The 143,215-nt window shown below is 47.2% G+C and overlaps 1 protein-coding gene across 3 annotated transcripts; it reads left to right on the forward strand.

The window, feature by feature from the left end:
- Nucleotides 1-546: 546 nt before the first annotated feature.
- On the forward strand, nucleotides 547-81,073 carry ADCK1 (aarF domain containing kinase 1). Of its 3 annotated transcripts, XM_076345191.1 has the most exons (11): nucleotides 547-588; nucleotides 4,076-4,213; nucleotides 8,437-8,520; nucleotides 31,200-31,403; nucleotides 55,056-55,214; nucleotides 58,992-59,150; nucleotides 62,400-62,516; nucleotides 73,806-73,955; nucleotides 74,204-74,401; nucleotides 78,131-78,324; nucleotides 79,798-81,073. In XM_076345191.1, the coding sequence occupies exons 2-11, from the start codon at nucleotides 4,088-4,090 to the stop codon at nucleotides 79,967-79,969; spliced, it is 1,563 nt and encodes a 520-aa protein (XP_076201306.1). In that variant the 5' UTR covers nucleotides 547-588; nucleotides 4,076-4,087; the 3' UTR covers nucleotides 79,970-81,073. The 3 variants fall into 3 exon arrangements, with proteins under 3 accessions (XP_076201306.1, XP_076201308.1, XP_076201307.1); XM_076345193.1 differs by lacking the exon at nucleotides 55,056-55,214; XM_076345192.1 differs by lacking the exon at nucleotides 8,437-8,520.
- The last annotated feature ends 62,142 nt before the right edge of the window (nucleotides 81,074-143,215 follow it).

The following is a 143,215-nucleotide window of genomic DNA, read 5'->3' on the forward strand; positions in this document are numbered from 1 at the left end:
GAAAGGGAGTGCCGTGATATCCGAGTTTGGTATTTCTACCCTCTCTCATGATTTCTGATATATATATGTATATACACATACATATATACATATCTTGTCCCTGCTGCAGGGCTTTCAGTGAGCAAACATTGAAAACCAATTAAAATATCATAAAGTCTGAGATTTTTTTCAGAAGCACAGGAGATGGCTTTTCTGGGCACCTGTGCCAGGCTGGGAGCCCCACTGATAAAGCGGAGATTGTGTTACCCTGTTGTACACTGAACTGGAGGGTGCTGCCCGCCCACCTCCTCTTTTGTAACTGCGAGGGGGACCAGCACGCACCCCTGCAGCTGCGGCAGAGGCGTTGGAGCAGCCCGGGGGCTGCCGGTGCGCAGCACCCGCCTGGCTGCCCCCCCCACCGCTCCCCGGTGGGCTCGCCCAGGGGCTGCCCCTCGCAGTCCCGCCGCGCCCCCGCTGCTCCGAGCGGCCGCAGCCGGAGACTACATGTCCCAGCATGCCGCGCGGGGCAGGACCGTACCATGTGCGAGGCGGAGGGGGAGCAGGCGGCTGGGCGCGCGGGAGTTGAAGTGCGGCGGTGCCGGCGAGGCGGTAAGTGCCGGCTCCGTGCGCCGGCGGGAGGGGTCGACGCGGTGCTGGAGGCCGGGGAGGGTCCGGCGGGGAGGGACCCGCACTCTCGCTGCCTTCCCACTCCCCCGGTGCGGCTTCGGGCGCTTCGGGCCGGTTCGGCCCCTCCGCGCCCCGGCTGGTGCCGCCGGGCGGGGGGGGCCCGGGCCCAGGCGGCGGTTGCAGGCCCCGGGGGCGGAAGCCCGGTTGCCGCAGGGCTCGGCGGGGGGGGGCGCGGGCGCTGCTCCGGGAGGCGCGGCACGGCACGGCACGCCTGAAGGAGAACCGAAAGCAGCCGGAGCCGGCCCCTCGCGTCGTTCACGGGGAGACCTCGGGCCCCGCTGCTACGGCGGCGGACGCGGGCTCGGGGGGCTGAATCGGCCCCGTTGGGGCTTTGCGGCGGCCCTCGGGGGCGGTCAGCGCCCCCGACCGCTCCCTGGGCCTCGGGAGAGCGCGATCTCCCGCGCAGCGCTGCCGCCTGGGCAGGTGGCGGTGGTGGGCCTCGAGGGAGTCACCTCCGGGGCTCTGGGAGAACACTGGTAACCTCCGGTCCGTCCCGGCTCCCCCGAGTGGGATTCGGAGAGGCATGGCGCCCGGCTGTAAGGAAAGGGCACCTTAGGTGTGTGAAGTTGTGTGAAAGTCAAAGAAGCCAGCTTACCTAGGTGAAAGAAGAGCGGGAGGTGATTCATCGATGCAGGCCTTAATAACGAGAGGCAGTGACATCGTGAGGCGTATTTCACAGCTGACGGGGTCTTTGAGATGCCCCTAGGGGTGTTGTAATGGCTCATTTACATGGAAAAGGCTCCTCGACACCTTATGCAAAACTTTGAAATACAATTGATTTCTGACAATTCAATTTCTGTACCTTATACTGGAGGGGTTTTAATTCTTCCCTTTTTATTGGTACAACACATTAAGCATGAAAGCAGGAACTTTGTTGCTGAAGAGCTCCTCTGCCTGTTTACTTGCTACCTAAAGTTCCCATCTTCTGTTTGTGATGTACAGCTGGCGGGTATGGCAATAGATGTGATGTCATGAACTGCAGATTATAGCTTCAGGTAGGAATAAGATGCAAGAACAGATGGACTTGCACCCTGCTTTCAAGCAAATGTTCTTTTAGTAATAAAGAAGGTGAAGGAAAAATTATGAAAAAGAGAGGCATATTTTCTGTGTTAAAAAAAAGTCACTGTTTGCATGTTTCACTTTCCAATAAATGAAATTATACAAAAATGTACAAGGAGCAGAAATGGGTTAATTAAAACACTTTGCAGAAAATGGTTTTTGAAGGTGACAGAGGATACAAGAGATTTCTCTACAAAAGAGATCAGTCCTCCCGGACGAAGCCCCAAAATTTCTAGAATTTCAGTGGGGCAGGGGGAGGAGGGCAGCTTTTTTTTGGGGAAGTTCGTATTCATTTGGCTGCAGTGAAGGGGCCAGGTTTATTTTGTCTTGAGTTTGATCGTAGGTTCAGAGGAGTCCTGATCAGCCAGCTATGCCTACTGACAGGAGAAGGAGCTGGGGTGCTGCAGGCAGCTCTGACTGGCGCTGGCAGAATACATCTCGGCTTTTCTACCTCAAAGTTACCTAGGGCTTGTAAGGAAATAAAAGGAAATAAAGTTTAGCTAAGGTTCATGTACAGAGGTCTCTTGTGTTATATTAGCCTATTTCGCTGATTGTGTTCTTGTGAACTGCTTTGAAAGGCTTGACCTGTGTCACTGCCTGTGTTTTTTGGTTTACACGGCTTCCAAGAGAAAAGGCACGAGCTAGACTGACCCCGCTAAAGGTTCACAGAGAGAAGTAGGAAAGTTTCTCAATCAAGTCTAAGAGTCGGAGGATTAGTGGAATCTATCTTAGAATCATAGAATCGTTTAGGTTGGAAAAGACCTTTAAGATCATCAAGTCCAACCGTTAACCCAGCACTGCCAAGTCCACCACTAAACCATCTCCCTAAGCACCATGTCTACAGGTCTTTTAAATACCTCCAGGGATGGTGACTCAATCACTTCCCCAGGCAGCCTGTTCCAATGCTTGACAACCCTTTTGGTGAAGAAATTTTTCCTAATATCCAATCTAAACCTCCCCTGGTGCAACTTGAGGACGTTTCCTCTTGTCCTATCGCTTGTTACTTGTGAGAAGAGATCGACACCCACCTCGCTACAACCTCCTTTCAGGTAGTTGTAGAGAGTAATAAGGTCTCCCCTGAGCCTCCTTTTCTCCAGGCTAAACAACCCCAGTTCCCTCAGCGGCTTCTCATAATACTTGTGCTCTAGACCCTTCACCAGCTTCGCTGCCCTTTGGACACGCCCCAACATGCTTTGGACATGCTTTTACCTCTTGATGGGGTAGAAGCCCGCGCTCTGTCAAGGGTGCTCTTGAGTGCTTGCAGAGTAGGTGAACCATGCCTCTTGATTCGTGGTGTAAGCAGAAAGAATGGTCAATCATACTTTCTATCCAATACCAGCCACAGGGAAAGGGAAGAAAAATACACTTTTGTATTTTTTTTTTCAGGTCTGAATCCTCTAAAGTGACATAAAGAATCATCATATGTATATCACATGTAATGAATTACATGTTTATACTACTTTATATACTGTAAGCAATGAATACAGTGCTGCAAAGTGCTTAGTGTGGGAAATGCATTTGTTCCCCACCTTTGTCTTTCAGAGAAAGAGTGAGCAAGGAGAGAAGTGTCTCACCCCAGGCCTGTGCTGGGCCTGTGACAGAGCCACAATTAGGCTGTTGATCCTTGCAGATGTCCGTTCTGCCACTGCAGTCCCTGCCTGGCACTTGAACAGGACGGTGCTGATGAGAAAACAAGTCTCGCTTGGTCACTCTGATCAGGTCCCCATCCCCTGCGTTGTATGCGGCTGTCTGCCAGCGGCTGCTGGCATTGCATGCAGCCTCCAGGGATGCGTCGCCTCTTCTCCCACCACTCATCAGCAGTGAGGCACTTTAACAACTAGTCTGGCAGAGTTTCCAACAAGTTTTGGGTGCTCTTGGTGTTGCAAGAGCTCTTTTTAAACCCTGCTTGTTTATATCTTCCGTTATCCCCTTGCAATCTGCCTACGCTGTGATATCTTCGAAACATTTGCAGTGAAGAGGTGGCGTATTGCTGTGATCAGAATTGACTTTTGGTGAGCACATGCTCCCTTGTTTCTGTCCACCTGTTGTTTCTCCATGTAAAGTCTTTGCGACCATGAACAAATGTTTTGTTGTGGGTGCCCAAGGTCTAGCACAGTGAGTTACTTCTGGGTTTGTGGCCTGTAGACACTTGAGTTAGAAATAGCAGTGGAGTCAGAGCTTGCGTGTGGTTTCTGCGTGATCGCTTGAGCTCTTGGCTGGGGACAGTGCTAGGAATGTATCATTAGCAAAGGAGCAGTTAAAACTTGGATTGTCAGGTCCCTTGGGGCTGTAGGCATTGGATCACTATGTCCTTCGCAGATGTTACAGTTGCTGTTTTGTGTCTTGGCAGGGTTCATCAGTCATGGCACGAAGGGTCTTGAAACTTGCCTCCTTGGTGGCAGCCACTTCTGGCATCTATCTGTATGGCAACAAGTTCCTGGATCCCAATGATTTTGGAGTTGTTCGTGTGGGCCGAGCCATTGCCACAGTAAGTTTCATCCTAGTAATGTGCAGGAAGATTCCTAGGTGGGTAAGAGAATTGGGGTTCACAAGAACTTGGGATTTCCTGCATTCCCTCTCTGCATTTCCACTGGCAGCTGGCTCCGGGAGTCAGAAGGTCAATAGGGAGCTCTTCAAGTTGTTGACACACTGGGGAGAAAAGAGGTGAAAGCATAGAAGGAATAGAGCTGTCGTTTGCGCATTTTGGAAGAAACAAACAGAGATACTGTTTGATACTGCAGAGAACTGTCTCTGCTTTCTTGGATAGGGTGGGACCTTCAGAGCAAGGGCTCACTTTGGGCCCACATCTTCATCAGCCACCCTTCAAGGTCAGTCACCCAGGTACGGTATCCTGCTGCCTTTAACAGTGACCTAGTTCAAACCATCTTGTCTGCATATGCCATTTTTTACATTGGAACATTTTGTTGTAAGTATTGTGGTTGTTGTATTGATATGCTACAGTAGCCATTGCCCTGTGACCCTTGGTATGAGAGATTTGGGGAGAGGAGGGCAGGTGTTTTGAGGATCATTCTCAAAGCAAGGGTGAAGTGAGGATGGGAGATGATGTACTTCTGAGATTGGATTGGTTTCCAGATTCGTAAAATCAATGCTACATCTGCCTAGCATCACCGCTGTTTCACCCTTGTGTTGATCACTGCTCCAGAAAACCTGAGAATGGAGACTGCCAGCCAAACAGGTGGCTGCCTTCTCCTTGAGGATATTCACTGATGAATCCATGAGCAGCCAGGAACAAGGAAAGCAGAGACTCTGGAGGGGGTATCAGTCCCCTGTACCTCACTTGCATTATACATCTGTCACTTCAGGCCATGATCTCCATCATTTACAGACCCCCAGTAGTAAGCAGCTGTCTGTCTGCATATTCTATGACTTTTAAGCACTTCATTAATGAGTTTTACAGGGAGTCAGCTCCTGAGGGCAGATGCAATAAGAAACAAGCTCTGTGGGTTGGCTCAGGTGCCATGCTGTTTATACATGCAAGCTGCACCATGAACTATTGTGAAAAATGAGTGTTTATTTTGAAAGGGTGAGGGCAGAAATACAAACTGTAATCTTTCCTTCTTAGCTAATAAGTGCTAAGCTTCGTGCTCTGTCCCTGACACTAAGGCATTGCTGCCTGGTGTCAGGGAGCAGCTCTCTCCCTTCTACTGCACAGGAAGCTGAGGCATGGAGAGGGAACACAGCTTCTTGTGGCTGGAGAGGAATCTGTGATACAGGCTGTCTGGGCTTTCCAATCTGCCCTTGAGTTCTGCCTGCTTGACCAGTGTTTCCCAATCTTACTTGAAGCCAGTGTTTTTTGTGGCTGTCTTCTGTTTAAGACAAAAATAAGTGAGAACTGTGTAGTGATGAAGCTGTGCAGTTGGTCTGTGTTTTGAGTGACGGTGAGAGATTACTTTCCTGATTAATAGGAAGTAGGGGAAAGGTGATTTTCTCTGCTTTAGATGCTGGCGAATCTAAAGACGTGCTTGACTTTCACGTTCTCTGCCTTCAGGGAAGTCACAAGTCATGGGCTGTAAAGCACTTCACTGGCCCTGGTCTTAAATGCATTTGAAGGTTCTGCACCCATAGCTGCAAGCAGTGACCCCCAAAAACATGCCGCCAATGTTCTGTGTTCTGTAGGTGATGGCAGCATGTGTTTATATCTGTGTGTCTGTATACTTTTCAAACACACATTTTCTGTCTCTCTGAATTCTCTGTTCCCTCTACTATATAGGACTGCATATGGTTAGGTTGCTTCTTTAGTCCTGCTGCACCAGTGACCTCTGCCTTCCCAGCTTGGGGTCTGCTCCTCGTTGGAAAGGCAGAAGTCAGCTCTCATCTGAGCACTGGCAGCCCAGACTGCTCTCATTCCTTAGCCATAGACTGAGTGAAGCCAATAGAGCAATTAGACGTGTTCATTTCTAAGAAGTTCAGCTTCTTGGGCTCACTCTTTTTGTAAGTGAAAGCTGAGACTGTAGCAAACAAGCGACTTTGGATATTGGTGGCATGTACATGGACCTAAAGCATCTGTGCTTCAAACTAGCCCTGCCCAGGCTTCTTATCTGGATGCTTGATTCAATCATTGGACCATAGCCAGGCAAAAGCAGGCTGTAATTAAGAGGTTGCAATCCTTAAGAGCCAAGTTCAGCAGCAGCAGACACAAAAATTTAAGACAAGTTATGGTGTGGTGAACAAAACAAAACAAAAGCCTGGAGAAAAGAACACATGGAGGTCAAGAAACGTGACCTAGAACTACAGGACTATGGACAGATTTCATCTGAGTTTGATTAGAAAGATTTGAGTCTGCTTGTATTTTAAGCACAGTGATTCAGTTGTCCTTTGCAGACTTTCTTAAGAAACTTGATGAAGTGCACTAGCAGAAAATTTCTTCTTGAGCCTCAGTTTAGGGAACTGGGTCTTGCTTATGTGTGGGTAGACAACTATTCAGAGGGAACATTGTGCTGTGACCTGGTGAGATCTGAGGATAGTTTAGGCATGGTGGAAGAGTGTAAGGTGTTGAGAATTCATTGATACAAAGTGGAAGCCCAAGTCTTTGGGACATTTAACACTGGACTGGATACAAGATCAGTTAAAGAAGTGATTTGGCATTTGTAAGGGAAGGGACTGGTTGATCTTGTAGGTCTTTTTATGTCTCCGAGATTCAGTCTCACACTGTAACATAAATGACAGCACTAGTCTTGGATGAGAACAAAGTCAGTGGCCCGGACAGCATCATGTTTCAGACAGTTTCTATGTTCTGGTAAAATCAGAAACCTGGCAGAGCAGTTGTGCATTTGCCATATTTCTTTGAGGGTATCCCAGTTGTTTTGGGTATGTGGAAGGAACGTTCTGTGCTGTAGCTGGAATACGTCTCAGACACTAGCAGGGATTTGGCAATGTCAGAGTTGCCTATCAGGATCATCATACTACTAATTTAGTGTTTAATTTTTCTTCTGAATGTGACTCTGCGTAGCTGTGCAGCTCCTGAGTTCACCAGGGGCAAGAGAGCCTGAAAAGCTCCATTTTCAATCTGGAAAACAGGAAATGTGAGGAACCTAACCTCCACAAGGAAGGAGTATGTCTGTCTGTAACTGATTCCCAGATTGATTCTCTCTTCAATGCATCTCTGAGCTTTTGACTGTTTCCCTATTGTCAGTTCCAGCAACTTTGTCTCAAATCAGATTTGATCCCCTTGCCTTCCTGGCTTTCACATTACATCGACTGTGCTTTATGCCCTTATTAGGCACGTTTGTGGTGAAAGGGGGGGGGGAGATAGTATCCTGTCCCAGAATGAGATGCTACCCCTTTAGTAGGGAGGTCTGAGGAAATCTGACTTTAGATCCGAGTTATGGAAATGGTTCTTTATGGCAAGTTCAAATGACACGTTAGTGGACCGGTTCATCTAGGTATACATTCCCTTCTCCCCCCCCAGGTAAACTTTATGAATGTGACCTGTATGTTTCTGTTATGTTTGCTGACTGTGGAAAGAGAGGAACTTTAGTTGTAGGATAAAATTGTGAAATACTCTAGATCCATTTTTAGAAATCAAGGCACTTAGGAATCTAACTGCATTGTCTGTGGCTATGTCTAGCTAATAAGCTTTAGCTGGATCTCCATATTGTTGTTTTGTAATTGGGTATCTGACCCTTCGGCTCTCTAGTACTTTGTGCAGTTGAATATCCCCAAAAGTACCACTGCTTGTGCGGATCGGTGAGCTTGTCTTCAGCCACTCTGTGCCCTGCTGAACCATCTACCAGACTGAGCTCACTGTGCACCAGTGTGGTTAGGCAGGTTGGAGGTGTGAAGATAAAGCATGGCATAACTGGTGGGGCACAAACAGGGTCTTCACGGCCTGTATTACTAGCATCAGACCTTATTGTGGAAGCTGACAGAGAATGGGAGTCTGCTGTGCAAGGTGCTGTACAGAGATTATGAAAATGCTTTGAGCTTCTCAAATGGAAGATAGTATAGGAGTGCCAAGTGTTGGTTATTTTTAATAACTATATGTCAATGAGGTCCCTGCACTGCTTTCAATAAACGTTCATTGAAATTTAAATCTTTTCATTTAATTTCTTATGAGTCTGTTACCGTAAACTCCACTGTGGAGCCAAAACTCTGAAGCCTAAGCTACATACATTCTCCCTAACAGAAGGTTTGTTGTTGTGATCCAAGATAACTGCAGAGCTTGCTCAACATTTCTGGTTTCATTTGCAGACAGCAGTTATCACCTATGACTACCTCACCTCCCTTCGGAGTGTCCCATACGGATCAGAGGAGTATGACTTCCTCAAATCACAGGTAGGTGATAGCACTGGACTGCATTCCTCGGAAACTGCAAGGCACGGGTGTGTTGCCAAAGCCATTGCTGTAAAGCAAACCATCAGGCTGTCAGCTTAATAATTCAATATGCCTTCTACCAAATTGGTAACAGCAGAGGCAAACTGTGCTGCACATCATCATCAGTATGGTCTTAGAGTATTTGGGATAGTTTGCAGAGAGGCTTCCTTGGGCTTGTTCTCATCCTCTCCTGTCCAAAGATGCTAAACCATTCTGCTGTAGCTCCTCATCCCAGGTGAGTGGCACTGATGCCCTGGCATAAACTGGAGACAGATGTGTTGGAGTCTGGAGCTTCACTTTCCATCTGCCCATGTCTCTGCCCCATGCCTTTGAAACCTGGTTTGCAGAAGGGCTGCTTGTAGCTTTCTTGAGTGACACCCAAGTTATGGAGTTACCAGTGCTGTGGACAGCTTGTCATTTGACAGCAGTTTGCAGCAGCCCTTGCAAATTCCTGACCTTTTGCCGTGTCTCTTCATGGCTTCAGTAACCTCTGTCATGCAGGTTTTGATGGTTTGTCAATTCATGCCCCAGGCAGCCAGAAAGGGCCCTGTTTGCTGGCGCTGCACGGAGCTGTGCTCTCCCTGCTTGGCAGCCAAGACCAGCTGAGTCAGCCTCTGTGCGTGGCAGAGCCAGTGGCAAGCGCAGCATGTCAGCAAGACACAAGAGGACTCTGTGGCATGGCCAGCACTAGCCTTTGGCTGCATGAAGAGGAATGAGCTGGGAGACAGAGAGGAGGAAGTAGGTGCAGGCATAGTGTGAGTTAGCAAAAACTCGTTGGCCTGTGGAGGCCTGTCCTGCTGTTGGCAAGTGTTATGGAGGGCCACCACTGAGTCTGACAGTGACAGCCCTTGTGGGTTCCTCAGCAACATCCCTGTAGTGCTTGTGCTAGCAAAGCATCAGCTTGGCAGGGGAGAATTTTTGGGCCTGGGCAATTGCATGCCAAACCCTTTATCTCAGTGCGGCTCTAAGTGGATGGCAACCAAGTGTTTACCATCTTGCAGCTCTTAACACTGTGGGAGCTGATTTTGTTGGTCTCAGACTAGCTCAGAATAACTTTTAAGAAGTTCCCCCATTGGAGCTGGTACTAAAAGTTAGTCACTGGATGGGGGCAAGAGGATGTGCATGCCCCTCCCAGGTAAGTGTTGTGTGTGAAAGATACTTATCCAGGTGTTGCTTCTACTTGCCTCTGTTCTGGATAGATCTCTGGTGCTCTCAGCCATTCATTGTACTCTCTTGGCTTTCTGTCCTTCGAGTGAGGCCAGCTTAACCTTCTCTTCATATGCTGAGAGTTTGGAATTTTCTTTTAAGTATGTGCATGAATTGGTTACTGATTTCCAGCCTCACTTTTGGTGCTGTGCTTAGAGATTCTGTGAGGCAGGGATTTGGTGACCCTGGGACCGCAGATAGTGCCAGCAGGTCTGGGTGCAGCTGCTGTGCCTCTGTTTCTGGTGAGGGGGTGCAGCTGCATGTGTGTCTGGGACGGGCTTGCAGCTGGGAGTAGAAAACCACTTTTTTCTGTGCATCTCCTCCTGGTATTCAGCATACTGGTGGGTGCTATTCCAGTGCAAATGATAATGCTTAACTTGTTCTCCATGGATTCCCAGTCAGCCATTAAACTGGAGCCTCTAAATTACCCATGGCCTCAGATGAGAGATGGGAAGCCTCAGTGGCAGCACCAGTCCCTGAGCCTGTTGGGGCCAAACAGGGACATAGCTGTTAGGAAACAATTAAATGCAAAGCAGATTAAGAAGGAAATGGATTCCCCAGGGGCTTTTAGCCAGGTTCCCACTTAGCTCCAAAGAATTCTCTTAAATCTTACTCCATTTTTCTGTCTCTCATGGGCTGCTTTTGATGCTAATGCTCTCAGCCACTCAGTTCTCAGCACCTTTTTATAGCCAGCAGATTAGGGGTGTATTTACTACTCTCCATGAGGCAGAAAGCAGTAGCTGGAAATTCACTGTGTGTCCCTGGGGTTGGCTTGCCTCTCTCTGGTTCTACCAGCTAGGAGATACAAGAATCGACCTTCCTGATGGCACTCACAGCACCTCCTCAGCAGCAGTCATGAGAAAAGATGTCTTGTCTTTTCCATTCCTGCCCTTGCCTGTAGCAGGGATAAACCTGCTTAAGGTCAGGCTTTATGTCCATCCCAGTGGTTGCTTCATCTCACCACTGGTGGCTGGACCACATAGGTAACTTGATCTTTTTCCTGATTTAGGAATCCTTTCCTGGGGTGTCTGCCTTTATCCTGCATATGGTGATAATGCCAGTGTACTGATGTCAAGGCCAGTGGTAGCCATGGTTAGCCCCAAGACATTGGATGTCTGTAGGTCTAGTGTCAGGAGCATTAGGGGAGATAAGAGCTTTCTTTACTTCATGTCTATTTCATTAAATGATTCTGGCCATCTTTGCACATGTAAGCTTGGACATTTCTTCCCGTTTCTGCCCCTGCTTGTACTGTGTCAGAGGAGGAAGGAGGGCAGCCTGCACAGTGCCATTTCCTTACCTATTGCTTTCTCAACAAACCATTTTATTCTGTAGAGGGCTGCATTTCTCTGACATTCTTCCGCCTCCTTGAGTGTTTGTCTCCTCAGTCTCAAGTCAGCCTACTCTGTGACATTTTGAGTGTGCCTCTCATCGTAGCACCTGGATGTCTTGGGTGACACTTCCTATATTGCTGTATATAGGGATATATATATATTTGGCTATATCCCAGCCAAAACCAGGACATGCTGGCATCAATTTCTGTTGATCCTGCTGTCTGTCGGGAGGTATCTCACAACATGCAGTTTGTTTAAGGGCTGGCATCAATGGGCTTCTGAGTTGTTGTCAGTGTAGTAAGAGGATTGCAATGGGTTGATCATCTTGCAGATTTCGGCACTAGTGGCCACAGCTGAAAATCTTGAACAGAGCATTTTTTTGTTGTTTTCCTATGTAAGACAAAAGATTACTGCTGTGAATGTGGATACAGGTATTTTTTTGATGGAGAGGAGCTAGCAAGGAGAGAAGGGATCTGTGGTCAAGGTGTCTTGGGAGATAGTGGGAATCCATTCTTGAATTAACTTGGCTACAGAATTACTTTGTCAGGGAAAAGTCATTTGGGGAGGTTAATTAACTTTCCTCCTTTCGAGAGCAGAATGAGGATGTTCTCATTCAAACTCCTGGTTATTGGGCTGTCAGTATCTGGGCAAATATTTGGAAGGCGTAACCTTGTGCCATCATTATACAGAATACGATTTCTTGCTCCTTGGAGGCTATTCCTGGCATTTGTTGTGTTTGCTTCTCATAGTGGGGTGGGTGTTTTCAAAACAAGCTCTCATAGTGAAGTTGTCTGACTGAAGGATCCTGGAAAGAAAATGAGTGAGTGTATGCGTGCGTGTGTTTTTAAAAAATAACTGACAGTTTCTGGATAGTTCAGACCAACAAAATAGCCTGTGTCTTTGGACTTCCCTCTTGATTCAGTAACGCTGTGTGCCTTAAATAATAGGAAGTTATGTCCTAAAATAGTTTCTTCGTGATGGAGGTGGACTGCATCTGCAGAGAGAAATCCCCAGGAGCTCTCCATGGCATTCCTTCAACAAGGCAACTGTGAATGGGGACCGTGGGCTGTTCTACACCACAGCCAGTGTGTGTGGTGGTGGCTGTCTTTGCCTGTGCTTCAACCTGTGGTGAACCGGAGCGAGAAGAAGCAAATGAACTTCCCTAGGAGACACGGAATAGCCATTAGGTGGCAGTGACTTTCTGTCACCAAGCTAAATGGGAACCAGTAATAGAGGTGAAGAGCTTCACAGCCCATCCACAGTCCCTGAGCTCATCGTTTTAGGTTGCCCTGTTATGTGCTCCCCAGGGTATCGCTTCATCTAAAAGGCATGGTCGACGCTCATGCAGTCTAAAAAAGTTACTAGCAGGGCCAGCTGGTGGCTTGATGACTCTACATTTGAGCACTGCTGTCTAGCAAACTTCTTGCCAACACATAAAGCATGAAAGCTTTGCGCTGAAAACACATAACAAGCTATAAAATAAATCTTATAATTATAAGACACTTCCTTTTCCTCCTTCTGCTTTCTAGAGTGGTGTCAGCTGAACATTATGGCCACAGCATCTCTAGGTTTTAATTTTGTAGCATTAGGAAGGTCCATTTTTTTTGGGATGTGTGCTTATAAAACAGGATGTTCTTCAGTCCTCTGCAGTGGTTTATTCAGAGAGATGGGCCATCTCACTGTGACATTTTTGGAGGAGGAAGGAGGAGAGAAGTGAGGGGAAAGAGGCAGTGCCTCATTTATTGCACTTTTTTTTCCTAGCTGTGCACCCTTGTCCCTGAAGTGCTTTACTCCAAGAGCATGAGTGTGAGGTGTCAGGCACACCACTTGCCTAAGTGGTCCTGCATCTTGCATCTCCCCAGCAGGAGTGAAACTGTGTGCCTTGGGAGCATTTAGCCTTCTCTCCTCCAGGTGGGGCTATCCCTTTTCATTTGAATCCCTGAAGACCTCATTACTTTGCTTCCTTATAGCTGCTGAAGAGGTACATAATAGTCAGAGGAATATCTGAAGAACATCTCAGCCGGTACAGTGAGGAAACCATTAGGAAGCCCTTGAAGGATGTAGGCTGCAAGGAGCCTGCACCATGAGAAGCACTATAAAAAGAGCAAATGGAAAGTGAAGAAATAATCTTGTTTTATGTAGTGTTTGGACTATGCCTTGAGTCCCAATGTGAAATGAACACTCGGCAGTGCAAAGGCCAGAGATATGGCAAGAGATGGTATCTTCTTTGAAGAGCTCATGGTTGAGATTTATTTGTTTGCCTAGATTTTCACCCTAGATGTGGGTGGTGCAAATAGATATGCACATAGGATTTCTCAGAGGGTTGAAGGCCTGTGTAAAGCAGGAAGGAAACAAAAAGCACAAATTGCTTAGGATGCCACTCTAAGTAACTTAAGGCTGGTCCCATTGACTTTGGATCAGGCCCTAAGAAGGGATGTTTTCTTAATGAAGGACTGTTTCTTAATGAAGGACTGTGTAGCCTTGAACTACTGGCCAGTTTATATGACTTGGTTGTTGGAGACCACCTGTAAAATCAGTAGAGCTGACAGGTAGCCAGTGCTTTACCTATTTTAAAAATAGGAAGACAGCTGGCATGAGAATTTAAATAATCTTATCTGAGACTAGGAAAAAATAGATACATAAAAGATTCATTTGGGGATAGAGACACATCAGTACTTGCAATGGCAAACTGGGTTTCTCAGTTTTGTTTGTCCTTTGAGCCCTTAACAGGACCCATATTGTGGATTCTGTTCCCCTTTCTAAGGTTACTGTAGTGAGCTTGCAATGAAACACCAGCTTGAAGGACCCCAAATTAAGAGTACAGAGATGTAAAAACAGGAGTGAAAAGACTGGTGTAGCGTGCAAAGGATATTTCACATATCAGGCCAGGCTGGAATTTCAGAGCAGGACTGAATACTGTAGATTTGCTCTGCTAAACCAGTGACCTTATCACATTCTCCCCAAAGAATATCTGATAAAAGAATGTGCTAGAGGGTAGCACACGATTATCTTACCTGTCAAGCCAGTGTCTTCATTTAGTCTGTTAAGTCAGTGTTGAGGGAATTGCTGTGGTGGGTGGTGTCTTGCAAACACTTCTCCGGACTTCTTGGCAACATTGAAGGCGTCTTAGTGGGTTCCAGGCAAACACTTTTACCTATGTGGGGACCATCCTGTTTACATACTTGAGGGAGGGGTGTCTCTGAAGGCAACCCTGCTGTCTTCCTCCATCCGGTGCCCCAGGGCCAGACAGGACTCTGCCAGGCTGAGGAAGCCCTGGGGACTAGGAAGAAAGGAAGTTATGTTTCTCTTGAGTTGGAGCAGTTGCTGATTTAGTGTAGGAACGAAACAAAATGTAAAGTTCAGTACCAGGTTTGGAAGCTACTCTTCACTTTATTGACTAGGGTGTTCAGGTGACCTGCCTAGAAATCTGCTGATGTGAGCAAGTGTCTGCATTTTTGTACATCTGGACAGGCACATCTGTCTGCCTGCAGACGTGTGCCTGTGTGTTCAGGGTGTGAGTGCTTCTGTTGAAATAGCCACTTCCAAGACAGAGTCAAAAGTTCAAAGATGGCTTTGGAGGAGTGAATCCAAGATGGTAATCACATTCACTGCTAGCTTAGTTAAGCCTACTTTTGGTCCCATAGAATTAGTTTGGGGTTTCTTTTTTTTTGTTTGTTTTCGTTTTTTTAACTTGAGAGTCCTGTCTCAGTGGCTGCAAATTCCGCTGATGGTGCACCATTCAGAGCAGCTTGCTGCTCCTTCCTCTGCAGCAGCATCATCTTGGCAGGTCTGACACCAGTAACAACTTGTTTTTGTCAGTGTACTGAGTTGATGTGACTTGGAAGGGGCCCACAGGGAACAGATAAACATAGTGACAAGGGTCATCTTTATACAGCCTCCACTCTGTTCCTAGCTTCACTTTAACAATGAATCTGCCTGTGAGCCTGCACATATACACACATGCACAGTGCTTTATGAAATGTCTCCTGCCAAGCCTGGATCCATTTACTGTCTTGCCAGCTTTGCTGAATTTAGAGGTAAATTCACTGAAAAGGTCACTAGCAGAATTGCTTTTCAAAAAAACCCCCTAGCTCCTAAAATGTCTTTACTGCCCCTGCAGTCTCTGTTTGAAAATGTACTTGTTTTGAGTTGCCTGTGAACTCTAACTGTGCAGCCTGTTTGTTATTGTAGGGTTGCACTGAACACAAGTTGGCTTTTGCAGGATTGCTGAAGGGCAGCAGGCTTTGCACTCCCATTTGTTTATCGTAGGACTGTTGTGTGAAGAGAAGTAGGGAAGATACACTTTCCTCCTTTGGGCCCTTTCCTTTGGGTTCACAGTCAGGCAGCACAGCTAGGCATTTCCAGAGCCCAGCAGGAGCTGTTTCATCTCTGGAGTGCTCTGGTATCGCCTGTTCTGTCTCTCCTTTTCCTCTCCAGGACAGCTTCCCTGCTTCTGTTTCTTGCAGTAAGCTGAGGTTTTACTGTGGCAGTCTGAATTGGGAATTATTCACTGCCAATATACGGAGTGGTGATCCTTGACTGGGGAACATTGTTGGAAAGAAAGGATGGCTCCTGGGCGATGGGGAGTGAGAAACTCCACTGGCCCCAGAGATCACAGGCTAGGGATTGAGTCAGTACCAGGAGTGAGGGTGATGTTTGATTCTTTTAAACCTATGTTTTGATTTTAGGGTAGCAAGTGCTTGGTAATCTGGCTCAGGACTGAGCAAAACGCAGGCAGAAGCAGCTTCACGCATGCACCTCTCCTGGTATATCCCCATCTGAATGCATGCAGCTTCCCTCGCTAGCCCTGCACAGCTGACCTCTCTGTTCACTTGCGCTGCCATCCTGTACCAGGCCTGAATCAGCTTCCTGCCCTCCTGATTCTCCTGCAGCCTGCCCCAGCTGTGCCCTTAGCTCTTCCCTTACCTCTCCCCACTGATGCCTTAGCCCTGGCTGCCACCTCCCTGGCCCTGGCCATGCCGCTGTCAGATTGGGTACAGACTTACCCTACCAGGTCTTACATTCATTAGCAACTCATGTGGCAAAGATTTGCCACAATCTTAGTTTTCTGAGAAAATTGAGACCCAGGCACTGGGTGCATTCATCGCCAGCCCCAGGCAGGACTGCTCTTCCAGGCTGTGGCTTTGCACACCTGTGTCAATGGCAGCTGAGTCAGCAGGTTTCCCCTTCCCAGTCCCTTTCTGGAGTAGGATTCCCAGCACTGGCAGAGCTTGGCCCTCACCTGGAGAGACGAGCTCCACAGTGTGCGTGCCTTAGCTTCGTTCCTGGAAATCTCACTCCAGAAACAGTCAGATATCAGGTTCTGTAACGTGCTGAAATCCGATGAGCTCACAGCCCAAGGAATTCTTCTATTTACAAACAGCCTAGAAACCCATTATATTTCGTATTAGTATCGAAAGACTAATGCAGGCATGTGGTTTTAATTTGAAAGATACTAAGTTTAAAGCAAGCAACAACGAAGAAGTCAAGCTCTGTCTTTTTGCAAAATCTTTGAAATGGTGGGACGTATGTGTAGCTAATGAAGGAATGTTCCTTTAAATATTTTTAAGAAGTGTTCACTGCTTGTAATTGTTGGACGTATGTGTAGTAAATTAAAGAAGAAGATATGTATAGATAAGAGCACTTCCCCATACAGCCCCCATCCCAGTGGCAGATGCCCCTCCTTCCACCTGCATAGCTCAACAAATTTCATCTTGAGAGGGGAAATGAATTCTCAATTGCAACATGCCTAGTAATTAACTGCACTGTAGTTCTGATGTGCAGTGCTGTCACCCACCATCGGGTGGGAGTGGAAAAGGCACTGCATTTTGTTGATGGTTGAACATTTGTTTTCCTCGTCATTTTGACACCAGAGGTAATTGCCATTCCTGAAATATTCTCTCGCTACCGTTACAAGGCAACTCTTAGGGACAAATTAATTATGAAGAATCTTGTTATGACAGATTAATAGGCCAACAGAGGAGATTTCTTTTTCTTCTTTCAGGCAACTGAATAGTAAAAACTAACAGCTCCCGTATAACTGCTAGAAACATGTGCTTCTCTGTAAGCCAACGCATATTTTGTTGGAAATGGGGGATTTGCAAAACTAGGACTAGAGTATAGAGTGGGTTTCCAAGCTTGCTTTTACTGAGCTTTTGGTTTCTCAATATCATGTGCCAAAATGAGCTTGAGTCTGGGCATTGGCATATGGAGGGGAGGTCTTCATGGTTGGTATTGGACCAACGTCTTCTGTCTGGGTCATGGTTGAGCAGTATCATGAAGGCTTGGAAGTAAGGAATGCTGGACTTGCGGATTTGATGGATTTTAGAACAAGACATAAAGTCATTATCCAGACTGCTTTATGGCCACTAAGGGTTCCCTGTGTCAGGGAGGTCAGATCTGATGTGCTGGTTGAATTCCAAGTGGCCAATGATGTTCTGCCTGCCTTTGTCCCCCTGGAAGTTGCAGACTACCTGCCCCAAATTATTCTTGAGGGGTGCTTTCTGGGGACTGTTGTGATGTGGCCCATAGATGGCTGCCTTCCTGTAGTGGAGGTGATTGAGGCACCCTGCCTCCCTGTGACGGAAGTGTTCTGTCAAAGCCCGGGGGAGGAGGAGTTTGAAATACCTGGATTGCTCATGGCTGTGTTTAGAAGCTCACCCAACTTATGTGTAGTCAGGACAGCAATTTATGTGGGCTTGGTAACTGTGCTTTCAAAGAGGCAGTTAGATATGTGTCTCATAGCTGACTGGCTACTATGGGATGCTAGTGAATCCCAGGTGCTGATGAGCCCATGATTAAAAAGGAGTCTATTTTAGGCTCCAGAATAGACATAATCTGGATTTAAATAAGCCTACTGGAGGAGGCCTGTTCACATTCTCAGCTTTACCTTCTTTGAAATCTCACTCAAGTTGTCAGGCAGATGTTTAAACAGAGTTCATCACCTCCAGCCCAGTGCTTGTACACTCTGTCCCTGGCCAGGAAAGGAACACATCCTCTGTGGTAATCAACGCACAGTGCCCTTTCGAGCCATGATCTTAATGAGAGGACAGTGAAGCTCCACTCTTTTCCAGAGACCAAACCAAGACCACGTTTATCCCATTTTCCATCTTCTCTGCCTGCAGACATCAGCTCCCTGTTTCACTGTGACTTCATCCTTCTTCATGGGATTTCTTTATCTCTGTGTGGAGTATGCAAATGCTTTAATAAAATAATTATATGAGGCTAGAAGTCATAGATAGCATTACTTTTGGATTACTAGCATTTGATTTCTTTTCATTGCTTTGCTTCACATCCATCTTGTGTAGTGCTAATTCTCTACAGTCCTTTTTGGCGTGCAGATTTTGTCTTTGGACTATCCACAGTGATTGTATTTTGCCACCAAGGGCTGATTCTTTGGAGGAGCTTTGTCTGTATTATTTTTCCATCAGGTTTTGTACTGATTGCCGTTGTGATAGGCCTTTTGTCTTGAGTTTACTATTTACCTTCTAGTCAACATTAGAAATCAGCTGTCTTTGACTAGCGTGTTGATGGAGATTGTCTCTTGCCTATTATCTTCACTGCAGTGTCATCTTTGTTTTCTCTTGTCCAGTGTTAGCCTCTTACACCAGATTCTCCCCCTTTTGACAAAGGAACCTTGACTTTTGCTCACATGAGATTCAAACTGAAACCTCTGGATTCCTAGATGGCGCTTTCTTTTTTAAATTGTGGCAAACACTGCCCGATTTGCAGTTTTTTCTACAAAGAAGTTGTAACTGGGTAGTGATGGACCAGGCTTTCCTTACCCTGCCCCTTGGGATACTTGCATAGGTGATCTGTGGTAATCAGCATCTCATACATTAAGGAAAAATCCACCCTAGATTTCTACCTGATAAAGCCCATTTCCTGCTATTTGTAGTTGCTCCTCTGGAAGGGTGGGGGATAAGGGTAGGGGTATTCCTCCACAGGCAACTGCGCAGGTATCTATTTTATAATTTCCTAGGCTGAACCACTCTTAAAGACTATTGACTGGTCACTTTGATCCTGGATGGGATAGGTAACCTGGAGGTGGAGGCTTTCTGCTCCCTTTCTTCTTGGCTCAACTCCCCATGCACTGATAATTTTTCCTGTTGCACCCAATTGCTTGTAAATAAAATAACGGCTGACAGTGAGTCTGCACGTAGAGGGACACTCCGTTTTCTTAAAATTAGAATGAGACAAGACATCCAACAGCTTTACTGACTGTTTTACTCTAGGTTCTTATAATATGTTTGACATTTACAAATGCAGCATCCCTGCCTTGTGGATGCTCATTAATTTCTTAGATGAGAGGGAAAACTCAACAACTGGCAATGGAAAGGGCAAAATGTTGAGTATGTAATTGTATATAAGACGACCTCAGTTTTATTCCCTTCACAACCTTGGTGAGCCACAGCCAAGTGCAGGGGAGACACGTACAATATTGTTCATTGTGATACCAGCTGCAATAAAGGCAATTGCCTCTGGTACTGCTGGGGGTAATTCCTTCTTCTTATTGTGGGAGCAAAAGTAATCTAGTCTGGATAATGAATAACCAACATGCGGCCTCACCTGGGCTCTCCTTTTGTTCATCTCAGTGTGGTGCCATGTCAAATATTCATACGTTTTACTTTATTAAACTGCTGTCTCATGCTATTTTTAAGTGGCACCCTCAAAGCCAATATAGATTCTCTCTGTTGTTTGTGTTCCTAGCAGCCGTAAGGATTCAGTAGACTAAATGCTACCTTCACTCGCACCCACATAAGCCCATTTTTCCAAATTCTGCTTCCACTGGCACCTGCACAAACCTATTGTTTTCAGTGAGAAAGCAAAGGAGTGGCTGCAAGGAAGGATCTGACCTTCTAATTGCAGTTTAACAAGTCTATTGATTGTGCATGAATCAGAAGAGACACCAGCTCAGTCTCCCATAGTGGTGACATTGCTGGGATGCTAATAGACACCAGCTGCCTTTCTTGGTGTGGAGCTGTGTGGTGTTAACTGGTTGAAAAAGCTGGAGTAATTTTTATATATATATATATATATTTCACTGAAGTCAGCAACTCTGCCTGATACCCAGAAGGGAACAGACCTGCTGAGTAACGGGGACATTTCTTCGTGGCTTATTTTTTTTTTTTTTTTTTCAACATAGGCACTTTTTAGAGTAGAACTGTACTTTGCCGTTGATGATGACTTACTGGCACTGCAGCCACTCTCTATCTGTTGGATGCAGTGCTATGACAGTCACTGCATTTTTTTGGAATTGACAGCGTAATCCCATGGTTGTTATCTTTCCTGACTTCCTCGTCAATCCAATTTAATCACACTTCTAGGTATTTCATGTGTTACTGTCTCTCTCCTCTTCAGGCATCCTGTTCCTGTGGGAAGAGGTCTGTACTTTAAAGGTCAGAGCTTCTCAGATTAAAGAAAGGGAAAGGAATCTGCCTCTGTCAGTTTGGTAAGGGAATGTATTGAGATCTCTAGAGAAGCTGCAGTGGGATCCCTTCTTTCTGGGTTCTGTGACCAAGCTAAACGCTGGTGCCCATCTGTGTGGCTGTAAGAGGAGGAGCCTGCTTGCTCTGCTCCCCTGGCTGTTGGAGTGACCTGCCAGGAGAGAAGTTGCATATGTACAAGGGGGAGAAGCTGCTGTTGCACAGTTTAATCGCCTGACGTTGACTCAGATAGGTCCTGACTGGAGGTCAGCTGTGACGTGCAGCTGGTAGGGTGGGATTCAGCTGTTGGGAAGAGAAAAATGTCAGCCCAGATTCTTCGGCGTTGACAAAGTGGATGTGATGATTTCTTCCCTCTAGCTGCAACAGCTGCCTCTGTGCTTCCTTCTTCCCTGCACACCCACACTGTGAGAGTAGACTGTGTGAAGCTACCCCGTCTTGACCCTCAGCTGCTGAACTAGATGGGACTTAGCTGAGCTTTCTCCATTTTTCCTTCTGTGCTTGGGCCATGCATCCTGAAAAACCTCACCTTTCAGTGTGTCTTTCAGTGTATCTTCTGTCTGTCGGTGCTTCCTGTGGACTCCATGGCTTTTCCAGCTCCATTTTATGGCAGGATGTGGTGTGGGGACTAAGGGAAAAGACTATCAGATGTCCATCCTCATCTCTGCTGCTAGGATCCTTCACTTTGCTTTGAAGGCCAGGAATATTCAGCATTGAACAGATTCCCTTGATACTCATTTCATCTCATCTTCCACCTCTTCATTAACCTTAGTAACACCCTGTATGTTTCCCTTCCCGTTTACAGTGTCTGACCTCTTGAGTAGTTGGAAAATGTTACCAGGTCAGCCTTCTTGGCACCATCTGGTTTTATTATTGAGGACAAATCATGAAACTCTTTCTCGTTTATACCATACTGGTTCATCTGTCTTGCAGTAGCTCCTGATGTACTTTTCCTTGTTTGTTTTGCTCTCTCTACTCTATCTGGGACTTCAGATCTTTTTTTAAGTGACGAGACCATCTCTACACCCCTCTCCCCGATGCAAAGCCTCCCTATGCATAGCCATCACTGTATGAGCTTCAGTGACAACTAATTCCTACTGTGGCCTTGTTTGAGCTCTTTCCCCCACCCTCCCCACGGCCCAGGACCAGCCCTCACTTCCCATGTTACTGCCTTCCCAGGGTCTCCTTACGTGGACATAGCTGTTTGGGGAGTGTTCTCCCTTCAGGTCATTTTTGCTGCACAACATCATCTCTTGCTGTTTATTCAATAGTCTACGGTTTCTGTAGGGTGTGTCAGCAGCTCCTGTTTAGGGAACACTTCTGAATGTAACACACATCTCAGTTGATCTTGTTCCTTATAGCAACTGAAAATAGCAAATAAAACAGGGTTTAATAAGACTGATGGCTGGGAGCCCCCCATCACAGCTAAACACAAGGTCATATAAGATGGTGTCTTTACAGCCCTCAGCTTGCTTTCACTGCCATCCCACATGGTCTGATCCAAGCTGAGCTGAATTAATTTTGTTAGCAAGATTTTGAGAGATGCTATGTCAAATTTATTATCATTTCACCTGCCTCCGTAACAGGAGCTGCAGGCACTGTGATCAATGGATCGAGACATGTGCCTAATTTCACTGCGGCTTCTGTAAATGTCTCTGTGCCTTCTGCAGCCGTGCTGTTGAATGCCTTCCTATCCTCCATGGGTGCTCTGCAACAAAGCACAGGACAGATCTCTTTGTATACCAACCCTATCAGGACAACAAGGCACTGAGGGCACTTTTGGGGACCTGCTGACTTTGCAAGTAGTATACATCTGTGTATATATAGGTCTGGTCCTTCATTCTCATGCAAATCTGATCTGATCTTATCCTTGTGTAAGTACCGTTCACATAAGTGTACATGCCCCAAAAGAGCCTGTGTGAAGGACCTGTTGTGCACTCACAGGTATTGCCTTCTGGAGAGGGCTCCCCTCAGGGTAAAACAGCTTCAAGAGCAGAACCTTGTTCACTGGAGGTGATATCTGTAGGTGTAAAGGACTCAGCTTGACTCTCAGATTCCCATATTGAACAGTTTGATCTGGAACTGTTAGTGGGAGAGAATAGGCAGGTAATGCCATAGCCATAGAAGTGCTATGTCCCAGTTATTTTAGCATGTTATTTTCCCCTTCTCTCTGACCATCCCTTCTCTGTGCTCCTTGTTCTCCCTGCTCAGGAGACTTAGACAGAATAGTGCATTATATCACAGAGGTGTCTAGAGGGGAAACAGCTGCTCCCTTCTGATTTTTCTCCTGAACTGCCCCACAGATAACTAATTGCAGCTCAGTTGCTTCTATTAGCTATTTACCTAAAATTGAGCTGGCTAATGAAAATGTTTCTAATTAATACGAGGCAGATTAAAACTCATTACAGCAAGGTCGTCAGTAATGAGAGATAATCAGAGCACAAATGACCGAGCTTGGAGCGAAATGAAGATGGAACACGAGCAGGCTATTGGCGCTGTTTGTGCATGCACCAGGCAGCAAGGGCAGGGTTCAGCAAGGTGACTGCTGGTGTTCCACGCTGCGGTCGAGCACCACTGCTTCCTCCTCTCAGAGCAGCTTGGGAAGTAACTGCCTGAAGAGACGGACCTCAGCCCAGCATAAATGTTTCCTGAATCGAGTGGCATCTCAAACTAGGGTTTTGTTGCTAGGCCACCCCTTAGTCACCTGTATGGATTGTTAGGAACCATGTTGTGAATCAGGGTATTAGCGGGAAGAGCATGGGAGTATGTGTAGTGCAGGTGGGAGGTCAATGTCTGTGTGTACTTGTGCATGGAAATTCAGAGGCCTGATGGCTCGGAGGGTGGGAGCTTGCATGTCTGTTCAGTGTGAAATGGGCTGGCCTAGGTTTGAAAAGTCCCTCCTGATCTCCAGGGAAGATTTGCACAAATCATGAAACATGTTTGCTTTAATTTCAGCTGCCGTTAGCACTGGTGATACAAGGCCCCAGCACCAACACCAGATTTCAGCTGTCTGACACAGGCTCACTGTGTATATCCATTTGTACAGAGTTCACTGGCCCTCCTGCTAGTTGTGTGACTCCTTGTTCCCATGTTTGTGAAACTGAGAAGCTAAAAAATTGTCGCTTTAGTGTAGGGGATCATCTCCATCCTTTATCTTTTGCAAGCTATAAAGCTTTCTCTTGCTTCCTGGCTGTCCCACTGGCAATCTACTGTTGTGCCATAATTTCTGAAGGATTTTGGTATCTGCTCGGACTATTTTGAGCTATGGAAGTCAAAACTAAGAATTAGGGGGATGCCTTTTTAACCAGGGTTTGCACCAAGGGGAACTAACTAGAAAGTATAGGTCTGAAAAGGTAACAATGTGCCTGCCTAAGTGGGAACATATGGAATGCCCTACTTGCATATGGGCAGGCAGAGACCCATAGATAAATCTTTAGGAATGTTATACATAACTTACACAAATAATGAATTATTAGGTAGTGGGGTACATTGCACCAGGAGTTATTCCAATTCCAAAGACGTGGATCTGTCTGTGATTAGCAGTATGATCAGTTAGTATTGGTATAAGGAAGCATTTGAATGGGAAATATCTGGTGTGCATAGGAATGAGATTTTGTAAAAGGTAGGCAGAAAAGATAGTACAAAAAGGAGGCAATAACAATTCCATTTAGAGTTGTGTGTCTCCTTGCAGCACCCCTGATGTCAGTCAGTTTGATTACCAGGCTGACAGTGTTAGTGAAGGCTATAGTAGTTTACATTAACTGTATGCTTATTCAGATTTGTTAAAAGAGGAGGTAACAGCCCCTTGGACGCAATTACACTGTCATTGCAATGGGTTCTAGGTTTTCTATTGCTGTTTTTAGAGCACCCAAGTACCCTATTCACTTCACCAGTAGCTGTATCCTCCCTAAACATTGTCACAGATCTTTTGGCATGGCACTTGATTTCAGTCTCTCACTGTGTTAAATTGAGGTGGACATCCTTTCATTCCTTTCTGGTTTGTGCTGTCCTGGGTCATCTAAAGTTGTTCCGTAGTTTTACCAGCCGTGTGCATATGGCCCTGTTATTATCAGGGGTAGAAGATAAAAAGACTGTGGCCAGATTCCTTTCCTATCTTCCCTGACATGTCTTTCCTCCCTCTCCGACTTACTGTGTTTTGGGGATACCCAGTACAGAGGTGTGATGACATCCTCTCTTCTCTCTGTATGGAGTCCAAGGGACAGCCTGGCTCTTCCAGTCCAGTCTCCTGCTACTGCAGGCATCCCTGGAAGAGCTGTCTCATCCAGGATGGCTGACAGCATATATGCCTGGGATGCTCCCACACACTGTGTGCCACAAGATACTTCCCAGCATCCCAAAGGCTTAATATGAAAGACCATAAGCAGCAATTCTGCTATGGCACGGGAAGAAAGCAAGAATCCATCACCAATGTCCCAAGTCCTTGCAGTGGCAGGTAATTTAGTAAATATGGAAGATCCTTGGAAGCAGGTTGAACCTCAGCAGAAGGGGTGACCGATTTAACCGGAATGTGGGAGCTGGATACACCAAATAGGTTCTTTAAAGATTTTAATGATGCTGGGAGCATCAGTGCACCCTGTTTTCTTTCTGTTTCTCACTATGGCTGATCAATAGGGTAATTTTTGTCTTGATGCCTTGAGCAAGAATGTTTAAAGCCCTTTAGACATTTTATTACACGTAATGTTCTTCTGAGTCTGTAAAATGGGGGATAGTGATCCTGAGTTTTGTAAAGAGCTTTGTAAAAGCACTTTTAGAGATGAAAAGCTCCATATAAAATCAGGTATGGTTGTTTTATCATAAATGTCTAAAGCCTTTCTGAATTCCATTGAACTCTTGGCTTCTCTATCCTCTGACAGTGAGTGGCACTGGTTAATGTTGTACTGTGCGAAATGGGATGTAAAAAAACCTTAAAAAAGGTGGTTGCTTTGTGGAATACCCTATTATTTGCTGTTTTGTGAGAGCTGGAAATAGGAATGGGAGATTTTCTTTTTATTATTTCATATAACTCTTCTCTCTTATGCATCAACTGTTTCTAATCTAAACAGTCCCCTAACATTTCAGATCTCTTTTTTTTATAGACTCTTTTCAAGTCCATGATAATTTTTCCCTGTCCTTCTCTGTCTCTTCTTTTTCTTCTGTACCTCTTTTTGTGGTGGGATGTCGAGAATCCAAGGTGAGGTTGTGCTTTCAATTTATACAGTGGCATTTTGATATTTTTAATGTTTTTCTCTTTTCCTTTCTTAACCCAGTCAAACAGCTTGTTTGGGTTTTCCTGACCCCAACTGTGCATTGAGCAGGTGCCTTCACTGAGCCATCCACAACAATGTGATGCAAGTGTTGGGTGGTTACAGTTAATTTAGAGCCCATCAGTGTGTGCGGGCAGGATAAATTGCATGTTCCAATATGTGTAACCTTGCAGCCATCTATGCTGAGGGTGATCTGCCAGTCTATTGATTGTTCACCTGTCTTTGGTAGGGACTTGGCAGGGCTTATTTTTCCACAGTGGTGAATATTTCCGTTGCATCTCATGGAAGTTTTGCCACTGCACTGTTCTCTCCTTTGCCAGATCACTAGCAGGGAAATTAAACCTTGGTGTAAGAATGGGTGTAATGGGACACTCTCCTGCTTGTTTTTGACAATGACGTGGGTCAACCCATTTATAGTAGAGAGACCCTTCTGCCTTGTGGGTGCTACCTGTACCTGTTTCCCTTTTCATCACATTTCTCAGTGTTTCCAGTGCTAGTTCAGCCTCACTGGAAGTAACAACATTGCAGGTGCTAATGTAGACAGGACTTCTGCAGCATTACCTCGTCTAAAAGAATTCAGAGCAGGTTGAAAGCAAGCTGTGGTAAAAACATCACTAAATGTTGTAGCCTTGTCCTAACTAGAGAGTTCCTCACTGCTGCTGTCTGTAGTGCTGGGCTTGGTGTTGCAAAGAGGGAATTCTGAGCTGGGAATGGGATAAAATGAGCAAGTGATGTAAAGGAGCATTCTTGCATCAGAGTATTTTAGTGGACTAGTAAAGAATGATTTTTCCTCTTCTCAAAATCCCCGTTGGCTTTTTTCAGTCATATCACATTTAGCTAGATGATTTTTAGTACTCTCTATCATTATTGTCTCAATTAATTTAGTTGATACAGAATAGAAGCTTGCAGGACTATAATTTCCCAGATTACTCTGGATTTTTCTTAAATACAGGGCAACATTTGCTCCCCTTCAGTCCTCTTGTTTTAATGTGATCCCCCTTTTATTATGATTATTAGCATCTCAGCTACTTTTTGAATTCATCTGTAATTTTTAAATGATTGAAGTTTTCAAGGTATTTTCTGGAGACATCTTTCTTGAAATATTGTCTAGGAGAGTGTATCTCCATTGTAAGCAGTGATGGACAGGCTTCTCCTCAGCATCCTGCCCCATGCAGGGAATTGCCTGCAGCAGGAGAAGGCGCCTCCTTTCCCTTGCTCAGGTTGGGAGTAGGTGGGATGCGAGCGGGCACCACGTGGCGTGGAGCTGTTCCTGCTCACCTGTACAAGAGTGCTTTCTGCTATGGAGGTGAGAGGAGGAGCAGCCCTTCTAGCGCTGTCCTCTGGGCAAAATCCAGCCTGACATCCTTTGTGAGATGTCTGTGTTCGCAGTGTTCCTGGAGGCAGCACTCATCACCAGGAATTTCTGGTGACTTGTTTGTTATGTCTTTGACTAATTGCATTTCAAATTTTCTGTCTGCATTCCTAATCCTCATTTTATGTTTTGCCAGCTATGAGTATGCCCGTCAGGATTGGAATGACTTTTCTGAAGGATTTTTCATATGAGTGGCTTCCACCACTTACCTTACGGTGTTTAGTGGCCTTTCTGAGCCCTTTTGTCACCAGGTCTGTCACCAGATACCAGATACTCAAGTTTTCACCAGTATATTTTAACTTTGGTATTTATTTTCTGCTAAATCAATTTCTTTATTTTTAAGACCAGATTAGCATCTGCCAATTTGTGACACCTTGCACGTCTGATGCTCTGAAGAGCAGTTCTTTGCCAAGGTCTCTGTAAGTAAAGGCTCCTTCAAAAGCATCAAAATTACTTGATAAGACAGGTCTGCTTGAACATCAAGGGTAAATTAAAAAATGTCCATTTGCAGCTCTGCTTGCTGAGTATGTGCTTCATCCCAGAGGTGCCTCCTCTCCATACCTGACAGTTATTACTTCCATTATGGCCCATATGGAACAATTTTAATAATGAGTGTTAATCCCAATCTACCCAGGGCTTAGGTAAACTACAAGTCTGATAGCCATGCTGTGGGCCAATGGAGAATTTGTCCTGCTGAAATTTGGGGAAGGGGTTTGAGACAGAAGGAGATGCCCATGTGGACTGAGGAAGGAACCATATACACACTTGGACAGCATTTGTGATCTGAAGTGCTTCTTGAGAGAGGCTTATTCTTGGTAATCCCTGGTACATGAAATGCTTCCTTTCTCTGCAGTGTGCTCCTAGGCATGATGCATACAAGCGTCTCCCTGTCTAACTAGCTGTTGTTCCCAGCTCTTTTCCCTGATAAGAAGAATCTTCAAGGTATTGCTTGTGCAACAAAGAGCAATATCTTGTGAGATTTCTCGGAGAAAAGCTCTGAGCCTTGCTGGGGGTTTCCATTTACCCTGCAGTTTCTTCAACGTAGGACAGAAATGTGGGTCAACAGTATCGGACACAGTAGTAGGAATGTGGCACTCTTACTTTGCCTGTGATTAGGAGAAGGTCACCTATCGGAGAATCAAGTGCTGCATCTGGACCATGACCTAGCTTGGGGAGATCCAGGCAATTAATAGATAGCATTATGAACATTTTTCTGCTAAAAATCCTGACCTGGTTGATAAGAAAAGGGACCTTGGAAGCTGCATTCACAGTCCTGCTTCATTCTCACTGTACTTCTGCCTCTAATGCGGACTGGAGTTTTGTAAAATGTAGGGCTACAGATAAATTTCCTTCTGAGACAAGTTGCCTGGTCGTCATCTGCCTCACTAGCAGGGGCAGGAGCTGGCATTCCCTGGTCTGGACAGCCAGCCAGGGCAGCTGTCTCTTAGGAGTTTTAGCCAAGACAGTTGTGAGAGCATGGTGGAGGATGCTGTGCATGGGGGTTTTGTTCTGTTTTGTTCCTGGAGCCCTCTGTAAGGATGCTCTCATGTCTCTTGGCCAGGACTGCTGTGTCCATGAGGCCAGCCAGGTTCTCTACAGGGTGGGTAAGTTTGGGAGGGCCAAAATTTCCTCTCTCCTTGTGCTAGAGGAGAGAGGGGCTGTTTCTGCCTCCTTCTCAGCAGTGACCGACATGAAGATACACCCTGCATCCAAGCGTGTCTACAACCAGTTGCATTTTCAGCTACATGAGTTTTCCATCCCGTTTTTACCGTGTCCCTTGGAGATCCATGTGCGGCGGGTAGGTGCACTGGAGCCAGCACCTCTGCTCCCAGCTGGCTGCCTGGCCTCATGCCCAGCACCACGCTACAGCCCCAGGGGTGCTGCTGCTCTGCCCTGAGCCATGCCGCAACCTGGAGTCATTTGATGGGCTCCTGCTGTGCCTGTGGGAGGTTGCAGGGCTCTGTGCTGGCCTGTGCTCAGTGCTGGGGTTTTTGGAGCACATCTGCAAGGAGCCTTGCCAGTGTTTCCCGCCTGTGGCTGCCTGACGCCTCAGGGCAGGGTGGCCGGCCAGCCACTGCTCCCCTTTCCCTTCGCTGCTGGCAGGGGGTTTCCTCCATGGCTGGAGGCAGTGAGCAGAGGGCGATTATCGGAGCTGCATAAAAGCTGTTTCCCTGTAATGGGCTGCACTCCCGGTGCTGTGACAAACTACCCAGCTGCTCTGGCTCCCTCCCTCCCACTGCCTTTCTTTTTCATCCCATTACTCCCTCACTGCTTTTCTTGCTCTCTCATCCTCTTTCACAGCTTCCTTTCCTTGTCCCCTTTTGGCCTGCTTTTGCCTCGGCCGCACACAAGGAAGGAGAGCAGGGAAACAGCCAGGGCAGAGGCTTGCTTGTTACAGCAGGAGCTTTAAAGCTGGTGTGTAACATGCAGCACAATAATGTGGGAGACTTCAGCATGCTTGTGGATATTATTTTTTGCCTATGTATTTGCGAGTGCTTTTGAGCAGGCAATATGCTGGGGGAAACTCACTCTCCTAGTGCAAGTTACACTTGCCTGTGAGCGCCCACCTAGGAAAGTGTGTGTGCGCGTGTGTGTGTGTGCATGTGTGCATCAAGCTGTCAAGTCTCACACGCTAAGTGTGAGACTTGCACATTAGGCTTTCTCCTCACACTCCCATAAGCCTGTGTTTCGTGTACTTGCAGCTCAGCACCCAGTCTGTCCCCTGACGCTTTCCCAAATGCGAGACACTCGCCCTGTCCTGTGATGTGACACGGCACTGCTTTGCACAGAGGGCAAAGATAGCCACTGAATGGGGGGTGTGTGTGTGTGTGTGTGTGGTGTTCATGCACGTTTATGGTGGTGTTCCTTTCTGCCGCATACTTTGAGGCTTTTGGTGGAGTCCCTCACCTCAGGATCTTGGGCAGATGAGGTCTGCAGACACAGGATTTGACCTTCAATGACTTCTGACACAGAAGCCAGAGGAATTAGGAGCCTCCATGCAGATACGTGTCAGGCATTAACAGGAGATGGGTGCGGAGTTATTTTTTGTCATTGATTTGCTTAGATTTTATTAATGTATCAGGGTAAACTTATCTGAAATTTATTAAAAAAATTGAGTATAGCTGTGTCCTTGGCAGGAGGCTTTTCTAGTGAGAGTAATAAAGGCAGAATAATCATTGTCACTGAAGGATGTGATGGCTGATCTGTTCTTGAGAGGCATAATGAACCTCAGGAGCTGAAATCCAGACCAGGCAAGTGGTTGGTGATGGGTTTTGTCATTTGGTGGCTGCATTTTGGCCAATGTGAGCAAAGCTGGCAAGTCTTCTAATTCTTAGTTTCTAAAACCACTGTCAATGCAGACTTTGTTGGCAATGTAAGCACCAAGACCAAGACCTGCCTGGACTGGAGGGATGTAATTTCCCCTTGTGGTATGTCAGAGTGAGCTGAGGACGATGAAGGACTGCCTATGTACTGTCCTCCTCACTGCCAAATAGACGTCTGTAGTTTTGATTTTTAACAGACTCTTCTTCCAAGTTCCTGTAAGTTTCTGGGATGTTATCTGTGTTTTTCTTCTCACTTTAATTCATTGCACTCACACTAGGAGTCTAACATACATGGTTGTGGTCCTGACTTTTGTCTTTCGACAAGGGGTTCCCAAACTGTGTGTCATAGTAGTGGATCACAGTGACAAACCAGTGCTGCCCTATGGCTTGACATCTTATTCTGTGTAAGGATGTAGCCCTGGACAGAGCCAAAAACTAATGTGCTGTCACTGATCATGGTGCCTGTGCAAACAAGTGTCAAAGCCCCTTATACTCTGGAGCATCTTGTCCTGGTCTGGTTCAGCTCCTCTAAATCAAGCCAGAGTCCTAATACTTAGCTGACACATTAGATGATGATGCCCAAAATCAAGAAAGGAGATCCCTGGTCTGTTTAAATACTGTACAAATAAAAGGTACATATGTGGGCATGCGCATGTAACAGACAGCAAAAGGGCTTGGCTGATGTTCTGGTCTCTCCGCAGGTGCACCTGCGCTCTGCTGAGCGCCTCCGGGAGCTGTGCTGCGCCAACCGAGGCACCTTCATCAAGGTGGGACAGCACCTGGGAGCACTTGACTACCTGCTGCCTGAGGAGTACACCCGCACCCTCAAAGTGCTGCACAGCCAGGCCCCGCAGAGCACCAGGCAGGAGATTGAGCAAGTCATCCGCGAGGATCTGGGCAAAGAGGTAGGGGCAGCCATAGCCTGTGTTGGCTTCTGAGGCCTCAGCAAGCCCTGGGCAGCTAGAAGAAGGAAAATGGGAGCAAGGAGGTCCCTGGTGGTTCTCAGTTGCAAGAGATACCAAGGGGACATAGCTCCTCCTTGCCCCTGGGAGAATGCCATGTGAATTTTCCCTGTCCATTGATGGCCATTATTGGCAAGCTTAGGAAAGGAGAAGATAACAGAGGATTAAGGGTGTGAGGGCTGCCAGGTGGAAATGGCAGGGCTCAGCAGAGCAGCGTACCCCAGAGGTTATGCCAAGACTAACAGGGTTGCTGGAGGTCAGGGTGGAGGGCCGTCTGCCACACTGAGGGGTGGGAGCTGGATATATTGATGTTCAGGACAAAGATATATTAGCAGGGCTCTGTGAGGGACGTCTGCTCTCCCCTGGCTGCACTAGACCAGTTCCATCTAGCACTGACAGCCTTTTACTTTCTCGAGCCCCTAATTAACCCCCAAAGAAAATAATAGCATAAATCACTTCTGGTGCTTGCAGTCAGGTAATACAGTAGCCCAGGAGTCTGTGTCACCATTAACCCTCAGCAGCCCGCAGCACGGAGGTCAGAGGTGGATGCCGGTGTTCATTAGATATAAGGGAAGTAACTACAGTATTTAGAGAGGGCATTCTGCTACTTTGCATCTTGCCCCTTACAAGAAGAGGTCCCCTCACACTCCAGCCCAGGTTGAGGACAGGCATTTCAAGGATCACAACTGACGTGGTGAGAGGGAGGCAGGAGGCAACAGTGTGCAAAGGCAATGGAAGAGAAAGTGGGTGTGAGGGAGAGGAAGACAGGAGGCTGAAGAATGGAAGCAGTGTGGATGTGTATTTTGGGTGTTCTGGGATGTGTGACTGTGTGGTGAGGAGGTATGGGGGTAACATGATGGGGTAAAGTGAAGTATTTGCACCTAGTGAGGATATTATGGGCAGATTTGGATGGGGTGGGTCTGCCTATGTGTAGTTTCAGGGCCTAGGTATTGTCTAGTCAGGAATGACAACTAATATTTCCCTGCAGTTTAATGGCAGGGTTAATGTCAGCCCCTGACCTGCAAGATGCTCCCTCTCTCAGCGCTGCATCCTTGTAGCATGGCTGGTACCAGCTGTGTTTCATAGCTCAGTGGATAGATGGAGCAGGGCAGGCTGGCTGCTCCCTGCAGACCCCTGCTGCTCCATGGGCCTCCATCTGGCAATCTCCCCTCTGCAGAAGCCACGGAAAGCCACCCCGAAGTTAGCCCCCATTAAATGACCACAGCCCTGGCTCAGTTTGTGTGGCATCTCTCAGGCTGAGCCAGGTGCTCGGAGGTGGGCCCTCTTCTTTTCTCTCAAGTGCATGTTCAGCTGCCACTGATACGCCCTGGTTTCTCTCAGCTTTTTGGGAGCTAGACGAGCCCTCCATGCCTCATTGATTACCAGTGACGCAGCTTGAATCCAGTCTCCACAGCAGCCTTCCCTCTTAGCATTCACTTCACCCACATGGGCAGTGCTGGGCAATATTTAATTTTAAAGAGACAGAGAGAGGGGGGGAAAAAAGGTAGAAATGCAAAGAAAAGGATAGAGAGGAAATGCTAATGAGAGAAAGAGAGCGATGATAAAAGAGAGAAATGAAGAGAATGACGTATAAAAAATAAAGGAGCTGGTGAAACTAGGCAGTATTAAAAGCAGAGGTAAATACACATTTCCATTAGTTACAAGGTACCAAATAAAGGTATTTAAAAGCAAAAAGGATTTGGGGTACCAAATGCACCAAAGTTGTCTTTGCTGGAGCCCAGAGGATTTAATAGGGTTACTTCAGGAACAAATTTAATTCCAGTGTAGCTACATCCTCAGTACATTTTAAATACAATATACTTAGCTGAAATATAGATGGCAGAAGGGCAAGGTGGAGTGTCAGAGCAGAGGGGAGTGCAAAGGGGGATGCTGAAACCTTCCCCCTTGGGGCCAGCAACACACCTGGGAACTTCCACACGAATTCAAATAGAAGAGAAAATGACAGTGAGGGAACCTTCCCAGGGGGCCTAGGCCTAACCCTGCTGCTTTCGAATTCAGTGGTAAGACTTCTAGTTCCCCCATCAGGCACAAGAGCAGGCTTCTCGGATGAATCTCAAGTGTAGGCAAGAAGTAATTACATACAGTTTGGATCAGTGCAGAACAAATGGGGGGAATAGCAACTGGAAATACAGAGATACCTAGGGAGGAATGTGACAAGCTGACAAATTAGGCAAGAGCTTGCAAAAGGGCATGAAGATCAAAAAAAGCCAATTTCATGTATAGAAGCATTGTATCTTCAGTCAGTTAGAAATAGTCTGTCTTCTGATGGGACCTACTCCTGAGAATCTTAGCAGAGGCTTGGATGTTTGACAAATGGAGTAGTTTTGTGGGAAAACTGACGTAAATGGAGAGCATGCCAATGGGACTGATTTTTGACCAAAGGAAGAGGGCTTGTGAGGTGTGTTTACAGCAGTTTGACACAGCTCTGTTGTCACCACGCAGACTTGTGTGACACCCTGCTGATGGGGGAACTCCCATTCTAGGCCAGCATCATGGCTGGAGACTGGGAGCTGCAGCATGTAGCTCTGCTGCGTGAGCTAATGGACTGATTTGAAGGCAAATGGCATGTGTGCTGATCTGACACAGAAGGAGAAGCATCATATATGCTGACTAGTGGGCTGCCCTGTCAAACCTTGTTTTAAGTCTAGGGTGAATCTGTGTACCTATCAGGGATCATTGGGATAAAAATAATCGGTAGTGAGCAGAGGCTGGCTTTCTAATCTTGGCCATAGTGGTTTGGCTGAGTGGTGGTGGGAGGTGATCATTCTTGAGTGTTGTACGTAAGAGGTTGGGGTGGGGGTGGGATTCTCAGGACAACACGAGTAGTAGCAGTAGGAGAGGCTGCACAAAGAAATCTTTACAATGACTCCTGGAAATGCTCACCAGCAAGATAGAGTAGAGTAGAGTAGAGTAGAGTAGAGTAGAGTAGAGTAGCAAGATAGATAGAGTAGGAGTCTTCTGGGAAGACAGTGGAGATACCATAGGTAAGGCTTGTTCTGGATGGATTCCTTGGATCAGTTAGGAAAAGCTGTGTGCATAAGAATGGGTGATGAGATATAAATGAAAGAGTCTCTCCTACCTCTGTTCTCATCTTCCCTGCTTGAACAAGGTTCTGAAAGTGAAAAGGTGTCAGGCATGGAAAATGAATGCAAACTGAGTATGTTCCCTACCCCACAATTGTAATTTTCTTTGCAGGGCTATTAATGACACAGGGAAAGATAGCTGGTTCAGCTAAGCTCTCTAACTCAACAAGGCATAAAAAGCAGAGCCAGGCAACTTCTGGTGAAATTTGGACACCAGACATTTAGGGAGAAAGACTGATGAGAGGCTCTGGAAGATGAATCTTTTGGAGTGGCTGCACCTTCAAAGCGCAAAATCATTGTGCTTAGAAACTAGAAGTGATGGAAGAAATGTTTCGCCAGCAAAAGGATTAGGGGCATTTCCTCCCTCTGGCAGGTCTGTTGAAAGAGACTGGCTTGGGGCCGTGGGATATAGGGATACTGGGGATGTGATGCCAGTTTGGTCCCAGAGCAGAGGTGCAGAACCCAGGGCATCTCTGAGTTTGGCCAAGCCAGTTCCACCTGACAGCCCTTTGGTGTCTGTCAGAAAGGCTTCCTGTAGGTCTTCCTGTGTGTGATTACCATGGACAAGGTGCTCAGAGGAGCTTATTGCTCATTGCTAAGACTGACTGGACTATTGTGAAACTCTCCCCTTTCAAAAATAAATCTGCTTCTCTCTGCTCTGATCAAGGCCATTCCAGAGCATCCCTCCTCATAGGACTGAGTGGCTGCAGAATGACTTGGCAGCTTTTACAACCCTGCTCTTCCAAATATCCTTGGTGTCTTTCTGTTGTCTGGCTCCAGTGCTGCCCGGTGCAGTCCCTAATACGGCTCTGTGGGTCTCGCTTCTCTGCCGCTGTGCAATGATAATGAGTTTAGATACTGTGACATCTCCTGACTTCACTGTGTACTCCAATCTATGCCAACACACTCTTTTACCTCTTTGTAGTCCTAAAATAACTCCTGGTTTGCAGTCACCCATCTGATCTGCACATCCCAGTAGGCCACAGCATAGCTCTACCCACTCAGCACCACTGTAATCCCTCTCCTGCGTACAGCAAGATGTCGCTTTCCTGAGCCCATTGCTCATCAGCTTCCAGCCCATCCTCACTCACTGGCATTTTGTAATCAACTTTCTGACCTTTTCCCCAAGACTCCTTATTCTCCCCCTCAGTGTGTTTGTGTACTCCATACTCTACCCAGGCTTTTACTCATGTTGGAGGTAATTTTTCTTGGTGGGAGACATTCCCTCTCACCACTGTCCCTTCAGAAATACGCCAGTGCTCCTTTCTGGCAGGTTCCCATCAGGCTGGTCCTCTGGTCCCTACTCCTATGTCTGGTCTGAGGTTGTGCCATTGGGAGTTAGGGCAAGGATAAAGTTAGCATTCCCATGAGGCCAGCACCGTCTCAGGTAGGGTCTTTCCCATGCTGGTGGTGCACCTGTGCTGCGCGGCTGCCCAAGTGCTCTGTGTCCAGGCTGCGTCTTTGCCTGGGGGGTGAGGGGCTGGTGTAGGGCACAGGGCCAGCCTCGCCTGCCGTGGGAGTGAGGGTCTTTCCTTCCTCCTTGGCCCTTGATTTATCCTCACATCTCTGGCCTTTTGCTAACAGTTGTTGAAGCTGTCACAGAGATGAGTGGAAATTGCTGAAGCTGAGCAGTCTCAGATGCTGTTAAGTGAGGGATCCCAAGAAATCCTGACCAGCTCTCTGCTTGGACCCCAGGTATCCACATCTGCACACACACTTACACCATTGCTGGTGAGTTTGCTGCGCTGCAGGAAGGCTGAGAGGCAAAACAGGCTCCACAGGGAGAACACACAAGTGATTGATTGTGTTGCTTCCAGTGCTTGCTTTGTTCAAAGCTGGGAGAAAGGTCTGGGGAGAGCCCAGAGGTCAAGGCTTGTCTCTGCTGAAGCCAAATTTTATAAAGGGCTTAAATTGATGGAAAGACAGTCATTTGGAAGGATGTCAGTCCAGCTCTGCTTTGTGGGAGTGCAGGTAATGGGAAGTAGTTTCTAATTGCTTGATTAGCCAGCACCTCCAAGGAGACCATCGTTTTCATCCACAGTTAATTGCAGCTTTTACCTGTTGTTCAAGGACTATTTTGCCATTTGCAAGAAGCCTCCTGCAGCCATACAATAATGGAGCTTGCTGATTGAGCAGGGCAGGATACGTCAGCAAGTTGACTGTGATTTGTAAGCAAAACACGTGTGGTAGAGGAACCTCCTGTGCTGTGGTTTGTGAAGCAGGATGCATTTTTACAGATAGTGATGCTTGGGGGACCCAGCCTTCTGTTAAAGAGCTTTGCTGTCCTTGGATTCCTACCCTTTTACCTGGCATAGCACCAGTGCTGTGCGGTAAGAAACAGATATTCCTAATCTGAGAAGTCATTGTCCCTGCATCAAAACTGTGGCTAAGAAGGATGCTGCCCTTTGTCCCTCTACCTTAAATTGCTCCCAAGGTTCCCAAAGTGTTTTCTAGGTTGGGTACACGAGCTTTATTTGTCCACTGTTGAAATGTACCCATATACACCTGGGAGCATGGTCACTGCAACGATGCGCAGCAATGCCACATGGCCATTTGACAGGGAGGGACAAAAATCGTATGCCCATGTGAACCTGCCATGGGAAGGATTTAGAATGAGACTGGAGCAAGGTGCTAATTCCCACAGCAAGAGACTTCCCTGCCCTTGAACTGTTGGAGTCTGAGAAAAGACAGAGGGAATAGAAGAGACTCCTCTTTTTACCTCTGTTTCTGTACACACTCTTGGTACAGCATGGCAGCCTTTGCTGTGCCAGTGACAGGGAGAAGGATGGACTGATTCCCTTCCTTCTGGAGCTGTTGATTAGCATTTTAAGCTCTGGTGAGACATATGCTTACTTCTGATTTGCAGAACTATTGAAGCAGTGCTCAGCCCTGTGGGAGAGCAGCTAGGCCTTCAATAGGCTGTTGGGTATTACGCTGCATGTCCTACAACATCCAAGTTGTTCCCAAGGGAATATGAGCCACTTTCTGTAGCTGGCTCCATACGTTGCTCTAGAGAAGGTTCATTTACCCTGCTAGATCACAAGGTCTTCAGCTCACGATGCTGCAGATCCTGTTATGGACCCAGGAAGCCTCTTCCCAGGCTGGCAGTGTTGTCTAACCCATCCAGGATGCCAGGACACGTACCTGCTTCCTCTGGTGTTGCACAGCCTTGTGGTCAAGTGTTCTGCCCGAAAGCACTGATGTGCGGCACAGTCAGTGCATGGTCGCTCTCGTGGTTGCTTGGGGCTGTGGGACTGATGCTGAATGGCTCTGCTGAACACCCAGGTCTCCTGTAGCTTGTGACCCTCGTTCTGTCCTTAAGGATCCCACTCCAGCAATGCTGTGCTGGGGTGCTCTGTGAAGTTGGCCCTTGCATACATCCCTAACAGACACAGGGAAACTAGATTTAGGTCAGCAAGAGTCTCTTCTGCCTGCTATGGGTGTTATGTCCATCACAGGAAATCTCCTCTTCCTGCATGACGTTATCCACTCTCCATTACCCACCATAGTGGAGGCTGGGCTGTGGTGGCCATTACTCTGACAGTGTGAGGGGCTGGAAAGTGGAACGGGAGAATTTGGCCCTTCTCCCACCCCTCTGAGCCTCTCTCAGTAGGCCCGTCAGGGCTTCCAAGCAGCCGTCAATAAAAAACACATTTGTATTAAAACTATAATGAGGAATAAAAAAACTTCAGATTTTTTTCAATAACTCAGGATATAAAAAAGAGATTTTTATCAATTATGGAAAGGATTTTGGCCATAAAAAGGTAATTTAAAGAGTCTGAGATGGATGGCGAATAGCATTAATGTCACCCAGAACAAATGGGCCCACATTACTCAACTGAAAGGCAGGAGCGGCTGCCTGTGCAGATCCTGCTGCTGCTGCAGCCTCTGCCGTGCTCTCCCTGCCCTGTAAGAGGTCCCCGTTGCTGGCAGATCTCAGTGTGGCTGCCTCTACACTGAGCCCTTGTCCAGGCAGTAGCTGCCCAGAACCGCTGCTCCACTGCCAAGTGCAGATGGGGAAAGCAAACAGGAAGCTTTGTGTGGCTCAGGTTGTTCCTTGTGTCCCTGCTTGCTCCATTTGCAAGCTCCAGTGTTACTGACCCTTAGTGTCATGCCAAGGACAACTTGGTGTCCTTATTGCCAGGGGAGCTTTGGGACAGGGTACTCCCTGCTTCTGTGGGTTTTCTCTCTGCTCACAGCTCCTGGGGGAGGATCTGGCTGAGTCCTGCTCATGGCAGCCTCTTCCTGGGTGCTCTAAGCCCCATTGCCTAAAAGAAGGAAGGTTTTGTGGATAGGTTAGAGGATAATCTCCTTTGGCTTCCTTCAAGTTAATAATATTTACAATACAGGAGGTTGGACAGTGGATTTTCTGAAGGATTTTTTGGGGGGTCTTCTGCAAGGAAGTGAAAGATTTGAGACCAGAAAATGCAATGGGGAATGGCCTGGTAAGGAGTAGTTCTGATCTGCAGGCTTAGTGACATTTTTTTCTTTAATTTACAAATTCTTTAGGTGCCTGGGGGTTAGTGTATGACATACCTGCATGGAATTTGTTAGCTCACAGTGCCTTGTGTGCAGATGGTAAGCTCTTTTCAGTATGGTTTTCTCAGAGTTTTGATGACACCTGAAGTGTTGCTCTGATGCAAATAAATCTTGGCTGGCAACAGACACCACAGCTGTGTTGGGCTGTGTTCAGTGTCCACGTCCTGCTGAGGTGGTGGATGTGCTGCACAGCAGTGCTCTAGCCATTGGCAGAAACCACCTCTCAGCACATGGGTAACCCTTCCAGTTCCAAACAATCACTGGAAATCGCTACCTGTGACTGGGATTAGTAGTCCTTATGTGGCCTTCTTGCATATGGAGACTTTCTTTTTTCAAACATGGTGTGTGTCTCATTTGCTCAGCAATCTCTATGCATTTATGACACAGCAGGATCTGGGCAGGGGCAGAAACACTGAGCTTCCATGTGGAGGGACTGGCTTCTGTTTCAAAGCCTGCTGCTGATACACTCAGAAATAGTCTTACTTGGTGCTCTGATCTAGACACAGGCTGGGTTTAGTATGCCTGATTTTTCTCTGAGGGAGCAGGGAATCCTATCATCTGCCTGCCCACTGATCTTTTAATATCCTACTTGATTCTGCCTGGTTAGCATCTCCTATTTTCTTTCAGAATTTTACATCTGCCCAGTTACTTGGCTCTTGACCCATTGGGAACATGAAAACATGATGCAGTGAGTCTGGCGACTTTTGGCAATAGGTTATTTGTAGATGAAACAAATGACATAAGAGAAAATATGTCAAGGGCCTGACCTTGACATATCTGCATTTTCCTAACACACAGAATAGACACGTAGCATTTTTATGAATTTTTAAGATGTACAGTGATCTAATAAGCTCTGTTTTGTGGCACTTCTGGGATCTGTCTGAGAGACAGCTCCTGATTCCATGGAAGGATGCTGAGCTATAGAAAGCACTTCAACCCTGCCTGCAGGTTTTCCTCCCTGTGAAAAAGCTGCTGTGGGTGAGAACATTGGAAATTCTCTTCATGGGAAGCCTCACACTAAACATGCTTTTTGTATTTTGAGAATTGAAGCAAAAATTGGGATCTCAGGGGTCTCAAAGGTCTTTCCACCATTAGTGAGCAAAGTGTGTCAGTCCCTAGTAGGCAGGCCAGCCTGAGAGAGAGGAAGTTTTCTCATGTTCCTTTTGGAAATCAAGTTATGTTTGTGAACATTAAGCACATTTTGCACTTATTTTCTGTAAGCTTTGCAGTGCTTTGGTTTTACAGGATGCATGGTTCAGAGCCAAACCTGTGAAGCTGTCTGTGACAACTGAAGCAATAAACTCACATGACCTATTGCTTGTGCCAGGAGAGCTCAGCTGAAGCAAATCCATGAGTTTCTCCCTTACGAAGCTCACATAACCACTCCATCTCAAATTGGCAGGTTCTTGGAAGAGGCTGTTCAGCACCAACCCTCCCAAATTTCAAATGATTAGTAGAAAATATACATTAGTTGGCTCATTTCAGATAATGAATGAAACTGAGGTGGTATCAGTTGTGAGTGGAGAACAAAGCTAATTTTGCCAAACATCTTATTGGATGTGACCGATTGGTTCAGCTCTATTAACGGTTATTCCCATTTATCAAGAAAGGCTAGAAGGATGCTAGAGCAATGAAAATTACCAGGGCTTGTTAAGAAGGGTTATACTAAAGAAGTCTCTCCATGTAACTTTTGCTGCCGTGTCCTTTGTAAACTGCTAGTGTCTTTGCCCTGGCTGCCCAGAAAACCTCTAAGCCCATGCGTCCTGTCCCAGGCTGTCTTTTGTCCTTTGGACCGTAACCTAACCTCTTCCTCTTCTTTTATTTTTTTTTTCTTTTTGTTTGAAAGAGCTGTGAGGCTGGTTCTTAATGGGATATCCTGTCAAAGGCCTTTGTCAATCCCTTGCAATCATCAGGACCAGCTCAGGAATTACAGGTTAGCTGCTCCAAGCTAAACATTTGAGACACTGGGTGGTTCTCAGGGAGCGAGCAGGGAGGAAGGGAAGGGTATGGACTGTACTAGTTCTGTGGGCCTTATGTCTCCATTGACTACACATAGCACACTGATACAGTGTGTTGGGTTGAGCTTCTCCAGTGACGTAGTGTCCTGTACCCAGTGAAGGAGGAGGTGCAGCCTGACCAGCAGCAGGCTCTGGGCTACTCTCTCCTGGCTCTGCTCTCCATGGATGGAGTGGATCTCAGTCCTCAGACATTCTTTGGTGAGGTGGCTCCCCAGGTTATGACGAGGTGTTTTTTGAGACGCGTGCCCCTGCTTACATTAGATAGAATCCACCAAACTGCTTTACCTCATCCACAGGAGCCCAATGATTTTGTACTATAGGAAACAGAGCTAGATACCAGTCAGTATTTAGAGGCTCTGTGTCCTGTTCCTATTCCAGGGGCTGACTGTTACTCCATCTGTTTTTGAGCTGCATCAGCCCTAGGGAGGGAAGTAGGGCAATTGGATTCTGGCTCTAGAATAGTGGGTTGTTGGATTGCTGCATATGAATTAAACAAAATTAACCCCCTACCTTTGTTTCCTTAGCCCACTTTTCTCCTTGTAACAACCTCTAGCAGCACACCCTGGGGGTGCCAGAGGAGAAATTACATTCAAGGTGGAAGACAAACGAGCTTTTTCCACTGCACCCCAGACTGGCAGCCCTTCCCTTTGCAATGCTTGTTACCCTGCAGTGGCAGCAGCAATGCTAGACCTGTAAGTGTAGTTGATTTATGTTAACTGTTAAAACGATAATGTTTAATCTGTAAAGTGCTAATCTATTTTTTATGTTGATTATGAATAGGCCAGCTGTGCCTACTTTCCTATTCATAGAGTTTAGTGAACAAGCCCATTTCACAGGCTGGGTTTGGAGGGTGATTTACATGAGAGCAGACACTGCTTTAACGAGAGTAAGTCAGCTGAGTTACACCACTGAACCAGGGACCTGGCAGCCCAACAAGAAGATCTGGGGGCAAGGGAAGAAACATGGGAGGAAGAGGAGGAAGAGACATATAATAAATAAACTGTAGAAGAAGCAGGTGGATCAGAGCAGAGACATGAAAAGTAGGGGAAATATGGGCAGGAGAAGAAAGGAGAGGTTGATATTCAGAGGAGAGATTGACAAGAAAGAAGCAGGAAATGATGTGGCTGGCTTAGCATAGGACTTTCCTCTCTGGAGCAGCGCAGAGAGCTGTGGGCTCCAGGGTTTGTATGACTGGTCATTAGGGGATGCATGGAACCCCTTCCCCAGCATGGTGCCAGTGATGCTGTTGGCAGAGTCAGTTGTGGATTTAATTTGCTGTGCAATTGTCTCTCTCAAACAACTTTTCTGGATCTCTGTACGTTTTTTCTAGTGTAGGCTGCAAAGGATACAAACTCCAGGGTTCCATCCAGATCTCTTTGTAAGTTATTCTACCTCAACTTCTCTTCAGTCTCTGCACCTTGTTCTCTGTGATGTGGACTGCTGTACAGCTGTGCCTCTGGCATTGACTGGCCTGCCAGGTGTGCAGTTGTTTCAGTATCCCATCAACAGTCAGCACCAGTAACTGGCTTATGAGCTTTACATCTTCAGCAGGGCTTACTACTTTTTTAGCATCTTTGTTCTAATGTAGTCACCTCGTTATATCCCTTTCTTGATACGAATTCAATTCAGGCAGAGCTGCCCACATCTGCCAGGCTACATATACTTCCATGTCCACCCCAGATCCTCGCTCCTACTTTCCTGTCCTATTACTCTGGGGCGGTGCTGTGCTTCAATAAGACTTTATCACGCTTGCATTGATGTAATTACGACCAAAGCCTGAGGAAGGGACGTAGCTGGGCAGAATCTGTCTGGGACTGGGCTTTGCCCTCTGAGTGTTTTCATTATAATGTGCTTCTGTCAACCCTGGTGACAGGCTGCTGGATCGTGCCATGCTGCTTCTGTCATTCCTGCTCTTCTTTGTCCCAGGCCTAGAAACACTTTTCCCTCATCCCTTTCTGAGGAGACACATAAAAGTGTTCCACATAGTACTCACGGGAGTATGCCTCTCTCTCTATTTTAGAAGCTGGAGTAGAAGGGTCTGTCAGTGTAGCATATACTCACATATATGCAGTGTTGTCCTGCCAGATATGTACCCTGTAACGTAGCCCTTACTACCCCTGCACACCCTGCCTCTGCACATACACACAAACACCTGTCCTAGCCCTGTTCTTCACTTGCCTCTCTGTGGATGGAGGATTTTGCCTACCATTCCCCACACAAGCTGTGCACACAAATGCACTGCCCCATGCCTCCTCCTTAACTCTCTGCACAAGCCCTGGCACAGCTTTGCTTGCTGATCAGATGCTTGTAGCCCATCTCTTCCAAACATATACCCCTAGACATCCCCTCACTACTCTCTGTATAGTCACATAACCTGCCCATAGACATTTCTCCCCCACCCCTTCTTCTCTCATACACTTCTCAAAGCCCCCAGGCTTTCAAAGCTGAATCAGAGGCATTTGAGACGAGGCACAGGTGATGTGTGTTCCCGAAGGTCCCTATATATCCTCAGGCTCTGGCAGCTGTTTATTTCTCAGAGGACTGCTGCTGTTGTGCAGGCTTACTGTTGACAGGGCCCTTGGGGCATCTCTGTAGTCCTCGGCAGAGCCTCCCTCCGCCTGGCTGTGACTAACAGTGGAGCCTGTTTGTTGTGGGTCCATTGACCCTTTCCTACTCGGGTTTCAACCAGTGCATGGCAGGGATGTGTTTATGCCTGGAGTCAAAATGGTCTTGGAAATTCATTTGCTTCTGGGTACTTTCTTAAATCTTACCTTCATGCTTAATGTGGCAACTGGCCCCGTCTCTGTGGCATTTCTTCTTCTCTGTGGCATTTTGGGAGAGTTTTCATCTTGATATAAGAAAGAAATTTTTTACATTGAGAACTATCAATCACGGGAACAACCTGCCCAGGGACGTGGTAGAGTCCCCATCACTGGAGGTTTTCAAGATGTGATAATCTCATTTAGGCTCCCTTTCCCATGAAAGGTTGGACCAGGTGATCTTTTGACGTCCGTTCCAACCTGGGCTGTTCTGTGACTTGATGATTCTTTCTAAATATGCTGTCTTTGCAGCAGGCTGCTGGCATCTGTAGGAGTAATATGTCATTTGGGAATATGTCTGCAGGAATTCGACCAAGGGGTTCTGGGTATGTCGGGGATCTCCATGTGTCTTATTACGTGTGTGGCTCAAGAGAAATGGGAACTTTTTGGGGAACAGGGGGAGAACAGTTGGATTGTTGTCACCTGTCACTTGTGAGCATTAGTACTCGATGTCTGGTACTAGATTCAGACCCGGCCTGGAAATGAGATCTGGAGGGAGGTCAATGTTGATGACAAGGCCAAGGCTGCAGGCATGCTTGACAGAAAGTTGGTGACATTGTCCATTGTGATGAGAAAGGAGACAGGAGGGATGGTTTGAATGAGAAGATTAGGAACTGTGCTTTAGCTTTGTTGAATGTGAACAGAGAGATGACTATCTGAAAGAAGATGTCGGAGAGACAGGCTGAAATTGCAGTTTGGCTAGAAGCAGGCTGATCTAGCGTACAGAGGAAGAACTACGAGTCACCAGAAAGGAGGTAGGAATTTTATGTGAGCTATTATCCAGATGCAGCGGTGGGGGTAGGCGCTGTGGGCAGAGCTTTGTGGACCATCTCCAGAAAGCTGGGAAAGGGATAAGGAAGCTCCTCAGACATGCTAACAGAGCCGTCAGAAGAGCAGAAGGCTGAGGAAACTGCTCCCTTCCTTAGGAACTACAGGGATGTTGCTGCTATGTTAGCACTTTCAGCTCTATGGCTTGGGAGCTGAAGAGCTGCAGAGACCACAGTAAGCCTCAAAGGTCTCGGTAGAAAGGGGCCACTACTGCTCCTCCTGAACCATGGAATAAGAGTCCCTTTGGGCGGATGGGATGCAGAAGGAAGTTTATTGGCAGCAGAGAGTTTTCTGCTCTGCTCTTACTGCACACCGGTATAACAAGTTAGAGCCTCTTTTATTAGCAGGGGAGAAAGAAGGAGAGAGAGTGCTTTCAATTAAAACACAAAAAATGGCTGGGAGTGGAGAAGTTGTGTGCTCTTGAAGGATTGTGATTCCAATCTGTCTGAACGATTGACAAGTGTGGCTCCATCCTCACAGACAGGAGAGGTGCAGGTGAAGTAATATTTCTCCAAAAAGAGAGAAAAGAGTGGATTTAATGAGCATTGTTCAAGTGGGAGACAGCTCAAGATGAAAGAGCAAATTAAGATAAAGGGAAGCATTTGTATGTGCAAGGGGAGGGCAGGGAACATAGGGCAGGCTGGAGCATCTGCCCCATAGCCTGCACTACTGGAGGGAATAAGCAACTCACGAGTTGCTACTTTCTTTTTCAGCATGAGGGAATGGAAGGAAGTGAACAGGAATATATATGTATATACATGCCTCAGCTTTACTCTGCTTTGGTCTGTGCATTTTGCATAGACTATAAGATGCTTATATCATGCAAAATAGAGTGCACAGTGACACTATTTAGTGTGCACTTTGAGAGATTATCGTTTTCCACCTTCTCTTTCCACACAAGCATAGTTGCTGGTGGACTCTGGCTTGACTCTCTGGATCAGGAAACACTGGCTGCTGTTGGAGGCCAGTCACAGACAGACTAGGTTGTGGAAGTGGTTTAGGATAGCAGGAAGGTGATGAGCTGCACAAGATGGTTATTCTGAGGTGGAAAGAAGTGGGATACTGAACAAGCCAGGTCATTGTGCTGATTAACTGCATCTGAAAACAGGAAATGAGCATTTTCCCAGTGGCCACGTCAGGGTTAGGGGGACTGGTACTTTATTAACACTCAGGGGCATCCTGAGGAAAACATTGATTTCAGTGGTGCAAGGTTCTTCCACCTTCCAGCTTCTCTATAGGGAAGTGAACTGGACTTGCAGCTTAAAATTATGATGCAGCTTCCAACAGCAAAATCTTTCCTTTGGTAATGGACATTTTGGAAGGAAAGAGCTTCTTGGAATTTAATTCTGAACATGGGATTACAGGCATGGGGGAAAGCTATCTGCATTGTCTGAAATGGAGTACTTTGATCAGGAGTAATGTTCACACTGGTGGATGGGTTAGATGCTTGTTCTGAGACATCCCAGCTTTGCTGTTTCCTCTCTCTGGTTTGCCATATGTGCTTGTGCTACCGAAGATGTTGTGCTAGCCCTGCAGGTAATGTCTGGACTCTGCTTTCCTACTATCCAGCTTGATATCTGCCTTATGTCAGAAGTCTAATGTGCAGTTTCTCTGCTTTCAGAGTGCTTTGTGAAACCAGCACCTGGACAAAGAACAGCTGAATGAAGCTAAGCATGGAAGAGGCTGTGGTGATGCTAATGGAAAACGTGTAGAACTCCAACTGTTGAAAGCATTGACTCTTAGGGTGCTGAGCTAGTCTGATAATCTTAGCATCCTGTGTCTCTGCAAGGTAGTAGGACACCCAATAGCTTAATTGATGAAAACCATTTATCTCTTTGTGCCAGTCAGGAGGATGTTCCTGAGCCAGTTAGGTTCCAGTCTGGTCATGACAATCCTTGCTTTTATTGGACTGAATATTGTTTGTTTGTGGGAGCCATGGGTAAGTGGCTCACCTTTCGGAGAGATGGGAGATAAGGTCCACCTCACAGGTAGGGTCTCAGGAGACGTACATCAGCTCTGTCTGCTTCTTGCTGTTACTGCCTGTTGTAGCTGTCATCACTGAGATTGGTTTCGATCCAGGATGAGTGATATTCTCAGACAGTTCTGCCTTGTCTTAAGGATCTGACTTTACTCAGGAAAATAAATGAAGATACCATGTGTGTGTCTGAGCACAGACTATTAAGCAGAAGTCATCAGGGATGGAATAAAAGGCACTTTTCCTCAAAGTATGGCTGTGTAACAATTAAAGGTACTATAGCAAGTAGACTGATACTGTTGCTGTACAGCTCAGTGGATGGATGAGATGAAAGCAAGGGTGGCTTCATGTAGGCTTTCCCACTGCTTTTCTAGCCAGAAGAGACTACAGAAAGAGGATGGTAGGTGAGCAGAACAGGGAATAGCCAGGATCCTGGGTATCAGGCAGTGAATGAGTGAGCCAACTTTGGTCTCCAGTTGATGGGATCAAAGACTCTTCCTTTAGCAGAGTTCATTTTCTGTAACATTCATGGCTTTGTGACTGGGAAATGCTGTTGGTAGGATCCCAGAGAAGATTCTCAGTGGTATAGCTGGTAGTAGGCTCCAGAGTACCAAAGTGGTACCAGGTAGAAATAACAGGAAAAGGTGAACTTCATACCCTAACTGGCTCACAGCCCTTTCCCAGAAGAAAGGCTGATGGTTGACGGACAGCCCTGGCTTTGTGCTATTGTGGTGCAATGTTAGCAGTGATTAACCAAGTTAGCAGTGATCGGCATGCCAGGAGCAAATGTATACCATTGGCAGGTGAAGTTACATGTCTGTGGCTGTGTGTGTAATAACTGCTGTATATGTATTATACAGATAGGTTTTTAAAAAGATACTAAAGTTACAAATTGGTCATGATCAGGGCAGATTTATAGCTGACTGGACAGCCCTAATTCTGCTCATCCATGCATGAGCTCTGTGACATGGTGTGGCCCAGCATCACATGGGATATCAGGGAGAGCCAATGTTAGAGCTGAGCTCTTCCGAATTCTAGGCAGGCACTTTAACACACATCTCCCCTTCAAATGGACCACATTGCTTTGCCATCCTGTGCACTGAAAGATGCAGGGATTTTGTGTAATAAGCCGTATGTAATTGTTTCAGTGCATCAGAATACACACATACCTTTTACCTGTATTCATTTGGATGCAGTGTATACCTCTATATATGTGCACACTTACATGTATATGTAATATGAACACCAGGGAATCCATTCAGAAGAAAACCACTATTCTGTATATATCTACAATATTATTAAAAATATTGAGTTAATAAATACATGTTCTTGACAGATGCATTTAGGAACCATCAATTAGGCTTGGCATTCATTAGGTGGGGAGAAGCCCAATCAGATTTCACCGACTCAACAAAGTCGCCTATAAATTGTCGGCTGTTTGTTCTGACGTTTGATGAATTATTCTTCATAATCCTCTGTCTGCTGCGATAAATCTAATCTTTCAGTTTTTGCTGTCTTAATAATTCTTGGAGCAACACTGTGACATTTTGTTTTCGTAGAGGGGATAGAAAGGCTGGGACAATGGAAAAACCCCTCATTTGCTGTCTGGGAAGTAGATTGCTGTACTCCAAGGCAACATTTTCTCATGCCTAGAACTCTGGTCTTGCAGACTTGCAGGGATCAGTGAGTCCTTGGTGCCATGGACAGTTACGTGTATGTTCTTGAAAAGATGATCAGCCTAGGATGAGGTTCACATCCCTTAAACCTAGTTCAGGAAAGGCATTCAGACTTTTGAGAGCAATAGGGTCTTAGTGTCAATAAAGTGAATTCCAAAAGTTCTGGGAGCCACAAGCCTTAGAAATGCTGTATCGGACATAGAACTGAGTAACTCTTCAGCTATTCTGCCACATGAAATAGAGGGGACATTGTACTAGGCAGTATTAAGATGGCAACTGCAGCCCCCAAAACTTCCCTGGGAAACCTGCTCTCTTCCCAGAGTGGTATTACGTTGGTCTGTTTTCCAGCAAGCTCACGAATCCCATTATCACAGTGCCCTGCACTGTCTCAGCTGGGAGGCTGCAGACAACATGATCCCTGATCCCTGTGTAAATCTCAGAAAGCTCCTGCAGACTGAGCTCACTTTAGCAAATTGCCATCCATGGACCCATGATCAAGAGGGGACTGTTCAGTGCTGTCTCTATCAGGAATGGAAAAAACAGGTGAATCGAGTCACCTCATCAAGGGAATTCCAGCTTGGAGAATCACAGCACAAGATGTGCAAAATTTACCTACCTTAATCACTTTCTTGCTGTCAGCTTCTGCCATGGACCTGTCTCCTATCTGTATGATCCACTTTGTCTTGAATGGATTTATACCAACTTCCCGATGTGCATCTTCCTGTGCTGCTGCATGGCATCAAAATGCTAGGAGACTGCAAGGTGCTCCTGGCCATCACAACACACTACTGTTGTTAATGGAGCTCTGTTGTATCATGGCCTGTGATGAGTATCCTGAAGACAAGAAGTTCAAGTTAATCCTGTGTTGCCTAGTCAGCCCCTTCTGAAAAAGCAGGACATCTCCTATATTGCTATGTCCAAATACAAAATGCAAGACTCAGGAGCAATTACAGTATGCTGTGATCAGAAGAGGAGATCTGCTGTGAAATTATGGTTGAGGTTTTGAATGTTTCAGTTTGCATTGCTTTTTGGTGATAAGAGAAGAACATCATCCCTGTTGGGCCCCTTTTTGTGAATTAGTTTGAGTGGCTGTGATTGGTGAAGCTGTGGAGCACAGTGAAGTGAGTGTCTGGAGATGGCCTCTGTCTGAGATGGTCTCAGCTCCTGCTGCATGTTCCCCAGATGTGCCAGACTCTGGTGGTGTCCCCTGACATGGGCGTATTTACACTCAGTTCTGGTTTATTTACCATACTTTTGGTGACAGAAGCAACTTTATTGTCTTAAAGTTACATGACAGACATTTCATGAAGATGCACTGTTACCAGAGCTCAGGGTTTACCCTGGAGACTGGGCCACTTCCAGCTGTGGTTCCCCCATACCCTTTGCACTCTCAGAAACTTACAGGGTCTATCAGTAACTTTCTAGGATGTCAAACAGCAACTGAGTCCCAGGCTAGCAGCGGGTGAAACAATTTCTCCATTGTCCATCCTGCTGTCATCGAGATTGGTCAGGCTGGTGGGAAGAGCTTCTGAAGAACATAAGGATGACTGTACAGATCGGACCAAAAGCTGAAGCCCACCGCTCTGCCTCCAACTGTAGCCACTGTTGGCTAAGAGACAAAGACTAAAAAACATGGCAGGCATACAGTTAAGCTTTACCTGGTATGATCTTCCAGCTGCCAGTAATCTGAAGGTTAGAGATTTCCTGCTCCAGAGATTGTATCTTGGTGTTTAATAACTTGTGATGGTTTTTCTTCATTGACTTATCTACCCACCTGGACTTCTGGTATTCATAACATCCTGTGGCAATGAGTTCCACAGCTTAATTGATGTGGGGTAAAAACACTTTTTGCTTGTTTTAATCCTGCCATCTGGTAATCTGCTGCGCTAATCGACAATTTGCTGCTCCCGAGTTCTTCTATGGAGTGAATGAGCATTCCCAATCCTGTTCTCTGTGACAGAAGTGATTTTATAGAGCTCTGTGACATTGCCTCCCCATTGTCTCTCCTTCCAGGCTGAAGAGTCCTTTGAAGTCCTGGAAAATATTTGAAGGCAGTTTTGAAATGCTTTGGTGAAGGACTCTCTTCCCCTGGGAAATGCTGAGCATTTGAAAGTCTCCTCACTGACACCACCTGTACTGGACTGGTTCAGCTCTGGCAGACTTGAGGAAAGGTTCTTTGTAAGTGGTTGTGGAAAACCAGAATTTTCAAAACTGTCCTGGACTCTGCTGGAAACCTCCTACATAGGACCTGTAATGCAAAATATTCTTACTTAGACCCCATAGTGGCCTCATTCTGGCTGCACCACATACAGGGGTCTGGAGCACCGTGCTGGAAGGGGTTCAGCCTGCCAGCTAATCAGGGCTGGGCTGTTGAGACACCTTTTGTTAGTGATCCTGCATCCCACTGCACCCTAAATTTGTCCTGAACAGATTGCTGACACATGGCCATCGTTCATCTGCTGTGGTCACTATGGCAGAGCAGAGCCACCACATCCCACTCGGGGTGGTGTTATGTAGTGCTGGATCAGGAAGAATGACTTAGGCTCCTGCTCCAGGATACCTTATTAGCAGCCTTTCTGGAGAGGGAAGGGAACATACCTCTCTGTGGAGTGGGCAGATTGAAAACACGTGGTAATATTTGATCATTTGCTACAGCACATGGATATGAAAAGGTTGGGATTAAGAGGCAGTATATTTCAAAAGAAATTAGCTAGCAAGACATGCACATTTAACGTTTATGGTTTGGAGATTAAGACATCAGGCTGGAACTTGGGATATCTGGGTTAAATCCCAGCTCTGTCAAAGACTTCTCAGAACATGCCGGGCAGGTCGTGTAAGGCAATACTTTCAGAAAGGATTCAGGATTTGGGAGCTTAAATCCAACTGACTTCAGTAACTTCCTAAGTGTTGAAGGACAGGATTCACAAAAAATACTGAGGCATTCTCATGCTCAGCATTGTGGCATCAGCTGCTGTGCACCACAGACCTCGGGCAGAGCAGTGTGTGCTTTGGAAAGGCACTTCAGCATGTGAGGAGGCCTGTAGGTGACAACTGGGGACTCCTGGAAAGCGTGAATTTGTGCAGGGCCCGCGGTGGCTATGCACCTCATACAATGGCACTCTGGGCTTAATGACGGTCTCTAGGTGCAACCTCAGCGCAAATACACACTAATAAGTGTCTAAGTAGAGAGATCCTGTAAGAGCTTTCATATCAGTTCCCTGAGGTGTGAGTACTAATACCAACAATCATGAAAAGATTTTGCATACTTAAAATTAAACGAGCTTCATTCTTTAGAATTAAACAGTCAGGGCTGTGTTTCCAGCCAGTGAAGTACAGTGACACATTCATTTGCTGGTTGAGCGTGTGCCCGATGGGGAGCTGGCTATGCAGAAGGCTAGTGAGGGAAACCACTGCATGCAGGGATACTGCTCACCTGTACAGCTGTAAACCTGCAGCTGGCTGTCCTGCTCCTTTGAAAGACCAGCCCTAAAGTTCCTTTTCTCTCTTTTAAACCTTTATTAAACCTGTCTGGAAACTATGCTTGTTTCATCTCCTGCCAGGATTACAGATGGCAACAGCCAGTTTGATAAGGCCCTTTGAGACCAGCTGTGGCCTGAAAGAAGCTTGAGAGTTCCTTAAGTACCATGTCAGGTGGGCTCTGAGACTGTCCCAGACCTTTGCTTGCTAATTATCCATCCTGGAAATGATTGTTAGAGTTTTTGTTAAGGGTGCTTATTAGCTGGGTGCTTGTGAGCAGTAAGAGCCTGCAGCCTGCTCCAAGAACTCCCAGCCTGCATGAAATGGGTGCAGCCGCCTTCCCTTGGGAAGGACCCCGCTCTCCCGTAGGCAGTGTGGGCTCGCCTCTTCTCTGCTTCCATGTCACACAGCCTCTCGCTCGCTTTTGCCTGTCTGGGACACACAGCCTGCATCAGAGGCACTAGCTGCCTCCAGCGAGCTGCGAAAGGACAATTTCACAATGAATGAGGGTGATTTGCTAAGTGGGGGGTCCTGGAGCCCAGCGGTAATTGTGCTGCTGCTTTATCTCAGCCTCACACCTGCTCCTGTAATGGCCCGGCTGTGTTCCGCTCCCTCCCCCATGTGCATGCTCTATGCTTCTGCTCCTGGAGGAGCCATCAATTCTCTGGCCCTGTTGCAGTCCCTCACCTTGCTGCCCTCGCCTGCAGCCTGTGGGTGCACACAAATTCCCCCGCCACTGGGCTGGCTCTAACGGACATGACTGCTAACCTGGCTTTCATGTCCTAAATAACAAGTTTTTAAATGAAATCCTTCTGCCCGAAAGAACTCCTAGAGACAGCTTTCTTCAAATGATGTTTTCTTAGAAAACTTAGTCACACAAGAATATTGTATATATTATTCCTGCCAGAGGGAATATGTGCAGCTTTTTTTTTTTTCCCTGCATGCATTCAATGCTGGTCAAAATGGTTGGATTGGCAGTGTAGGCAATTAAGAGCTTTTGAAATCCAGAGCAGATGGAATTTTATCCAATTTGTATGTGGGCTTACTATAAATGTACCTTTCTGGATTCAGACGAGTGAACTCCTAATTCTGTGCTTTAACCTTTGGAGGATGTTACCACCCTTATGACAGTTAGACTAGTAATATTGGCTGCTACTCTGTAAAGGGTGCATCCCTTTAATATGAGGCTGTAGGGTAGTGAGAGAGTTGAAGAAAGCCCCAGCTCGACCTCGTGGCAAGCTCTCTGTTTGCATTTTTTCCTTCCTTACGGGATCTCTTAGCCCAACATGCTCCTGGCTACCTTAAGTCTCTTCCCCTTAACAGGTCCTCTCTTCAGCTGATAGACAAACTTCACATAAAGGTAAAAGTCCCTGTGTCTTGAACACATCCCCTGAGCCATCTGTCATCCAGTAGGTGCTTCTTTCTTTATACTAATCTGAAACGAGAATCTCAAAATCCAGAAGTGAGAGAGAAAAGAAAGGGCGGGGGGGGAAGAGAGAGAAACCTTTTTTCTCTTGAGACACGAATGTCAATAGGTTTGAATTATGGACCTGCTGTAATTAAAAAACACATAACTAGTTGTTTTTAAATGCAGTTGTTTTACTTAATTGATTTTGCCTCCGGGACCAAAGGGAATTAAATAAATAAATAGAATGCACCTTCCTAGTGAATTACTGGAGGCAGCTGAGTCTCTGTTGGAATCTAATTGCTGCAAATGCTCCAGTTTGTTGCTAGCAATAGTTTTCTGTGGAAGGGGCTGGGAGAGAAGGGGTAGGGTGGTGTGGGAGGGGGCTCATTCCCTGGCAGCTGCAGGAGAGAACAGGCTGCTCCTTGTATAGTATTTCTTCCTTGTCAGCAAAAAGAATATTTGTTTAACGGTTTGCATGAAGACTTTGCTTAGAAGGTCTTTATTCATATTTAATTACTAGCTCGCTGCAGCTCCCATCTTTAATTACCTTTTAAAAAGCAGATTACAAAAATGCACTGACATTCTTTCTTTTTTGTTACTGCATAAATTACAGGCTTCTCAACTTCTCACCCGAAATCAGTCCAGCCTGTGGGAAGGGTGGGACAGGTTCCCTTTGCTGACTTCTGGGTACCTCAGAGCTTGTCTGCACCTTGCTCTACAGAGCAGGACAGAAACCCTCGACTAGCATTACGTGAACTAGCTCCATGCCTGAAGCCACATAACCATGTTGGCACTCCCTCTGAGCTAATTAATTGTGTGGAGGGGCCTGGCTAGTCAGCCAGGCTGAAATCACACTACCATGATAATAGTGTTTCCAGGGCCTGAGCTACCTGGTGCTGCACTGAGGGTCTCTAGCAGGGTGCTGTGTTATGCAGGGCAGATGGGCCTTTGCCCATCTCCCATTGCCTCACCCATGTCTGTCTAGGTTTTTGCTTCCTGGACATCCCCCTGCTGAATCTACTTCTTCATCTGCAGATTTCCTTATAGTCTAGTCCTGAGTTTCATACCCAGAGCTGCTAATACTTTCCTTTCCTGCCTGCATAGTGCTTTGCTGTCCCCACCTGATGCTTTTTCTGAGCTGAGAGCACTGGTTACTTTTATTGGAAGCGTGAGAAAGTCCATCACATAAAACATGTTTTCAGGCCAAGTCTTCAGAGGTGCAAACTGCAATTTTTGTCCCCCTGCCCTGAATCCAGCCCTTACCACAACTCCTAGTCACATGCTGGCTTTCGCCACGTAAGCTAGCTGACGCTGCTGTAATGCATGGGAATATGCGTTGCCAGGTTTCAGGGGGCGATGGTGGGTGGTATTAAATATCTGCAAAAGAATTACATGCAAAGGGACAGCTGCTGGCTTCTGCACCCAGTAACAGCCAAGGATGCTGTCCAACCCATTTTCAGATCAGCCTGGAGAGGTGTCCCTCACATGCTACCTGACCGCTCCATGTCCTAGATGAAATGCACTGCTGGGGTTCTGCCGCAGATTTCCATAAGCAGAGTATCTCCAGGGCACTTCCATGCTTGGCAAGCTTCACTGGGAGGCCAAGCAGTGACAAGGCAGGGGACAGAGGAAGGATGAAAGGGCCGAGCCTGCCCAGCTTCAGCACATGCTGTCTCTGGCCTGTGGATAGGGCTTTCCTTAGGATAGTCTCTGGCACCCCAAGCTGATGCCTCTTTCTCTTCTCCCGGCAGATAAAAGAGCTCTTCCTAAGTTTTGAGGACACTCCCTTGGGAGCAGCATCGCTAGCCCAGGTGCACAAGGCAGTGCTGCAGGATGGGAGAACGGTGGCAGTGAAAATCCAGCACCCAAAGGTCCAAGCTCAGAGCTCCAAGGATATTTTGCTCATGGAGGTAAAACTACGTGTTGACTTTGACTTACAGAGCAATTGCCATTGAAACGTGTGGGGGCCACATTCACCCATGGTGTAAGCAGGTATAACAACACCATTCTGTAGTTTTGAAACCTCCGCAGAGGTAAATGCTGTCTTATGGGAATAACACAGAAAGTTGGTGAGGTTTGCAGTAAGGGTAATTGTGTGGATGGAGAGACTGAACAAGAGGGTAAGAGTGAAGGAGGGCAGAAGGAGAAGACAGGTAAACATGAATGACATCAGAGTAAGTCCACATGAAATTTAAAAACTAGAGAGTGAGTCCTGAAGTCTCTCTTCAGCCTGTGTGCCCGTTAACTGGTGGATTAAACTGGTCTCAGTTCCCCTTGCAGTCAGGACTGTGTGGCCAAGGAAAAATCATTCTCCATGATTAGCATGTTTTTTTCAGTTAAATTCCAGTGTGGATTCAACAGTGGCTGAGGTTGCTGTGATTCAGTTCTGTTTCTTGATCAGCTCCTTAATGCTGAGCTGATTCATGCTGGAAACAAAAACACGGAAATATGGAGAGGGTCACCTAATAGGGGCAGACACACAAATGAGGGATTCAACTAGGAAAAAAGTTTCAATGCCTGTCTCCTGTTCCTCTCCTGAATGGTGGGTACCACTCATGTTCCCAGTGCAATGCTGTAGCTTCTCCCAAACTTCTAAGCCTAGCCCATTGAAGGGAGGAGCTGGAGAAAAGCTGTGGCACTGCACTGCATTGCAGTAGTCAAAGATGCCAGTGGTACAGTAGTGAACAGGAAATGGAGACAGGGCTGAGGCGGAAGAGGGGGGAAGGGTTAGATCTGTAAATGGTAACACTAAAGCTTTTAGCTCTCCTAGTAAGCTTGTATCTGTATGTAATAGTATAGTAATGTGCACATCCATTGGCAGACAGGTATGTCGGTGGGACTAAAGAGGGGAAGATTAAGCTGAGGGGGTCTGATAAGTGTTTAGAGGGTACTGCTGATGCAGTGACACACAGTTCTCCGTCACAGGAGATCAGGAATCAAAGATCCTGCCAGCACCCTCTCAGAGGAGCACATAACTAAATCTTCTTTAGGCAGCTAAAAACCCCTGCTTTGAGCAATCCTGGCTAGTCTGCAAAGAAGAACAGCTGGTTCCAGCTGGAGCACATCAGTTTGCAGCTGAGTATTTATTTTGAACTTGTAGTGAAATAAATTTTGGGGTTCAATAAAGATATCCCAGTAAGATGGGATATGTCTGTTTCAGTGCTGGTTTGAGAGCAGAGAACTGTTTGAACTGGCTTTGGGTCCAGCTGTAGATTTGGATTTGATTCAGGTCCTCTCTAAGACTGACTGCAGTGGTCTGCCCCATGAGTTTGCTTTTGTGAATCATCACGTGCACAGCAGTTCTCAGGGGGCTTATGGCATCTTTCACTCCTGCCCAGGAAGGGATGGCAGAAACTAAGCAGTCAAGGAAGAAGGATGTGCAAGGTAATGAAATTCTGTGAGACCAGGGCAATAAGAGGATTGTGAATGAATGAGCCAAGACCAATTGTCCACCTTGCGACATTTGCCCTTTTAACAGTTGGTATCACAGAAAAAATCCCCCCTCACACTATGTTGCTGTGATTGCTGGTTATACTGGTAAGAGACATTTAAACAAATAATTTAGAATGATTCCTGTCTTTTCTGTTTTTAGACTAATCCTCCTGGGAAACTTGAAACTAAAAGAGTGTATTTCCTTTCGGCAATGTAGTATTGTCCTTCCTCTACAGACAGTCTAGTTTGTCATCCTCGAGATCTGTTGTGTACACACAGCTATGGGAAAGTAGCTCACAACATGACACGCAGTCTTGTTTTTAAAGGGTCTCTTGTGGAGTGTTGGCTTACATGCATCATCATATCCTTGTGTGGGACTATTTTTGTGTAGGCTGCACTCAAAGCCAGATTATGTGCACTGAGGTGCTGGTCCTTTAAGAATCAGACAGACATTGCAGCTAGATAGGAGATTAATTTAAATATGGAGATGGTCTTATTTAGAGACTGATGGAAAGGAATCTGAATGGGAAAAGCTAGATGGAAAATTCTTAAATTCATAGCATCAGTGCTGACTCTTTAAAAATCAGTACAGGATCTGATAAATCCAGAGAGATACACCTCACTGCTCTTTTTATATCAATACTTATTTCAAGACAATATGTTAGACAGATGTCAGAAAAGGGGCAGGCCAAATACTTGTTAAGTATGTCCCCGCCAATGGTCAAGTTGGCAAATTGATTCAAAAGAGCATTTAAAGAAAGCAAAAAACAATGCATGAATTTTCTCACATCAGGCACCAATGAAATAATCCTGCAGCCCCTATAAAGTTTATGTACACGTTCATGAAGATCACTGGTTACATTTCATTTGGGTGACATAAATTTGAAAGGATTTATGCCTCTAGATATAACAGTAGAAAAATCATTCAATAGTATCTGGAACCTGGTGATTACATTTTTAAAGGAACATTGAGTTTGGAACTGACATTTAGGTAAGAGAAGTAGAGATGGGTAGAGAACAAACATTTTCACACAGCTGAACAGGAGAAGTGATGGTTCATAAATTTATTTTTTGTCATACATTTCAATGATAGCAGCTCTCTGTGTGTGCTTTAAATGTTCCTCCTGCAGTGCAGGAATTCCCACCTCAATGGTGGAGATTTAGAAAGGGAAGCTGTCCAGGTACACACACTGACAAGTCTGTTTTCATTTTCAGATGGATGTTTAGAACAAGTAAGATAAAGACAGCAAAGTGGATTGCATTTTTATGTTTTATTCTTGTTTTATGACTCAAGTAATTAAAAAAAGCCAAACAAATTATTTTCCTTAAGATGTGGTCCAAATTGTCAGCTTGTGTAAATTTGTGACACTGGTTGAGACATTGGCCCTTCATTTGAACAGAAAGCATGCTTGGCTGCTGTGCAGCTTTGATTATGCCATCCAATCGCATAATCTTGATTTTCTTCAGGAAGGACTGCCCATCACTTGCCCTTTAAATGTTGCTTTAAGCAAATGTTTACAGGAACTTTTTGGCTGGGCCCTGTGCAACTGAATACCTAATCCCTTTAAGAAGAAAAGGATGCCAGCTGATGGATATATGATACTTAGAAAACACCACCTCAGCATTGCTGAGGATGGCTGTGACTGATGCTGAGGAGCAGCTCACCCTCCCACCCCCACCAGCAGTGTCCTTTAAAGATCTGTAGCGTACTACCTGTATCCAAACTCCACTGTCTTCTCGGAACTGTCCAGTGGATATTCTGTGCTAGCAAAATTCTTGCTCGGCAGTGGAAGAAGCAACATAGAGGTGACAAGTCTTACTTTAGATCTTCCTCTTCTGCGTTATCTGAGGGCTGTTCGAATGAAGCCAAACAGTGACTTGTAGAATTACAGGACTTTGAAGAGAGTCGCTCCTGGGCCATGCCCTTGGTGAGATCTGGCCATGTGGTCCCTTCTCCAGGGCTTTGTTCTCTTACTTATAGGCAGCAGGCAGCTGGGCTCCCTTTGATGTCTGTGCCATCATTTAACTCCTAGATGTGCCTGTGTGGAAAGGCAAGCCAAAATTTGTGTTGCACGACAAAGGCATGACACCATGTGTTGTGTTAGGATACTGCAGGAACCCTACAAGTATTTGGGGTGCAGGTTGGGTTTTTTTGTCTGTAAGTTACATGGAACAATCCCATCAAAACAGCACTGTGTGTAGCTGTGTGGCTTTGGAGCCAGGATGCAGCTGATTGTGTGTTTCCTTGTTCTCAGGTTCTCCTCTTGGTTGTGAAGCAGATCTTTCCAGATTTTGAGTTTATGTGGCTGGTGGAAGAAGCTAAGAAGAATCTGCCCTTGGAGCTGGATTTCCTCAATGAAGGCAGAAATGCTGAGAAGGTTGCTCATATGCTCAAGAACTTTGACTTTCTGAAGGTGAGGGAACACATATTTCCGTGTATGTATGTGCATTAATAGTCTCACTTTATGGGTCTTGTGCACCTCATTCACCGCCTGGAGGAACCATACAGAGGGAGAATGGAGTTCAGTCCCTCTGTGTTGTTCATCCTAGACCGCTCTGCTGATATGGACCAGAAACTGCTCTGAGACATGCTTCCTCCTTATCTGTTTCCTACTGTAGGCACCATATATTGGATGAGGGGTGGTGGCTTGGGGCCAGCAGTCTCTGGAGCCTGCTATTCATTTCCCCAAACACTGTTCCTGAACTTGTCCAGAGACCTGTGAATTTGCCATTCTTTGCTGAGCCATCTGATTGTACCTGTTTCTGGGCTTTATCTCAATTGAGGGCAAGAAACGGACATAAAACAGAAAAGCTAGACTGAAGCTGATGATGTCAAGTAGGATTTGGTACACTTGTGTATCTCAGGAGGAAGCATGTTCATACAAATCTTTCCTCCTGTAAAAAAGCACATTCTCACTCTGGAGTTGAGAATACATCCTGCATACACATCCATGGCTAATGCCTTCATGTTACCTTCATACACAAACTCAGCTGCACCCATATTGTGCTCTTCCCCACTGACACTCTTACTCCACTTCCCCTGCTACACACTGACTGAGGTCACTGACAAATGTCTCAAGTACAACCAGACATGTACACATCCCCTTCTTTGCAGACACAAACTCACATCTTCAAAGTCACACATGCACAAATCTTTTGCTGACATACAGGAGGCACAAACTTCCTGTGTGCATTCTAGAAATACACAAGTATGGTATAATACACATAGTGCTGTGGGCACAGTCACTGATGTAACTGCATTTGCACATACACAAAGGCAGCAAAAAATGCATCCTCCTTTGAACCCCCTGCATACACACATCAAAATGAAGTTTTCACCTCCTGTTTATGCAGAAGTCCCAAGATGGAAGTGACAGATGTCTGAAATGAGGTGAGTTTTTGTTCGACTTTACAGGCTGATGCATCCATTTTCTCTGTGCTTCCTCCATGGAAGGGCTATAATTCCTTGTCACCTGACTCCAGGTTTGGGGCAGTCCTTTTGGAGCCCAGTGGCAGCAGTGGCCTTCCCATAGACACAGATAGCTAAAAGCCACCAGGGCTACAGAAGGCCAAAGGCCAATGATTTTGCTGAGTGGGCGCTTATCATCGGAAGTGATGCACCCTGGAGAGCTGTATCCGTCGCAGCTGTAACTAGGATACAGTGAAGTAAATCCCCATGGAGATGGCCAATCACCTCCTTGCTGGGTTAAGGAGCTATCATGATATCAATATGTGTAACAGTAACAAATGGCTTGAGATGGCTAAATAATGGATCCTCCCGTCTGACCTGCCAATTTGGAGACGAGTTCATCACCCAAAGGCAACGGAAGAATTCAGCTCCTGTATCATTAATTTTCCTGAACATGCTAGAAAGCTGAGAAGTAGATTTTGTGCTGTGAACCTGTTTGAGCTTTTAAAGCCAGAGATAAATTGTTACCATGCACTAGCATTACAGCCAAACATCTGTGGGTAATTAAAAAAATCACTGAACAGTTTGGCTGTGAGTGAGAGAGGCATCTCTGAGAGCATGGATAGTGCTTTACAAGCCCACTGACTTGCCCCTGTAAATCTTGAGACAAGAATCAGTGTCATCTGAAATGATCTAAGGCAGGGATCAGTGAGCTAGATGGCCTGGGGAACTGTTAGTTTTGGAGTTGGTTTGCTTTCTCACCAATCTAACTGCAAAGAATGGACATCCAGATAAGCTGGGAAGGCTGCGAGTAATTGAATCCCCCTTGCCCATAGTGGATCCCTGACATCAAAGTCTATGCAAGGTTAACATGCAAAGTACACCAGGAGTGTTGAATGGTGGGACTGAGGGACATTGGAATTGCTCAGCAAAGGAGTCTTTGATCTAAAGTGGCACACACATGGTAAGGTAGAAGTGGGTGACATTGGGAAAATGGTCTCTAGGACAGGAACAGAGGGGGAGGCATACAGTTTGTGAGGGACTGAGACACTGTCAGTAGTTACAAACAGAGTATAAAACAAATGCTGCTTGTTCAGGAGTTATGATGAGCTACAGTGGCCTGGCTGGTTCCCCTGGCTTTGGTCGCACTAGATGGACAACAACTCTTACCTATTCCTGTCCTGCTCCAAGGTGCTGGACCCTTGCAGTGGGTGAGTCCTGAGTCCACGGCCAAGTCAGGTGGGTGAGGAGAGGGGGCTGCACAGCTGGCTCTCTCTTTACAGGATCCAAAATGTGTATCTGTGTATTGGGGCACAGTAATGGGAATGGGTGGAGCTCCCTTATATCTTGGGTAAAATGTACCTGTGTGGCTTCACCCATGTGCAAAGGCAAATCTGGACAGCTTGGGAGATTGGTCAGCCCAGTGACGTGAGGAATATCTAAAGGGAACTTCAGCAAAAGGACTCTTGACTCACTCACCATGGAAAGAATTTGGCTGGAGAGAGAGGCTGGAAAAGAGGGAGCCAGCCTGAGCAACGCCTGCGTCACTGTCTCCCTGGGTGACACCGGGCCTCTTACTGGTACCTCACTCAGCTTGATTTACTGCAGATTGAATGAAAAGTGCTTTGACATTTTACACTTGTTACTGTGTCACGTTGGCAATAAGATAGTTAAGGGTCTCCCAGGGTTTCTGTGACAAGGCCCTTATTTGTGACACTTGATTTTTCTCCCAGTTCAATTGCAGATGGCCTAAGTATGCAGGCTTTGTCAGCTCAAAGGCGTTTGTGTTCCAAGGGGCACTGCGGAGATACAATTTATGATGATGGCTTATCATTTTTAGAGCTGCATAAGTGGGCCCTGTGCGTAGCAAACGAGATGCAGTTCCTGTCTAAAGAAGCTGAGTGGATGATTCAGAAACTTGCAGTAGGTACTAGTTAAACAGCCCAGCTAGAGGAGCTGCAGAGCTCTCAGACATCAGTGGGAGTGGGAGGTGGTCAAAATCATGTAGAGCGTGGCCAGAAATGTTGCACGAGGACAGATCCTGCTGCCATTGAATTGGTGTGTTGTCCTTGCACACATTGCTGCTGTCCTGGGGAAGAGGCCAGTAGATGGATTTACCTCCCTTGTGCTCAGGAAAAAAACAAGTCCTCACTTCAGCCTCTTCCATTTTTACTCCTTTTCTGGATTGTACGTGATATATTCTCCTTGCTTTCCCAGCTTGTTGTTTGACCTAACCCATCTGTTCCTGTTTCAGGTCCCCAGGATCTACTGGGAGCTCTCAACAAGGCGCGTCCTTCTCATGGAGTTTATGGAAGGGGGACAGGTGAATGACAGGGCCTACATGGAGAGGAATGGCATCAATGTCAATGAGGTAGTTTCTCAGCCATCTCTGAATTGGGTGTGGTGGGCAATGCAAAACTGATGTTGACATCAACTGACGTTGATGCAAAACGGAGGCTGACAGGACAGGAGGGGGCAGAAAAGGGAGCACATACAGATGTGAACAGAGCAATCAATCTGAGAGATCTCAGTTCTTGTGCTTCTGGGAAAAGTACATAGCCCCTTTTAGGGAACACTCTCCTGTAGGCTGCACAGCTAGAGAGATCTTCAAGGAGACAGATAGTGAAAGATGACCATGCTCTTATATTACATACACCCATGGTTTGTTCCAAGATGGCAGTTCCTGTTATCCTAAAGGAACAACTTCAGCTTCTGATTCTTTTTGTCTCTCTTCTTTCCGTCTCTGTCTTCTGCATTAACTTTCTCCTGGACAAATACATGTCCCAACAGCTATCATCTTATGCAGGAGATATAAAACATAGGTCTTATGATCACAGTTATTAGAGTGCTGGAGCCTCAGCCACGGTGCTTTGCATAATATTCTGACACGGGTTGTTTTCTTCTGGTTTCCAAAATCTCCCTTTTTCTTCTGGATACAACAGTTTTCTTCTTTGCTTCCTGGTCCTACATTACTGTGTAGTTTTGCAGTCCTTTATTATAAACAGCTGCCACATTTCATCACTACAGAGAGGCTACATTTCCCTGATGAGTGAAATAGTTTGTATGAAGTTGGGAGAGCACTTTAGATTCTCTGTGGCTGAGAGATTCTTGAGGAAAAGAAGGCATTACTTCCCAGAAGGGCTGAGAAGATGCCGGGGGAAAGGGTTTTGAGCCATTGGACAGTGTGTCAAGCCACCCCTCCCAGTCAGTGAGTGCTGATTGAGGCACTGCTGCTTGCCTTTCCCCTTGTGCCCTATCGATGAGCCTCAAAGCTGCACTTGGTTGACTGCCTATCAAAGAGCTACGGAATAAAATCAATTGTACTTAATCTGTCCATCCACTTACCTCAGAAGTTTGAATGCTTCCTCTCTCTCTGCTCTTCCTCCTCTCTGCTCCCTTTCTTTCCATGGCAAAGTTCATGTGGCATCAGTTAGAGACATGCCAAAGACCTCTCGAGGGAGGGGAAATGTGAGTTTGGTATGCCCCACAAGGAGAGAACATTAAGTGTATCTTCTCAGCTGCCTCCCTAAGTCAGCATGCAGCTCTTTCTCTGCCTAAAGAGCTCAGCCAAATTACAGGTGGAGGACTGAGTAGCCTGCCTGTTTCTCTGCCTGTTTCTCTTCGCCTCTTCCTCTGCTCTTGCACCCCACAGAAGTCAATGAGATATTTTCTAGTAACCTCTGCAGGCAGAAAGGCAGGCACCTTTTCATGTGTTTCTCCACTGAAATACAGGAAAGGAAGGTCTAAGGTTAAAGTAAATTTTGAGACTGTCTTTCCATTGTAATTGTGATGAAGAAGCCAAGGTCAATGGGTAATAGTGAACAATGCTCTCTTCCCTGCAAGATGTCTGGTCCATTTTCATTCCAGGGACTTCTTAAATGAATACAACCTCACCTGTAGATAGTGCAATCTCTCTCCTTTCACGTCTCCATCAGGAAGAATTTGGAGCATTTGGGTCACTGGTTTTCCTCCTCCCTCTCATCAGGGCATCACAGAGGTCATTGTCAGCTGATCAGAGGTAGACACAATTCCTTCTCTGTGTCTATTTTGTGCTGATGATCTTTCTTTGTATTTACCAAGGTAACTGCCTCAGTGATGCATCTGGTCTGTAAAGAGCACCACAGTGTGACTTTTGAGAACATGGTAGCTTATGGACTTTGCTATCAAGACAGATTTTAAAAGCCTTGTCCATGGCAGAACATGCAGTCAGCTCCTTTCACCTGGACAAGTCAACTGGTCAAAAGTGAGAGAGTCGTTTCTTTGAGTGAGTTTATCCTATCCTTTTCTTCTGCTATAAAGGCAGAGGTCAAATCTAGCCCACAGCACTCAGATACAACAGTGAATATTCCTCAAGTCTTGAAATAGTCAGTCAGAAAGGCTTGTTTTGATGCATTAGCAGCATATATATTCAGATTTTTAGCTGGGCTTCCTCACAGTTCTTGGAGAGCAGATCCATTCTGAGATTGACGTAGCTAGCATTGTGTAGCTCCCTGGGACTTTGGTTGCTTCTTTGAATTTTCTCAAACTGCTGGAGATAGTAAAGTTGTCTGGAGAAGCCCAGGGAAAAACATTCTTTGCAATCTTCCATAGCTTTCTCCAGCCAGTCAGGGTGGAAAATTCAATGACTTCAGCCTTTCAATGGGATATTTTGCTGCCAGTATGTGCCAAAATAGAGAAGCAGCTAAGTTCAGTTTTTCTAACTTGCAGACGCTTTTGCTTGTGATAGGAGAGGTTTAGGGTGAAAATTCAGCTCATTTTTTTGTTCATCCATGCCTTTGGGAAGGTCGTTTTGTGATGTCTTGGCACAATAGGTTCCATGCAGCAATGAAACCACATATTTTGCTGATTCTGAGCTGGTCTCTAAATGATGGCTAAGATGTAATTTTAAAAAAGTTGTCAACAGACTTCTACTACTGCAAAGTATAAGCCTCAGAGGTTTTTGGCAATCTGTCAGGTATAGGATGTTACTCATCTCAGTGGTAGGACTGAGTTTCGGCAAACTCTCTCAGTGCTTGCGCTGAGCTCTTCTTTCTTCCTTTTCTCTCCCCACTCCCCGAAATTGATGATTAACTTTTACTGATTGCCAATAAAGCAACAGTAGAAAGAAGGGAATACCGAGCCTGTCAGAATCATGTGATGGGGAACGAGGTCTGTTATTATGGCCACAGTAAGATGAGGTAGGAGAAGCGCACACCCCAGACCTCTCCTCTGGCAAGGTGCAGCAGATGGGGACAAATATGACCAAGGTCCATTATCAGCTGCTGCTGTTGATGCCCTGGATAAAGAACTGCATGGCACGGTGGTGAAGTGAGCAAAAGGCAGCAGACACTGAAAGTAACATGAGGAGGGGGTGGCAACCCAGGTTTCAAAATGATGATGTGGCTTATAATATGCAGCAGTTCTGGCTTTCAAGAGATGCATTAGCTCCCTGGAAATCACCTCAATCTATCTATCTATCAACCCCTCTATCATCTTACTCCATTTTGTTTTGCTGGGCGGAGGAAGAGGAGTCTTCACTAAGCAGGATTTCTCTTGTGTGACAATGCAGCCTTGAAAAGCAAGCTGAGCCTCTCTCCTCTAAATGGAAAGGATCCCTGAGGTGAAAACTCCCTTCAAACCAGGTTACTGACATTTACTTAATACCGTCTGTAGCAGGATTATCATTAAAGCTGCCCAAAAGCACATTAATCTCTCTGGATCCATCCAAGCGCTGGATTGTAATGGCATTTAATCAGAAAAAGCTTTGATTTCTAAAGACAAGTGCAAACACTGAAATATCTGCCTGTAGAACAGTTACTTATTCATGTGCAAGTGTAGCTGAAGATGAGCATGCAGCTAGGATATTGACAGTGGGAGGGAAGCCTGGAGAGGGGAGTTATCAAGAAATGAGCTGGCATGAATTTTGAGGGAAGACGAGGCCATGGCAGGGTTAAGAAGGGGGCCACGTGGAAACTGGGCTGTTCCTATTTCAAGACACAAGAGCATTTACAGTCTTGGTTGGGAAGATACATTTGGAAAAGGTGGGTAGAGCAGGGAAGGGAGGAAAAATAGACTGAGGGGCTCTCAAGATGTTTGTAGCATACTGTATGCAGGAGGGAAGAAAGGATAGCAAGGCTACTTACAGCATGGACTTTTAAAGAAGATCCCAAATGGCACAAATGCTCCTTTTGCACCCATTCTGATTTTACCTGATTCATTTAGAGAGATCTTGTCTGTATACAAATCTTAACATTATCTCTGATCTGCTGCATGGGTCCTCCCTGTCCCTCCTTGTGAATGCTCTGCCTGTCTCTGCAGGGAGGCTGCTGGATCAGCAGGCTGTGGGAGCTGTGGAGCTTACAGATGCACTCATGGCGTGTGCTGTATTGCCTCCAACTAACCAGCCAGCTCAGGTAGCCAAGTGGAGAGTCCTCCATGATCGCCTTGGCTTGGACTTGAGTCAGGGAAAGGAAATGATGCCATGTACTTCAGCTCACTAAGAGCCTGGTCGTGAGCCGTGGATGATTCAGAAGTCAGGAAAGTGTTTTGTCCAGCTGAGAAGTGAAAGCAAACAGCTAAGGTACTTAAGATGAGCTACTGTGTGCAATTATTGCCATCTGTCACCCCATCCTACTGTGGCTTTTTGCTTCCTTCTGTTACTAAATGGGTTCTGCACTGGAACAGTATCTCTTAGCTCGATAAAGAGCCCAGCTACCTTCTCATGGTTGGCAGCTTTGCAACTTGAAATATGCTTTCAGTGTGGGATTTACCCTTATCCAGAGTCAGGAGCTGCTGCCTTGTAGCTGCTAAAATTTAAGTGGGATTTCCCAGGATGGGATTCCTTTGTCAGCACAGGTGTGGAAACCTCTCATGTCTCAAGTATTTGTGCTTATAACACTCAAGTGTTAGATGAAATGGAGCATGGAGAAGAACAATGTTTCTGGGGAAAATGGCTATTCTTGCTCTTTGCACCTCCTGATTTAGTCTGGGGAGAGGTTTCCTTGCAGATTCTCCTACATTTCCTCTTGTCTTAAGCTCAATGAAGATTCACAAGGCACTGGTAAGCAAGGATAGTGACCTCCAGCATTTCCAGCTTCTGAACTCCGCAAAGACACCAGTAAAAGAGTTAAATTACACACGAACCCATTTCTTACTGAAAGTCAGTTTCAAGCATCAGTGTCAATCAATTGCTTAAGTCTCAGCAAGATGCTTTACATTAAATCCAAGGAAATACGACTACATTTAAAGCCAAGGCAAAATGATCCCCATGGCCATTTTGGGTCTGACAGAGATGCAAGAAACAATTAAATAAACAACGCCTGGTCTTCTCTACCTGTGTCCTTTTGAGAATCTGTAGAAACTTATCAAGTTAGTCCCTCAGTTCCCTGGGCGGATGAGTCAGAATATTTCTCCCCACTTAAATGCTGTGGAAGATGGGGCATTGAGCAGGAAAATAATTTCCTCTGTCCCCAACAGAGAGTACCGGGCATGCTAGGAGTACACTCCAGGAGTCCTAAAAGCTATCCCTGTATCTTAATGACATTGTATGTGTCCAGACATCACCTTGCTGTGATGCTAGATCACTGCGTAGTGATAGTACTGCATTACAGAGCACTGTGTTTTGATCCTCACAACTGGATCACAGAGGGCAGAGTGTGAAATCGATCTCTTGTGTGTGACCATCCTAATCTGCTATGGACAAGAGCCATTTCAGAGCAGAGACACAGAGCAGGCTCCAAATTGTGGCTCTTCTCCATCCACACCCTTTGCTAATTTGACACCAGTTTAATTGGGCAGGATTGCCCTAGCAGGATTAAGCAAACCCTTAGATGATGGCTGTAATAACAACAACGAAAGAAAGCAAAAACCCAATACACTCTTCAATCCAATTAACCTTCGATTAAGGTTCCAAAATCAATGCTATTATTTTGGCCTGAGGAGGTAATATTGAGCCCTGAGAAATGAGCTGCACAACGACCTTTACTTTTAATGAGATCAATTGAAGTTAGTGTCGCCATCTCTTAAAATAATTGGCAAATATTACAGCCAAATTAAGGCCAGAGACTAGTATCTGCTCCTGATCTAAAGAGACAGTCACAGATGGAGGTGGGACAGGAAGGGATGATGCCCTATCAGGCAGTTTCATCTGGGACTTAGGGGCAGGCGGTAAAATCAGCTCTACAGGACCATGTCATAGGATTTTTTCTTTGCCTTTCTTCTTCATGTCAGTTGGAGGCATGGAGCCAGGACCCCTCCAGCTTGCTCACAAGAAGAGTATCAGAGACTTTCCCTGGATAACCCAGGCTGGTTTGTTACAATGTAGCTACCCATGAACATCATATATGTGCCATCTTTTTACTGTAGGAATATTCATAGGCTCAAATTTGCATGCATTCTTTCCTTTCTGAGAGGTTTCTTGCTAACTATTGCATATTGGTGTTTGTAAAGATACTAATTTGTGATGGACTTCCCAGTGTTTTGTTATTGTGGGGTTTCTCTGTCAGCTGGGTGTGCTGATTTGTTAAGAGGAGAGTTGCATACAGGGACTGGTGTGTGCGCAGGAGTTTGCTGCTATGGGGCTGTATGCAAGGGAATATAATATGGGTTCATCAAAAGTAGCTCCTAGTGGATCATGCGAGGGTAACAGGTTGTCTAGGCTTTCAAAACTCATGGCAGCAACAGTTCGCAGCTGTGTACGTATACAAGAAGAAATATATCACTGCTGCTACCTATACTACAGCTTGGGATCCTCTGAATTAGATGACAGAAATGCAGTAAGTGTACTTGGTAAAATACTTGGTACACTGGATATGAGTCGGTTAGCTAGAAAAGGTGGGGATTAGTAGGGAAATTGCAAAGTAGGTAAGAAACTGATAGAGGCAGTGGTGGAGAGAAATTACCATAGTGGAGTTTTGTGAGGTTTGCTCTTCAAACTGATCATATTTAATAAATTCAGTGATGACCTTGACACAAACAGAACTGCATCAAGGAGGTTGTTGATGACACCAAGTCGGGAGGTTCTGTCATTGTAGAGGAGGACCAGAGTAGCAATAGCACTTGGTGGCCTTGAGGACTGAAGTGATAGAAAGGGATAAAGATGAGCGATACCAAGTGAAAAGTCATGCACTTAAAAACTAATAAGAAGGGTTTCTTAAATATGCTGGGAGTTTATCAGAGGGAAGTGACATATTAGAATTAACTTTGGGATATTAGTCAATCGCAGGGTAAGTGTGTGTTTCCAGTGCAGTGTGATTGTGTAAAAGGCAGGTTGACTCCTAGGACACATCAGATAAAGGAGCGTCCTGTAGAAATGGGGCAGTATTTATGCTGTATTTATGCTGTTAATTATCTTACTGGTGAACACGCTGGAGTAGTAAATACTGGAGAGGGAAGGAACTAGTTAAACTCTAGGGTTATGTTACTTAAGGAAATGATTTAAACTGGGCATCATTAAAATTAGGCTAGGATTTAGGGGAAAGGTTCTGACCATCTAAAGAGTGAATTTTTGGAACAGCCTCTGAAGTCATGCTTTCTGTCTTACTTATTTCCAGTGAACTTGACCAGTTTATAGAGAGACTATGTGATACTGTACAATAGCAATCCTTAATGTCTGCACTGCATTCTTATTTTCTTCTGTATTGGCTTGTAACTCACATAGGATAGTTTGTGACATATAGCACCCTTGCCATATTGAGTACATAAAATGAACTTCATGTGCTTAGTTTGGTGAAGAGTTACTCCAAGTCTGGCTGTTATACATGTATCTGTCACTCCATTGTTTTTGCCCAGGCTGCTGACTCTCCATTTCATCGTCTGCAATCTGCTTATTCCTCAGCTACATTTTTTTCAGAATGAAAACATTGGGCTGAAAATGTGCAGTTTGCCTGACACAGTGTCATGGTCATGTCACCTAATGTGGCAATGGCAGGTTGCTATTTGCATTGGCTGGTGAGGCCACAGGCTCACCTGGTGACTGTAGTCATCATGTCCTACTGCAGCACAGACAGAGAAACTGAACTTCCTTTAGGCAATAATGCACCTTCTGGCCATAGGCAAGGACATGCCTCTGGCCAGAGCCAGAGTCTGGTGTCATACTGACATACCAAGCTCAGCTCTGCTTGCTGACTAGCATAGGTTTCTTTCTTATGTGTTATGCCTAAATTATGCCATTCTTGATTACACACCCACTTCTGCCTAGTTGTATTTCTTGTAGCACATCCAGTACTACAAGTGCTTCTGCTTCCTTGCTATTCATACCTTCTAACATCAGCAGACTGCCCCTCCTCTGCCATTCCTTAGCGAACTTTGGAATCTTCATCTCTTTTAATCTTTTTCCCAAGTAAATTCCTCCTGCATCCTGCTCATTTATTTGCTTTCTCTGAACTCACCCTGTGTAGTCTGCACCTCTCTGTTAATGAGGTGTCTGGAAGTGAATGCAGGATTCCAAGGGTGATTATTATTTTTTTATGATGTGCAGCAGAACAATGCTGGGGGACCCTGGTAATCATAAGGACCTCATTGTGTTGGATAATAAACAGGGAAAGGAATGATGACCTCTCCGTGTCATAACAAAATGCCTGTATGTTTACTTTGGTCTTTGCTTCTGTAAATCACTGCAACCTTTTGTCTAATTTGTGATGCACCTTCACCCCAAGGTCTTACACAGCCTAAATGCATGCTGAATTCCTCCCTTCTCCTGAGTAGAGGTTTTCACACATTTGTTTTCTCATTTCATCTAACTGCATTCTTCCAAAGTGAATTCTGTATATGTTATTTACCCAGTGGCCTTCTCAAGAAAGGTGGAATAAAGGCCCATAGTGATGGGGCACAGTACTGGAGAATTAATGTCTATAAAGGTTTCATGTTTTTTTCCAAAACATTTTCTCTAGAAACATGAACTCCTTTTGTCTGAATTATAATGATAGGTCACTATTCACATATTACACTCTAAGCCCTAGAAATATAACCTTCCTTTTTTGTTTAGAATTTGACAGTATTGGTGCTTTCAATCTTAATTTAAATTTTATCCTATTTTAGAGGTATGTCAACAGACAAAAATATGCAAAAATACTTTAGTGTGCAGCACAGCTCCATCTCTTACACTGGGTAATTTTTTTTTCCAAAAGTAAAGACTTCTTATATGCTTACATCATAAATCCCTGTAACAGATCTTCTGTATGCTAACTAAATTATAGAGAATGTGTTCCTCTTTCTTAAAGAAGCCATAAAGTCTAGTTTCAATGAATTAACTACTGCAGATACTCAAGGTTGCATGCTGGGGAAGAGGTAAATATAAGTACAGCAGGGAAGGGAGAGAGGATGGGGATCTTGCAGTGAAGATTGTTTTTGTACCCATAACCCAGCCTGTGGGTCTGAACAGGGCTGTGACCCCTCTGTTTTCATGGTAAGATGGGAAGATGAATCCCGAGCTGCTTTTGTGTTGCATCGTGGGCTGCAAAAGGCTATGACCACAGATCTGTTTAGTAACCTGTCTGCTGACGGTGACTCCGGAGGGGAGACCTTCCCCGCACCTGGAGCCTGCAGCTGTACCATAAGATGCTGTTATGAGGGTAGCGTGGATGACTTGGTGAGAGGTGTTTTTGTAGGATCCTAGGATATTTGAGGTTGGAAGGGACCTCAGGAGGTCTCCTATCAAACCTCCTGCTAAGGCAGGGTCAGCTATGAGGTCAGACCAGCTTACTCAGGGTGTTATCCAGTCAGGTCTTTAAAACCTCCAAGGATGGAGATTGCACAACCTTTCTGGGCAACTTGTTCCACTGCTTGACTTTCCCAACCTATGCCATTACCGCAGCACAGAAGGAGAATCTGCTCTCTTTGAAGCAGCCCATGCTCCAGTGCCGCAAATTAATAGCTTTCCAGGCTTTAGCCATGACCAACCAACAGGCTTGCAGAACTGCTAGCCCCTGTCTGGACTTGTGTTTAATGGGTATGAGGCATCATGTTGTGCCCCAGATTGTCCTCAAGTCCTCATCTTCAATAATTCTGTGCTCTTCCAGGTCCCTGGAGGGCAAACAGCTGAGGCAGAGAGCGCAAAATGCAGTTTGCTCAGTGTGTGCACAGGTGTCGTGGCTGATGCTATGATCAGTCATGATGTCCAGGTCCATTCCTCCTGGTGTGCAGGTCCCTGGGAGGCTGTGTGAATGAGTGACTGGCTTAAAACAGACTATCTGGCACGTCCTTGAACTGTCAGCAAGTGCTACTCAGCTCTTCTAGGAGGTCACAGCACCTGGTACTTTGATCCTATGCAGTTTTAGAGCTTGTTGATCTATGAGACCTATAAGGGTCACTTCATTGCTCCAGTGATCTCTGCTGGTGATTCAGAAGGGAAACATCATTCCCCTCAGTCAGTAGTTACAATAACACCTGTGTGGTATTAGTGGAGCTGCACTACAGACCACAGGGCTGTGCTACGCCACCTGTGTGGGTGATTTGGCATGGGGGCAGCATTCTCCATGATTCAGCAGTGGCTCCAGGTCCCACTTGAGGGATAGAGGGTTGTCCCACCTGGTCCTGTTGTCCAGCTGTCCCAGTTGGTGTGCTGCAGGAAGAGTTCCCGTTCTTTCTCCTCATTTGTAGTTACTTGGGCACTATTCATAACGAACGCTCTTCTTAGAGGTGGCCACATTTCAAGGTGGGTAAAGCAAGCCCTTCCCTGGCTGTCTGGTTTTCTGCAGGACGAGCTGTCGTTAGTATCCCCGTTACCTCTTCTACCACCTCTGCTTATGGGGACAGTTGCCTGTTTGCTGCTTACACTGTGTGTCTGGGGACATGGTTGGAATAATTTATAATGATTGTCTTTTAATTGCTTGTTCAGCACTCCACTGTGGAGCACCGTGCCGCTCTCTGATGGCAGGGAGGGCCGGCGGTGGGATGTCAGGGCGAGGCTGCTGTGTTAGTGCATGGCTAGGGATTGATCCCAGGCCCTGGGGATGTTTGCTTGCTCCTAGGAGGTTTTTAACTTTAATAACATCTCTTGGTGATGAGGAGCAGCGGCATGGAGGGACACAGCAGTGACAGGATGATTTAAACAGCCTTTCTGTGCTGCTTCATCTTCACAGGCATCGCAAATCAGATTAGCATGGGACTGAGGAAAGGAAGAGGGAAGTGGGGGATAGTGTGATGGAGGGAGGGGAAAGGGAACCCATGTTCATTCTGGTAAGCAGATGGACAGGCTGAGTCTCCTCCCACCCCTTCTCCACTGGGTCCTGCTGCCATCCGTGGATGGAAACACCTGAGTCTTCCTCCAAGCCATCTCTCACCCACCCCAGCAGCTCTTTCCATGCCTTCCCTCTGAATGCCTATCTGTCCCTATCTGCTGTCTCACTTTCCTACTCATTACCGGAAACCCCATTCCTACCCACAGGTATTTTCTCTTTTTTATGCCAGGCAAGTTTCCTTAAATAACCCCTCACCCCACAAACACCTTAATGGTGCCCTCTGCATGGATCCTTCCCTGAATGCCCTGGGTCATCCCACAGTAGATGCCAGCAGCCACCCTGTGCATTTGTCAGTGTGAGGAGCTGCAGGAGCTCTGCATGGGGACATCGGCACATACCAGACCCTCACTCCCCACAGTGTCGGCACGCAGCGGCTGCCTCCCCTCCCCGGCAGGCACCCTGCTGTGGGTGGCAGTGTGTGACCATCTCCTGTCTCCTCACAGATCTCGCGCAACCTGGGGAGGCTCTACAGCGAAATGATCTTTGTGAATGGCTTTGTGCACTGTGACCCGCACCCAGGCAATGTGCTAGTGAAGAAATGCCCAGCCTCTGGCAAGGCCCACATTATCCTCCTGGACCATGGGCTCTACCAGGTACGTAGCTATGGGGGGCTTCCAGGGCCTTGTGAGGCTGCTTGTGGGCGTCAGGCTGAAAGAGCACACCCAGCTGCAGCCTTGACCCCCTAAGTCCATATGAATACATTTTTCCTATTACTTCCATAACCCTCCAAGGATATTTCCTGGCTCTGAAATGGGGAATAGGGCACAGCTAGGGGGCACAAGGCTTTCCCCATAGTTCCCTGTCCTCCGTGAACTTCTGGGGGCCATGTCTCCCTCCCCAGGTGCTGAGCGAGTCATTCCGCATGGACTACTGCCGCCTTTGGCAGGCCCTCATCAAGGCTGATATGAAGAGGGTGCAGAAGTACAGCCGGCGGCTCGGGGCAGGGGATTTGTACCCTCTCTTCGCGTGCATGCTGACTGCCAGGTCCTGGGAGTCTGTCAACAGGGGCATTGACCGGTTGCCAGTCTCAGCCAGCGAGGTAGGTCCTGTGTACCCTTCCCTATCTTGTGCCCTTCTCTGTGGGTACCTTTCTTTGTTGTAAGCACTTGCACCGCTGATATCGCAGCAATGCTGGGCAATCCCTGGCAGCTCTGTAGCAAATTCTGCATTGATAGCTGAGCTAGAAAAAGCCACGACTCCTTCTGCAATGTGTTTTATAGTGGCTGAACTTAATTTCCCAGTTTCACTTGTCATGGGCTGCTTAAATTTTGTATAATATTTTAATGGCTAAGTGTTCACAGGTTCTGGCAGGGGAAACATTTGTAGATCAGCCTTTTCTTAAAAAAGTGTTGAATACAGCTGTGCAGGGAACCATCAAGGAGGGTAGGTTAAGGTAGAGGAGACATAAAGGCTTAGCGGGAAGACATGAGAAGGATAATGCATTATTGCTATTCATGCAAATGACTATCAGCACTGATACAAACTCCTAAAAACCCTTGGAAATTACCTCCCAATCAGAAACCCTATTAACTTGGAGTCAAGGTTGCTTAACTGCAGATCCTGTCAACTTAGTCACTACAAATCTAGGAAATTGCCACTTACATTCTCCACCCTTTCCTATCCACACATGCTGGGATCCTCCTCACGCCTCCTCGCACTTCTGACATGCACACACTGCCTTGAGAGTAGTAGCAGCCCCTGCCAACTGTGCTGTTTTTAGAGATGAGCATATAGTGGTGTGATTTCAGCCAATGGATTACTGTCTGTAGGTAAAAACATGTTGTATCCTATGGTTTGTTTTCATCTGCATGCATTTGTAGTAGAGAGGATGAAATTAATTTAAGTAGCATTATAATATTGTCCTGTGAAACTCTCTTCTGGAAATTCCTTCGGGTTGGCATTTCATTTTGATGGATGTGGCAGAATTTGCTGCACTGGTTTGCCATTATCCATAGCACTGAGTAGGTCAGATACCTTGGGTAGCGGACGCCCCCCCCGCCCAGTAATTTGATTGCTTCCTACTTGAGTTAATTTTCTGCATATCAGAAATAATATAGTGACTGTCTAGCAGGTCTGTGCTTGATCTGTGAGTTCCAGAGCCAGTAGCTCCAGAAAAAAATTCAGAGGCACCAAAGTGAATTGGCACAGAGCTGGCTCCAATACTGCAAGGCCAGTGTTGAATCTGAGCTAGTAAGCAATGTTTATCCTGAACTGGCTTGTGAAGGTTATGCCAGAGGTGTAACTGCAGCCGCATGGTGCCTTGTGTGGGCTAATGAACTTTATCATTGAGTTGAATTGCGTGTATGGAGCCAGGTCGTTGTCTTTGCCTACGTGACACAATGCTGAAACTGGATAATCCTGCAGCAGATAATGGGGAGCTGAGTAGATTTGCTGTGGCATTAGGAAATGAGCCGCTGCTTGCCCTTTTTTTAGAGGTGAATTTGAAAGATTGTATCAGCAGTGAAAGCTGAGCACTGTGTAGGCAGGTACCATCAGCACAGAGCTCCAGGGAGTGTGCTTGAGGATGCATCGACATGAGAGTAGCCTGTGAGACAAGGAAGCAACCCTCCTGAAACAAAATCTTATCTGTAGTGCTGTGTCCAGTCTGGGGCACCGCATCTCAAGAAAGGTTTGATGAAACTGGGGCGAGTCCAGTAGGAAGCTACAAGAACTAGTGGTCAAGCAGATGCTACCAATGAGGTAAGTCTGAGCAAGTTAGGGCAGAAAAAGTCTAGAAAAGCATGGGTCGAGAAGAGTTGTAGTAGTGATTTTCAAATCTGTTAAAGACTGCTGCAAACAGGACAAGAAGTAATGGGTTTAAATTCAGCTAAGGAGATTGGGGTTAAACATGAGAAAAGCCGGATCTAACGGCGAGGCCAGTGAAACGCTGATGCGGATGGTCTGGGGAGGCTGTGAGTCACATCACTGGACAGTTTTAGGAGCAGGCTAGGCGAATGTGTGAGGATTGCCATAGAGGTAGTTGTTCCTGCCTTAAGCCAAGGCCAGGCAGCTGACCGCTCAGGGTGGCTGCTAGCCTCATCTCATCTGATTTTATGATTATGTTTTGCTGCATCCTGCAGCAGCCTCAGTGATTGCAGCCAAGGGGCTTTTCTCAGGTCCTGTGGCATAGCTCATTTCTTTCTCTGTGCACAGGCTTCACCCTTGACAGAAAACGACAGTTCTGATGACAGATCATGTGGTTGTTTTGTGATGTGGACAAGCAGCTGGAGCTAAAAACAAAAAGAAAAGAAATAGAAAAGAAAACCTATGTGTAGAAAATAAAGTAGGCTCTGCAGTGATGCTGGCTAGGATAAGGGATAAGAGATAATCAGGGAGGAATCTTCTGCCAACAAATAATGGAACAAAACATTTAACATTTAGGAGAGCCAAGCATCTTCTTGCTGAAGCTTTGTGTATTTGGTCAGTGATGGAGGCAGGAGGACATAAAGATTTATTTGTCAGCAGCAAAGCAACCATGGTGGTATGTGAGCTGTATACATCTCTGACCATCACGACCTGCACACTCGATTTGTGCAGGTCTGTTCCTTTATAATAAGTCTGAAGTTCACAAAGAGTGAGTGTGAGATCCCATATCATGAAATACAGGCCGGCTGTCCCTCATTCCAGAGGAGAGAAGGTTTTAGAGCTGTCCTTTCCCTTTCCCACAAAGGAGCCTCCCTCCTGTAAGAAGTCATTTACTGCCCTCTGCATGTGTCCTGCTAGATTCTGGAGATTTCAGATGTTCCAGGGACTTCTATTTGGATTTGCTGATTCATGTCATGGCCTCTGTAGCAAGAGGTAGGGACACGGTTATGCGTATGGGATCAGCTCCACACCACACTGTCCTACATTTACTGGGATGGTGGGGGAACTCTCAGATCTAAAAAGAGGCAGAAGAGTGGGGGCTGGCTGCCTTGCATGCTATGGTGGCTCATGTTTGGAGGGGAGCCCATCTTAAGTGGCTCAGGCTGTAGCCCATCATTTATCACTGGGATCTTACCATGGGCAGTGTATTTGTTGGAAGCTGAGGAACCAAGGAACATGAAGGATCACTCTGTGTCTGCCTTGGTCTTACACTCTTTCCTTAAGCGTCTGCTACTGGCTGCTGCCAGACAGGATATGGGTCTAGATAGACCCTTAGTCTGACAGATGACAGTTTTTGATCTTTTGGGTTAGCATGACGCTTAACTGCGTAATGCTTTCTCACCTCTGCTGAGTTGTGTTGAGGACAAAGGACTAAACTAGGTCTTGGAAATGGCTTCATCAGTATAGCATAAAGCCACCAGTTGCATGGCACAGCAAGACAAGGAGCAGCCTGGTTGTCCTTGCAGCATGCCTCCACCTTCCTGAGCAGTCCTGTGCTACCTGCAGCTCTGCCAGTTTTGGGGCTGGTGAGGTGAGACTCAGTCAGAAGGCTGCAAGGGCAGTTAGGAGACATGATTGCTGCGGGCTGCCTGGGGCCAAGAACTGAGATAGCAGCAAGTGCCCTGTTCTCCTGAGAGGCTATTAATTCTGCCAGTGAGGGAACAGGGCCTTATCTCACTGAGGGGCAGGTGGGATATGGCAAAAGTGATCTGTGACTGTGCTGTGAGTGCTTGGGACAACCAGGTGTCTGCAGGGAAGCAGGACAAAGAGCTCTTTAGCTTCTGGCCTAGAGTTATGGCCTGGAAAAACACTGTCTCCTCCTGCCAGATCTCAGATGCGTCTGGACCTGGGTTTCTCATGTACACTCTCTCCTTTCTCTCTGATATGACCTGGCTGGCCGCAGGATGTGGAGATCCGGTCCAACGCTGCTGCTTACCTACCCCAGATCACCCGGCTCCTCAACAATGTCCCCCGCCAGATGCTGCTGCTGCTGAAGACCAATGACTTATTAAGGGGGATTGAGTCAGCCCTGCACACGCGGGCCAGTGCCAGCTCCTTCCTCAACATGTCTCGCTGCTGCATCAGAGCTGTTTCCACGTGAGTCTCTTCTCCAGGCACCAGAGGCCAGACATGGAGCAGCAGGGGCTGGCTGTCCCTGGGAGCCAGGAGCCAGGGGGGATCCCAGGGCCAGCAGGTCAGCCAGGGCCCAGTCCCACAGTAGCTGAGTAAGGTGAGCAGGGCAGACCCTGAGATGGTGGTCAGGTCCAACCAAAAGTCCGTATCATAATGCGGTATCATGGTGACAGGGCAGGTCCAAGGTCAAACCAGAAATTCAATCTGTAGATCAGGTCCAGTGGTTGTCAGGCAGGTCCATGGTGACAAGACAGGGCTGAGGTCAAGCCAAGAGGTCGGTATGTGAGTTGAGGTCCAGGTCAAGGGGCTTCACAGCAGAGCATGAGCTGGGGACCATTACTCCTCCAGTGTAGCTCAGGCAGGGACTGAAGGTGCAGGCCTGAGATTAACTGGAGCTCCTGGGCGGATGAGCAGAGGGTTGGGGGAGGTCCCAGGCTAGTCAGGGCCATTAAGGCTTATTAGAGCCCCCCACTCAGGGCCCTGATGAGGCCTAACTTGACCTTTTGACCTCTTACTCTTAGCTGTGGACCTCTCCCCCTCATTAGCACATCTGCTGTGGTCCTACCCCTGCTCAGTTACACATCTCAGCCTCTGTCTGTGCTGTTCTCACGCCTGTCAGCCTCTCCAGAGGACAGGTCTGGCACCCTGGGGCAGAGGACAGGGATGGAGTTGGAGCCCTTAGGCTAAGGGTTCAGGGTTTGGCCCCTGAAGGGCCTAAGGGGAAGGGCCTTCCTGCCCATTACAGGCATCACGACTGGGAAGTATTTGTGGGTAGGAAAGATCTGGAAGTTCACTGCTGCCAGTTTCTGCAGCCCGATTTAGGGTATAGGGCTGACTGTGAAGATCAGGCTGATGTTTAAAAGCCAGGAACAGGAGTCGTGCAAGTGATTTCCATCTGTGAGTCTTATGAGTCAAGGCACTTCTGCCTCAGATTCCTCCTCCTTGCAGAAGAAATAACAGTTATTTCTGTGGCTGATGAGGGACCTACGAAGCCCAGTTAGCCTCTGCTTCTAAAGAAAGGTGGAGAATTACTTTTCCTGGAATCAGTGTGTCAGGACTGCTGGACTCTTACGAGTGTGGTGCCAGGAAGGGCTATAGGGATGTGCACCTGTCCCTGTTAGCTGAAGTGAAGCTGGGCATAGAAGCAGAGGATGCCATGGCCCAGGGTCACTACGTGCAGTGGGGAGAGAACCGGGCTGACAAAGGAGCAGGCTGTCTCTTCTGCCAGATTCGTGCTAGGAAGGCGGACCCCAGCTCCTCAGGAACATTACTTGGAGAAAATCCCTACTCCCAGGGGTCCCCACTGATGGTGATTCTCCAGAGGTGGGACCTTTCCCTCCCCTGGGGAGGATCAGTTGTACTGAAGATGTAGGACAGACCTCCTTCCTGCTGGGCTGCATCCTGCTGGATCTAATGCAGCTGTTTCTCTCATTCTAGGTATCAGAGGAGCAAGAGTCACTCGCTTTACAGGAGGGCCCAGATCTCACTCACAGAAGCCCTGAGCCTGTGGCAGATCAACTTGCATGAACTCTTCCTGTGGCTGAAGGGGTCCCAGCTGGGGAACTGGGTCATTGCTCTCCTGAGCTGGATGCACCATTCCACGTACTGACATGAACTGGTGGGAGAGGCCTGGGTGCTCGCTCCCTCCCTTCTGCACTCCCCTGCACATTTGCCTTTCTGACTGTTTTTGTCTATTCTGTGGGCTATTTTTGGGTCTTGTTCCACGTTACACACTGCACTGTCCTTGCCTGTTACAGCATTAGCTTTCTCTGTGGCGCTGAGAGGTGGAGTTGGTACCGGAGCTCTGCCATTTCATGGTTTAGGAAAAGGAGGTGTAGGATACCATGTGTCAGGAAGGGCAGGGTACTTTCTTTCCCCATCTGAGCGGGGGAAATTCCACTCAGATTCCAGTGGGACTGCACTGGAAGCAAAAGCCTCTCCTTGGCTCTTTCTTAAACAATCTTACAGAATTTAAGAGAATCCCAACCCTGCCTAGAATGCCCCAAAACATTTCTCAGAGAGACGTGGTAAGTTCCTTGAAAATCCAATTGGGTTTATATTAGTTTTTGCAGTCTCCTTAGTCTGATTTCTGTTGAGGTGTGCAGAGAGTTTCTCAGAGGAGTGAGACCTTGTGGAGAGCTGGCACTAGGGCTTCCTCTCCCAGCACCAGAGAAAGGGGACCCTAATGGTGAGGGTGGTGGACTGGGAGTCTGGCTTTCTGAGGTTTGTCTCCAGTCCTGTCAGCAAGTGCCTCTGTGTTTTTGGACTTTTCCTGGCTTGTTTCCTTGCAGGTGAAATGGGGGAAGGGGACAGTGGTCCTGCCTCTTTTCTGAAATTCAGGGAAGGCAGGGAGGAATGACAACTCAGGGCTCTGAAACTGCTGGTAATGTATGTGTACTGTACAGTACTGCCACACAGCAAAATAAATGTGTTGTATCAAAGACCTTTGCGGGAGGGATGCCTGGCTGCGCACTCAGGGTGACGTTTGAGCCTCTAACCTCAGTCCTGTTTCCATTTCTCCACTGAGTGATGCCAGGCAGCGCTGTTAACTCCTTGCAAGCAAATGAAATGGCCTCTTGGTCTTTCCTCTTTCCAAGAGGTTTGTTCCACATCTGGGTCTTCTGGTGCTGTGTCAGATGTGTGTTGGAATGGGGTGGAGGAGCGGGTGTCATTCTGCTGGGAGGACACACCACTCCTTGCCACCCAGATCCGCGCTGAGCCTGCCACCTCCCTGCCTGTGGGAGCATGCTGCAGGATATCTGTGAGACGTCACCATCCCCATGCCACGCACTGAGCATTTTGCCTTGTCACTGCCTGTGACGTTTCACTGCTCCTGCCTCAGACGAAAACCTGCCACTTGCTCGGTGGTGCAAGTGACAGGTCTGATGGCTCTGACTCTGCAGCTGTGGGACGGCTACCAGGAAGTCTCACTCAGAGGCCTCCTTTATGTGAGATGTATTTGGGATCCTGGGAGACATCCCTGCTGCTTGTGAGGATTCCTGTAGCCAGGAAGGGTGGATGGATGGAGGTGACTGCTCAGATCATTTCAGCTTTCTCATAAACTGTCTAGGTGAAAGGGGACACGCAGGACAGGATGGGAACGTCCCCCTACTGCCAGCAAGCTTGCTAAGCTGAGGGTTGTTACTCAGGTACCAGGCTGTGTCTGAGAGCAAGCCACAAGAAGAGCATGTGCTCTTCCAGTTTGCATGCAGTTTCCCAGCTTGCACGGGTGCGAGACCCCACCTTGCAGTGAGTCCATCTGCATGGGAAGGGAAGCAGCGGGCAGAGTGTGGGTGAGTGCATGTGTCAGTGCTTGAGGAACCGATTCTCTTGCTGGCTGTGTGGGAGAGGGAAGGGATGTAATCCAGAAAAGGTACCTGGCTGCAGGTGTGCTTGGGCATTATAAGTTAGTGACTACAGAAGCGTGGCTTATGACAGTGACTGCGTGTATGTGCAAGCGTGTAGGCACAGCTGGCTGGCTCAGGACTGTCAAGAAGTGGTGTGTGATTGGCAGAGTTGTGGATGGGGAATTACTAAACGTGGGTTTTTAGTCTCCTGTGCAGTCAGTCATCTGACCCTGGCATTAGCTCTCTGAGCCCTTCCTACTATGGGGACAGCAGCAGGAGTGATGTGCTCTTCCATCTTTGCTAAGAGCAAAAAAAGAAACCCTGGCCTGGTAAGACTGAATGTCCTTGTAAAGCTTGTCCCCAACCCGTGCAATGACAGATCAGAGATTCCCCTGACTTCTGGGTTGTGTGATGATGTCAGGGAATGGAGTGGTGGTGATTGCAGCGACGAGACTCCTGAGTCAACAAGGAGTCATAGGGGCCCTGGTCTATTGGTCCTGCGACCTGTATCTGAGTAATCTTTGCTCATGTGAGCAGTCTGGCTGAATCAGTGCCTCGCTTAGGCACTTATAGCTTGTAGGCTGGCCAGTGTAGGTGGGTCTGTCTTGTTCTCCTCAGAAGTAGAGCTCTGCTCAAAAAAATTGGCCTAGTGCACCCAGTGAAGTCCAGGAGACCCTCTAGCAATGGTCACCAGTTGCACATCCTCATCTTGTAGCTGCCCGTGCAAATGACTTTGCTTTTCCATGTCTGGATATACCGACCAGAGCACTGTCTGCGTCTCACCAACATCTGTGCATGAAAGCTCATCCCACAGTGACACCCTGGTTGTATCCCTCATTTCCAGAGGATCCCATGTCATGGAGAGGCTCCTCGCAGCTGACATTCGCATTGACTGCCAAGCCCCCAGCCTGCTCTCAGCCACCATGTCTGTGCTTTCACCCCTCCGAAATCCAGCCATGCGACTGCTAGTCCTGCTGCCTGAGGAAGGTGCTGGCTCTGAAAGTGGTAGGGAACCAGCAGCCCCTCAGACTGTTGTTTTTGGCAGCATGCAGCAGGCAGAGAGCGGGGTGTATTTGGAAGAGCTTTGTCTATTGACATTAGTCTCTGCTGGGAGGCCGCGTGCTTCAGTGTTAGCAGTGGGACTCCTCTGTCAGTTGTGCTCCGCTCTCACCCTTCCCACAGTCAATCAATGAGACTTGCCTGAGGAAAGAACAAGCAAACACACAGAGTTTGACCCTTTAACATTCCTGCCTTGTCTTTTTGCTGAAAGCTCTCAAAGGTGAATGTGTTAAAAGGGTTTTGAAAAGACACTTTCTCATCCCAATTTGTGGTTGTCATACATGGGTAACCGAGATCTGCTCTGTGCACTTGGCCTCTCCTTCCAACCTGCCTTTACTGGTGTTTGCACTACCAGCAAACACAGCCTCTGCTGCTCTGCCTGCAGTCGGCACCCGAGCTGCTGTCTGCCTGGCTTCAGCTGCAAGCGAACTGGAGTTTGGTGCTAAATGTCAGCCTGGCAGCAGATTCCTGAGCCCACTGACTCTTCCTCGGGACTGACAAGTTGGGGGGGTTAGAGCTGGGGCCAGAGATGCAAAACTGATAGGCAACTTTCAGCTCCCGTAATATGAAATACTATGTTGTAAGCTTGTAGCATCTCCCATCCTAAAGGCTTTTGGTACTCTCAGACGTGCTGGGGAGCCAGCAGTCATTTCATCTAGCATTTAAATGTACCATCATTAGGTTGGCTGGAGGTGGAAAATGGGGCAGTCAGGGTAAATGATACTGCCATGCAAAACTATGCAGGAATTTAGGGTATGAATTGAACAGGCTTTTTTCATATCCAGCTGAAGAAAAAGCCAGAGAGCACATTAGTCCAGGCTAAACACCATAGCCTTTACCTAGCACATCCAGTGAACTTTAATGATGACAAGTGGGTGGCATATAGATTTGCAGATCAAGGCTGCATGGTGCCCTTTGCCATTTCACAGGGGCATACGAACCTCGTGCAGTTGCAGCGTAGAAGCTTGCCAAATGAATCACTCCCTGCTTCCCATAGCAAATGAACCGTGACCAGCACGCAGCCTGGCCAGCGCCAAAGTCATTCCCCTCACAAATGACTCCCCTTGGGTCACCGGGGCTGCCTTCCAACGCATCGCTTGGCAGGGCTCTTCCCCCCCTACCACTGCGTCTCTCCGTGTCCCCCTGGCACCCCTCTCCCCCCCGTACCCTGAGTCTAAAGGGGTGCAGGCAGGCTGCCGGGTCCTGGAGCATGCAAGGAGCCATCACGCAACGGTAGGCTGTGCCAGGACACCTGGCATTCAGGTGGGAGCGGAGAGAGGGATGTCTGGAGGGGCGCAGCCCTCAGGGCAGCCAGTGCCTTCCCCCTTTGTTCCCTGACAACTGGATGGCTGGAAAGGGGGGTGTGGTGGGTTGACCCTGGCTGGATGCCAGGTGCCTGCCAAAGCCGCTCTATCACTCCCTTCCTCAGCTGGACAGGGGAGCAAAAATGTAACGAAAGGCTCGTGGGTTGAGATAAGGACAGGGAGAGATCATTCACCAATTACTGTCATCGGCAAAACAGACTTGACGAAAAAAAAAATTAATTTATTACCAATCAAATCAGACTAGGATAACAAGAACTAAAACCTAAATCTTAAAAACACCTTCCCCCCACCCCTCCCTTCTTCCCAGGCTTAACTTCACTCCCGAATTCTCTACCTCCTCCCCCCCAGCGGCACAGGGGGGTGGGGAATGGTGGTTGTGGCCAGTTCATCACACGTTGTCTCTGCCGCTCCTTCCTCCTCAGGGGGAGGACTCCTCACTCTCTTCACCTGCTCCAGCGTGGGGTCCCTCCCACGGGAGACAGTCCTCCACAAACTTCTCCAACACGAGTCCTTCCCACGGGCTGCAGTTCTTCATGAACTGCTCCAGCATGGGTCCCTTCCACGGGGTGCAGTCCTTCAGGAACAGACTGCTCCCGTGTGGGTCCCCCATGGGGTCACAAGTCCTGCCAGCAAACCTGCTCCAGTGTGGGCTTCTCTCTCCACGGGGCCTCTCTCCTGTGGGTCCTGCCAGGAGCCTGCTCCAGTGCAGGCTTCCCATGGGGTTACAGCCTTCTTCGGGCATCCACCTGCTCCAGCGTGGGGTCCTCCACAGGCTGCAGGTGGACATCTGCTCCACTGTGGACCTCCGTGGGCTGCAGGGGGACAGCCTGCCTCACCATGGTCTTCACCATGGGCTGCAGGGGAATCTCTGCTGTGGCACCTGGAGCACCTCCTCCCCCTCCTTCTTCACTGACCTTGGTGTCTGCAGAGTTGTTGCTCTCACATATTCTCACTCCTCTCTCTGGCTGCAGTTTGTTGCCCAGTTGGGTTTTTTTCCCCCTTCTTAACTATGTTATCACAGAGGTGCTACCACCATCACTGATGGGCTCAGCCTTGGCCAGTGGCAGGTCTGTCTTGGAGCCGGCTGGCATTGGCTCTATTGGACACAGGGGAAGCTTCTAGCAGCTTCTCACAGAAGCCACCCCTGTAGCTTCCCCGCTACCAAAACCTTGCCATGCAAACCTAATACAGGGGGACAGGAATTTCCTCCTCCTTGGCTCCTCTCTAGAGGCAAGAGGCTGGGGCTGGCTCCTGCCCCTGCAGCATGAGCTCTAGCCATCCCTATCTCACCCAGGGGACATGCTTGTCCTGGGTGACGGAGAGAGGGGAAGGAGGGTTGAGGAAAAGAAAAGGAACAAGGAGAGGAGAGGAGAGGAGAGGAGAGGAGAGGAGAGGAGAGGAGAGGAGAGGAGAGGAGAGGAGAGGAGAGGAGAGGAGAGGAGAGGAGAGGAGAGGAGAGGAGAGGAGAGGAGAGGAGAGGAGAGGAGAGGAGAGGAGAGGAGAGGAGAGGAGAGGAGAGGAGAGGAGAGGAGAGGAGAGGAGAGGAGAGGAGAGGAGAGGAGAGGAGAGGAGAGGAGAGGAGAGGAGGAGAGGAGAAGAAAAGAAAAAAGAAAAGAAAAGAAAAGAGAAAAGAAAAGAGAAAAGAAAAGAGAAAAGAAAAGAAAAGGGAAAGGAAAGGAAAGGAAAAGAAAAGAAAAGAAAAGGGAAAGGAAAGGAAAGGAAAAGAAAAGAAAAGGGAAAGGAAAGGAAAGGAAAGGAAAAGAAAAGAAAAGAAAAGAAAAGGGAAAGGAGGAGTGTCCCCCCCACCTTTTGGGAGTAAATACCAAAACCCATCATGGTTCTAAACGGCCGTGATCTCTAAATGCTTCTGGACTGCACTCTCTGCGTTTTGTTTCACAGGTTGCCCAGATGCTGTGGCAGGCGAGCTGTTGTCGCTGGCACAACGAAGGCTTCCCCCTTGCTCCTGCCACTGTGTTCCTGCTGGTGTGGGGCTGGCCCTCTGTCAGCCCCACCGAGGTGCCTGCAGGGTGGGGTCATCTTTCTTCCTCCAGCAGTTGCTCAAGCTCTGTCCAGGACTGCAAAAGAGCTGGACAGTGAGAGATTTACATTTGTCATTAATTAATTATCCTTCTGAGAAAAATTATCCTTTCCAAGCATCATACAGGTCATAGTGACATCTAACATCTTACTCCGTGAGGTACCACTAGGACCTTTCAGCTGAAAAGAAAATCTACTAGTGGAGTAACAGCCCTGCTGAAAAGGAGCAGGAAGAGGTTATGGGGGACCCCAGGTAAACATGAGCTTGCAGTGGAAACCACTGTAGCCGGGCTACCTCAGGAGGAGCGTGGCTGGCAAGGCTACTTGTTCTCTTTCCTCTGCTTGGTGCTGCTGAGTCCACACCTGAAATAGTGTCTTCTTTCGGTTCTCTCAGTTCAAGAGGGATGCTGAAAAACTGGATTGGGTCCAGCAGAGGGTGTGCAACATGGCCAGGACCTACTGCCTGCGAGGGAGATGGGCTTATTTAGTCTGGCAAGGAAGAAGCAAAGGGATGAGCTGATAATGGCCAGCGACTCTGAAAGGGAGTTAGAGAGACAATAGAGCCAAACGCCTTCTGGCAGTGCCAGAGGACTTAGCAAGGGCTGATGGCCAGAAGTTACAGCTTAGATAGATAGTTAGATTGGGCACAGGGATGAACTTCTTCACCAGGAGGGTGGTGCAGAGCTAGGATATGTCACCCAGAGATGGTCTCCATCCTGGGGGGCTTCAAGGACCTGGCCACCCAAAGCGTGGCTCAGCTAGGCTCCTGTTCGTGAGAGTCTTCCTCAGAGCAGGATTGCAGACAGAGATGGATGCCCTGCGGCCCCTTCCAGCCAGCCTGCCCGCGGAGCCATACTGCCACGGCACGGAGCAGGCAGGGGGCTGGCTCACATCGCCATCGAGTCAGCGCTGTGGGATGAGGTTGGCTCTGAGTTTCACCCTTCCCAGCTCTCCCTCTGTGTCAATGTCTGTGCTCAGACACAAGATAATGTCCCTGCCTAGGGCTCATCTTTGGTCTGAAGCCCAGCCCAGAGCTTGCCAGCTGTTTTCGTTTGGTTGGGTTGTGGAGCCAGGCCTGTGAGCCTGCCTGTCCCAGCAGATGCCAGCCTGGGTAGCTAGCCTTGCAGTTTTAATTGGCCAGCCGCCTCTCAGGTCCTTCTTGGGCAAAACCTGCACGTCGCGGTGCCTTCCTGAGAAAAGGCAGTGTGCGCCTTCCCAGAGTCCTGCTGTGGCTATCTCAGGCTTTAAACAGGCTTTAAACCAGGAGTAAATTCTACTCACATCCAGCTGAAGGCTTCTTGAGCAGGCTGGAGGGATACTAAGTGATCTCTGTGTGATGGTAATCAGACCCCATAGAGACAGTGCTGAGTGTTTCCCCGGCTGAGGGCATTCAGGTGGTAGGAGCTACACCCAGCTGAGAGATCTTCCCCATGCCAACTCGGAAAGCTGCTGCCGCTTCTCCGCGGGGTAGTGATCCGCATCTCTGTCCCCTCCAGGGATCACTGCCGTGCGTGTGCCCGCAGCTGTGCCTGAGGGAGCCCTGGGCAGGACGTGGCTGCACACTTACCTGTGTGCCTTCCACCAACCCTGCGACACATTTGGCAGCACCAGCCTCCCCCAGGAGTTCCCGTGCAGCTCAAGGTGACCTTGTCAAAGGGTAACGGCCTTTCTAGGTCGGCTTGCGTGACCTGGAGAGCATCCCTCTGCTTGCCGTCCTCTGGCACTCCAGATCAGCCACGGTGTCAGATCACAGGCTGCTCTTTGCACAGCTTCCCTCTTGAGCTGCTTGCTGTAACCCAGGTACTTTGATTTCTGCTGGTCTGGTAAAAACTGTTCACCCAGATTGCATGAGCAGTGTGGAATAGGAAGGAGCTTTGGTATTTTGCTATTTTATTTTATTATTTTATTTTACTTTATTTTTATTTTCATTTCATTCAGATTCTTTTTTGCTGAGGCTACTTTTCCCTACTCTGATAAATATGAGCATAAATAACACTCATAAAGCCTCTTCCTGTAACCAGAGCACTGCAAAGAAGGGAAAAAGAATTAGGTCTGACCTAGCAGGACGTGTCTGCATGTAAAATGCACGTCAGCTGCTGGTGGTTTGCAGCCCTGCAGCTCTGGGCTCAGCGTGGATGTAAGCGAGCAAGTGAGCATCTCCCCAGGGTGGCTGCCCCATGAGCCCCTGCTCTCCTCTCAGCCCACAGCCTAACAGCGCCTCTAACTTTAATAAAGCAAAGATGGAAGAGATTGCTAAATGGTAGCTAATAAACAAAGCGACATGCACGAATCCTGGTAATATCATACTACTCTTAAAGAAAATATGAAAAATAGTAATCACGGCCATTGTTATTACTATCTTGTCCTTCACCATGCCTAAACTATCCATCATACCGATAAGGCTGAAAGGAAAATCCAGTGGTATAAGACGCATGTATCACAGGGCAGCCAGTCCCGTGCCCGCCTGTGCTGCAGCCAGTCTGCGCTGGGACTGAGGTTGCTCCTCTGCATCATGGGACCATCAGATAAATCAGAGCAGAACCAAAGCAGGGAGAGCCTGTCGGCGTAGCCACCGGCAGTAGAAGGTCAGCACGGAAATAGCTGCTCTGCAACAGCTGGCATGGAGACCTGAGCAATGAGGTGATGTGGGCTGGGGATTTACTTTGGGGTATCAACGGACCTAAAGTGCATTGGTGTGAGCCAGACAGAGCCCCAGAGGAAGACAAAAGGAGGAAAGCAGATTGTCTGATGTGGGGTGGGAAGTCAGCTACAAGCATGGTACTGCTGGTAACTGCACGGCAGGCTGAACAGTCAGTTTCATGGGAGAGTTTTGCCCTAGAGAAATTATACTTGACTGTTCAATTGTGTGCCCAGAGAATAACAGTTAGTGAAGCTGGGGAAGGGGATGGAGAGCTGTGCAGGCTGTGCGAGGTCGCCCTTGCAGCCCTCACTGGCTGAGGGCTGTTCCCTGCAGTTTGGTCTTCAGCCCTGGCCCTCCCTGGGTTACACAGTTCATGCAACTCCTTTAGTTTGGAGACTGCTCCATGGTCTTACTCTTGGGATCTCCATCCCAGGTCTTCTCCCTGTGGTTTCCTTTGGTTGCTGTGTTTGTACACTCCGCCAAGCAGTCCTGGATGAGGGACCGGAACCTGGGGAGCTCCCGTGGGAGGCCACAGGGCTGCAAAGCTGCCCGGGTGCTCCTGTGCCATGTGTCCTGTCCCTGGCCGCACCTGAATTTTGCTATGGGAGCAGATGCTCTTACGACCCCTGTCCTGGAGCCTCCCACAGAGGCTGGGCTGGGGGGTCCCACCCCGATGATGTGGGTGGCTCTGGGTGTGCTGCATAAGCTCCCTCTGCAGCCTGTCTTCTGCTGGGAAGGTTTATTTGCCATATTGTGCTACTGGGGGAAAAATCACGACTACACATGTAGCGAGCAGGCAGCAGAGCACAGTGCTGGTTGGTATTATTGGCAGTTACCCCCTTCACTCGCTTAGGGGCCTACGGACGTCGGAGTGTGGCTGCTGAAATGAAATGTTAAACCTGGGATATAAATCACGGGCAGCCATGGAGCGCTGTGCGAAGGCTTCCCCTGGGGTTTAGCTCGGCCTCGTCATGCTGGCACCGCAGCAGGGAAGGTCTTCTGCCCGGGGACCCTGCTGGGCTGGGTCACGCTCTGGGTCCCAGGTGGCCCCACACAAATGTGTCCTGCAGCAGCGGCAGCTGAGCAGAGCCCACAAAATGGCTCTCCGCCTCTTTCCCTTCCCTGCCTCTTTCCCTCCAGGCTGGGCTCCTGCACTGCCCTGCCATAGTGGCAGCCGGTCCTGTCTCTGGCTGTTGGGGGGAATTTCAGGAGGAGATGGGGCACCTCCTGGGAGAGAGGTGTTTTGGGCTGCAGTGGTGCACATCATTGATAAAAAACAAGGAAAACATAAAGGCAGGCCTCGAGAATGGCCGAAAGCGAACTGCTGCATTGCAGTGCCCCTCAGATGGTAGCACAATGGCACTGCGTGATGCCAGGGTCATCGTGGGCTTGCACCAGGACGATGCCCATCCCAGCACACGGCCAAGACACCCAGGTCGGTCGGAAGCACAATGTGATGGAGCTGCCTTCTGACCTCTGAACCAGGGCACAGGGATGGGGTGGCAAGTGGGGGCAGGAGAGGGGCTTGCCAGGCTGCCCAGCTCTGGAAATCAGCGGTACTGCTATCTCTGGGGCTGCCTGTCATGAAAGGAACCGTACACCACAAATACCAAAGGTTGGGGCTATCCCTGGACAGCTCAGGCCAGGTTGTTTGCTCACACTCCCCAGCCCTCGCATGTCCCTATGCCCCCCTTTCTTGTCTTGCTCCCATTCCTATAAGCTCCCAGCAGGCCAGTGGAGCCGTGGCTGCGCAGCAGATACAAGGACCCTGCTGCTGTCTGCGCAGCCCTGGGCGCCTCGAGGGGAGCACCATGCCCCGCTGGAGCCGTCCCCACGGGGGGTATGTCCCCATCAGCTGCCACCGGCCAGCTCAGCCCATGCCTTTCTTCCCCATGCAGCAGGCTTTCGGCGCCAGCCAGCCCCCCCGGGGACACCTAGCCGATCCCCCTCAGCAACGACAAAGGCAATTACCTCGCTGCCAAGCACAATGAGCCCCGCCGAGCTCCCCCGGCCGGCCGCCGAGACACTTACCTGAAATTAGCTGTGGCCAGCGCGTTGCAGAGGTGAACGTGGCTGCGATTATGAATGCACTTCTTGTTTGTCTTTTCAGTGCCGAAATCCTGTCAGTGAGGAGAAGCGATAATAACATGCTATTAAGTTCTTTCTGGATAATGTAATTCAGGAGTCAGGAGGCAGTTTGGTCATTTATGCCTTTGAAAAGCTCAGAATAATTTTCAGTGTCATTATCTTCCATTTTAAAGAGCCCGTTTCAAACATCAATACTGAGAGCCCCTCTCCTTGCTGCCTCACCCTTGCTTATGTGGTTTTCTCCCACCTTTTGTTCCTGTTTTCTCTGAGTTTTCAGGGATTTGGGATTTGTTTCCAGTCATCCGTACACCCTGAAACACACACGGCACCCAACCCTTTCTTGCTCCCTTTCTTTTTTTAGAGTGGGTTTGGGAACTCGCTGCTATTTTATTTAGCATCTCTAAGTCGTGGTTGGTGAAACAGCAGCTCACGAGTCTGGGAAACACCACTCGGGCCTCGGTGGAAGCGGGAGGAGGGTGGATGTGATGTGGATTTGGGTCGCCAGGGAAGGAGCAGGACTGTCAGGGCTCGTGGCAGCGCACGTCCCCCTGGGGCCAGCCGGCAGGTGGGGAGAGCCACTGGAAAGCCCAGTCACCCTCGGGAATGGGGCTGCGTGGGGGCACCACAGACGTTGGAGATTTTGGTTGCGTTGCAATGCCCCAGGAGCAAGCTGCGCTGCCCAGGCCATGGCGCAGGCATTGTGCTGGGGAGCCCGTGCAGCCCGGCCATTGCGGCACAAGCAGCCACCCTGCTCCGGACCACCGCTCCCTCCATCTCTCCGGGCAGGGCCACAGCTGATGAGTTATATGCGGAGCTTGATGCATCATTATGTTCTTTGCTCATGCTTTTGTCAAGTGTGTGCTTCAGTGTAAGTGGTTAAAGGATATTTTTGCCCTGAAATAGCCCCCAGGATAGGGAGCAGAGAGGGTCCTTAGCAGATGCAACTTCAACACCAGCTTACACAGCAGGCATGAAACCGGACAGATGTCTCCAAGTGAATGCAGCAAAAACTACTGCCCAGAACTGGGGCAGGAAAACAATCTGGCTCCTCTCCTGCATGCACAGAGCACGGCTGAAGAGGAGAATTTTATTCATTATGTTAATTGACAACAATCCCTGGAATGTCAGCCTTGGCCCTAAGTTTGTTTCTAGGCTGGGAAAGCATCCTAGTCCTTCTGTTTTTAAAAGAGGAAGGTATATGTCTCCTTCCATTTTTTTATGTGCTAGCACTGCCAATGTTTCAGTGTGAATAGGAGGGATAATGCCCTTCTATTTCCTGCCTTCTTCCTTCAGAGGGGGAAATGGGATCTCCCAAGCAGAGTACAGAAACTCCGCAGGAAGCAGGCAAGAGTCGCACCCATCATTAAGCCTGGTTCATATTGTTCAGCAGCTTCTGAAGGAACTGGCGGGCACTCACGTGCCAGCAAAGTCAGCAGTGGAGTCAGGCTATGACCTGGCATGAGCTTATTTGCAGAGAGGGTGTGGGAGGACTTGCACAGAGAGCAGGCTCATTGGCCTCGCTCTGCCTAGAGGATGCAGGAGCATTAGCAGCACAGCGTGGCTTCAATACGGAGCTGGCCCAGCATCATTAGCATAGAGGATACAGTCTCCTTGGGACAGGTGTGATGAGGGATGAAGATGCTCTTTCCTTTGTGAGAGATGGAGAGGCCTTTTAAACACCTTTGGCAGTTCCAGACATTAATGCACAGTTCAGTGCTAGCCAATGATGCCAGGAAGGGAACCCACATGATAGCAGAAGGGGTGCAACGGATGCATCTGCTCCCAGACAGCCATGCCCTCCGTCTGTGCACAGGCCATGGGAACAGAGACCTGCTGCTGATCCAGCCCCGACGGGCTGTGCCTGCCTCCATCGCCTGCTGACTCCCTGCTCTGTGTCCAGCTGCAAGTGCCCTTCTGAGCGCGGAGGCAGATTAAATGTGTTTCCTGTGGCCTGGGGTATTTACATGGTTTCTCCCACGAAGGTTTTCTGGTGCTTGGTATTTTAGCTCACACTGCAATCTCTCCTGCAGTGGGGACGCTCAGAGTCCTCTATCTTCTATCCACCTACCTATTTTCATTAAATCTAAAGGACTTTCATTATCTCTGGGATCTCTATGCCTCTCTCTTGGTTGAAACTGGAGAAGGATTTGAATAAATGCCTGTCAGTAGGGAACTGGTAGAGAGTCAGACAGCCCAGACCCTCCTCTCAGGGCAGCTTGGTGGGATAAGCTGTCTGCCCTTAAAAAACTGACTAACAAGGGAAACATAAAGGAAAGAATGGAAAGAAAAGATCGTGAAAAGCAGAGGAAACTGGACTTCTTAAATGGATTGTTGTATCAGTCACATCTCCATTCACTCCACCAGCAGTCCGGCCAGCTTAGCCCCACTCCCAGCAAGGAGCCTGCATCTCGCTCTTCGGCCTCTCTTCTCACATATTTGTCCCACTTGCAACCGTTTTCTCAGCCTGATTTTTCCCCAGTTTCTGCTGCACTGACAGCCCACGTGCTATCACCTCACAGCACAGCTGGCCGGTGCTAGGGGCACAGCAAACGGGGCACAGGGAGGGACTGCCAACTGGCACGGGGCACACAGCTTCCCTTTGGTCTGTGCTTTAGCCATGAGGCAGACATGGCCCATCTCAGCTGCGTGAAACTGGTAGGGCCATGCCCAGCTGCCCAGAGCAGACTGCGTGGTGCATCCACGTGCCGAGTCATTTCCCTCTTGCTTTTCTTGCTGGACCCTGCCTTTGAAACCCACTCTGTAGTGATGTTTCTGTCACTCTTGGTTTGCCTCTCCAAGACATCTTGGCAGGCTGAAGGAGGCCTGGCTGTAGTTTGGGCCATATCATAAAGGTGCCAATGTTGCTTATCGATGGTCCTTATTGCAGAGGGATGTTGAGTGCATTTTAGATCACTCCAAAGATCAATAGTTTGGTCTTAAATAGTGGTGTAACTCAGACCTCAGCTCAGCCTGGGCAGGTGGCTGGGACAGGCACAGTAGCTGGGCTGGAGGCATTTTGGCAAGGCTCTGTGGAGAGCCAGGTCTGCAGTGGCATCACCAGGCCAGGAGGTGCCATCCCACACTTCATGAGAGGATGGCCTGGGGTCTGTGTGCAGAAGGGCTGTTAGCAGGGGAAAGGAGATGCTGTGCTAACCATGGCAGGCTGAAGCCCGTCAGCCAGTCTGCAGGAGCACCGGCTCTGGCGCGGGGGTCTGGCAGCACTGCAAGAACAGGGCTCAAGGCACCCTGTGTGCTCACGGCATGTGGGCTCAGCATGGGCACGATGTTCAGCTCCAGTTCACTTTCTCATTTGCTTCAGATAATAACACTATGCAGGGTCCATAAGTCATCTGAAAACCCTAACCGGCTCTTGGTAAGGAGAGTTCCCCCTTCTGATTTAAGGCGAGCTCTCTGCAGTGTGAGAGCTGGCAAGATGTCTCCTGACAGCTAATTCATTCCTGAGCTCTTCTTCTGGCCATCTCCTGAGATTTGAGGCTGTGGAGCTGCTCATATGAGCATGCATATGTGTGCTCATGTCGATGTGTGCCCGTGCTGGCTGGAACACTAAACTCCAGCCTGTGCTGGTTTTGATCCCGGTGCACTGCCTTCTCCACGCTCCACCGGCTGTGCAGCCAGAGAGACCTTCCAGCACGAGTGCCAAAGGACTGCGTCAAACCCCTGGGTGGCAGATGGCCATTTGGTTGATGGATTATCCACTCCAAACACGAGACAGTAATCTTCAGAGGAACAGACCCAGAGAAAGAGGCAGAGTTAATCACTTTGAGCATGGACAGCAGTTGGAGAGGGAGACGGTGGGCAATTCTAAGAGAGCAGTGTGGTTTGGAGGGGAAGAGGAAGCAAAAGGGAAAATAAAAGCATAGAGCAAAAAGTCAAGGCTCTTGCTTGGCTAGGAGGGACAGAAGAGGACTGGGTGTTTTACAGCAGGACGGGACTCAGCCTCCACCAGCACCCTCATTTTGTCATTGATTTCTCATGTGTTTGATGGAAAACAGCTGCCCAGGATCTCTCCACAGTGGGACAGTGCAGCCTCTGCCCAGAAATACATAATACATGGTTACAAATGGGAGAAGTGGAGAGCAGAGAGTGTTGTTTCATCTCTGTTGCCATTGCCTCTATTGGGATGGCAATGAGAAGTGCTCAGGCAAGTATTTTATGCCTTATAGATTCAAACAACAGAATCTGCTGGAGACTATACTTAGAAACAGGAGAATTTAACTTACAAAGGCAGCTCTGTGTTACTACAGTATTCACAGAGGGATATTTTTGAACTCCACACTACATTACTCCAGGGAAGCCATTCTGGGCTTCACACCAAACCAACTGCTCGTTGGGCAGAGGGTTTTGTCACTTTTCTGTACATCTTCAATTGGGTCAATGAGTATATTAGCTGCTATTACCAAATCTTAACAGGTTATCTCTAGGCTCCTACCAGCCTAGGCAGTATCTCTCTTTCCACAAAAGTGCTTTGATATATATGGATTAAAAGTGTTACAAGTGCTGAGTATTAATGCCTCAGTTAAAAAATATATAACTAGTGTCAAGAGACAGGATACGTTTATATTGTTAGGGCATGTGCCAATGGATCATCCCACTACACATAGTCTTTCAAGTTATTTTTCTTATGTTTGGCCATGGAAGGATGTGATGTGGCACAGGGGTTTTACAGTTTTGGGACAGAGCCAGAAGCCCTAAAGAAAGAGCCTTGTAAGCACCACTGTTCTGCTTTGGTCTTTTATTAATGTCAGTTCAAGGGGAAATCCACACCGGTCCCGGGCTGAGGTCCCCAACAGAGCCCTTGCAGGCTCTTTACCACCTCTGCTCCAGGGCTACGCATATAGAGAAAATGTGTAGAATATTTCCAGGCACAAATCTCCTAGTTCTCCTTTGCTGGAAGGACAAACCACATGCCCTGAACATCTGTCATTACACAGACTGAAGGGCAATGGTGATGTCTGAATGGAAAAAAGGCATTAAAATATTAACACTAGTCATAATTAAAAGCAGCCATTTCTAACATTAAACTGGAATCTTAATGGCCAGATTAGACCCATGCTCCATCTAGTCCAGACTGCAACCTCCAGAAGTAGTTCATCCCGGCTGGCCCAGAGGGAGGTGGAAAATGGACAATACTTAAGACTTGCCAACTGGAGAAGTTTTTTCCTACTCCATACTTCTGTTTATAGCAGGTCTAAACTTTTAACAAGAAAGTTTGTCTCTTCTGTTAACATATATAAATATATATATATATGCATGTATTTACGTGTAATGCAACTGTGCCTGTTTTCAATAATTACTGAGTACCTTGAAACCTTTACCTTTATAACCAGTGCAGGGCACAGTGACTAATCAATTGACTGTGTCTATCTGGGCCCAGCCATTCCTTGTGACACAACAGCTGCAAAGACTGAGTCACAGTGGTTACCGGAGTGTCCTGTCCAAGCCCTCCTGGTCATATGAGTCACCTGGCTCCATCACATCACCAGATCATCTTGGGCACTTGAGTTATGTGGATTGGAGTTGAATCACCAAGACCACACGAGCCATCTCAGTTCCCAAGATCAGTTCACTCGCTCCAGTAAACTGCAGGTAAACTCCAAAGATGGTCCTTAAAAATACAATAAAGGTATGCTCCACCTTTAATATTTAATCAGAGCAATTGGTGTTTGGGTTTGTTTTCTTCCACCCAAACTGATGCTGCCTGTGACTGTCACATTGGTGCACTGTTGTGCACTAGGTTGTGTTATAAGGTAAGCTGGGCTTGGAGAACCTCTTCTTCCCCTCCCACACCTTAGCCTGGTTTACTTTGGGCTATAGAAAGGCCTGTTGGGAAGCCAGAGAAAAGACATTGCTGGTCACTATGGAGGAAGGAATAGCTTGATGAGAGGAGCTGCTGGCTGTCATGGCTTTTGGAGAAGGATTCAAGAATGAGGACTGCAAGGGTTTTGGATGAAGAATTTGGAGGAGGCAGAGTGGAGGGCCTTGACATGGAGACAAATGGACAGGAGGTGAAGGTGGAGGACTCTTCCATGGTATAATGTCCCAGAATTCAGATGTGGGGTGGAGAGGGGTTGGTTCCTCCTATTGATCGCTACTGCCTGGTGGGCCTGCTATTCTGGGGGAATGTGGAGGCTGCCGAGGGGCAGGGTCTCGTGGGGACGTCTGTGGTCCCAAGCTGAAAGAAGACAAGAAAACTCTTGTCGTGATTCAGAGAGCAGCCTTGCAGATACGCCACAAGCCCGCTCTGCAGGGATCCTCCTTGGGATGTCAGGACATCCCTATCCCGGCCTCTCTGCCCTCCTCCTGAAGTTGCCAGTGGGGAGGACGTCTGGGGGAAACGTGGCAGCCCCTGATCTGCATTTTTATCCTGGGAGACCCCATCTCTGTGATTACCGTGCAGTAGTGACTACACACGCTTTTGTAAATACGTATTTTGCAGTTTTTCTCTGCTAGTGAGATCACCTGACAGTACCCATTGCTTGAGAAGGACAATTTTTTAATAGGTAAAATACAATGGAAAAAAAGCATCCTGGTTCCAAGCACTTCTTAAAGGGTCTTAAAACCCCCAACTACAGCAGTCTCTGGGGCGCAACATGACTGAGTGTCTTTGTCTGGCGTCTTTGGTGACATCGCTGGTGACTAAAGTTTTTTCCCAAGCAGCAGAAAGCTTAAGCCTTGATTTACAGCAAGGGCTGATATATTACCAGCAGTATTTCTCTTCTGCTGTTGTCAGGGTGCGTTACAGATTGGTGAAGAGTGACTATACCTCTTCCTGCTGGGCTGAGGGGAAGAGATACTTGGGGGATGCTAGAAGTGGTCCTGCCATTACCGATGGGACAAAACGGGAGGCCAGCCAGCTTGCACTCATAATAATCAGGAGCTTGTTAAGGATTCTAATCAGGCAGAAATATTTTCCCGTCAGCTCATTACAAACTGTAATGAGGTTGCAGTTCTGGGTCTTGGCTGCTTTTTCTCTTGCTGGAGGTAACGAGTGCATCTGCTGAAGGCTTTGGTAGCTCGTTTGGTGTGACATGTGGGTGATGTGGAGAAGGAAGGGGAGAAAGGGGCAGGGGGCAGAGCCAGGAGCAGTGAGGCTGCCCCAAGGAGTGGGGTGTTTTGCCTGGTGACCTGGAGAAAGACAAGTATTTCTCTGCTTCTCTGTCTGGGAAAAAGCCAGAGGAAGGGTGGCTAGGGAAAGTCCTGCTCCTGGAGATGGTGGTGGCTTTGAATGCATGATAGTATCTCTCTCCTTGGACTTCATTGCAAGCCTGACAATGAGTATGTGAGGGGACCTTCATCCTATCTTGTGTGTAGGTTGTAGGCCTGGGATGGTGTGTGATAGCAGCTGAGGTCAGGTGGGAGAAGGTGTGAGAAAAGCAAAGCGGTGCTGAAGTTTTTGGAGGGTGCTGTGTTCTGTGGAGGTCTCCACCTGCCTGTTTTTCTCCTCGTCCCATATCACTGAGGGGAGTTTTGACTTTGTGCACCAATGGATTGTTCACACAGGCTCAAAACATTGCTGCCTGCTGGCTCACCAGCACCTCTGTTTTGCTCCCTGGACTTTGAAGGGATTTGGCCATGTGAGGAGAAGCTTGCAGTAGAAGAGTCTGTGGGAGACTCAGAACATAAACCATGTCTTATTAAGCAGGAATTGACACTTTTGCTGAGGCTAATACTGGGTCTTACTGACGGACCAAAGCTATCAAGCCTATTGACCCTGAGAGGCTGCTCTTAAATATGGAGATCTGTGGCAGGCTGTATTTATTACGAAGATAACCCATGCTCTTGTTAATCCCCTCCCATGTCAGCTACTCAAAAACTTCACAGATTCCTCTGGATTTGCAAAGCCATCTATCTGCTGAGACAAACATCCTCCTCTCCTACCATCAGTGGCAAAGGTCGTCATCAAGGTGGAAGCAAAGAGCTTTCATCAAGTGACAAAAATTTGTGGTAAAACTGTTTTGGGAGGGAGACGTAGTTCTGTAAATTCATCACCTGCTTTGCTATCAAGAAGCTAAATAACAGCTTTTGCTTGTGCAGAGCCTTCAAAGCAACCTGACTTTTTCAGGTTCTGTAGAAAACCCATGCCGCATCCTTCCTTCCTTCCCTGGGCTTCTCCGTGCCTGGTGCTGTGTGGCCACTGGGGCTGGAGACACTGCAACAAACGGGACGGATGTTTCTCTTAGCTGCAAGGACCCTCTAGAAACTTAAGGAACAAGGAATGTCAGAGGGGCAATATCCAAGATGGAAGGAGTATAAGCAAGGCTAGGAGGCTGCTACCCAAGAAGAGGTTGTAAATAGAAAGGAAGTGTTGAAGATAAGCTAGAAAAGCACCCTTGGGCTCTATGGCTAGCTCTCCCTTCCTGCAGAGTCAGGAAATGAACCTGAGAAGCATCTGCTGGATGCTGTTAACATATAGTGGTGCGTCACTCTGGGCTGTATAACCCTCCCAGTAGCCTTTGCTGAAGGCTGGATAGCTATAGCTGTAGACAGACAGGATTGAAGGCACATTCTCTACCTCTTGCTCTATTTTTCTGTCTGTCTTCCCAGTTCACAACACGTAAGAAAAAAGCCACTTAGGAGTTAAAATAATGCTATTCTGATATGGTATCTAGGTACTGGCTAGCAGGAGAAGCTTTCAAGGAAAAAGACACTTGGAGTCTGTTTGTGTTGGGGCATTAAATTAGATTTACTTTAATTTGGACAGAAGAATGTTAAGTACAAAAATTGAAACACACAAGTAATTAGCATCTGAGGTTGCAGGAAGCAATTAATTTAGTAATTCCACAGTGAGCTTGCTGGGTTTGAGGTTCTTGGGTGTGTTCTTAGGTTTTTTGCTTCTGGCAGTCTTCCAACTGCTATCTCTATGCTACATTGCTTCACACCTGGATTGACCTGCCTTTATAATGTGTCCTTGACATCCAGTCAAGGTGGTTTTGAAGCAACAACTCTTCTATTAAAATGCTGGTGGGAAACCTGAGGCTGTCTTTCTAGGGCTAATAATAGTGAGTTTGTATCCTTCACTGATGTGGCTGTGCCTTTGTGCTCCCCTCTGAGACCCTTCAGAGTCCCTAGATGTGCATGCCCTCTTTGGAGATCCTTGTTCTCAATACTGGGTGCACGTGTTGGAGCAAACACAGAGGAGAGGTGCTAACAGGGCTGGTGTCCAGCCTGAGTTTGGTGAAGGGCCTGAAGACTGGGAACCAAACCAGACTTTCTGGTAGCACTCCTGCTGCTTGCCCTTATTCTCAGGCTACATTTCCTTGTGAACAGTGCCATTTCTCCACTCAAGTGCGAGGTGGTAGAGAGCTTGGTGTGGTGATGACAGAAGCCTTGTGTGTGTTACGGGATTTAGCCAGGAAGCTTGGGATTTAGCCAGGAAGCTCTCTGGTACTCGTATGAATTCCTCTCTGCCTGATCTGGAGGGTACCCATGGAGTCATGCAGCCAAGCCACGCTGAGATGGCTGCGCAGTACTGCTCTTCCAGCAGGCAGCCTGCGCAGGCTGTGGAAAGGAGCATGATGAGTAATTATGTGCTGTGTTACAACACAGCTACACAGGGAGGTTTAAATGGCTCTTTCCAGCTATTGCCTGATTGCTGCTGTGTTAACAGGAGCAAGGATCCTCTCTCTTGGCATTCAAACTCCCTTCCCCCACATGCACGCTACAGCATTTGTAGCAGAGACTTAAGCTTTGAGTTAATTTTGCTGCTATTTTTGCAGTCTTCTACCTTCACTGCCATCTCTATCCTTCCTTTCCAAAACTGTGTCATGTCTCCTATCCATCCATCTATCGCAGCCCCTGGCCTCCTGCTCAGGGTGTTGGCATTGGGGCATTAAAAGGCAAGTGCATTGCTTGGCACTGACAGTTTTTGTAGCAGCAGCTACAACAAGAGAAAGCCATAGAAAAGGCACATTGGCTCAGTTTCATTAATGTACTTGGCTTTAGGAAAGATGAAACTTACCTTGAAGCAAATGGCCTAAATCAGGCTACAGAGATGCTTCAAATGCATGGAGATCTTCAGGCTTTTAACTTCGGAACAGCTATTACTGCAGACTTCTTTTTTTTTCCTTTGTTTTTTTTTTTTTTCAGTATGCTTTAGGATGGTCCCCAAAAGGGACTTGAAGGAAAAACTAGGGCTTCACTTTGGACTATAACCATCTCCCACCAATATACTCAGTTTCTCCTTTCACTTCTGCATCAGCTGGGAAAAGGGAGGGAAAAAATGGAGTAAGTTGGTAGGTTAGCCTGGCTTGGTTTCTACATCAAGATCCTCTGTTTCCTGAAGTATTATAGTAACCTTTTCCAGCATAAGTCACTGACTGTGGGTAGTGCATGTCCACTTAATAACCTGTGAGTGGCTGCCCATCTCAATGTCCTCACTCATCAGCTGAACCACGTAGCCAACCTTTGCTTCAGACGTATATCCTGTGGTGGGGGCGAGTAACATGGAATTGACCTGCCTATCTGGGACTAGAGTCCAGATCAGGAGGGAAAGACAGGATTAATATTATAATAAGTGAAAGAACAACCACTGAATGGTTAGCATAGAGCCTGGAGTTGGGCACTGGGTTGGGAAGATGGAGGCAGGGAAGAATCGGTGTGGTTTTGGACATGTTAAATCCATCTTAATACAGGTCTACAAAAGTGAAGTTGGGTTGGGATTTTTTTCTGGAGGACTAATAGAGAATGCGCAGCCTTGGAGAGGGCCAAGATCATATGGTGTGGAAGTAAACACCTATTTTTGTTACAAAAAGGTTGAACAGTTCATCCCAGCCTCCTAGTCACCTGGCAACAGTGAAGAATAGACCATACTGGGACCACTATTTTAGTCAACCTAATTGCAGGTCCTTTCTCACCTCCCCCAGCAATCAGCCTCCTGGGAGATGGAAAATCCTTTTGAGCATGTCATCTAAAGGACTTGGAGACTCTCTAGTTTGCCACACTGTAGTTACACATTGCTCAGGTCTCTGCGGTACTCTTGTTTCATATTTCTTGCCTGGAAACAAAGCATTACTTTTGGGGGTTTCCATTTTTTTCCCACAGTTATATTAAAATGAATTTGTTGCTCTCATGTCACTAAAAAAATTCCAGTTGGATACTACCTCCAAATAGGAATGCTTTACAGTTCTGACCTGTTTCCTTGACTACCTCTCTGCCTGCCCATGATGTTCAGAAGGTCCCTCTACCTCTTGCTCCCATCCATTCTCTAGAAGTGCTTTCTTGCCTATGCAGATATGCAAAACAGTAAATGTTTTGGTACAAACATATGTTGATAAGAAACATCTACTCTAATAATGAGAAACACCATCTATTTTCAGCCTTCTTAAAAAAAAAAAAGCCTATTCTTCTAATACTTTATCAGGGGAGTTAGTCTAATCCTCACCTTCTCAAACTCCTGGACTTCTGCAGCCACCTGGGCTGCCGTTCCATCATGGGCAATGAGATAAATCAGCCCTACAGCTGAGTGGCAAAACATTGTACAGTGGGCAATTCTGGCATCCAGGATGATAACGTGAACAAGCTCAGAAGTGTATGGCTACACTGACAAACTGGTGTAAGGGCTGGTGTGAAGGTGCTTCAGTTCAGTATAATGTAATTGCTGTGCTTAGTGCAAAGAAACAGGGCGTCTCTCTGCTCCTTGCTGTTTCACTGTCTCTATCTATTGGCCCTAAATGACAAAAATCACACTGTTTTGTACTTTTCTCCTTGAAACTGTATACATAGTACTGGGTGAACAAAACCCACTGCTCTGCCTTGCTGCCCTGTGACAGTGATATAATGCTGGTCCCAGTGTCAGCTGGCAGGGCGCATCAGAGGCTTCCCCTTCTTGCCTCTTCTTCAGAGCACCTGAAAACAGTTAGGAAGCCGTTTCTGCCCATTTTTTTCTGGTTACACTTGTTTTCCACTTTGTTCAAAGGATTGACCTCAAATCTATCCTTATCAGACAGGCAACCTGAACTGCGTGCTCACCTCTAGCAATGGCTCTTCCAGGGTCACCGCTGGAAAGCCTCTGCTCCCGGGCATGAAAAGAGACTTCTGTTTCCACAGCTGATACCCACAGCACCCCTTGCTCACAGGAAACCTGCCCAAGAAATGGGTAGGACCCAGCACTGAGAAGAGCAGTTGCTGGAGGTTCATGGTGCCCATGCCCCTGTGGGCATCCTGCCATGCCAGATGTGCTGGGAGCACTGGGTGCCCCTCTGCAAGTGTGCTCTGAAGCACTGAACAGTATCTTGAGCTCTGCTGTGAACCTTGATCAAGGCAATTTGGCAGGCACTGGGGGAGGCTGATGCAATTCTTTCTTTTTTCCCCCACTCTGGTCTAGTGCTGTCGCTCAGCAAAGGCCTGTCTGTCAGAGCTGGGAGCAGCATGCAGCCCTTGCAGGGGCACTAAATAAAACACCTGGTGCTGCTCAATGGCTTCTCAATTCCCATTGTATTGTTGTTACAGGGATAATACTTTCTTTCTTCATTTGTATCTTTGCCCTCCCTACCCCTTTTCTTTTTAAAAAATCCACTGAGTGATTAGATTTGCAAATGAACGGGCAGGGAAGTGACAACAAAAGGGAGCTGGAGCCGGAGGAGCGCAGGTATAATTACTGTAATTAACTCAAGCAGCAGGGGCACAGCCAGCAATGGGAGCATCGCTCAGAGATGCTGTGGGCGAGAGATGGGAGAGGAAGGATGGCCAGCCGTAGAGATTGTCCTCCGCCCTGCGGGTCCCCGCTGCCCGCCTGAGTGCATTGATAAGAAAAGCGTAGCTGTGCCCTGCCTCTGCAGCAGAGCTGCTTGGGCAGGCTGCAGGGACCTGCATCTCCCCAGATGAGGTGCAGTGGGAGCTCGCTCTGCCTTGTACCAAAATGACTCCATGCTCTTCTTGGGCAGCCTCTAAGGGGTCACCTCGAGCCCTCGTTTCCTGTTGATCCCTGGGAGCAAGGGGTGCTCAGCGTGGGGCAGGACTAGCCCCTTGCCAGGCAGACAGAGCCCAAGCACAGGGAGGAAAACCCAGCGGCAGCTGAGGCCTCACGGGAGGAGCTGGGACAACTGGGGCCAGTTGACAGCTTCTCTCAAAAGCTCTTTAGCATCAAAATACGTTACTTGTTGACTTTGCTAGGTGCTGGTCTGGGACTTTATGGTTGATCTAAGAAATGGCACTAATTATCCTCATCACTGGCAGACTGAATAGAGAGCATGGCCTTCTCAATTTGGAGAGAGATGCCATGGGTCCATACGGACATACATCTGTGGCATGGGAGGGGGTGTTTCATGCACTCCTGAACATCTTAACACCATAAAAATTTTACGATCACTTAAGAAGGAAGGGGTATGTCTTTGTCTGCCCTACTACTGCTAATTATAGTTCTGTGGTCACTTTTTCTCCTCTTGGTAGTATACACATCCATAACCCGTGTCCTGTTCAGCTGGGAGCACTGCAGGGCACAGTGTTCCCAGCATGTGCTTCCTTCCCATTTCCAAGGGCGTGCTCTGCCCTCCAGCAGGACAGCGTGGCGTCTGCCTATGCAACGGGTCCTGCAACAGCTCTAGCTCTTGGCAGAAGGGCTTCTCCTATTCTCATAAAGAGATAGGGGGTTGATTTCAAATACAGGTGTTGCAAACAGTAGTAGCCATTGGTCCTATGCTTGGAGTCTGGGACTGATACTGGTTTTAGGGTTTTATAATCATTTTAGACATGACCTTGGTTTATTGGGTGAGATTTAATGTATGAGAAATTTCCACAGGAAAACATTAAAACAAAAAAACCCCCAACCCCAAAACCTCTTTATTTTTGGGACTGCACAGACCAGTGAGCCTGGGATGTAAACACTTTTCTTAGCTGGGGCTACTGAGTGAGGAAGGCACGTGCAGGGAGCCGCAGGGCTCTGCGGCTCCATAGTCACCCCTAGGAACAGTTACGCAGGCTCGTTAGAAGAGGACTGTGTTTTCATTGCTGAAGGATTAATGGCTCAAGCTCTGTTCCACATAGGGTTGAGAATACCTAAATGTGTGTCTGGCATATTTAGAAAATAGATCTGCTGAAGCCGGGTAGGGACTGGTGTGTGTGTTTTGCTGCATTGTAAAAACTTCAGAACTCTCCCTTTTCATTGTAAAAAATATCTGATACGAGAGAGGGGGAATGGAGAGTTCCATGAACAGCTTCTCTTTAAACTTGCTACTACTGATCAAAAAAGCTATAGCAAATAGCATTGGAAGGGACTTTGGGAGATCATCTAGTCCACCTCCTTGCCCCAGGCATGTTCAGCTGCACCTCCTTTGCCCTTGACAATATTTTGACTGAGCTCTGTCCAATCTATTCCAGACCTTCCCTATTCTTAACAGATTAACCCCAATCTTCCATGCTGAAGTTGGACTTACTGCCTCTTATTCATCATGGGCACGGAAACCAGATTATTCTTTTCCTTGTAGCAGCTGTTTTTGAAATAAAAAACATATTTGAAAACTGTAACAATGTCCTCCCCCAGTCATCTTTTCTTTACCTAGACATCCTCTGTCTGTTTTCTATGGTCTTGTTGGTCATGGATTCTAAATATTTGACCATTCCCCTTCTCTCCTGGGCTCTCTCCAATTGGCCTCTGTCTCAGAGTGGGACACCCAACACTGGACATAATCCTCCAGGGAGAAACCTACACCACAGGTCTGTCAGACTAACGTTAGTGTCCCAATATGATACTTGCTTGTCCTGTGGTGGTGAGATGTTTTTTAGTGCTTTTCAGCTTGTGATGTACAGTAACTTCCAGACCCCTTTCTGCAGAATTGCCACCTAGCCAGCTGTTCCTTTTTCTGTATTTATGAAGTTGATTATTCCTGCTTAAGTCTAATTATATGAATATGTCCTGGTTGAATTTCATCTTGTGTTCTCAGATCATTTGTCCAATTTGCTGTGATTGTCTTTTGTTCTATTTCTGTCCTCCAGCATATTCAATCCCTCCCAGCTTGATGTCATCTGCAGATTTAATAAGTATACTCTTTACTCCATTATCCAAGTCATTAATGGAAACATTGACTAGTGCTGGACCCTCCAACGAACACCTGTAGGATCCACTCAATACATCCTCCATCTGGCAATGAAATAATGATAACTATTTTCAAGAAATATTTTTCTAACCAAATGTTATTATCCCACAGTAGGTTCACCGAGACAATCTTTTCTTGAATATTGTGAGTCACATGTCAAAATGTCAAAAGCTTCACTAGAGTCGAGACATAGCACCCGCTGCCTCCCAAGCCCTGTTACTCTGTTGGAAAAGGAAACTAGATCACTGTGACTAGAGCTGCTCTTGCAAATCCATATTGGCTGTTATGCTTCTCTTTAAGACTAACTTCTACTTTAGGTTCAGGGCCTGTTGTGTTGAAAGGATATGGCTCAGCACTTTAAACCAATAGCTCTCAGCAGCTTCAGTATACTCATAAAATCCACTTCATGCTTGGAGGTAGTTACTTATTAATTATATTATTTATACTGAAGGGAAGGCTGAGCCCCAGGAAGCCCTGGTGACCTGAGCAGTCGCAAGCAAAGAAGGTTGAACTGACCCAAGAAAACTTGTCCCTAGGTCCTGGTCCAAAAATGTAACTTGGGTGAGCGAGGATGCATGCCCTAATGCATGTGGGCAGCATGATCCTGCAGCAGCATCAGCAGCTTTCTTCAGAGATGCAGCCACCAAATGGGGCTGGTTGTGGCAACCAAACCTCATCAGGCTGAAGAGGCTCACAGCTTGGGTCTTCAGCTCCCCGGCCAACTGCGCTGGGCACTGGGCTACCTAACAGACATCATGTAGGGGCAGTGCTTAAAAGAAACAGAGTAAGCATAGTCCCATATTCCCTAAAGAAATAACTTGCGTCCTAATCCAGGAATGGGCATCGGATTGTGCATCCCAGTTGCTCAGAGGTGTCCTGGGCTAAAAGTTTGGGCAGGCACCGTGCTCCAGGCTTTGGTGGCCTGTGGCTCCGTCCCCTCTGCCTTGCCCGAGGGGGATGTGGGCACCATCTCGCTGCCTCAGGTGAGGAGTGTTACTTCGGAGCACTGGCTCTCTGGGCTGAGCATTGGCACACCCGGGTGTGCTGCCGAACACCTCGGCTACGTGCTAACCTCAGCGCCAGCCTGCTTGATTGGGTTCCTTGCTGCCTGCTGCAAACATGGGCATTTAAATGTTGTATGTTCAGCAGACAACTGTCAGGGAATCTCAAATTGCAATTGTCTACCTCTCTTGTTGCTGGGATAATTGGATGGTAAAAAGCAGAAATGCTGATTCCCCCCCCCCCCCCCCAATAAGTGCATTTAGGTATTTTTAGTAAGCAAATGTGCCAAAGTGCAGAAGCTACTAAATATAGAAAGTCTCAGCTTTTTTTTTCTTTTTTTTTTTCTTTTCTTGAAATCTTATTGATGAGAACTCTGCCTCACGTACTTAGGAAAGAAATGAAGCAATTCAACAGCAATACATAATTTTTTCCAGTTTGAGGAAATTTTTTTGTTCTGACCCATTAATTCCCAGCTGTATTCCAACATCACACTGGGCAGTGTTAGCATGACTGAAGGGACTCTCTCATTTTAAAGTTAATGTTTTCAGTTTCTCAGCTCTGCCAAGGAAAGACTCACCTGTCACTGCACAATGTTGTGAGTGAGTGAGAGCTGGATGGGAAATTCAGGAGAAAGGGAAGAAAAAAAAAAATCATAACAACCAACACGTAGAATGCTCTCTTAGTCATCCTGGGTTTTGTCCCCTTCGTGCCTGTCCCTTGTCCATTTTTATATCTGAAGCCCTGATGCTGAAGTCAAGCCTCCATGTATACGTGTGGGATCAAGGGGCTCAGACTGGAGCTTTTCAGGGCAACGATTCCCTAATTAGATGCTTGAAAAACTCATAGCACACTTTTAGAAGTAATTAGAAAAATAAGGGCTGATGCAAATTTTTGATAAAATAGTGTGACTCATGAAATTACATACAAAAAATGTTATCCTGTTGCTTCTTAAAGTGACTTTAAGGCCAGTAAATATCCTGTAAGTCATGGGTGCTACTGGAGCACATAATAGTGCCAGCAGAATTGGGATGCTTGTTTGCTGCTACAATAGATCAGGTGGCCACAATGGATCTAGTTCTCTTGCGGCTTATACTATTAGAAATTGAGAGTACTTGTGAAGTAGAAAATAGGCACTCTGCTCTAAAGAGGAGAGCATCTGGCCATGGATACTAAAGACCTGCTTCCTTGTGACTTATACTTTTTTCCCCTGATCTGTTTCTGATGTTGGCATGTTGCTTACTTTAGCCAGAGCCCTTAAGGCAAGGCTGGGGAATGGTATTTGAAAAGTGTGAAGCATTGCCCTTTTTGGAGCTACCTGAATGCAGAAGGAACTTCTAGAGGTGCTTTTAGAAGAACAGGCTTTCCCAGCTCACTAGGGAAGTGGAAGCTGGATGTGGGTGTGAGCAATTGAGCTTTATTCCCCTTCTGCATTGAAAATATTTTCCCTGGCTGGGCATAGGCCTAGCAGCAGAGAACAAAAGATTAACTGTGAAATGTGGAAAGCGGTAGAGCCCTTCTCTTCCCTCGCTGGCGTGCAACACCCTGGCCGCATGCAGCCTCTCGGGCCGTACATCTGTCAGAGCTGCACCAATTCTTGGTGCAATGCAAGACAGTGTAGTAAAGGCCCTGCTGCCTGGGAAGCTCTGCACAGATCTCTGTAGAGGTCCTCCATAGGATACAGCCATCTTCTCGTTGTGTGTGTGGGGGCTCAGTGGTTGCAGGGCAGGGAGAGCTTCAAAGAAAATGATTGCTGAGGACTTGGGTTTACACTTGTTCTCAGCTGGGTTCAGCTTGCTGCCTTCTCTGATGTACATCTCAGAGGGGACATCTCTGGGGAATGGGCTCAAACAAAATCAGAGGGAGAGCAGGTATCAGCATGGAACAGAATCTGGGGATCCAGCTTACTCAAATCATAGTGGTTTTGCACAATTGCTGGCCAAAACCCTACTATTCAGAGAGTTGGAGTTCGAACTTTGTTGTGACACTTATTCATAGCACCACTGTCCTGTTTGGGTTCTCTGCTGGGTGATAATACTGTTGAATTCACATTTCAGCATGTCCCTTCATAGAAACTTGGCTTCTCTCTGCTATCCATTTGCCTGTTTTCATGAAACTTGTAAAAATATAATACCAGATGGAGATGTAGCCGTGTCAAAGATTTAGCTGAAATTTGCCCACAAATTTAAAAGCTCTGGGGAGGTGGGGGAGGCAGGACGAATGGCAGGCTGCTGTAGTTGCAAGCGGTGTATCTACGTGAGCCAGGCTTCCCCAGGAAGCAGGCTCTGCAAAGCCTTAGTGCACTTAGCAGAAAGTCCCAAGCAGGCTCTTCCTTGCTCTTGCTGGTAGTTCCCAGAGGGTGCTTACAGCTTGCCTGCTTGGGAGACCCTGGGGATGGAGTCTTCTCCCTTTCACGCTGTCAACTCTTGCAGGGACTCCTGTCTCGACATACCTTCATGGCCTGCATGCTCCCCTTTCCCTAGCCATCATGTCTTCTTCCTTTCCCTGCATCGCTCTTTCTTCTCTCCTTCCCACAGCCCCTTGTTCTTCTTTCCCTCTCTACACCCCTCTTGCCACCTCTTCCTCCCCTCTTACATAAAGCTGGCTTGGGGAGCAACGGAGAGGGTTAAGCCTGCAAGGTCTCACGGCTGCAGAAGCGTTGGTGGCCTCATGCGTGGTAAAGTGCCTTTTTGGCATGCAGAGCTTTGAGCAGCCTCCCTCTCCCCCTTCTCCTCCTCAGGCTCTGCGCCAGTGGGCAAGCATTTGCAAAGCAAAATTACAGAGCTCTCTGGGTAATGATCTGCCCGTTCCGTACAGCAGGTGGCTGGAGGCTGAATCCACACCACTCCCTCTCAGCTCTATTCCCATGCACATCAGGAAGAGATGGCTATTCCTCCCTTACAGCTGCTTCCAGCCGAGAGAGACCAGGGGAGTCACTCGCCCAACAGGAGGACGCCATGGGGGTGATCCTCTCTGCAAACAGCCGCAGTGGGCTCCGACCAGAAAGGCCAGATTCAAATGTCAGCTGCGCGCATGAGCAGAAAGGAGATGGCATCTTCACTCTGACTTGTACGACATGGCTGTGCAAGAGAGCAGCGTCACTTCCCGCCTGCCTGTTCCTCTCTGGGTGTCAGGGGCAGAGAGGGGGAATTGGGATGCATCGGACAGGACACTTCTAAAACCCCTGTAAGTTAGATCCTGTCAGTCTTAGACTGACTGCAGGGACTCATCAAACTCTGCTAGCATTGCTGGGGAGTGGTTTGGAGGCTGTCTTGACTTTCCTGCAAAGCTTCAGGATAGCCTACAACGCTCACTTCTAATCATAACTGCTTAACCTGTTGCATTTTATTGTATTTCCTCTGCCATTCGCTTACCCAAAGAAAGACTCGTCAGGTGTGTATACAGCGTGTAGGCTCACCAGTGAACAGGCTGTGCTCCATCCATGCGATTCCCCCCCTTCCCCTTCCCTCCGTACTGCTGCTGAAGGCTTCCTATACCGGTGCCATCCTGCTTTCCCCTCCTGTCCTGCCAAACCCTTCCTGTAGCAGCAGCAATGATATGGCAGCCTGTAGGATTCCCTTTCACTGTTTTGGGAAGCATAGTCATTTTATACCTGTAGGAGGGAAGGAGTGTCAGGCCCCCAGCAAAGAAGAGCACAAGACCCCTAAGCATGTCAGATCCACTTCTTTTGGCTGCTGGGGATAAACTCTGAGAATTTAAAAGGAAGATGAAACTGTTTATCTTTTACACTGTTAGAAAGGATGGGTGCTGTATGCTGTTCTGGATAAGAACCCAACCTGGATCTCTATACCCATTTTATCCTCTGAGACTCTTGACGCTCTCTCCTCCCAGAAGGAACCCCGGTAGGAGCCTCTTATCCACATTTATCTTGCACAATAAATATTTAATAAACAAAGCCAAATACCAATGCCAAAAGGCATTCTGAGACATGAACTTATTCCCTTAAGCAATAGAACAAAGCAACTTCATTAGCAGTAATATATAATGCAGTGCCCGAGTATCGCCCTTTAGGTGGAAGAACCGGGCTTGCTCAGGTAAGCCAGGGTCTCTGAGGACTGGGATGGACCAAATTACGCTCACAGGGATGGAGGCTCTCCCGCAGCATGAAAGTGAAGCTCTCCTTGAGGGGGACTTCAGCCTGGTCCCTGCAGAAAACCTGTGCGGCCACAGAAGCGACACATAAATCTGGGGGAGTCCCAGATTCATAGCCCTGTCGTGACTCCCAAAGGCAGTTGGTGTGTCTGGAGGAAAAGATGTGAATGCTGCCATCCCAGTGTGGTTGCCTCTGGGGCTCCATGTTACTTCTTATGCTTTTTGGCTTCTGCATGAAGACAAAACCCAGTGAGCAATAACTTCACAACAGCAGACAGAGGAAGACAGGGTGAAATGGGGGATAACAGAAGTGTGGATTGTAACGAAAGAGGAAGCAAGGGGCAAAAGAGACCATGTGAAGGGGGTGAGTCTAGGGGACAGAAATCTGTGAGTTATGACCTCTTCCTAATTTCCCTCCAGAAGATCAGTTCTTTTTAATACAGTGTGGGTCCTGTAAGAAATAATATGTGATAGAGCACATCTTTATATGATTGGTGCATGAAGTACTTTAAAATTTGTTATAATCTGACAAAATGTTATATATATATATATAGACTACATATATATATGTATTGTAATATATATATACATATATACATATATATATGTAATATATATATATATTGCAATATTTTGCCTGTCTCTTGTATCTTCTCCCTGTTGATCTTAAGGCACATTGCAAGCTTTCCATTCATTAAGTTTCCCAACATCTTTGTAGGTCAGGCTTATCTCTGGTTTACAGATAACAAAATTTAAACTAGAAGTTCAAATGGCTAAGCCGAGAAGATGACCCAGCATCCCAGGCCCCAGCAATGCTGGTTAACTTAGAATCATAGAATCATAGAATCATTAAGGTTGGAAAAGACCTCTAAGATCATCGAGTCCAACCGTCAACCCAACACCACCATGCCCACTAAACCATGTCCCTAAGTGCCGCATCTACACGTCTTTTAAATACCTCCAGGGATGGGGACTCCACCACTTCCCTGGGTAAACCTCCCCTGGTGCAACTTGAGGCCATTTCCTCTCGTCCTATCACTTGTTACTTGGAGGAAGAGACCGACACCCACCTCGCTACAACCTCCTTTCAGGTAGTTGTAGAGAGCGATGAGGTGTCCCCTCAGCCTCCTTTTCTCCAGGCTAAACAACCCCAGTTCCCTCAGCCGCTCCTCAGAAGACTTGTTCTCCAGACCCCTCACCAGCCTCGTTGCCCTTCTCTGGACACGCTCCAGCACCTCAATGTCCTTCTTGTAGTGAGGGGCCCAAAACTGAACACAGTATTCGAGGTGCGGCCTCACCAGTGCCGAGTACAGGGGCACGATCACTTCCCTACTCCTGCTGGCCACACTATTTCTGATACAGGCCAGGATGCCATTGGCCTTCTTGGCCGCCTGGGCACACTGCCGGCTCATCTTCAGCCAGCTGTCGACCAACACCCCCAGGTCCTTTTCCACCAGGCAGCTTTCCAGCCGCTCTTCCCCAAGCCTGTAGCGCTGCATGGGGTTGTTGTGGCCGAAGGGCAGGACCCGGCACTTGGCCTTGTTGAACCTCATACAATTGGCCTGGGCCCATCGATCCAGCCTGTCCAGGTCCCTCTGCAGAGCCTTCCTACCCTCGAGCAGATCAACACTCCTGCCCAACTTGGTGTCGTCTGCAAACTTACTGAGGGTGCACTCGATCCCCTCATCCAGATCATTGATAAAGATATTGAACAAGACCGGCCCCAGTACTGAGCCCTGGGGAACACCGCTCGTGACCGGCCGCCAACTGGATGTAACTCCATTCACCACAACTCTCTGGGCCTGGCCGTCCAGCCAGTTTTTTACCCAGCGCAGAGTACACCTGTCTAAGCCGTGAGCTGCCAGCTTCTCGAGGAGAATGCTGTGGGAGACGGTGTCAAAGGCCTTGCTGAAGTCCAGGTAGACCACATCCACAGCCTTTCCCTCATCCACTAGGCGGGTCACCTGGTCATAAAAGGAGATCAGGTTGGTCAAGCAGGACCTGCCTCTCATGAATCCGTGCTGGCTAGGCCAGATCCCCTGGTTGTCCCGCTCGTGCCTTGTGAGTGCCCTCAAGATGAAACGCTCCATAACCTTCCCCGACACCGAGGTCAGGCTGACAGGCCTGTAGTTCCCCGGATCCTCCTTCCGGCCCTTCTTGTAGATGGGCGTCACATTGGCAAGCCTCCAGTCGTCTGGGACCTCCCCTGTTAACCAGGACTGCTGATAAATGATGGAGAGCGGCTTGGCGAGCTCCTCTGCCAGCTCCCTCAGCACTCTCGGGTGGATCCCATCCGGCCCCATAGACTTGTGAGCATCCAGGTGGCGTAGCAGGTCGTCGACTGCTTCCTCTTGGATTATGGGGGGTTCATCCTGCTTGCCGTCCCTGTCTTCCAGCTCAGGGGGCCGAGTACCCTGAGGATAACTGGTCTGCCTGTTAAAGACTGAGGCAAAGAAGGCATTGAGTACCTCAGCCTTTTCCTCATCCTCAGTGACAACATTCCCCCCGCATCCAATAAAGGATGGAGATTCTCCTTGGCTCTCTTCTTGTCATTAATATATTTGTAAAAACTTTTTTTGCTGTCTTTAACGACAGCAGCCAGATTGTGTTCTAGCTGGGCTTTTGCCTTTCTCATTTCCTCTCTGTATGACCTAACGAGATCCCTGTACTCTTCTTGTACTTCTTGGACTTGAAGCCTGTCCATCCAGGCAGTCACCTGTACAGCTGTACAGAAGGGGCAGTGACTTGTGCAGAGCCCAGGGAAGAGCTGAGGAAGAGGAGGCTCGTGGTGCTCCCTGCTAGCAGACACTGCTACCTTGTATTTGCAGTGACACCCCATGGTAGAGCTTCATTCATTGGCGCAGGGCCGACTCGAGCGCAGATACAGCCACGTGAGCAGTCCCCAGAGGGAGTTGTTAAGTGTTTAGGACACAACCACTTTGGGCTTTGAAGTCTGCGGCTGTGCTCAGGGCAGGTCCCTCATTGCTGGAGCTGCCCAAACTGGCTCAGGCTCCTCCAGCTCTTCTCCAGTCCATTTGTTCCTGTCATCTCTGCATCGCTCAGCCCAGAAATGCTGCTGCCAGGGAGCGGGGTGCCTGTGCACACTGCCTTGTTGGTGGCAGCAAAGCAAGGGAGCCTTGGCCGGCACTCATTTTGCTCTTAGCACTATCACCCTGTGGAGAAAAAATTGCAGCACTGGTGTAGAGAGGTTGGTCTCCCTTAACACATGATGTACCTCCGGCAGAAGAAAATTTGGTACTTTCAACACAAGAGAAAGCAAAGCTGGGGATGGGTAATTCAGTCCCATTGGACCCCTCCCCTATCTTCATTTCTTTTTTGAGAGCCGTGGCTTCTCTGCCTCTCTTTGCTGCTGGACAGCCCTGTCACAGCCTGTTAAGTCAGCGGCATCTCGCAGCACTGCCCTGGTGCTCCCCGTGTTCCCTTGTGCTGGTGGACTGTGTGAGTGTGTGCTGGAAAAGGACTGAGGGTACTCGGGCCAGATGCTTGTCCTGGGAGACTATTCCTGTCTAGCTTGGCCAGGCTGGGCCAACAGTGCTGGTTTGGTGGTGACCCCTGTGGGCAGTGAGTGGGTTGTTTGCAGTGCTGTTCCTGGATCATCTCATCTCAGAGATTGCCACCTAGAGCCCCGCTCACCCCTTGCCTGAACTGCTCCCCTCATTGCTAGGCTACAAGTAGAGAGCAGCAATGTGGGGCTTGCTGCAAAAGTCGCTCCTGTGGTCCGAGATCAGGCAGGCTTCCTGCACCCAGGGAGCTCCTACTGCTGACTTGGGGCTCGGATCTTTTCTGTGCCCAAAGAGAGAAGGCAGGATTGGATTTTGATCCCAGATACAGCTGCACTGAGCCAGAACCACTGGTCTTTGGTAAACCAGAGCTGGCACAGGTCCTTAGGGCTCTCAAAGCAATGCAATTTCACCAATATCAATTTTTCCCACCCCAGGGAGGATGCACTGCAAAGCCAAGTCAGTCTGGCTTGGAAATGTGTACTCAATCCAGATCCCAGTCCTCTCCTCCAACTGTTCTGCAGCACGGTCTTCTGAAAGTGATTCTTCTCAATCCCCTGCACATGTGCCACTGAATAAGGAACAGGACATGCTGCCAGAGTTCACACTGAGTGCCACAGGGATCTAGAATAAATACTGCCATGTAATAGATTTTTATCCACTACCTTGCTGTAATCCCCATCTGAATCCCTTCCAAATTGCAGTCAGGCGGCTGTTTGTACAAGTCAAACATTGATTCAGCTGCTCTCGAAAGGGATTCAGGGAGTGCAGGCTGGAGGGAGCACTAGCCAGGGAGCTGGAATAATGGGATTTATTTGTTATGTGCCGAAGGGTTAAACTCTTTTCACAGCGTCCAGCACCAGAGTATCTCCCCTTTCCACACACAAGGAGGAGGTATTCACAGAAAGGATAATTGCTTAAGCAGTGAGCCTGGCACCTCGAGGAGCTCTCATGTGCCTGCTCGGCAGGGCTGTGGAGGGCAGGATCGCGGCTGGCTTGCAGGGGCTGTGGGCTGGGAGACCTCCTTGCAGTGTTGGGTAATCACCTGCTCCTCTGGGGTCAGAGCAAACCATGGTTTCCTCAGCATCCTGGATAGAGTGTATGGGGCTTTGCTTCCTGAGTTGTACCTGGAGCTTCAAATATTCCCTGTCAAGGCCCTTGGCTGGGATTGCTCTTCTTCCTAGGGGTGCTGGGTGGCAGGGGCATGGCCTGGTGCCCAGCACGTGGGGCCTCTCCCAGGTTTCCTTAGCCCATCTCAGAGCGCCTGTGTGAAGGGGAGGAGTCCAGAAAAAGTCCTGGAGTTCTGGGCAGCGGCTACCAGCACCGCTCTGCTCATGTTATCTGCCTTTCTTAGCATCTGCAAGGATTTTTCTCAGGGACAGACCTTTCAACTGTTCACTGTGTTTTATTTCTACTTCATTTCCTGCCTCCTCAATGGGCTTCAGCATTGTGCTCTTCTCTTTGCCCAGCACTCGCCTGTCATTGGCAGGGTCAAAGCGTAGGGCTGTCACAGACATAGGAGGCCTTGGCCTTTGGGATTGAGATCGTTTCAGGCAACTTATACAGGGGTATATGTGCTCTAGTACAGGCCAGCTCCTCACACCAGCCTCTCAGCTGCCAGAATGATGGAGGGCCACAGTGAACGCTGAGCAGCGAGGACCAGGACTGTTTTGCTCTGCTAGTGGTGACTTCTGCAGGGCTTAGCCTTCCACAGAATGCTTCCATCCCCATGCCATGCTCAAGCGCAAGGGAGGAAGGCCAGCAGAGCCAGTTGCAGGTTGAGTAAGCATATCCCACTTCCATAGACTGGGACAGGCTGGAAAGAAATGCTGTGGTGGATTGTAGGTCAGTGGTGCAGAGATGAGTTCTTGGCCTGTGCTTTGTACAGCACTGAGCCCAGAATTTAGTCATTAGAGAGTAATTTTACAAATCCTCTTTCCTTTCTGCTTGTTCCAGATGGCCGTGCCTGCCACTTACAAGGGTCCTGCTGGTGCTGGATTAGCTATTCAGCATCTCCAGCAGGTTGAGAGCTCGGTGGAGGTGTTCTCCATGGTCCCCATGGTTCATACATGATTTGTGAGAACAATTGCTTGGGGACCATGCTGTATGGTCCTAGGCACTAGGCACTAGTCCTAGGCACTGCAGCCTCAACATCAGCAGCCACTGCTGCTGCCTGGAGTAGAGCAAAATGAACAAGGCAGAAGGTAAGCAGAAGAGAAGGATGCAAGTTCCCTGAATGACTGCTGAACATTGTTTTAGAGATGGGGGCTAGATAACTGGCAATGATGGTCTGCTGGAGCGGGGGAAAGAAATTTCCCTGGCTGTTGATCACTGACAGACAAATCAGAGAGGTTCAGTCTAACCAAAGCCAGATCTGAGCAAAACCTCAAGGTCAGGCAATGAGGAATGTTGAGCTATCAGTGAAATGGTTAAAGAGTTTCTGTGTGGGGTATTTAGGCTCTTTTCCACACCTGCAGCAAACAAATGGGATTACGGTGCCAGCCAGAGCGGCTGCAGCTCAGGGGCTGGGGCAGCCATATGTAAGGGGGCAAGGGGCATGCTGGCAGCATTTGGCTCCTAGGCGGCTTGAACTTTGCAGATCAAATTGAAATTCATTGAGGGAGAGGAAACAAATTAATCACCTGATTCACGGAGAATCCTGCCACAACCAGACTGGCCACAGACTCAGGGTCATCTCAGGATGGGGAGGGAGAGGAGTGGGGCTGTCCACTCTCCAGGAGAGTGAGAGCAAGAGGCTTAAGGCTCCTCAGTGCTAGAGAAAGTAATAAAGTGCCCTGGAGCTCACAGCCCTGCTTGAAAATGATGGAGGCTGACAGATCTGGGATTAATCTAAAGGTTTCAGCTTTCTGAGCACCAAGTGGAAATTCGCCTGGAAACCACAGTGCAGGAGCTCAGCATGACGAAAGCACTAACTGGAAGCAGGGGGGTGGAGGCACGCGTGGGTCATAGCTTGCCCCGCCTGATTATGCACAAAGGCTAGAGCCCTTGTCTCCTGCTTTCCCAGCTATGTGTCTGGGTAGGGAGGGAAGGCATTCAGTGTTAACAAGAGCGTTAAAAAATAGGCCACTTTTTTTTTTTGTACTTTAGGCAGACTCTGCTGCGGGTGCAACTTTACATTGCTAATTAGATGTAAAGGCAAAGCTATACCCACGATGCTCAGCACTCCTGATTGCACCTGGTCACACTCTTGGAGCAGCCGGCTGTTTGACTGGGTCGGGCAGCCTGCACAAATACTACCAGCTGTGGTTTTGCCTATGCAGGTGTATGTAGGTGCTAGACTGCTTGTGCGAGATGGGAAGGGAGAGTGGGAGCCTGGCTAAGAGCTGGAGCCAAGGTGTGCTCTGCTGGTGCAGACTTGGACTTCTCTTCTTCAACTTGTCTAACTGCACAAGGGAAAGGCTACCTCCCGCTGTGTCTATAGCTTTCCTGTGAGGCTAGGATGCTGATCTGTTGCTCAGTCCTGAATGTGGAAGACCAGGGCACTCCTTTTCATCTGGCTTGGCATCCATTAAAACCGCTGTTGTAGCCCATAGGGTTGTGGGGACATACCACCCTTCATGCTACATCCAGGTGCAGTCTGCAAGGAAGGATGTTATATGGACATGCATATGCCCCCCCCTTGCCCTCAGACACCAATAGCCTTCAGCTGAGGCTGATGAAAGTCTTTTCTCAGTGCAAGAAAACCACAAATTCTCGTACATCCTGTACTACGTGAGTCTCTGAGTATTTGTACAGCTGTCATACTTAGCCACATCTGCACGTTCACGCCTTCATATCCGATTCCAATACAACAATGCCATCATTCCTGTTGCTCACATCAAAGGACTGAATGCATCACAGTGCACAGTCTTAACTCCTTTCAGTCAGCTTGCTCTATAAATACATAACCCACAGTGAGTGGGCATGTGTAATATATACCTGTGTACGGTTCTGCTAAGCGCTGTGAATGGGATTGTTGATCTGACTATTTTAAAGTCACTGGGCTACATCTTCTGCAGTAGATATAAATTGGTGCAGCACAGTGGCGTTGCCAGTTTATGCTAGGTGGGGATCTGGCCCATAATGTTAATCTATAATAGAAACTTGTTTGTGTTTCTGAAAAGTGCAGATATTTTGAGTGGCAATCAAATTGGCATTCTTATCCAGGCTTCTGCACAGTATAATTGTAATTTCAAGATTATAATGTTATTAAATTATTAAATAATGTAGCAGTGGAAGGTTAGTTTAAGGTTGTGGTGTGATTTTTATCTCTTTGATGCAATATTGTCGAACTGAAATCAGCATGGCGATATGTCCCAGTGCACAAACTGGATATGTAGCAGAGATGAATGAACACAGGCACGGTTTCAGACCAACCAGCCAAATCTGAACACATGTCCTCTTCTAAGAAAGGAGTTTAGGAGAAATAATTTGCAGCTCCATGATCCACACACCCAGTCATTATCACAGACATTATGATGGTCTCTCCCTGCTTGTGTTTTAGAAAAGCTCAAAGGCTGAATTGTAATACAGTCGTTGCTAATTCAGAGTAAGTGGGCGACACTGCAGCTGGTGTCTGTTTGCCCATCTGATAGATGAATAGCAATCGATTTGGATTTTTTCTCTAAACATGATGTGATATTGAGTATGAGATCATTGCCAAATCTCCATGAAGAATTATGCTTGGTTTCGCTAGAAGACCGAGGCAGCTTGGTCACCCTATTAATGGGTGAAGCATACAGTCCTCTCCAGCCTGGGGAGTTGTTTCGCCATGGGCATCTTCCTCTGTATTTAGCCTCAGAAACTATAACAACTTGTAGCAAATAAAGGAAATAAATGCTCCAGTTCTGATTCCTGCACTAGATGAATTTCCAATAAATGTATGCTAATAGTCATCCTAGGTTTATTTTATGACTGTCTTTTTGCTCTTTTCCATTTAGATTTACCCTCCTATAACACCTTATCTCTTCTTCAGAGGGTCTGCCAAGATTTGGAGACGATTGTCTTTTTATTCTGCTATCATATGGTTATTTTGTATAATGTATGGTTAGTTAATGGTAATATTATTAATTGCTATCACAAACATTGTGTAGCATGGGTACCCCAACTGAGCTTTACAGCCCTTTCAAGCTCATTTTATTTTAACTTATAAATCAGCTCCTTCAGTCCCAACATCATTGATTGCTCTTTTCTGAAGTCTCTTCTAAGCTGATAATCTCATTCTGGGACTGAGGTGTGGGGAGAAGCCCTTTTCATGATCAAGTTGACAGCAAGTCTGCTGCCTTGAGATCTTAGGAGACAAAGCACCATGTAAGTGCTATGTACTGTTGGGAACATCAGAGAAGTAACTCTGTGAAACAGCACTGCAGTTTGTGTTTATTCTCCCTCGGTGATGTCCGCATTAAAGCACTTCATTTACAAGTGATGACAAAGTTGTTCTCTGCTGCAAGCTGAGCCTGAAGGCAGGAGGCCAGTGTGTGATGGAAAAGACGGAGTTTCTCAGAGCGATACGTTGCCTTTGCTTTCTCACAGCACACAGTCTTGAGGAGGAAATTCTTTGGCTTGATGTTTAAGTACCGGAGACAGGGTCAGTGATGCTGGGAAGAATTCAGGGGTGGGAGGGAGGTTAATGGGCTTGGATGAATCAATAACAAACTTGAATCTTTGATCAAAACATGAAGTGACATGCCTGTCTCCTTCCCCTCCCTGCTGCTGTCTGAGCCAGACTTGGATGAAGCTTGAGGAAGTTAGGGAGTTAACCAATCTTTTTTAGCAAGTGACTTTGCATCTCTACACTATCTCCACATATGGGGATATATTGTGCCAGTCCCCAGGGTGATATGACGTGACAAGTGAAGAGACAAAAGACCTCTAAACCTCATGCAAGACACCATGTGCAGTTCTCTGTCTTTCTTTTTCACTGTGTGTGGAGTGAGCTGTACTGCAGACAGGCTCTCCAGCAGGGGAATGGCAGAGCTCAGGTTTGGCTGGGTCCTGTTTTCTTCTGTGCTTGCTGCACATGAGGTTGGAAAAAAGCTGGGTGGCTGAGACCTGAGTTTTGGTGCTTTCCTTCAGCCCACTGCTGCTGTTTCAATACTGGCCCTCCTTGCTTACCTTCTTCTGTGTCTCCCACCATGGGTGGTTAAAGCCCAACGCTGCTTCCCTCCCCTCTGCCAAGCCTGATGCTCCATGGCAGGACTTCTGGTGCTGCGTATTCCAGGTGGAGCTGGGGATACCACCAATGTGTTGGCTCTTTCCCATCCAGTCCTCACCAGGGGGACAAAGGCAGCACTTAGACCAAACGTTGGCTTTTGCAGTACATGAAGCTCTGAAAAGTTGGGATGGTACTCGTGAGAAAAGCAGTAATGTGCATCGGAAGCAGAAAGGGCTGTCACCTCAGGCCCTTGGCTGGCTGGATGTCTGCTTGCTAGTGTGAGGTCACTTGAATTTTGAAGACATAGTTTTCCACACAGATTTGAAAGCTGCTATAATGCTCTAGCCTCAGAGTTTTGGCATTGCGCTACTAATGCCATGATTTTGTATCATCAGTGTGGCAGAAAATAATTTGTGACATTGTAATGGAATTAAAAACAGAGAAGAAAGTGGGTGCAACCTAGCCCAGTGTACCCAAACTTCGAAAGCAAGCTTCGATTCCTGCAAGGCCCTGCTTCCAGTGGAAGCTACCCTGGACTTACACCTATCTCTGAGGCAAAGTCTGGAAATACTCCACTGAGGCACTGAAAATAACAGCAGTTTATATAGAGCTTGGGAAAAGATTTCCAGCTGTGGAAATGCCCTGGTGTTTGCAGTCAAAAATCTGATGACTATAAGTGCCGACTAAAACAGGTCATTTGGATTCCCAAATCTAACACTATACTCTGAAGAAGTTTGAATTTAGCTTTATTTTGGCCCCAGGAGACCTAATCTGCAGGACACTTTTGAGTCCATGCTATGGCCCCAATCACTTCTTACTGCGGGAGTACACTGAGTGAAGAAGTCATTTTCACAGTCCTGCTTAGAATCATAGAATCATAGAATCATTAAGGTTGGAAAAGACCTCTAAGATCATCGAGTCCAACCATCGACCCAACGCCACCATGCCCACTAAACCATGTCCCTAAGTGCCGCATCTACACGTCTTTTAAAGACTTCCAGGGATGGTGACTCAACCACTTCCCTGGGCAGCCTGTTCCAATGTTTAACCACTCTTTCAGTAAAGACATTTTTCCTCACGTCCAATCTAAACCTCCCCTGCCGCAACTTGAGGCCATTTCCTCTCGTCCTATCGCTTGTTACTTGGGAGAAGAGACCGACACCCACCTCGCTACAACCTCCTTTCAGGTAGTTGTAGAGAGCGATGAGGTCTCCCCTCAGCCTCCTTTTCTCCAGGCTAAACAACCCCAGTTCCCTCAGCTGCTCCTCAGAAGACTTGTTCTCCAGACCCCTCACCAGCTTCGTTGCCCTTCTCTGGACACGCTCCAGCACCTCAATGTCCTTCTTGTAGTGAGGGGCCCAAAACTGAACACAGTATTTGAGGTGCGGCCTCACCAGTGCCGAGTCCAGGGGCACAATCGCTTTACCTCAGTGCCCTGTTCTGCCACCACCATCGCTCCTGCCTGGGCATCACTGGTGCGAGCCAGCAGTGGAGGCTTTTGTTGATTGATTGGAGCTGAGAAAAAATACTCCATCCCTGGCTGTGTAAGTAAGTGCATGAGAGCACCCAGCTGTCACCAGGTGGTCAGACAATAAATCACCTGCATTTACTCCCTGGATGAGTCTATAAAGCTGGAAGTGCAACAGCAGGCTGTGTCAGCGATGGAGAGTCACCTACAAATATGGACACAATGGGAGCACCATGTCAAAGTTTCTCCTTGAGCTGTAGTAACATCCAAGCCAACGTGTGGAAAGGTGCTAAATGGGGAGGAGAAGCTATCATCAGAGTCGTGGCTGGCACAGCTGGTGTCTCCGACATAGGGAATATACTGGAGTTAGCTGCAGCTAAGTTTCTCCAGAGTTTGACATGTTTGACAGGTCTGAATTTGCCTCTGTGTTTGGAAAGCTCAGCAGAGGTGGCAGTGGTGCAGAGTGCAGGAACCATTGCTTCCAAGCCTGCCTTCTCAAGAGCCTTTGAAATTGAAGCCAATGAGCCAAATATCATATGAAAAAGGATAACATCTAGGACTTTTCACCTTCATAGCAGTTCAAAAATATTACCCAAATAAATCTCCCTATATTGTTGGACTCCATGCTTGCCTCTGCTGTCAAATGGATATTTTCCCTCTGTGCATGCCTTAGTTTCCCTATTTGTCTGGTGGTGAGAATAAGACACTGTCTATTAATATGAAGGACTTTGAGAGCCGTGTATTAAATGCTTAGTGTTATTTAGTGGGCGAGAGTCTTCTGGTGATAGGCAGGGATGAAAATTAAGAGGATAAATATGACAACAAATGAGAAAAATTAAAATCCAGCCAACATTTTCACTTAATTACCTCATGATACCTACTATGCAAGGAAAAGCAGTCTTTTCCAAAGGCCATTCACTTCTCCTTGAGTAGAATTTCTTTCTGATATGTTGTAATACAGCCATACACAGGATGAAACCAGCTCCTTCTCTGGCTGATGTCTCATCTCAGACCTTTCTGGAAAAAATTGTTGCTATTTATATTAATTTGGATAGTAAAATTATCCTTTTGTGTTTATTAGAACTTAACCAATTTGGGCATCTCTATTTAACCAATGAGCATTGTTTTTCCTATTTATTTGGTGGGGAAACTGAGGCACAAAGTGGATAAATGAGGCCCCCAGCATTACCCACTGAGTTACTGCCACTGCTCTGATCAGCACTATTGATTCTTCACCTTCCAAGTCATCAGAAAATTAATCCTTATTTTATACTCCAGGCCAGTTTTGAGTTAGTGACATTCAGCTGTTTAGCTATCAAAGGTCTGAGCAGGAATTTAGCAGAACACTGAAAGGCGTTAGTAGCCTACCTGGATAACGGAAATATTTGCAGTCACAGGATATTAAGAGTATGCATCAGTTAGCTGTTGTTTGGTGTTAAGAAGGAATTTCCTGATAGGCAACTTGTTAAATAGTTATTCTTTACTTGGTGATTGAAGTTTCCTCTTGTGCTGGTTTTGGCTGGGGTAGAATTAATTGTCTTCATAGTAGCTAGTATGGGGCTGTGTTTTGGATTTGTGCTGGAAACAGTGTTGGTAATACAGGGATGTTTTAGTTACTGCTGAGCAGTGCTTACACAGAGTCAAGGCATTTTCTGCTTCTCACACCACTGCACGGGCAAGTAGGCTGGGGGTGCACAAGAAGTTGGGAGGGGACACAGATGGGATAGCTGACCCCAACTGACCAAAGAGATATTCCACACCATGTGACATCATGTTCAGCATATAAAGCTGGGGGAAGAAGAAGGAAGGGGGGAACATTCGGAGTGATGGAATTTTGTCTTCCCAGGTAACCGTTTCGTGTGATGGAGCCCTGCTTTCCTGGAGATGAGATGGCTGAACACCTGCCTGCCGATGGGAAGTAGTGAGTGAATTCCTTGTTTTGCTTTGCTTGCGTAAGCAGCTTTTGCTTTACCTATTAAACTGTCTTTATCTCAACCCATGAGTTTTCTCACTTTTACCCTTTCGATTCTCTCCACCAACCTTTCCCTTGGTGCCTCCTTTCTAGATGCAAAGCGCTCACCCATTCTCTCCCCTTGTCTGCAGCTCTCTACTTCTCCATAAGTGGCTGCAAAACCACTGCTGTGGGAATAACCGCTGCCTGTTCCTGCGGTGGCAGTATAGCTGTCTCCCCCGCGCCATGGTGGGGCACCCCACAGCCAGAAGGAAGATGCTCCAGAAGCAGTGTCAGCTTTTTTCTGCTGCTGAGCTGTGCTCCAGCCCCCCTTCCCCAGCTGCTGATAGTGAGGTAGCAATTATGCTCCGATCGATCCCTCCTCTCCAGGAATCGCCCCGCGCGCACCAGCACACTGTCACAATCAATAGCCCAGCCCTTGTGCAGAGACGGCGAGGGGGCCAAAGAGGCAATTTGCTCACTGGACAGGTTACGATGAAATAATATTGTGTCAGGAGGTGAAGCGGCAGAGCGGCTGGCACTAAAGATTTCCCTCTGTGGCCACAGGGAAAGCTAGGGCTTGATGAGATTTAAAGTCAGGCTCGATAGCTGCTGCTTAGATCCTGCTGGAGATAAAGTATAACTGAAAGAATGTGGGGAAACGATTGCTTAGGAAACAAAAAGTAATGTGGGCCTCTAAACCCATCACTTCAAAATCGTTCTGACTGGGAAGGAAAGGAGGAGATAAAATACCTTTCATTTTTGACCTCTAGCTGATAGGTATTATATACATACAGGGTTCACTGTGGACAAAACTCAGGGCTTCCAACAGCCAAGCTCAATCAATTAGCTTATTAGTAAAAGACAAATATTGCATTCAAAAAAAGGAGGCACTCGCCTTGACAGTCACTGTTGTCATCCTGTGTTAGAAGCATATTACAAATTAGGCAATCAAAGGTACCACTTAGATTTTGTGCCAATTTTTGACAGATGAGGCAAGGGGAGTTTCAAGACTTCTCTGAAATATTTTTATCTTGTTTTGAGTAGCCCCTTGATGTTGTATCTCAAATGAAATCAGTAAATAGCTTTATGCCTGTTACGCCCTGATGCAAAGCTCATGTTTGATACGTGATAGTCATCTCTCCCATGTAAAGTATATTACAGCCTTCAGCTTTGCTGAGCGTAAGCAGAGGGCACTGTGGGTGCTGCTGAGCTCAAGGGCCTTGGTGCTCATACTACCCGTTTGCACCCACTGCCCTCTTCCCAACGTATATCAAATACTTAGAAATACATACAATTACTTAGAAACATAATACCGATCTCTATCATGGAATCTATGTTAATATATTTATATAGAATTAAAACAGACATTAGTGTAAGCATGGAAACCACTGATAACAAGGTCTTTGGTCAAAGGTGGGTTCACAGGAAAAGAAAGCTTAGTGGTTAGACCTGGGAAACTGCCTGAAGATTGCTGCTGCTACCAGCTACACCTTGCACACACTTTGCCACGCCAGGCACATCATTTAGGTCAGATTTTTCAAAAGTGCCCAGTTATTGGAGTACCTCATTAGTGGTAACCCAAGTGTGGAGCACCTGCAGATGCCCCTCCATCAGCAGGACCTAGCAAGTCTCTGCACATCTGCTCATCAAGTCAGCCTGCAGTTAGGCATCTCGCAGTTATAATGGAGGCTTTCCGCTTTCAGCGCCTCTCAGTTTCCATCTCTGTGAAACAGAGGCAATGCTGCAGGAGATGAACAGCTTAGTGGGAAGCCTCCAGGCCAGAATAGCCTGTTCACTCTACATGGCAGCAGGGAAACCTTGGGTGACTTGCTACCCCTAAGGAAATCTGGGTCGTAGGTGCCATCACAGGCTGCTCACCCCAGCTGTGCGGCTAAGTCCTTGCGGTTTCCTGCAGCCTCCAGCCATCCCATGGTTTGTCTGGGGCAATGCTCTCAGGCCCAGCACAACACAGGGGTGGACCCTGGTGCTGCCATTGGGAAGGTCCCTGGGTGTTGGAAAGCAGTCTGTGGCCAGTCCAAATGCAGGCTGCCCACAGGGTCCCTGGACACCTTCTGCTGGCTCTGCGGCTTCCAGATTAATAGTGCTCCACAGTCATCCTGTGCAAATGCAACACAAGGCTGCTTGCCCCTTTCTGAATAAATGGGGGCAGCATGTTTGAGCTGGGCCTGGCAATGCAGGGAGCAATTCCCTGGCAAGCAGAGAGCATCTGGCTTCCCCCACCTCTGCAGAGGGAGAGGGCAAAGCATGATCCACCCTCTCCACGCTGTACAGCTCCCATCTCCGCTAGTCTAATGGTGCTTATTTGTCACCATGGAAAGGAAAACCCAGCCATGTGCAAGCACAACATCTGCTCGGCGGGCTGCCTCTGCTTGGCACTCGCCAGCATGCAGCACGACACTGTTTGCTGGACCCCACTCCACTCCCCCTGTGTGCTTTGCAGCAGTGCTGGCCGCAGTGCAATAAGGGTCAGGGGTACGTGTGCCTCCTGCCAGCGGGCTCAGAACTGCTGCATCCAAGCCTAAAGCAAAGCCTCCGGGTGGGACTGGCAAGCTGAGACCAGCAGGCTCTGCTGGGGCATGTGTCCTTCCTGTCCATAGGGGTTAGGAGGAGTTGGGCAGAGTGGGCTGCTAGCTGATGGGCGTTTGGCTGCATTTCCAAGGGTGTGCTACGAGAATTTGGATCATGCCTCTCTCTTTCTGTGGGGTAGAAATGCATTTAACAAGGCATTTGAAGATTTCTTAATTATTGTCCTTCTTTGCAGTGCAAATGGATCTGACTCAAATTCCGAAATGCCAATGCTTTTTGTGTACTGATTTAGCTCTGGGTGTGACACTAATGTCTCCCCCTCTCTAAAATACTGTGGTTATGTTAAGCCATAGCATAGCCCTGCCTGGGGGCAAGGGGCAAAAGGAATGGGTTCCTGTGCAAGGCTGGAAAGCTCTGCCCCAACCATGGGGCAGCATCAGCCCCAGAGATGCAGGGCATTGGTGGGGAGCAGGTCTCCCCTGCTCGAACTGAATATCCCATGCCTCTTATCTGTATTTGTGTAGTGATGAGGGCTTTCCACTAGAGAGAGACATGAGTACACACAGAAAACCTGTTTACTGTTTGTGTCATACAGTCCACCTGGCCAACATGGTGCAAAAAGGAATGGCTGGAGCTGATCATGAAATGAGTTTTTTCCCACGCTAAAATTTTCCTTATCTTTTCTGACTGACATTTGCCTTCAAGCCTTTTGGGTTTTGACAAAGAAAATTCTCATTTTATTTCATTCTTGCTTTAAAAAAAAACATTTTATTGTTTTTAGTTCTTTCAGTGGAGGCCAAAATATATTCAAATATTGGACAGTCTCACAAAAAAATCAAGAAACTTGCCAAAAATATTTTTATTAGAAATACATTTCTAGAGAAAATTTTTAGCTGGTTACTGTTTATCTGACAGTGAAGTAGATATTACCCAGGCAAAAATTGGTAATTCTTGTGTATCTTTTTGTCTCTATAGATAAAAACCCAATTCAATGACCTCCGAAATATGAACATCTGTGGGAGGACCATGGCGACTACTGAACACAACACATTTTAAGAGCAGAAGTAAACAATAACTTTCTTAGTTGAAAATCCCAGGGAAATAGAAATGTGGCCAAGGACAGTGGTGTTAATATTTCTATATTTATGTGTCATGCCTTAATCCTTGCAAGCAGCCAGGCCTGTGCTTTGCACACCAGAGGGAACTGGTCCTCTCAGCTGTTTCTTACCAGAAGACCCATGCAGCCAGCAGAACCAAACCTCCTTAGTGTAGTGTTGGAGAAGCACCCATTTGGAGGTAAGAGCACCGTTGACTGAGATGCCTTTAGCACATGATATATTGTTACATGTATATAGTGTAGGTTTTCCTTTGGGGTCACTTGCAGCTATGAGTGTGGAGGGTGCGTAGCACCTAACGCTTGCTTTGCCTGGGATTTCTGGTGAGCATACAACTCGGTGGCAGGGTTGTGAGTCACACAATTTCTTCTATTTTTGGGTCCTGTTTTTGAATGCTTTCCCCTGTGGTGGAAAGCATGGGTGGTTGAAGGAAACACACACATGCACACTTCACAGACTGCAAATAGAAAGTCTGCATTTAAAGGTGTCCTATTACTTTCTTGCAGACCCTGGCAAGCTTCAATCTGCTAGTCTTAATAAACACACTTTCCTGGGGTGTTGCTCACTGGGAACAGATGGTCCCATGGGGACAGATGGCCCCAGAGCTGGGAACTTCCAGAGGCTTTTGGTGGGAGATGGGATCCCATCCTTTACCTCAAAGGGCTGTCCTAGAGGCACAGTGAGAGCATTCTCCTTAGGTATGTTTCTAATCCCATGAACAATCCCTCTTCATTGCCATCAGGTGTGAGCGTGTAGGTCACTGTCATGGCCCAAGCTGAAGCAGGGCATTCCAACATGTAGGCAGTGTCCTCCTTTTTGCTGGACATAGAAGAAATCTGAGGAGTGAAGAGGGAAACAGGTAAAACACATAAACTCAAAGACCATGAAATAAGGGCCTTTTTCTTTGGTACCTCCCAAATGGCTTCTTGCCCCCAAATATGCCTCCTGCACTACCCAGGGTAAGATCTCCATCATGACTGGAGACTGGGGTGTAAATCCATGGCTTTAAGAGTCTGTTGTGAGTCAACATGGATCTGAACAAGTCTCTTTTCAACATTTGCTCTTCAGCTACAGTCCCAGCTTTGCTCTATCTTATCATCTTGGGGAACAGAGGTGCAGGATTTAACTGATCCCTTCACCATCAGCAGCCATTCCTGGAAATGAATCACTGCCTCCGAGATCGTTTCCTGGATGCTTTCCATAGAATGTCTGATATCTCAAAGAGATGCCTTTTCTGTTTATCTGCCCTGGAGCTATTATGATCATAGTAGCATAACACCAGGGGCAGAAAGCCTGGCTGCATCCTGCCCAAGGCACCCCCTCTCCTCCTCTATGCTAGTTTCCTCTAGCCTTTTCTCGAGGCGTATGGCCTAGACCCAACAAGGTTGTTAAGCTCCCAGTTCCTATTTGTTCTTAATTTTCTCTTTGAAAACTAGCCCTCGGCTAGTGTGGTTTTCTCAAAAACCGCAGTCCTTTGTTATACCAAGTTTTTGTTTGCTCCGGCATGAAGCCCAGCTTTCCCCTGGGGAGATAATACCACTCATAGGGGACTAACCATTGAGAGATAATATAGTTGGGAATTTTTACCTCAGAGTCATGTTTTATTGTAGATCACTTTCTCCCTTTGCAATACCCCTCTGGGCCTCCTAATAAACCCCTCTCTCCACTTGTTTATGGACTCTCATTCTGTTTCAGAAATCTGGTAAATGCAGAAACCTTTAGACAGAAAATGTAGACTAAAAGCTGCTCTAAACCAATGTTTCTTCCCTTTTCTTTGTAAGCCCAGTGCACATTAAATGAAACTTATATGCTTCTTGAAGCTGCCTGTGTTATTATTGGAACTGATGCACATTCACTCCAACTAATCTATTTTTATTTGAACCACTTACGCTGTATGAAACCAAGCATAATAACTACAGTCAATATAGATATATTTGTTTTTATTTAAACTCCTAAGTGTGCTAAAAGCAATAAATGCTTTTCCCCCTGAAAACCAATATATACATATAATAGGCAGAAAATGTATGTATCAGTCAAAGCAGGAGTGACCAGTGGCCCAGGGGGCCACTCCTGAAATCCATCCCACTGTCACCCACGCAGGCGGCTGCGGGGGGCTGGGGGTTGCAGAGGCCTGAGGGAGAAGGAGGGGAGCGGGTCGGCGGGGGCTGGCAGCTCCCTGCCGGGACGCCCGGCTCGGCGGGAAGGGAAAGGGCAGCGTGGCCTGTTGCTAAGGGCTCAGGAGACGGGCCCGCAGCAGCGGCACCTCTGCCCTGCGGCCTGCAGGCCTCTGCCGGCGGCGTGCTCGGCCGCGGAGGAGGCCGCTCCCCAGGGTGTGGTGGGGCTACAGGGCGCCCCCTGTAGGTGGAGGCCGGTGCTGCCCCGTACCGGTTCCAGCTGGTTCCAGCCGGTCCCAGCAGCTCTGCGGCGGCCGCGGGGCAGGACGAGGCTAGGCCCTCAGGGGAGGCAGCGGTGGCTCTAAGCCAGCTGGGGGAGTTTGTGGCACTTCTGTGAAAGCATATTTTAGAAAGGGCGGTAAGCGCCGTGCTCAGGGAACAAGGAGGCTAGAGCTGGAGGGGAGACCAAAGAAGAGACAAAGGCTGTGCGGGAGCAGGCGGGGAGAGGAGAGCAGCAGGCGAGGCGGCGGGCCGGGCTGGGGCTGGGAGGTACGGCTCTGAAGAGGCTGCTGCTGCTGTTGGAGGACACACAAGGCACTGACCCCATTTTCCTGCATTGACCCTGGGCTACGGGGCAGTCCCTGTCAAGGGGACAGAGTATAACATCTAGGGAGGGGATCGGGGAGCAGAAAGTGGGGAGGAGAGGTTTGGCAGAGGCAAGGAGTGTTGTCCCTATGTGCATGTTTGTTTGTTTCACTACCGGAATCAGTAATTAGAACTTTGTTCATTGACAGTAAATTGAATTGATTGAAAATCCCCCCAAATCAGTAAAACGTTTTTGCCCATGACACCAATATGCCTCTATCACTGGATAGAAATTAACCACTTTGGGGATGGGTTTTTACCCTCAGCCATGGGAAACAAGCAGGTAACAGGCATCCTCCTTCTGCTCTGATGGAATCTGCTCTTTTGCTCTTGTTCATCAGGCAGCTTGTAATTTTTCATCATCAAGAAGTTAATATGTAGGAGAAAAAGAACTTCAAGAATGATCAAAACAGCTGATCAAGGTTTGAGGGTCTACTCAAGGTAAAACCCAAGGTGGTCTGTGTCTGTCCTGGTTGCTTTTGAAATGCAAGGTCACACCTTCTAGCCTGACCACACACCTCATCAATTAATACTTGTGCAAATTACAAGCAACTGTTTTTTGTATCCTTCCTCCACAACCATATAATATGTCAAAGCTAGGAAATGCTATGATCTGATAAGTAACCATGGCTAGGTCTTGTGTTCTGCAGCTCCTCCTAGAGCTCACAGACCATCACCTGTGTTTCCCTACGCTCACATGTGTCTTTTCTGTTAGAGTCATCTGCTCTTCTTGTAACAGCCTTGTTATGCCTACTCTTCTACAAAGAAGATTCAAAATCTCCAGTTTAGTTGTTCTGTTACTATGCCCCTAGGCAGCATTAGTGCTCATTACCAGGCCCTCATTAAACACACTGAACTGTGAATGGCATGTTTCCAATTGTGTGGCCTTTGTTGGGCTTTTAAATAGTTGTTGTAGCAAGAAAGCTTTTGGGGCATTTCAGTTGGCCAACAGCTGCGGTGTGTCTATATCACGAATGCCACATGTTTTTGGCTTGTTACGTGACTTCTGTATTACCTGGAACTGCTTTCCTTATGTCCAGTGGCCCAGTCCAGGCAGGTGTGTATGGATGGTTCACACTAGTTGGTCTGTGGCATCAAGTGATATACCACAAGTTTTCATTCAATGCAGTTTCTAGGTTTCTTGCATGTACCAATCTTTCTGAGACAGATGTGCATATTCAGCTGCTAGAAGAAAAAAAGCAGTGTTGCTGAGTGAGCCTGCAGAGAGCATTCATGAGATATATTACTGTAAGCACTAAATTTACACTTTGCCTGCTTCACCCATGCTTTAGAAAACAATATGCAGTGGGCTGTCACTCCCAGCGGTCTGAGTTCCTGGAGTGGGTGGCTTGTGCAACATTCTGGTTTACAGAAAGTTGTTTGTTAGCTTTAAAAGATGAAAGAGACTCACGTGCATGCTAGACAGGTTGGTGCATAATTAGTGTTTGGTAGTAACGAAAGACCTAGTGAGCATCAACATTAATGTAGGTTTGGTTTAGATGAAGTCTTTTGTTTAGAAAGCAGGTTTGTTTAGACAGCAGTACCTATGCTGGCCTTGTACTTAATCTTTGACCCTTTGTATAGCTGTTAAGTAGTATAAGTGGAAGTATACTTCCTTGTGGTGGACTGTTTTATTCTCTGTCATTAACCACCTCCTTTTGTGTAGTTTGAGGCAAAGTTGTTTTCTGCTAGGGCTGATAGCTTCATGAGTGTGGAATATGCCATCAGCCATAGTAGGCATCTGGGTATCTGACTTACCATCATGGTACAGAGACACTGTTCTCTTCCCTTTCCCTGAAAAGCCGAATTTTTGGTCTGTCACCCACCTCAGCACAGAAGACTGTATGTTTAACCTAGTAGCTCTGGTGAGGGTTTCCATCCTTACTATGTCTCCACAAGAAATATGGGCAGCATGTGCCCAGGCAAGGCTTGGCCCAGCTGTTATTGTAGACTCCATCAGAACGAATGACTGGTTCAGGACTCAGCTGATTGAGGGGTGTCTCATCCTGTTTCCAGTGTGTCAAAGCCCTCACAAACTGTAGTGCACTGTGGTAACCTCCTTGTCCATATTAGCAAAGATCATGGGCTGAACAGACCTTGCTACTTGTTCTGGAGGGTTTCCATTGCCATGAAGAAAATTAGATGGTCTTTCCCACACTGCTCTTGGTCTACAGAGACGGTTTCAAGTAGCAGAGGTCAGCATGCTGCCCATCTTTGGTCCTGGAATCAAAATGCCTCTGCTGTTTGCTGCCAGTCTGTGTGGGATTCTTTGAGGGCAGTTCTCTGCTGTCCGTGGTGTAGGGCACAGAACCACCAAAAGCACTGCCGGCCTGTGCTGCTTGGTCTGGGGCAGAGAAGAGCTCTGTGGAGAGCGCAGCTCCAATTCAGCAGCAGGGCACTGCAGCCCAGCTCATAACCTGTGCTCGGTGCCAGTGTGGACACAGAGTTTTCTGGCTGTGCAAGGTGCTGTGGTATAGGGATGCTTTAGTCTCTCTCTGCCTCAGGTGTCTCAGCTTTACAACAAACTACATACTGAAGTAAATGGTATAATATAGACGGATAATATGACAACAACCAACAGGGGATGTTTGGAGGCTAAATTCATGTCTGGAAAATGTGCTGTAAGGACCTAAAGATGGTCAATATTATTGATATTACAGTAACATCTCAGAGGTCTCATTTTGGGACCTGAGTGCCACTGTGCTAAGCTCTCTGTATGCACATAAGAGAAAGATAGTCCCTGCCCCAAACACCTTTCAAAAGAACAATATGACAGTTCCCAGCATGTGGCTATTAACCAGAAAATGGGGGAGAGGACAAGGTAAAAGTGAGATGATAAAATCTGGCATTATAATCTGCAGTCATGACACACCCGCTCCCTTGCCATTGCCATGTGTTAAAAGCCTGCAGTGGTTCATAATATTACTGAGTAACTAGCTCCCTCTTACAGACCAGATGTTCTTCTCCCCTTCTGCTTTTCCTGAAAGGAAAGAGTTATACCCAGCATGCCACTGGACCTGTGCTGAACCCCCAGAAAGATCGGGAGGAACTCAGACCATTAGTGTTGCTACGCAGAGCTGATTGATCCAGGAGCATCAATTCAGGCAGACTTCAGACCCCAGTACCTCCCAGTTAATCCATTTAGCATTGTGTTTGCATGTTTGCTGAGGTATTCAAAGGGGCTTTATGAAAAGGAGGATTTCTCTGTAATGAACAGAAACAAACAAGATAAAAAGGCAGAGATAAGCAAACAGACAGGATTTCAATCCTAACCTGCATTTAAACTGAGTGGCTGTCAATACTAATAACATGAAAGCAGCAGTGAAGTGTGGCTGACACACGCCAGGTAGAGAATGCTCAGAGACATCTGAAAATCCCATCAAAAATTGCAATGGCAAACATAATCAGCATGTCTGGAACTGTCTTAATTCATTGGTTTTATATTGTCTTGAGAAGCTGGCAGGGATCCTCTGCACACAGCTTGTGCAGGCACAACTTTGTCCTTTTCCAGTCCTCTTACCCCTTCTTGGTACTCTTTAAATGGAGGTAGGGGGTGATGCTAACGCAAGGTGTTCCTGCCCATGGCTACAGATGTGAGGCACTTTCTCAGTGTATTCAGGATTCAGGACGTGTTGAAATCGCTGGCCCTACATGTCAGTCCTGCCTGCTAGAAGAATTCGATCTTGATCTGACTAAACATGATGTGATGCAGGTCAGGGGACAGAGGCGTTATCAGAGCGGTGTGGAGGCCTGTGGCTGGGCTGACTGGTGACGATGTAGGCTGGGAGAACAGAGCTGTACGGGCAGACACAGCAGAGAGGCAAGTGATGCTGTTTGTTAGTCAAAACTGAGGGTGGTTGAAGTGACTGTGGGTTAGCAGTGCCTTTGTAGGACCATGCCCAAATGTAGATACAGCACAGCGAGGAGTGGAAAACCAGCAGATAGGGGGCAGATCTGAGAAATCGGTTACAAAGAAAATGCAGGAGCCCAAACTGCAGTTTAGTATATCCACAAGTGCACATTTAGCAGGCAGTGGTTGATGACAACATGGGGATTTGGGGGCTCCACAGTAAATTTCCAAAGCCATTTGTACAGTAGATTAGTGCCTGACCCAGGAAATCAATAACTAAAAAGTGTGTTTTATGCTGAAGCTGGCAAACAGGTACAATATCACAGTAAATGTATGCAGAATGACTACACTTTCATGTCTGTATAAATACATCTGGTGGAATTGTGGGAGGGCTACAGTGCACTCAGCTACATTTTTCTGATGGGACTTTGGCAATGGAGGGGGAGCCTCTGCTGGAATATTTGGCAGGATTTGAAGTAGTGGTGGTGGGAGTACCTTGTGAGCTCAGGGTGCAGAGCAGGCTGCTTCCAGTGTCAGTCAGGGTGCTGGCCCTATACAGGGAGCGTCAGCACCACAAAATATCAGCTGTAAGGAGACATAATTTGATTTAATGAACTCATCCATGGAACTACGGGGCCAATATGATTCCTAAAATACAAACACTACAGGGAAATCTATTAATAGTGACTGAAATAAAAGCCGAGCTGGGAGTGAATCACAGACCCAGCTGTCACAGAGCAGTGGTTCCTGGCTGCTAAGCCATGAGCACAGTACACAGCACTCAAGTGAACTGGCATTGCTAACCCAGAGACTCCTGACTAGTTCTGGAGAACATCTGCTATTTCCAGTCAGGTTTATTAGCTCAGTATCAGTGTTAGCACTGCTGACACCACCTCCAGAGCTGGTGAAGAAAAGAGAAGGCAGCACTGCAACGCCAAGCCAGGTAGAGGAGCAAGGTGGGTGAATAGCACAGGTTGGAGGGGAAGGGAGAAAAGAAGACAGCTGTGACAATAGCTGAAGTAGAATAAAAGGGCTGAGGAGATCAACCAAATCATAGAATCATAGAATAGTTTGGGTTGGAAGGGACCTTTAAAGGTCATCTAGTCCAACCCCCCTGCCGTGGGCAGGGACATCTTCAACTAGATCAGGTTGCTCAGAGCCCCGTCCAACCTGACGTTGAAAGTTTCCAGGGATGGGGCATCCACCACCTCTCTGGGCAACCTGTGCCAGGGTTTCACCACCCTCAGCGTAAACAATTTCTTCCTTATATCTAGTCTAAATCTACCCCCCTTTAGTTTAAAGCCATTCCCCCTTGTCCTGTTGCAACAGGCCCTGCTAAAAAGTTTGTCCCCATCTTTTTTATAAGCCCCCTTGAAGTACTGATAGGCTGCAGTAAGGTCTCCCCAAAGCCTTCTCTTCTCCAGGCTGAACAACCCCAACTCTCTCAGCCTTTCTTCATAGGAGAGGTGTTCCATCCCCCTGATCATTTTTGTGGCCCTCTTCTGGACCCGCTCCAACAGGTCCATGTCTTTCTTATGCTGAGGGCTCCAGAGCTGGACACAGTACTCCAGGTGGGGTCTCCCCAGAGCAGAGTAGAGGGGCAGAATCCCCTCCCTCGGCCTGCTGGCCACGCTTCTTTGGATGCAGCCCAGGATACCATTGGCCTTCTGGGCTGTGAGCGCACATTGCTGGCTCATGCCCAGCTTTTCATCCACCAGTATCCCCAAGTCCTTCTGGGCAGGGCTGCTCTCAATCCCTTCATCCCCCAGCCTGTATTGATCCCAGGGGTTGCCCCAACCCAGGTGCAGAGCATTGCTTGATTTCTAAATGGAGCTCAGCTGCAGAAATGCTGTTCTTGAGCAAATAGGGGCTGCTGCTGTAGTCTGGATTCACTGGCAAGGAGGACTTGTGAGAGTAGTGGGCAAAACCAGATTTGCTGTGAAATACTGGAGTGGAGCTACAGACAAACCCTGCGTAAGCAAGGCCAGAAAGAGGCTGGAATAAGGAAAAGAAAAGTAAATGGGATGCTGGCAAGAGGCTACAGACTATCTTTCCATGTAATTTCTAGACCTGCTTTATCCATGGCCACGCTGGTATTGCAATATCAAGTGAACTGCTGATCTTGCTTCCCTAGGGAACAGCCAGAGCTGCAATAACTCAGCAGCTCTGTTCTGGTGGGTTTGTTTTCATTTCGAACAATAATGATAACATTTCCCTCTTCCTCCTGCTGCCCTTTTTTTCTGAAGTGTTTAGAGTCAGTATTTCTGCTATAACTAGGTCAGGGAACCTAAGTAGGTCATGGTGACTCTCTAAACGTGGCTGATCTAGAAGCAAAGCTGGGGAGGGAAGACCTGACTGTGTGTAAACAAAAGGTGGCAAGCTGGGCCTAGTGGGAGGGACAATCCCAGAATGAAGTGGGGAGAGCCTGAGAAACACCTGCATGGAAACTGAGGAGGGAAAGCGAGATGTGAGGCAGGGAACAGGGGCTGAGGGAGCAAGAGGGTTGGGGAACGGAGTACAGCTGAGGGGAAGAGGAGGGCAGAGAATGGGATTACAGCTGTAGGTGTGAGGAGAGCAGAGAAAGGTGTTAGGGCTAAAGGGTTAGAAAGAGAGGGGTTAAGGCTGAGGAGGGGGAGAGCAAAGAGATGCGTAGGTGGGAGCAACTGAGAAGGGCTGGGAATGGGCTTATATGGAGGGCAGAAGGTGGCAAAAAGTGGGGAAAAGGCTGAGATAGTGAAGTGCATCTGAGAGGGAAAGAGTGTGATGGGGAGAGCAGGGATGATGTTTAACCAGAGGGTGAAAAGTGAGAGATCAGGGAGAGAGGAAGGTGGTATTCATGTAGCGTGAAGCTGCCAATCCCAGCAAGGCCATGGTGAAGCCATCATTCACCATGGTGAAGCCACACACTTCTCTGGGAAGGGTGAGCATGCTGAAGGCAAAATTACAAGAGAAAAGGGGGCTACGACTGTGCTTGTGCTTCTCAGTTGTACCTCATTTTGCAGGGGCATTGCTCACTTTGGTTTCAAAGCTCTGACTCTCATCCAAAGTTTGGTGTTCTTCCACTGGAGTCATCAAAATCTGTTTCCCTTGAAAGCAAAGAATAATGAAGCTGCAGTAACAGGAGGAGCTGTTTACACAAAAGGGAGAAACCCCCAGGATTTGAAAGTTAATCATTTTTATGTATGTGCCTAATTTTGGGTCTTTGTCACACAATGCCTTGCACATTTGGGGTTGGCAGGTTGAGAATGATGCATGCTCCCCATGCTACCCTGCGGGACCCCTCAAACTAATGTTCTATGGAAATGTGGAGACTTCATTTCCTCATCTGCAGCGTCTTCCTCCTTTTATCACAGTGCAAGTGTGTTCATGGATGCAAAATCAGTGCATTCATGCAGGCTGCATCTGCTGTGCGGGGGCATTCGGGGTCTGTTTCACATGCTTGGGAACACTTTCTGAACTGAGCAGGACACTGCATTGCATTGTATCTGGTGGTCTTTCAGGCAGCGTATGCCTGCATTCAGCCCAGCTCCCACAGCTCCTCTCTTGACGATGTTTGCGCTGTCCCATTATGGTATGCGCACTGTTGCTCAGAGGACTGTTAGAGTAGCGGCCTGCAGGGAGGGATGTCCCATTCTATTATTATTGTCAGTCATGGCTGTAAGATCCATTGGGGTAGTGTCTGCAGTGGGGCAATCGGAGCTGTCATTTGTGGCTTGTGTACAGACATCTGCTGCACCTGAGCCCTTACCAACAGTCCTTACTCCCATAGTTGCCCTACCAATACTGAAAGTATTTTAGTTTTCTTCTTCCATGGAGGCTATTAGTCCTGACCTAGCTGCTGATCAAGTCTTACTGGGTTAGCTTTTTCTGTTTGTTTTGGATAGCTGTTACGTGGAGTCCTATAGAAATTTGCCTCTTAGGGCTAAGAGCAGTAGATTTGGAGGAGAAGGAAGAAGGACAAAAAGGAAATATTTGTTAAGGAGGGGGCATGTTCTCTAATGATGCCAGCCTGGTGAGCTTTTCTTCCCTTTCTCATTAGCAGACATGTTGCTGTGAAGAGGGTATGCAGCTTTGATTCTAGCAGCAAAATCCACTGATCACCTTTGGGCCATTGGCAGTTCTTGTCTGTAAGATCTATAAAGTTATCTGTGTATAGGCACTGTAAACAAATGTAATCAGTTGGAGTCAGTGTGCAGTGGTTACATAGACTGTACTGCTGAGATATTAATAAAAATGTCTGAGATTATCCTCATGTACCAGCATATACATCCTCCAAGAACAGGGCAAGAAAAGTTTTAGGGATATTGACTTTGTTTTTGTTCTTTTTAAGCAAAATCTCTATGTGAGTGCAGGAGCAAGACAGGGCAGCAGCATGTACTCTTCACCTGCAGTAAAGCAGAGTTTTGTCTACGGACAGTCTGCAATATTCAGACAAGAATAGAGGGCTAAGTCAGGTTCTTATACAGAACAGTTGGATGTCTCATCTGGGGATGCTCTTTAGGATGAATTAAACCTTTGGGATGATCCTAACTTGATTGTATTTCCAAAGCTGTAATTTGATGACACCTCTACTGACCGGGTTAAGAGTATTAAGCAACAGTTTAAGAAAAGTCCAGGAACATAAAAATTTGGTTTTTTTCAGTTATTTCAGAGCATTAAATGCATTGTTTCAGGCTGAAAATTTTCCTCAATACTTTAATTTACTAGGAAAATTGAACTACAGTTGTTAAAATCCCCTTTGGGCTATAATTTATAGCCATTTGATCTTTTTCTTTACACCAGATACTTCTCCTGACCACGAATGCTTATATTGCTTTAAAAACCCAAACCAAATACCCACTTATTTTGATGCTGGAGTGTGTCTGGAACAAAAATATTATAGTTAGAGTTTTTTCTAAATATTTTGTCTGATGAAACACCATGAAATTATGTGGAAACTGGGATATAATATGAAAAGCTGAGCTGTCCAGGTGAAGCTGGGAACTAACACCACAACTTTGTGATTTCAGTTTTTTTGAATACAAACACAAATCATGTGAAATCAGTAGAAATTTTCCGGAACTGCGATGACAGCATTTGATTTATTATTATTACCCCAACTATTATTATTATCATCATCATCAGTTAAGCTTTACCCATCTGCTTTCTTCTGTGCACACATTAAGAACAAGGGCCACTGGGACTTCACAGCAGAGTTCAGGCAGCAGCAAAGCAGTGTAGCTACATGCATTAGACATGAGGAAGATTCACTGCTGAGATGAGGCAGACACCTGGGATCAGTGATGGACAGGGCACTAAAATCCATCATGGTACTGATATCTCTCAAAAAGCAGCACCAACAATCACGGAATTACAGAATACTGTTGTGCTTTGCCTGGTTGTTCTGAAATCAAAGATGAGGCTGGGACCCAGCTGGTGCAGGTCTCCACTTGGATGAGTTTCTTCCTTCTTCTCCCAGATCTCCACCATTTCTTTTACCTGCTCCCCTCTTGGTGCCTTCAAAAGCATCTCCCCCCTGCCCAGTGCCACTTTCATAGTAGCTCAGCCCTGTGCTGCTGCCCAGCCATCGTCCTGACATCCTGTTGCTTTCCTAAGGAGATTTATATGTTACAGCGCCCCTACATTTCCCCTCCAGTTCTGTGGAGACAGTGGGAATATGTGTTGTGTCACTCCTAGCTTCAAAAAGCACAAAAAGGAGGACTCATGTAACTACCAGCTAAGATGATAGTTTCTTTTTGAAAGCCTTAGGGTAGAAAGCTTTTTAGGGAGAGATATGAAGGAAACATGTTACATGCATGGAAGGGGATAAATCTGATCATATGGATCAACAGGAAGCATCTGCAAATGAAAGAAGAGAAGGAAGGTTAAAAGAAGGTGCTTAGCAGGAGTTTGCATAGCAAGCAAGAAGACAAGAAGGTGCAGATACATTGTTATTAAACTGTAACCCTGACACAATCTGTAGCACTACTAAAATCTTTAATCTGTTAAACAAGCCTTATGTTAGATTGGAAAGAAAACTCCAGGCTGCGTTTTGTGACTTCTCCACATTAAACACGGTGTTGATGTCAGATCTTCCCCTGGACTAGTAGTATGTCCAATAGAAGAAGCCTACAAGGGCATCTTTGCCTTATACAAGATGTTGAAAAGGCATTTCATAGCTCTTCAAGTAGATTCTGTGTTGCTTTCCTGTTTCCTTGATCTCTGATATTTACCTGATTCTTTGAAATTTATCCAATTCTTCCTACAGATAAACTGCACACAAGAAGTTCAGTTCATCTCCTGTAACCCACACATTCCTACAGAGTGCCTTGTGACATGCTGGGAGTCTGATCTCCACTGTGCCAGCAGGGCAGAAATCTTTTGTGTTCTGGGCCTTGACCTGCAGCTCTGGAGATCTGCATTTAATTTTCAGCTCTGCCACATACTTCCCAAGTGACCTTGTGCAAGTCATTTATTCTCTCAGCATTTAATTATCACCCTGTTGCAGATGAGAAGTTGACATTTCTCTGCCTTCCAGAGAGTAATGTGAGGATAAATTCATCAACCTTCATGTTCTGCAATGAACAATGGGAGTTCACTGAGGCAAAGCAAAGTCCAACAGGGGAGATGAGGCAACAGAGGGAAACAAAGCAAGGATGAAGCCCATTTTAGCTAGTTAGAGAGCTATCCTGTATGAACAGAGTGTATGATGTCTTGAAGGATTTTACATCAGTCCTCTGAGTGTGCAGAGCTATGACTTTATTATCCTATCCTTCCGTATAGTGCAGTGACAAAACTGGGGTGGGGGGGGTGGGGGGATCATGAGGTTCCTTGCTCTCTTTTAGTAAGCAGTCATCAGATGGCTCATTCGCTTATGTCACTTCTTTATGTAGCTCCTGCCTTTTCATTTCTGTAGCTAGTCTGAGTCAAGCATGGAAAATGGTCATTTACTGAGATTATGGAATGTGAGTTGTATTGCAAATAGGAAAAAAAGGTGCAAAGCAGAAAAATGCTCTCTTGGAGAGAGAATGTTCCATGTCATTCTGTGTTGTCATTGTGCTTTACTGTCCTAGAACAGCTGAGCATTTCTACTCTCACTGCCAAAGGACTTCAGCTGTGTGGGACATCTCCAGCATTTCCTAGGGAGATGGCTTTAATTTTTACAGGTGGCAGCAGTGGGTCTGGATTGCATGAACAGGCATCTTGACCTGGGGGTGAAGTTGTTAAAAAGTAGGTGCAATTCAGAGGAGCAGGACTTACTGCTGAGGTGTTGGAGTCAGCTGCCTATGTATCTCCTGAATCACTATGGTTAGTCACTAGCAGCATCCGTTTTCCAGTCACTAAGTGCACAACATAGACACTTAACAGTCCAGACAGTGCCTCCCTTGACTGGTTTCTGTTGGAGACTTCCAAGAGCCACAGAGGACTAGGTGCCCCTTCTTCCTTCGTAGCTGTTCCTGCAAGTAAGAAATTCAAACATGTGGATTGGTCTTTTGCAGCTGTTGCTCTGTTGATGTTCAGAAGGGTGGATTTTAAGTGCCTTTTTCATCTTGCTCCTTCAAGAGCAGGTGAGCATCCTTCTGTGTAGCTAGTTGCATGAGCTCAAGCTTGAAGTCATTTGGGATGCCAAGTTACATATGGCAGTTGGCTTCTTTTCAGGTATGGATGAAGGCAATTACTTGCCCCCAGTATAGTAAAATACTATCAGACAGCTCTGGTCTTTGCTGTTTTGTTGCCCACAGCTTTTATTAAAGCTAAATGGAGCTGCAGGTTTTCAGCACTTTGGAATGTCACATTACAAGACAGACCTCTCTTCTGTTAATGGAGGTTACTGACTGTGTGGATGGAAAACATTTATAAGAACTAGACTTCCTTACATTTATTATTTTTTCAGGTAGTGAAAAGCTACCTTTCCCACTTGCTGCTTAATATTGGATTAAAAAAAAAAAAAAGCCTTGGTAATTGGTTCAACTTTAGAATGAAGTTCTCTTGCTTTGCAGCTTCCAGAAAATATAGGTAGTCTGTTTGGATGTGTGCATTTTGGGATCTTTTGGAAGCCTTCTGCTTGTGAGTCTCAGGATTTCATAAGATGCTATGGTATCTTGGCTAGCAAGGTCCAGGATGTCAAGTGAAAAAGGGAATAGAGACTTTGGGGCCCAGATTTTTGAGTGTTTAAGTGGCTAACAATAATCTATTTCGGTTTGCATAAGGTACCTGCATATCCTTAAGATTTGAAGTCTAGTTGGGGGAAGCAAGTTTATTCTTTATTATTCTCCCCCCCCCCCCCATCTCAGTGGCATTTTAAAATCTCACAGATTAAGGATCCTCTGTTCCTGGATTCCTGATCTGAGTGGAACCTAATCACCAATTGCCTTCCCAGCATTTCTAAGGTTAGGATGCATTCCAGGAAAATCAAGCAGCCTGTGAGAAGTAGATGCTGTCTTTGCTTCATCTTCATCCTGGCTTCTCTGGAGTAATGTTGGAGGGGTATAAAACATGTTTCCCATTAGGAGAAAATGTGCTGTAAAGAAGGAAGCCTAAGTAAATATACAATAAAGAGATGTATAAAAGTGTCTGTGAGAGACAATTCATGGCTCTGTTAGTATCGCAAGGAGATTTTTGTCTTGGGTTTCTATAGGCCCTTGCTGTAGTTCAGGGAATGACTGTGATGCCAAACTTTACCTTTAAACCCCATGCTGAAGACAAACAGCCAGCATGTTCTCAGCCTATTCAGCATCTCTGTTAAATAAGGGAGTATAAAAAGGTGTGCTGTATATATTAGAGGTTTGGCACACCCATGGTATTGCTGTCACTGGGAAAGAGTATTTATAAAGTGTGCTATGGAGCAA

This window comes from Aptenodytes patagonicus, chromosome 7 (assembly GCF_965638725.1).
Source record: "Aptenodytes patagonicus chromosome 7, bAptPat1.pri.cur, whole genome shotgun sequence".
NCBI classification, from domain to species: Eukaryota; Metazoa; Chordata; class Aves; order Sphenisciformes; family Spheniscidae; genus Aptenodytes; species Aptenodytes patagonicus.

Excerpts from the sequence above, each read along its gene's own strand:
- ADCK1 (XM_076345191.1), top strand. The coding sequence starts at position 4,088 with ATGGCACGAAGGGTCTTGAAACTTGCCTCCTTGGTGGCAGCCACTTCT. Across the intron at positions 4,214-8,436 it reads TGGGCCGAGCCATTGCCACA|ACAGCAGTTATCACCTATGA; the intron begins GTAAGTTTCATC and ends TTTCATTTGCAG. Across the intron at positions 8,521-31,199 it reads ATGACTTCCTCAAATCACAG|GTGCACCTGCGCTCTGCTGA; the intron begins GTAGGTGATAGC and ends GTCTCTCCGCAG.